Source organism: Symphalangus syndactylus, chromosome 21 (assembly GCF_028878055.3).
Source record: "Symphalangus syndactylus isolate Jambi chromosome 21, NHGRI_mSymSyn1-v2.1_pri, whole genome shotgun sequence".
Taxonomy (NCBI): Eukaryota; Metazoa; Chordata; class Mammalia; order Primates; family Hylobatidae; genus Symphalangus; species Symphalangus syndactylus.
The window spans coordinates 70581339-70710297 of record NC_072443.2 but is presented as its reverse complement, the minus strand read 5'-3'; the positions used below and the strand labels follow the sequence as shown (position 1 = coordinate 70710297).

Sequence of the window (128959 nt, the reverse complement as noted above, 5' to 3'; positions counted from 1 at the left end):
TGAGATGGAGCTTTTGCTGTGCCACCCAGGCTGGAGTGCAATGGCACAATCTCAGCTCACTGCAACCTCCATCTCCTGAGTTCAAGTGATTCTCCTGCCTCCGCCTCCCAAGTAGCTGGGATTACATGTGCTTGCCACTATGCCTGGCTAGTTTTTGTATTTTTAGAAGAGACAGGGTTTCATCATGTTGGCCAGGCTGATCTCGAACTCCCGACCTCAAGTGATCCATCCGCCTCAGCTTTCCAAAGTGCTGGGATTACAGGCATGAACCACTGTGCCCAGCCAATCTCTGTTTCTATTTTGGAAAGTTTGAATTAACATTGCACAAATTATTTAGAATTTAGCATTCTTATATATTCTCTTATTTTTCTCTCATCATTGGATTTTACTAGCTATTATGATGTTACATATTCAAGGTTTATAACATTTCTCCTCCAGTTTGTAACATGGCTATTACTTTAATTTTATTATGAATGATAACATAGTTGGGTGATTTATTTTTAACTCCAAAAATGCCCGAATGCTTTTTTTTTTTTTTTTTTTTGAGGAGTCTCGCTCTTTCACCCAGGCTGGAGTGCAGTGGCGCAATCTCGGCTCACAGCAGGCTCCGCCCCCCGGGGTTCACGCCATTCTCCTGCCTCAGCCTCCTGCGTAGCTGGGACTACAGGCGCCCACCGCCTCGCCCGGCTAATTTTTTGTATTTTTAGTAGAGACGGGGTTTCACCGTGTTAGCCAGGATGGTCTCGATCTCCTGACCTCGTGATCTACCCGCCTCTGCCTCCCAAAGTGCTGGGATTACAGGCGTGAGCCACCGCGCCCGGCCCCCCCAATGCTTTTGTTATTCCTATTTCCCCTTTTAAAGTATGTACTTTAAATGCATTGTATTCTAAACTATTTTTTTTTTTTAATTTCTGACTTGTGTTTAGGGAGTCAGTATTTTTGTACAACTCTTTTAAGATATAACTGAAATAGAATAAACTACATATATTGCTTTTTTTTTTTTTTTTGAGATGGAGTCTTGCTCTGTTGCCCAGGCTGGAGTGCAGTGGTGTGATCTCGACTCACTGCAAGCTCCACCTCCTGGGTTCACGCCATTCTGCCTCAGCCTCCCAAGTAGCTGGGACCACAGGCACCTGCCACCACGCTCAGCTAATTTTTTGTATTTTTAGTAAAGACAGGGTTTCACCGTGTTAGCCAGGATGGTCTCGATCTCCTGACCTCGTGATCCGCCCGCCTCGACCCCCAAAGTGCTGGGATTACAGGCGTGAGCCATGGCGCCCAGCCTCAACTGTCGTATAATAATAATTCTTGCACAATTATGTTTAGCAATTATATACTAAAGTTTTCGGGGGGTTGGGGGTATCTCTTCAGCAACTTACTCTCAAATAGTTCAGGAAAAGAAATGTTCGTACAGTACTTGCAGCTTGTTTGTTGGTTGGTTTTTGAGATGAAGTCTTGCTCCATCACCCAGGCTGGGGTGTAGTGGCAAGATCTTGGCTCACTGCAACCTCTGGCACCTGGGTTCAAGCGATTCTCCTGCCTCAGCCTCCCGAGTAGCTGGGACTACAGGCGTGTGCCACTATGCCTGGTGAATTTTTTGTATTTTTAGTAGAGACAGGGTTTCACCATGTTGGCCAGGCTGGTCTTGAATTCCTGACCTTAAGTGATCTGCCCACCTCAGCCTCCCGAAGTGCTGGGATTACAGGCTTGAGTCACCACACCTGGCCTGTACTTGCAACTTTTATGTGAGTTTGAAATCATTTCAAAAGGGAAAGAAAAACCATAAATTATTTTTGTAATTCTTAATCTATGTAAGTATGAACAATACCTAACATTGATTGAGTCAGATCACTGGCTTAATTCTCTCAGCAAACCAACGAGTAAGTCACCACTATTAACTTCAATTTATACATAAGGAAACTGAGGCATTTTGATATTAATCATTTACCTGAATTCAAACAGCTAGGAAGTAATAAGCCAGGAATTAAAATAGATGATTTTAGACCTTTTTCTCTTAATACACTATTTGATTTTATCATATTCAATTATTGAATATATATATGTGTGTGTATTTGTGTATATACAGTCATGCACCACATAACAATATTTCAGTCGACAACAGATCACATAAATGACAATGGCCTCGTAAGATTATAATACTCTATTTTTACTATGCCTTTGTATGTTTAGGTATGTTTAGATAAACAAACATTTACTATTGTGTTACAGTTGCCTACAGTATTCAGGACGATAACATGCTGTATTGGTTTGTAGCCTAGAAGCAATAGAAAGTACCATAGCCTAGGTGTGTAGGAGGCTATACCATCTAGGTTTGTGTAAGTACACTCTACGATGCTTGCACAACAATGAAATTGTCCAACAGCATGTTTCTCAGAATCTGTCTCTGTTATTAAGTGACACATGACTGTATATGTATAATCAGGGTTCTTCAAAGAAACAGAACCTATAGGATGTGTGGGTGTGGGTGTGGAGAAAGGGAGAGAGAGGGAGACAGAGAGAGAGAGAAAGAGACAGAAAGTGTGCAGAGTTGAAGAAGAGAATGGCTATTGGGTTCAGTGAGTGTCTTTGATCTGTGGAATACCCTACTCTCCTCAAAAATTCCCATTTTCTTTCACACAACTTGAAGCCAACTTCCACTACTACAGTCAGACCTAATCAAGATGGCCACCTAGGCAGCTTCACTCTGCCAGTTCCCTTCTCTGACACTGCTCTTAAACACCCAACATGGCCACCAGCAGCCATCATGCCTGTGGTCGACTCCAGAGAAAACAACCCAGGGTTTTTTGCATAGACCCTTTGTTACCCTTGTTTCCACTACAAAAGTGGAAAGTCTCTGGGAAAAAAGTGAAGCCTGATGGTTTGTGAAACTGCCCTCATACTTGTTTAGAAAAGTGTATTCAGTTTAGTTTATCTTCCTATCTCAACTTCATTTGGTACCCATTGTATATACAAATAAGGACTTCAGGACATGAATAAAAAGCCACGAGAATCTAAGAACGTCTAAAGCTTTGTGTAGTGGTATTGTAACCCAATCTGTCCTCTGTTCTCCAGCTTGTTTAGACTGGATATTGGTTTTTCTAGATTTTTCTTCAATCTCTTCTTGTCCCTTCCCACAGACCCATCTCAGAAGGACAGCCAAGCTCCAGTACTTTTCCCTAGGGTTAAAAAAAGATCCACCCACATGTTCTCTGACATAGTTCTGGCTGTTTTCTCCCTCCCATCTCTTTCTGTCTCCATGTTCTACAGCCTACTCTGTGTCTCCTCCATGTTCAGGCCTTTTCCCTCTTGTGCACACCCAGAACATGGGCCTTCATCTTGCCAGTCTTCCTAAATGTTCATATTTATTTAAGGTCTACCTCCCCTATTAGACTATGAGCTCCGTGGGGGAAAAGAGACTATGCACCAACTTTTCCCGAGCACCTTGGAGACCCTCACAGATTGTTTACCTTGTTAATACCATTCCCCCTGGCTGGAGGGCTCTTCTGTCAGTGCAAATCTTTTCCAGTCTTTAAGTGAGAACCTTCCATCTCTTCCCGGAAGAAATTTTGCAGGCCTCTGAATATCTGATACACAGCTTTGCCTTCTACCTTGCACGAGGGCCTACACTTACATCTTATCTTTCCTAGTATTTTGCAAACTTCTTGAGGACAAGAAAGTGTCTGGGGGCTCTGAAGCCAGTCTAGGTTTGAATCATGGGTCAGTCACCTGCCTATTAGTTGCGTGATTTTGTGCAATTTCACCTCTTCGTATTTCAGTTTTCTTGCTTTCTTTCCCTTTCTTTCTTTGTTTTCCTTCCCTCCCTCCCTTCCTTTCCTTCCTCTCTCTCTCTCTTTCTTGAGTTTCGCTCTTGTCACCCAGGCTGGAGTGCAGTGGCGTGATCTCAGCTCACTGCAAGCTCTGTCTCTTGGGTTCAAGCAATTCTGCCTCAGCCTCGCGAGTAGCTGGGATTACAGACGTCCACCACCACACCCAGCTAATTTTTGTATTTTTAGTAGAGATGGGGTTTCATCACGTTGGCCAGGCTGGTCTCCAGCTTCTGACCTCAGGTGATCCACCAGCCTCGGCCTTTCAAAGTGCTGGAATTACAGGCGTGAGCCACTATGCCGGGCCTCTATATTTCAGTTTTCTTTTCTGTTAAGTGAGGAGGATCCTCATAGGATTTTGTGAGGATTCAATTAAATACTCTGTAAACTGCTTAGGAGACACTTTTTGATAGTTTTGTAAACTGCTTAAGAGAATGCCAGACACACGAAAGTATTTAATAAATATTAGCTGTTACTATTAAATTTCTTATTTGTTGCATTAGTTTCTAAAATTTAGAGGCTTGGAACAGTTATAGTCATTGTCACCTTTTACAGTTTCTGTGGATCAGGTATTGGGAAGTGACTTAGATGGGCCGCACTAGTGTGGGATGTCTGCTAAGGTTGTGATCCAGATGTCAGCTGGGGCTGCAGTTACCTGAAGGAATTCCTGGGGCTAGAGGATCCACCTCCAAGGACAGTTCTTCTCTCTGTGGGGCCTTTCCACAAGACTGTCTAATGTTCTCATGACATGGCAGCTGGCTTCCCCCATTGAGGCCCCATTCACCAATTCAAGAGGCCAAGGCAGAAGCCCTAGTGCCTTCACACAGACAGCTGTGATTCGGTGTGCCGGATTGATTATACTAGGGCATGAATCTCAGCAAGTGAGAATCATGAGGCGTAATTGTGGGGGCTGGCTGCCACATTTGTATTCTGTTTTCTTCCCAGGAAATTGGCATCAGTAGGAGGCTTTTTATTTTATTTTTTATTTTTGAGTCAGGGTCTCACTATGTTTGTGGCCCAGGATGGATTACAGTGGCATGATCCCGGCTCACTGCAGACTTAAATTCCTGGGCTCAAGTAATCCTCCTAGCCTCCCAAGTAGCTAGGACTACAGGTGTGCGCCACTACCCCTGGTAATTTTTTATTTTTTGTAGAGACATGTTGCCGGGCTGGTCTCAAGTGATCCTCCAGCCTTGGCTTCCCAGAGTGCCGAGATTACAGGTGTGAGCCACCATGCCCAGCCAATAGGAGGCTCTAGTAATTGCACATATTGTGATACAGGCCGGCTGGAGAAGAATTCAAGGAAGAAGGAAGGAATGAACCAAATGAAGTTATTTTTTCAGCCTCATCTTTTGCCTTTTCTCCCCTTGTAATCTTGACTTCCAGACACTGGATAAGGTCTATGATGGGCGACAAAGTGCACACAGCAATGACAGCGTAAGGGAATCGTGGAAAGTGTACCAGACGAAGTGGTGTTTAAGTAGAGATCTGAATTTGCAGAGGAACGTAGCAAAGTGCATTGGAGAGGAGTAGCTAACAAGACGGGCACAGGCCTTGATTATCTGAAGACCAGGTGGGATCTGAAAAACCATAAGAAATTCAGTTAAGCTGACAGCAATGAAAGGGACAAAACGAAGTGTTAGAAATTAGCATAATGTGTTCTGCAACAGAAAGTTCCAATAGAACTTTTTGCAATAATGAAATTTTCTTTATCTGAACTGTCCAATACAGAAGCCACTAGCCACATGTAGCTATCGAGCACTTAAAATGTGGCTGGTGTGACTAAAGAATTGGATTTTTAGGCCGGGGCGGTGGCTCACACCTGTAATCCCAGCACTTTGGGAGGCAGAGGCGGGTGGATCACGAGGGCCAGAGTTCAAGTCCTGCCTGGACAATGTGGTGAAACCCCGTCTGTATTAAAAATACAAAAATTAGCCGGGCGTGGTGGTGGGAGCCTGTAATCCCAGCTGCTCAAGAGGCTGAGGCAGAGAACTGCTTGAACCCGGGAGGCAGAGGTTGCAGTGAGCTGAGATCACGCCACTGCACTCCAGCCTGGATGACAGAGCAAGACTCCATCTCAAAAAAAAAAAAAAAAAAAGAAAAGAAAAAAAAAGAATTGGATTTTTATTGAAGAACTCAGGAACTGAATTTTCAATTTTATTTAATTTTAATTAATTTAAATTTCAGTATTCACACATGGCTAATATCTACTGTACAGCAGAGCTCTTACAGTAAGAGACCCTTCTGAATAGTAGAGTGGCAGACAGAAGGGGAGGCTAAGCTTTGCCATGTAGGCAGTAGGCCCTTTCAGACTGAAGGGACCTGGATAAACTAATCCTGGTGCCTGGTAAGTGCTGGCCAAGTGCTCGATGATGCTACCCTATTCCCTCTCTCTGCAAGGATATTTGTAATTGAGCTAGATGCTCTGAACAATGAAGGTCTAAAGACACAGGGGACTGGTTCTCTGATGGCACAATTTGAGAGAGCTATTTTGGGTGTGAGTGTCTTTTGCCTACATCTACCACCTAGGATCAGGGTCAGACCCACTGTCTTTTAAGAGGGTCAACAGTGTAAAGGCTGTGTCCAAACTTGCATCTTCTTAGAACAAACAATACTCTTCCCTTCCTCCCTTGGTCCTTCTCTCCCCTCCTTCCTTCCATGACTTTGTGCTATGCTGGGTTTTGGGAAGAGGAGGTGGAACAACTCAATACCTTTTCTTTTCTTTTCTTTCTCTTTTTTTTTTTTTTTTTTTTTTTGAGACCGAGTCCCACTCTGTCGTGTCCAGGCTGGAGTACAGTAATGCTATCTCGGCTGACTGCAACCTCAGTCTCCCGGGTTCAAGGGATTCTCCTGCCTCAGCCTCCCGAGTAGCTGCGATTACAGGTGCCCGCCACCACGCCCAGCTAATTTTTTTTTTTTTTTTTTGTATTTTTAGCAGAGACAGGGTTTTGCCATTTTGGCCCGGCTGGTATCAAACTCCTGACCTCAGGTGATCTGCCCGCCTCAGACTCCCAAAGTGTTGGGATTACAGGTGTAAGCCACCGTCCTCAGGCAGTACCTTTTCTTTTGAAAGCTCACAGTTGAGTATACAAATGTCCACGCACTGGCTGGGAGCCAGATGATTTGGGTTCTGGGTTCTAGTTCTGTCTCCTCAGACTTGCTGTCTGTGACACAGCTTTCCCATTTGTAAAATGTCAGGGCTACAGAGGACTTCTGAGGTTTCCGCCCTCTCCCACCTCCTGGGAGATTATGTCATGTAATAATGATAACAGTGGTAATAAAAACCCAGCCACGTTGAGTTTTCCAGGTTTCACGCACTGTGCCAAATGTTTCACATTTGCCATTTCACTCAATCCTCGTGGCCGTTTTACAACCCCCATTTTATAAATAAGAACCCTGAAGCTGCCTGGGTTTAGATAACTACTTCAGAGCCACACAAGGAGTAAGTAGTTGAGTTGGGATTTGAATATTGATTCCAAACCTTGAGCTCTTAATGACTTTGCTGTATACATTACTTCTTGCCACAGGTGGGCCAGTGACGAACGAACGTTGGGTTAAGCAGGGAGGTATTCTTGTTAGGATTATTAGTAATGCTTAGTGTATGTATGTATTTTTAATTTTAGTATTATTTTTTGAAACAGAGTATCGCTTTGTCGCTAGGCTGGAGTGCAGTGGCGCGATATCGGCTCACTGCAACCTCCGCCTCCTGGATTCAAGCGATTCTCGTGCCTCAGCCTCCCGAGTAACTGGGATTACAGGCACGCGCGACCACGCCCGACTAAATTTTGTATTTTTAGTAGAGACGGGGTTTCGCCATGTTGGCCAGGTTGGTCTTCAACTCCTGACTTCAGGCGCTCCGCCCGCCCCAGCCTCCCAAAGTGCTGGGATTACAGGCTTGAGTCACCGCGCCTGGCCTGTATTTATTTTTATATAGAGAAGGGCGCGGGAGCGGGCTCATTTTGTTGCCCAGGCTGGTCTCGAACTCCTGGGCTCAAGCGACCCTCTCCCCTCGGCCTCCCTCCCAATGTGTTGGGATCACCGGCCTGAGCCCCCTGCCCGGCCTCGCTTAACGTTTTTTAGGTGCATTCTGAACGTGAAGTGTATACACTGAATTCTCACAGCAACTGCATAGGGCATCGGTACCAGTGCCCTCACTGTACAGATGGGGAAAATGAGGCTCAGAGAGGCGAAGTAAGTAGCTTAAGTTCACACAGAGAGCAAATGGCAGGGATTCAAAGCCTAGGAGTCTGCCTGCAACCCTCTCGCCTGACCGTCCAGTCTTCAGCTCCGCGGAGCGTGGGCCCACAGCCGGGGCTCCGGCAGCCGCCTGGACGCAGCCGCGACTGGCGGCTGCACTGGGCCCCAGCGTCACGCCTCGGCCGCGCACGCGCTCTCGGGTTCCGGGCCGGAGCGCGCGGCGGGAGCGAGGACGGCGGCCGGGAGCGTGCGCGCGGTGACGTGCCGGGCGCCATGTTGGAGGGTTGGTGGTAGCGGCTTGGGGAGGTGCTCGCTCTGTCGGTCTCGCTCTCTCGCACGCTTCCCCCGGCTCCCTTCGTTTCCCCCGCCCGGTCGCCTGCGTGCCGGAGTGTGTGCGAGGGAGGGGGAGGGCGTCGGGGGGGTGGGGGGAGGCGTTCCGGTCCCCAAGAGACCCGCGGAGGGAGGCGGAGGCTGTGAGGGACTCCGGGAAGCCATGGACGTCGAGAGGCTCCAGGAGGCGCTGAAAGGTGGGGGTAGCTGCCCCCTCTCCATTCCCCCTCACCTTCTGCGGCTCGCTCTTCTCTCATTTCAGGGCGGATGGTTCCGAGGGCCGGGGCCGGGCGCGGCGTGGGGAGAGTGTTTCCCGGGCTCCCATCCCCCTCCACCTCCCCAGGGGCGGGGTGCCCTGTGGGCAGCTCCCTCCCGCCCCGCTCTGGCTTTGTGTCGGCCGCCGGCGTCTGGGCTGGGGGAGGGGAGCCGGGGAGGCTCTTGCGGGGGCCCCAGTCTTTCTCCCACCCGTTCAGGGGACGAGTCGCGGACCCGCAGATCCCTCCCTCCCAGGCATCCCTCTTTCTCCACCAGGCTACCCGCACGCTAGGCGTTGGGGTGGGAGAAAAAGTAAAAGGTTGGTGGGGGCGGGGGTAGTGGGTGGCATCGCAACTTTTAAGTTGTCTTAGGATGCCTTTTTCATGGCTTTTGAAGTCATCCTTCCGCACCCTAATTTCAAGGTGGTTGCCTTCACCGTTGTTGATTGCACGCCTTCCACGCAACAGGCTTGAGAACAGTGGCTTTCAAACTTCGAAGAGAAAGATTTCAGCGTTTTGAGAATTATTCTTTGACATAACAGAATCATTTGGGGATGGCTACTTGGGGTAGTTGGTGTTTCTTAAAAAGGCAGATTTATGGACTTAGATAACAATTTGTGGGAGTCGGGGCCTGGGGATTTTTATTTTCACTGGATTCCGGGCTTAGTATAATGCTGGTGTTCCGCCGGACCACACTTCGAGAAGCACTGCGTTAAAAATGGTTTGTGAAGTTGAGTGCCCCCTTTAGGAGGATTCTTGTTATCTGTAAAGAGGGTGACATGTTGGAAGTAGAACTTGGGAGGATTGAGGTGGTTATTTGGTTGAGAGGCCTTATGTTTTTAATTTTGTATTTAATTGATTCTTAATAAGGGAAAGGACTGGGAGGAAAGTTTGTTTTTGAGAAAACTGATAACATTTTTTTTTCTTTACCTAGATTTTGAGAAGAGGGGGAAAAAGGAAGTTTGTCCTGTCCTGGATCAGTTTCTTTGTCATGTAGCCAAGACTGGAGAAACAATGTGAGTTGAAAACATGCATTTGTCGTTATAGACCAGTGCATTATTCAGAATTGCTCAGGAAAGGGAAAAAAGTGTATTTTGGGATAATTAAATCATTCATTCTAAATTGTAGAAGTCCTGGTCATTTAAACAATTTATATATAAATTTACATTTAAAGAACGTATACACTTATTTACTCTATACATGGTCTGTAACGGATTTTAAAAACTTGTGTATGTTAAAATTTTCTTTATAGCTAGGCTTTGGCACGCTTAGAGAATGTGTTAGTCTTAACGAGCCAGAGAAAGGAAGAATGCCTATTCCATTATGACCCTTTTTGACCATAACAAATACGCTTATTCCTAGAATTTTGTGGCTTTGATTCTGTTTCAGAGTCTTGGTGGTATTGTCTCATATTGTCGTATGTCCAGCCTTTTTTTGGTCATATTTGCATATGTAGGTGTTTAAAGTGTCACTTCTATTTATCATCTTGAGGACTCTGTGATTATCTGACAAATTCCAGATGCTACAGTTTTGACCTGTAGACTTTCTAAGATAGCTAACTTGTTACATATGCTCAGCATTTTATTAAGCTCGTTTCCAAATGTTCTGAATCTGAAACTTACACTATAAAGTTAGGGCTGTGTTCAGAAGGAACATTCCAGGTCATTGTTTTGCAGTTTGTGTGGTAGACACAATCTGGCTAAGTTTATTTGTAGAGGACAGTGCATCTTTGATGACTTCTTTTTGTAGTCTTTGAGTGGGGGCTGGGGCAGCAGGAAAGGGGTAGGTTTTTATGGTTTCAATGTTAATAAGTGGGTTACCTGCCTAGTATGAGTAGCTTTCAGCAAGTATTGTATAATTTCTCTGGCTTTATTATTAGCAAGTGTTCATTTCTCACAAGATTTGCTTATGGTTGTAGTCTAGCCTTTTAACAACTAGCCTAATTTTAGAAAGAAAAAAACCTTTGCTGCCTCAATGCTTGATTTGATGGTCATGCCTGCAAGCTGAATCTCCTTAGTATTCTATTAAAATATACCAGTCATTTTGAGAACGTCACTGTGATGTGTTCAATCTTGTATTTCTATTTATTACACTAAAAAATGGGACCCTCTGGGGGGGAAGTCATTTTTACCTTCGCATTAGGGTTTCATATAGAACATCTTGATTTAGAGCGATGTAAAACTGTTAATTTGTGCTTATATAGATAAGCCTAAAAATGACCACGTGCCATCTTTCAAAAATAAATTAATCCCTAAAACATAAATGCTTAGACTGCCACTATTCCTCTTGAATTGCTAGTCGGCACAGACTTAGCCCTGTCAACAATGTCAAGCCAAATAGCATTTTACTTTTGGCTGTTTTTTGATGTACAAGATTATATCAAACTATTTGGAGATGAGTACTTAAAACCTCTTACTCAGTTTATCAGGTTTGTACACACTGCTTTCCCTTTTTGATAAAGTACATTGCCTATAAATGTATAAATAGTTGAAAGCTTCTAAAAGATAGCTTTTTAATATCCTGTCTTACTGGAACACCAAGTGGCTGGGGAAGTTATCTGATTTTTTTTGGACAGTTATTTTATCCTGGTAGAAGAGGACTTAAAATTCCCAATCCACCACCCCAGATTAGGTGTTTATATATTCACTAAGCATATTTTGTACTGAAATGATTGGTGTACTTAGATTCTTATATTCAATGGAATTTGGAAAATATTTTTTATTTTATTATGTAAATAGCCAGTGTTTATGCATTTAGCTTTAAGCTTTGATTTCTTTTTATCAACATGGCATATCTTTGATACTGACATTTGCAGAATTTCTGTTACCCATTTATGGCTAAACTAAGCTTTGTCTACTATGTGAGATTGTAAAAAGAGAATGAAAATGAAAATTTAAAGAACAGCAATTTAGACTTTTCTGATGTTTTATGATGGGTGGATTGCTTAAGATAAGCATTTCCACCGGATGTGGTGGCTCATGCCTGTATCTCAGCACTTTGGGAAACGGTGGATCCCTTGAGCTCAGGACAAAGAATTTAAAAGTTACCTGAGTGTGTTGGTACATGCCTATAGTCCCAGCCTCTCCAGAGGCTGAGGCAGAAGGATTGTTGGAACTGGGGAGGTTGAGGCTGCAGTGAGCCATGATGGTTGGTGCTACTGTACTGCAGTCTGAGTGACAGAGTGAGACTCTGTCTCAAAAAAAAATTTCATAGTTGTTTTTACTTTCACTGATGTATTATAGCAAGAAAGCATTAACAGAAGTAGTATGTGAAAGTGTCTATGGATCAAAATCAGTGACCCCCCCAGGCTACTTAGTTTTCTTTTCAAAAGACAATGATTTGACACTTGTTTTTAGCTTTAGAGAGGTTTTAGAATTGTTAAGTGTAGGCTTTTACAATGGAGGAGGTTGTAGGAAAAATTTGAAGATTTTTACTTCTTAGTCTATTAAAATTACTTGTAAACATCTGATGTAGGAAGTTAGGAAAGATGCCAAGACATACTAAATTGATGTGAAGAGGGAAACTATATGTGTATATAACTAAAATAATTAATCCCCAAGTGAATTGTTTCCTGCCACTTCAAAAAATTGTTTTTATGTTGGAAAGAATACTTTGACCTGAAAATGAGACATTTTCTGGAGCAACACTCTTCTGAAGGTAACGCAGTTTCTGACATCATGCTAAATATATAGTATGCGCTGAATAAACAGGAACATATGGTGTGTTTCAATCATGAATTTAAAGACTTGATGCGTTTCAGTCATGGATTTAAAGGTATTTGATGGGTTTGAGTTGCAATTATTATCCTTTTTGACGGTCAAGTTGTCTCCCATTTGGCCAGTGGTAGCCTTTGCCAGTTGGCTCCAGAGTCCTTTTGACATGACCTTAGTAGTCTTTGATAGTATCCTTATTCTCTGGTATAAGAATATGTTGTAAGCTCATTTCTTGCCCCAGATGTGAATCAGTTATTTCTCAAGAAGACCTGCCTTTTAGTGGGAAATGGTGTTTCAAGACTACAATCCTGATGGTAGAGATGTTTATTATTACTCAGCTACATAAAATACTAAGGCTTGCAATTCAGAATCAGGAATACAGCATTTTAAAAAGTTTTTTTTGTTGTTGTTTAGGTAAAATATGCTTATATAATTTACTGGCCAGGCGCGGTGATTCATGCCTGTAATCCCAGAACTTTGAGAGGCTGAGGCAGGTGGCCCAGGGTCACTTGAGCCCAGGAGATCGAGACCAGCCTGGGCAACATGGTGAAACCTGTCTTTACAAAAAATTAGCCTAACGTGGTGGCATGCACCTGTAGTCCCAGTTACTCCCAGCTACTTGGGAGGAGGAGGTAGGAGGATCACCTGAGCCTGCGAGGTTGAGGCTGCAGTGAGCCGTGATTGTGCCACTGCGCTCCAGTCTGGGCAACAGAGTAAGACCTTTTCTCAAACGCACACTCGCACACTTATATAATTTACCATCTTTACCATTGTTTTCTTTCTTTTCTTTCTTTTTTTTTTGAGATGGAGTCTTCGCTCTACGCCACACTGGATTGTAGTGGCGCGATCTCGGCTCACTTCAACCCCCGCCTCCCGGGTTCAAGCGATTCTCCTTCCTCAGCCTCCCAAGTAGCTGGGACTACAGGCACACACAGCTAATTTTTGTATTTTTAATAGAGACAGGGTTTCTCCATGTTGGCCAGGATGGTCTTGATCCCTTGACCTCGTGATCCACCCGCCTTGGCCTCCCAAAGTGCTGGGATTACAGGCATGAGCCACCGCCCCTGGCCCCATCTTTACCATTTTAAGTATACAGTTTGGTGGTAATAAATACATGTATATTCTTTTTTCCCCCCTTTTATCTTTCCTGTTCCTTGCTCAGTCTCTAGTAATCACCAGTCTTTAGACTCTTACCTTTGTGAGATCCACTGTTGTAGCTCCCACATATGTGAAAACGTGATGTTTGTCTTTCTGTGCTTGACTTGACTTCACTTGACATAATGGCCTACAGTTCCATCCATGTTGTTGCAAATGACAGGATCTAATTCTTTTTTATTGCTGAATAATATACCACATTTTCTTATCCATTGGTGGGAACTCATGTTGGTTCCTTGTTTTAAAAAGTATTTTTGAGGCAAGGTCTTGCTGTTGCGCAGGCTTTAGTGCGGCAACTCAGTCATAGCTCACTGCAACCTCAAACTCCTAGGCTCAAGGGATCCTCTTGCCTCAGCCTCCTGAATAGCTAGGACTTACAGATAGGGTAAATGCCACGATGCCTGGCTAATTTATAAATTTTTTTTGTAGAGACAAGATCTTGCTGTGTTGCCTAGGCTGATCTCCAACTCCTGGCCTCAAGCAATCCTCCCAAAGTGCAAAGATTACAAGGCATGAGCCATTTCACTGAGCTGGTTTCATATTTTGGCTGTTGCAAATAGTGCTGCAGTAAACATGGGAGTGCATAGGGCTTTTTCTTTCTTTTTTTTTTTTTGAGACGGAGTCTCGCTCTGTCACCCAGGCTGGAGTGCACTGGCACAGTCTTGGCTCACTACAACCTCCGCCTCCTGGGTTCAAGCGATTTTCCTGCCTCAGCCTCCTGAGTAGCTGGGATTACAGGCATGCGCCACCATGCCTGGCTAATGTTTTTTGTATTTTTAGTAGAGATGGGGTTTCACTGTGTTAGCCAGGATGGCCTCGATCTCCTGACCTCGTGATCCATCCACCTTGGCCTCCCAAAGTGCTGGGATTACAGTTGTGAACCACTGCGCCCAGCCCAGGGACTTTATAACTTTTTGTGTACCAAAAATCCTGGTTCTCTCAAGAACACAGGCAGGGTGTGATAGAATCAGGATGTCTTGTAATTACTGACTGTAACCAACATTACACATCAGAAAGTCTAAAATAATAATGCAAATATTACTGCCACCAATATAATTACTAGGAATGTTAAAATTTTTTTTACATATTCTGTATTTCTAGCCCCCATTTAAAAGTTTTTCTGTCTGAATTGTCTGAGCATATTGCTGTTACGTAACTTTCCCTTTTGTTTTTTTTTTTTTTTTTGAGACAGAGTCTCACTCTGTTACCCAGGCTGGAGTGCCGTGGTGCCATCACAGCTCACTGCGACCTCTGCCTCTTGGGTTCAAGTGATTCTTGTGCCTCAGCCTCCTGAGTAGCTGGGGTTACTGGCATGTGCCACTATTGCCTGGCTAATTTTTGTGTTTTTAGTAGAGACGGGGTTTCGCCATGTTGACCAGGCTGTTCTCGAACTCCTGGCCTCGAGTGATCCTCCCCCTGCCTTTGCCTCCAGAGATGCTGGAATTACGGGCATAGTCACTGCCCTGGCCGACTTTCCCTTTCAACTGTCAATCTTAGTTTTATAGTAGGTATATATATCTCATGCCTACAGCGAGTCCTTATGTCATTGTCATTGTATTGTCTCTGTCTCTAGTCAGTTTGTTTGTCTGAATGAAGCTTATTCTTTAATAGATTATTGAAAAGGGGCTAATTGAAACAATATTTCTGGAGTTTTTTTTTTTTTTTTTTTTTTTTTTTTTCCGAGACAGAGTCTTGCTCTGTTGCCCAGGCTGGAATGCAATGGCGCGATCTTGACTCACTGCAACCTCCACCTCCTGGGTTCAAGCGATTTTTCTGCCACAGCCTCCTGAGTATCTGGGATTACAGGTGCATGCCACCACGCCCCGCTACTTTTTTGTATTTTCAGTTGAGACGGGGTTTCGCTATGTTGGCTGGGCTGGTCTCGAATGCCTGACCTCAGGTGATCTGCCTGCCTTGGCCTCCCAAAGTGCTGGGATTACAGGCACGAGCCAGTGTGCCTGGCCTAACTTTTGTATTTTTAGTAGAGATGGGGTTTCATCATGTTGGCCAAGTTGGTTTCGATTTCCTGACTTCAAGTGATCTGCCCGTCTCGGCCTCCCAAAGTGCTGGGATTACAGGCCTGAGCCACCGCGCCCGGCCTGGAGTTCTTATACATGTCTTGTATGTTGTCTTTGCCTTTTATTTTTATTTTTTTATTTGCCCCCCTTTTTATTTCCCCTTTTGGTTGAGCATGGGGTTTTGCTATATTGCCCAGGCAGGTCTCAAACTCCTGGGCTCAGGCTGTCCTCCCACCTGTGCCTCCCTAAGAGCTGGAATTACAGGCATGAGCCACCGTGCCTGGCATATGCCCTTCAATCTTGAAGGTCACTTTGGCTGGAAATAAAATCTTTGGTTCAAACATTTTCTATCCTTGAGTGTCTTAAGTTTGTTAATTCTATTGTTTCCCCCAATAAAACTGTTAAAATCTATTTATTTTTGAGACAGTCTTGCTCTTTTGCCCCGGTTGGAGTGCAGTGATGCAATCTTAGTTCACTGTAAACTCTGTCTTCCCACCTCAGCCTTCCCAGTAGCTGGGACTACAGGCACATGCCACCACACCTGGCTAATTTTTGTGTTTTCTGTAGAGATGGGGTTTCACCGTGTTTTTAGGCTGGTCTCCTCAGCTTGAACTCTGGAGCTCAAGTGATCTGCCCACTTTGTTGGCCTCTTAAAGTGCAGGGATTACAGAGGTGTCACCGTGCCTGGCCAGCTGTTAACATCTGATGATAATTTTTTTTACCTTGTAAACTGCCCACTCTTTTTGTCTACCTTCCTGAAAGATTTTTTTCTGTAAAATACAGTGGTGTGTGTGTGTGTTTTGAGTTGGAGTCTTGCTCTGTTGCCCAAGCTGGAGTGCAGTGGCGCCATCTCAGCTCATGGCAATCTCTGCCTCCCAGTAGCTGGGATTACAGGTGCCCACCACTATACCTGGCTAATTTTTGTATTTTTAGTAGAGACAGAGTTTCACCATATTGGCCAGGCTGGTCTCAGACTCTTGACCTCGTGATCTCCCTGCCTTCGCCTCCCAAAGTGTTGGGATTACACGTGTGAGCCACTGCGCCTGGCCAAAATACAGTGGTTTTTCTAGACTAGATCTTTAAAAGCATTTTGAAAATCAGTGTTAGATGTTTTGGAGTCATCGTACTCAGGTATATGGTGTGGTCTTTTTTTTTTTTAATCCACTTATCTACACACTGGTGGTGTAGTCTTTCAGTGTGAATTTTTAAATTTTTAAAAAGTATTAAATATTTCAAGAAAACGATTGAGTTGTTTTTGGTTTTTTTGTTGGGGAGGGGAGGGAGACTATATTGCTGCTTCTTTGCATATCTTCAGTACTTATTATTTTGTCTTGAATTCTTCTTTTGAATCCTTTTTTAAAAAGTAGTGTTACTGGCCGGGTGCGGTGGCTCACGCCTGTAATCCCAGCAGTTTGGGAGGCTGAGGCGGGCAGATCATCTGAGGTCGGGAGTTCAAGACCAGCCTGAGCAACATGGAGAAACTCCATCTCTACTAAAAAATACAAAATTTGCCAGCTGTGGTGCATGCTTGTAATCCCAGCTACTGGGGAGAATCGCCTGATCTCGGGAGGCAGAGGTTGCAGTGAGCCTAGCTCATGTTGTTACACTCCAGCCTGGGCTCCAAGAGTGAAACTCTGTCTCAAAAAAAAAAAAAAAAGGAAAAAAAAGAAAAGCAGTGTTATTGAGGTATAATTGACATACAATACACTGTATTTATTCAAAATGTACAGGTTGCTAAGTTTTAATATCTACATTCAGGAAACTATCACAACAATCAAGATTGTGAACATGTTCATTCATTACTCCCAGAAGTTTGCTCATGCCCCATTGTAATCTTCCCTCCAAGCAACTATGTGTGCTTCCTTCCCTCCAAGCAACTTTTTGTTAATGTAGATTAGTTTGTGAGTTCTAGAATTTTATGTAAATGGAACCATACAATATGTATTCTTTTTTTTTTTTTTTTTTTTTTTTTTGAGACGGAGTCTCGCTCTGTCGCCCAGGCTGGAGTGCAGTGGCGCAGTCTCGGCTCACTGCAAGCTCCGCCTCCCGGGTTCACGCCATTCTCCTGCCTCAGCCTCTCCGAGTAGCTGGGACTACAGGCGCCCGCCACCACGCCCAGCTAGTTTTTTGTATTTTTAGTAGAGACGGGGTTTCACTGTGGTCTCGATCTCCTGACCTCGTGATCCGCCCGCCTCGGCCTCCCAAAGTGCTGGGATTACAAGCGTGAGCCACCGCGCCCGGCCTCATACAATATGTATTCTTTGGCTTCTTCTGTTCAACATAGTTTGTATTTCTTTTTATTTCTGAGTAGATGCATCATATGAATATGCCACAATTTTTTTTTTTTTTTTTTTTTTTTTTTGAGATGGAGTCTCGCCCTGTTGCCCAGGCTGGAATACAGTGGTGTGATCTCGGCTCACTGCAGCCTCCGCCTCCAGGTTCAAGCTATTCCATTGTCTCAGTCTCCCTGGTAGCTGGGACCACAGGCGCCGCGTGCCACCATGCCTGGCTAGTTTTTGTTATTTTTAGTAGAGACGGGGTTTCACCGCATGGGCCAGGCTGACTCCTGACCTCGTAATCATCTGCCTTGGCCTCCCAAAGTGCTGGGATTACAGGCGTGAGCCAACACACTCTGCCCAGAGTAGCTTTTCTAACTACGTGGAGCACTCTCGTTGCTTTTGTGAAGTGTTTTAAGAACATGGCAGTTTGCATTCTGAAATTCCGGGCTGTGTTTGCCACTCCTGCTTTTTTTTTGAACCTTGTCTTCATTTATGTTGACTCCTCCTCCTCCTCACTGGGGGCTTACCTCTTGATTGGAGCACTGTTGGGTCACTTTCAAGAGCTCAAGTGAGCAAGACCTGCTTCGTCTTTTCGAACTCAGAGCAGTCTATTCACTCACTGCTAGAGTTGGCAAAATCCATCTCAGTTTCAGCTGCTGTTCTCATATTGGTCTGCAGTGATTTCCAGTGAATACTTGTTGGCATAATTCTCCTGTTCCTAGGCCTTTGAGATACACCTTGACTTCTCTCTGTCACAGATCCCAGTAATGTTGAGGTCATGTGACCATCAGTTTTTCCTCATCCACTTTTTGGGGTCTGTGGGAATACTGTGTCAGCTAGTTTTGTTGTAAATATGGTCCACTGGTTTTTGGTTCTGCTCTCTAATTTGGTTGGCCATAAGGTTTTAGAGAGATGAAAAACTGTAGCACCACTGCCATCTTAGAATTCTGCTTTTTAGGAAAACTTTTACATCCCTGTTAAGTCACTTCCCTCATTTATAAAATGGGATAATAATAGTACCTTGAATTGTGGGCAGGCAATACATAGGAAATTCAGCACAGTGCTTGGTATGCAGAGTAAATGCTCGATAAATAATACTTGTTGTTATGTTGTTGATAATGCGTATTTTGATTCTCTTTTTTCCCCCCTCTACAGTTTGAAGTTCTTTGTGTTCAGGTATTTTGACATAACAGTAAGAAAATAAAAGGTTGTTTAAAAGTAGTTATCGACAACTAAGACCCCCATTATAAAGAAATTGTCTTTAAGCCCCTGAGGCTGTTAGATCCTTTTGTGGGGTTTCTTTTATCTTTTTCTTTTCTTTCTTCTTTTTTTTTTTTTTTTGTGAGACAGAGTCTCACTCTGTCACCCAGGCTGGAGTGCAGTGGTATCTTGGCTCATTTGAACCTCTGGCTCCCGGGTTCAAGCGATTCTCTTGCCCCAGCCTCCCAAGTAGCTGGAACTACAGGTGCGCACCACCACGCCGTTAATTTTTGTATTTTTAGTAGAGATGGGGTTTCACCATGTTGGCCCGGCTGGTCTCGAACTCCTGACCTCAAGTGATCGACCCGCCTGACGTCAAGTGATCGACCTGCCTCGGCCTCCCGAAGTGCTGGGGTAACAGGTGTGAGCCAGCGCACCCGGTCTCTGTGGGGTTTCTTAAGAGGGAGTTTTGTTTTATTTTGTCTAACATAGTATTTCTCGAACACTTTGAAAATTGTTTCTAAAATGTCAGCCAAATACTACCTTTATGAATTTTTCCACGTTCTTGTAACATCTGTACAATTACTTCTTTAATGCTTTTCTTCAGGTCAGCTGAGTTTTTTTTCCTCAAAATTTTTAAGTGGAAAGAATATTACAGATAAAGGTCAAGCCCTCAACCCCTGTCCCCTGCCCCCCTTCCCATAACCACTGTGTTAATTTTTTTCCCTTAATGTTGCTTTGGGAAATAAGATCTGAAGCCATTGCCTTGGTATGGTGGTTATGTTTTCTGAGTCACTTTACAATCTATAAATACTAAAATTACTAAAATACGAATTATCCACGTGTCACCTAAAGTCCTCTCATGTGCTATCATCACAATGGTACACAGAGGAAGCACAATAGATTTTCAGTAAATATTAGTTGAATAGATGCCCTTTATTAAGGTATGAACATGAACAAAATTATAGTTTTTTTCATCACATCATGTAAACCTGAGTGGTACACTGGAAGTTAGGCACGCCAACTTTCTGAGTAGAGTTAATTTTTCTTTTCTTCATTATTTTAGGTGCCCAAATAAGCTCATGTTTTCCATGGTCGGTTTAGTTTTTAGTAGTCGTTGGCTAGTTTCCTAATTGCGTATGAATTAGCATGTGGTGATGGTAGAATAATGTCATGTCTTGGAGAGAACATTGCTTGAGTTCCAAACTTAGCTTTTCTACTTCTTGGTGAGACTTTGGACAAATTATTTGTGAGCTTGTTTCCTCACTTAAAAAAAATGGGGTTTGTACCTTTAGTTGTTTCAGCTGTTTCAGGACTTGAATAATAAAGTATATAGCTATAGATATGAAAACTTGGGGGACAGTAAAAATTATCTGTATGCTGGGCATAAATAGAATGAATATGGCTCAAGAAACAAGTCTAAAGTACTTAATCTTGTGGAGTGAACTCTGATTGGACAGTCAGGAGAGCACAAAACAGATTTAGGTTTGAATTCTGAATTTCATCACGTAGTTACTATATGACCAAGGCTGACTTCTCTCCCTTAATTTCCAGGTGTGTAAATATAGGTAATAAAGTGGGTCTATTTAAAGGGATGTTGTGAGGATTAAATGAGTTTATATTTATAAGGTGCTTAATGCAGCGACAGGCACATAGTGAGTGTCCCGTAAGTGGGAGTTACTGTAACTAATTATTCTACTTTTAGTGAGTTTCATCACTGAAGTTACTATTGGTCACAGTTTCCTCAGCTACTGAATGAGAGGCTTGTAACAGATGATCTCCAAGTTTCCTTCCAGCTTGAAAGCTTAGAGGAATCTCTGTGCTGCAGCACTATTTGTCTGGGGGTGGTATTGTAGCAGTAGCGACTAGGAGTGGGGAATGGGGCATGGTGATAGTGCTTAGTGTTAAAGTGTCTGATAATAATGTGAGATGTTTATTAACTGTTAGGGAGTAATTAATAATTGGTGAATGGTGTGGAGACCTTAAAAAGTTGAGAAGCAATTGTCTATATTGCATGAGAAAGAGCAGTCACCACTACTACTAAACTCTAAAGTCACAAAGAGGTTCTCAAAATACGTTAGTTTTAACTGTATGCACATGTGTATCTATATCTACAGATCCACTTTGTGTCTGCCAGTGAGTGTATGGGTTCATAATGTTTATGGACTATTACTGCATATGACATTACTGGACACCTGTCAAAAACTTCATGTTGCTTCAAAACATCATTAGTAAGCTTCAGATCTCATTAGTAAGAAGAGACGGAATTTATAGTCCACAGAATCCCATGCTTTCTCTCTGCTTGTAGACTGAAGGTCTTTTCCCTTTTTGATGTAGAAGTTTATTATTCAGGATCCATAGCAAAAAACTGAATCGCTGACTAGAACATAACAGTGTAGATAATTGAGGAGAGTGTTTACTGTTTAATTACATGTGCCTATGGAAAACATTATATGTTGAGAAATGTATTTTAGATCTTCATTTTCACCAGCTCTCTGATGTGTTCGTTTGCTTGTCTTCTCTCTGGCTTCACCCAATAGCAGTCCTGTTGATGTGTCAGGCTGCCCAGGTTTTGCATTGCTTGTAATACATGTGTGTGGAAATCTACTTGTAACCACTTGCACATTCCATCCCTATCGGATACCTTGGGTAACCTATTACCTGAAAATTAAATATTTTTGAGAACTCACACCATTGACTATAAAGTGAATAATAGCTAATTTAAGTCTCAAATTAGTAATGATATAAAATAATAGTAATAATGCCCTTAGTGGTTTTTTAAAAAAATGTGGCATGGAAGTAGGGCTTTTTTGTTATCACTTACCATTTAATGCAAAAAAATAAAAAACTTTTTTGTTTTGTTTTTTTGAGACAAGGTCTTGCTGTGTCATCCAGGCTGGAGTACAGTGGTGCCATCAAAGCCCACTGCAGCCTCGACCTCCCGGGCTTAAATGATCCTCCTGCCTCAGCCCCCGCCCCCAGTAGCTGCCAGAGGCATGTGCCACCATGCCTGGCTAGAAAAATAAAAAGCTTTATTGAGAGGCTCTGTAGAGTGAAGAGCCATTTGGAGCTGTAAGTGTCATAGTATCTCTGTTGTCTCTATGCTTGTAATCTGTTTGACCGTTGCTTAGAAGACAGTCATGGTTAAAACTCTACTTCTTTCATTATAATTTACTTACCTCTCTCTCTCTCTTTTTTTTTTTTTTAAGACAGAGTCTCACTCTGTCTCCCAGGCTGGAGTGCAGTGGCGCAATGTCAGCTCACTGCAGCCTCTTCCTCCCGGTTTCGAGCGATTCTTTTGCCTCAGCCTCCTAAGTAGTTGGGATTACAGGCGCCCACCACCACACCTGGCTAATTTTTGTATTTTTATTAGAGATAGGGTTTCACCATGTTGGCCAGGCTGGTCTTGAACTCCTGACCTCAGGTGATCCACCTGCCTCGGCCTCCCAGAGTGCTGGGATTACAGGCGTGAGGCACCGGGCCCAGCCTTTTATTCCTAAATGGCAAATATTTAATGAACATTTATTTTGTGTCAGACATTATCAGATATTTCATATGCATAACCTGATTTAGTCTTTACAGCTACTATCTGAAGTAGGTCATTCTCTTTTTTAAAAATGGGGCTGTTGAGTCTTAGCAGGCTTAAATAATTTGTCCAAGGTTGTACAGCTGATAAGCAATGGAACTGGGTTTTATACTCAGGCATTCTGGCTCCAAATCCTCTTGTAATTTGCATTTTATTAACATGTACCACTTGCCCCTTGTTCAGTTGTCTTACATCCTCCTCTACTGTAACAGTGCCAGAATCTTTTCAAAACCACTGTTAGAATTCGGAGCTTTTAGGCTAGGTGCAGTGGCTCACGCCTGTAATTGCAGCACTTTGGGAGGCCAAGGCGGGTGGTTCATCTGAGGTCAGGAGATCAAGACTAGCCTGGCTAACATGGTGAAACCCTGCCTCTACTGACAATAGAAAAAATTAGCTGGGCATCGCGGCAGGCGCTTGTAGTCCCAGCTACTCGGGAGGCTGAGGCAGGAGAATCGCTGGAACGCAGGAGGCAGAGGTTGCAGTGAGCCAAGACTGCACCACTGCACTCCAGCTTGGGCAAAAGGGTGAGACTCTGTCTCAGGAAAAAAAAAAAAATTGGAGCTTTTTGCTTTTGTTAGGACTCTTAAAATCGTTATTTCTGTAATTTCCGAGATTTTTCAAGTGGCTTAAATAAGCTTGACCTCATGTGCTGCAGGGGATTTGGGGGCAATTATGAGAAGGTTGAGTGTGGAAGGATCAATAAGATGACTGATGTACCCTTAACATTTGTAATTTTGACTATTTTCCAGTCACCTCAAGGAAAAAAACTTTTAAGTAATTGTAATTTTGTAGAGACATAAATTTGAAACATACAGGTGATGAGACTGATACATGTACTTTAGCTTGAAGTGACTAAGCTTTCTATTTAATATATGCATCTTGGATTTGTTATTCTCAGTTAAGTAAAAATCTTACCACACCAATATTGGATGATAGTTCTAATATTCCCATTTGTAGGTGATGAAACTGGAGAAAAATATATGCTATAGAAGTATTCGAAATTTAAGGAAAGTGCGAGGTCTGAAAGAACATTTGTAATTTTTGCACTATTGTGTATATCTGGGAGGAAGGAGGAGGGTGAGGTAGCTTTCCGTCAAGTAATGGCAAAGTACGGTTGTCCCTTGTTATATGTGGGGGATTGGTTCCAGGACCTCCTTTGGACATAAAATCTGTGGATGCTCAGTCCCTGATGTAAAATGGCATAACATTTGCATATAACGTTTGCACATCCTTGGTGCATCTCTAGGTTACTTATAATACCTAATACAATATAAATGATATGTAAGTAGTTTTTATACCTTATATTGTTTAGGAAGTAATGATGAGAAATGTCTCCACATTTCAGTACAATTTTTGTCAAGTATTTTCTTCTTTTTTTGTTTTTGAGAAAGAGTCTTGCTCTATCGCCCAGGCTGGAGTGCAGCGGCGTGATCTCGGCTCACTGCAACCTCTGCCTCCCGGGTTTACGCCATTCTCCTGCCTCAGCCTCCCGAGTAGCTGGGACTACAGGCGCCCGCCACCATGCCTGGCTAATTTTTTTTAATATTTTTAGTAGAGACGGGGTTTCACTATGTTAGCCAGGATGGTCTCGATCTCCTGACCTCGTGATCCGCCCACCTCGGCCCTCCAAAGTGGTGGGACTACGGGCGTGAGCCACTGCGCCCAGCCCTTTCTCAAATATTTTCAATCTGAGGTTGGTTGGATTCGTGAATGTGGAACTCGTAGATAACAGAGGGCGCACTATATTTCTATTTAAAATTGTGCAACTAAAGGGAATTTAATATTTTTAGAGGTTATTTTATTAGGGATACTGTTGTCTGTGGTGACTTTCAGGGTGGCTTTTGAGGTGGTGGCCATTTTTGTTTCAAAGTGATTTGTTAACTGGAGACTGGTCCACCTTTTCTAGGGCTTTTGCATACTAGAGTGCATCTTGCTGTAAGGAACAATCTTAAATGTAGGTAGAATGTAGGTTCTTTTTTTTTTTTTTTTTTTTTTTTTAAACCACCCTTACCAGTGAATACTAGTGGTGAATTTGAGATTTTGATGTTTGTGGGTAGGGTCATTGCAAGACAAGTCTTGTTTCTTTTCCTCTTGTGTAGACGTTGATACTTTTCTAGTCTTGCCCTGCTTGCTTGTTCATAGTAGAGAGTTTTTGGGGGTGATACCTTGTTAAGTTGTCATCCAGTTTTCTTGTAAATATTGTGTGTGGTCTTTGGTTTTGCTATGTTGCTTTTGGTAGGATATGGCTAAAATCAGTGCCATAGCCAGCATGTGGTTAGTTTAAAAATTATTTCTGACAAAATATTAGATGGTTAGATGAACAGGTAAGATTTTAAAAGTAGTTTTAAAAACTTGGATTTCAAATGTGGAGAATATCTTGATACATGCTTTTTCTATTTACATCTTCATTTTGGTTAGGGAGGAATTCGGTGAGAATAACTGCATTTTGAGTATAATGGATCACACGAATTAGGTAATTCTTGTGCCTGTAAATGTGGGAAACTCATGTGCAAAGATGATTGAAATTAATACTGCTTTAGTTGTTTCTGTCTCATTTTAAAAATATATAAAAAAGAAAAATCAAACTATACTGTTACCTGTTTCTTGTATATTCTTAACAGAATTTTCTATACACATAAGTGTATGTGTGTTAATCCTCTTGTTAAATGCCATGAAACTTCAGTTTGCCTTTTGTTATTTTCTTTATTTAGATATGTTTTTTCTTTTTCTTTCCTTCTTTCTTTCTTTTTTTTTTTGGAGACTGTCTTGCTCTGTTGCCTAGGCTGGAGTGCAGTGGCACAACCTCAGCTCACTGCAACCTCCACCTCCCGGTTTCAAGCAGTTTTTCTGCCTCAGCCTCCCGAGTAGCTGGGATTACGGGCACATGTCACCGTGCCCAGCTAATTTTTTTGTATTTTTAGTAGAGACAGGGTTTTGCCATGTTGGCCAGGCTGGTCTCGATCTCTTGATCCCAGGTGATCCGCCTGCCCTGGCCTCCCAAAATGCTGGGATTTCAGGCGTGAACCACTGCGCCTGGGCTTGTTTTTAGATATCTTACCAAAACACAAAAATTTACCTCATTGTCTTCATGGGCTGCATAGTATTTTATTGTTTTGGTGTTCTTTATTTAACCTGTCTTCTTTGATAGTTTTTTGGGCGGTTTACAGTTACCAACCAATTCCAAACAGTGCTTAAGTTAATATACTGGCACAGATGTAAGAGTGGGATTTATGGGTTCATGATTATGTACATTATACTGCCAGCTGGCTTTCCAAAAAACTTGTTCAGTATGTGCTTCTACTAGAAGTCTATGAAAGTTATCTCTATATCCATGTGAGCACCAGGCGTTATTCAGCTTTTAAAATTATTTTTGTTTTTATATATATTTTTGAGACAGGGTCTCACTCTGGCCCCGGCTGGAGTGCAGTGGCATGATCATAGCTTACTGCAACCTCAAACTCCTAGGCTCAAGTGATTCTCCCACCTGAGCTTCCCCAGTAGCTAGGACCACAGGTATGCACCACCACACCCAGCTAATTTATTAATTTTTTTGTAGAGATGGGGTCTTGCTCAGGCTGGTTGCCCAGGCTGGTCTCAATTGAGAATTGTGAACTCAAGCAATTCTCCCACCTTGGCCTCCCAAAGTGCTGGGATTACAGGCGTGAGCCATTGTGCAGAGCCCATTATTAGGCTTTTAAATCTGAAGATCTGGTAGGTGAAAAAAATGCTTTATTTAATTTGCATTGTTTTATTTTGTGCTAACATCTTACAGTATTTTTTATTGCCACTTGTAATTTTATTTATGATTCCTCATTGATACAGTTGTTCCTTTTTCAGATTTTTTGGCTAGACTAAAAAAATTGCCTGTATCATTTCTTTCATTGGAGATTTGAAAGTGGTAATATTCTAAATCTAGCATTGCTTTATCATTTGTTAGTTGGAATCCTTGTTTATTTATTTATTCATTTTAATGAGATGGGGTCTTGCTGTGTTGCCCAGGCTGGTCTCGAAATCCTGACCTCAAATGATCCACCTGCCTCAGCTTCCCAAACTGCGGGGATTGCAGATGTAAGCAGCCTCACCCAGTCGTAATTTTTTTTTCCTCGAAATATACTCCTGGCCTGTTTATTAATAAACATGCCAAAGCAAGCCATTTAGGATATAGGAAGAAAAAAAATACTGAGAGTACTCTGAGATCTCAGAAATGTCATAAAGTCCTGTAAAACAAAAGGAATGAAAACACTACCCACAAGATTTAAGATTGCTGTCTACTATCTTTTTTTGAGACAGAGTCTCTCTGTTGCCCAGGCTGGAGTGCAGTGACTTGATCTCAGCTCACTGCAACTTCTGCCTCCCTGGTTCAAGCAGTTCTCCTGCCTCAGCCTCCTGAGTAGCTGGGATTACAGGTGTGTATCATGCCCAGGTAATTTTTACATTTTTAGTAGAGACAGGGTTTTGCCATGTTGGCCACGCTGGTCTTGAACTGCTGGCCTCAAGTGATCCGCCCAAGTTGGCCTCCCAAAGTTGGGATTACAGGCATGAGCCACCACGCCCAGCCTACTGTCTTTTTTTTTTTTTTTTTTTTTTTTTGAGACGGATTCTCGCTCTGTCGCCCAGGCTAGAGTGCAGTGGCATGATCTCGGCTCACTGCAACCTCTGTCTCCCAGGTTCGAGCGATTCTTGTACCTCACTCTCCCGAGTAGCTGGCACTACAGGCGTGTGCCACCATGCCCAGCTTTTTTTTTTTTTTTTTTTTTTTTTTGAGACGGAGTTTCGCTCTGTTGCCCAGACTGGAGTGCAGTGTCGTGATCTCGGCTCTCTGCAAGCTCCGCCTCCTGGGTTCACGCCATTCTCCTCCCTCATCCTCCTGAGTAGCTGGGACTGCAGGCTCCCACCATCACGCCCGGTTAATTTTTTTGTATTTTTAGTAGAGGGTGGGGTTTCACCGTGTTAGCCAGAATGGTCTCGATCTCCTGAGCTCGTGATCCACCTGCCTCGACCTCCCAAAGTGCTGGGATTACAGACGTGAACTACTGCACCTGCCCTGTTTTTTTTTTGAGTAGAGACAGGTTTTCGCCATGTTATCCAGGCTGGTCTCGAACTCCTGACCTCAAGTGATCTGCCTGCCTCGGCCTCCCAAAGTGCTGGGAATACAGGCGTGAGCCACCATGCCTGGTCTCTACTATCTTAAAAATAGTTTTAAATGACATATTTTAATCTAAATATAAATAAAACATTTAATTTGACCTATGCTGTTTAATTAAGCTAATAATAACCCTTGACAATAATTAGATCTCAAATTATTTGAAGATGTATGAGATTCTTTGAGATGTGGGGTTTTTTTTCCCACATTTTCCTTTAATTCTATAATATTCTCGTTCACTTTTTTTTTTCAATGCCTTATAGCAGTGATTCTAAACCAGGGCTGACAATGTCTAGAGATCTTTTTGTTGTTACAGTTTGGGGGCATGCTGCCGGCATCCAAGTGGGGTAGAGGGCAGGGATGCCGCCAAACATCCTATATTACTCAGGACACTCCCCGGCAATGAAGAATTGTCTGGCCCCAAATGTCCGTAGTGTCAAGGTTGAGAGACTACTTTATAGGAGAAAGCATACCTGAAGATTTTAAAAGTGTCTTGAAGTTTTCTAGGACCTCCAAAATTTAAAAAAATGGTAAGACCACCAACTAAGGTCTTTAACCAAGTCTTTTAGTTTTACCTATCAGAATTCTGTTTGAGACGCTAAGTATAATTTTGAGAAATAAATAATATGAATGTCCTAGATGTTTTTGTGTTTATTTAAATATGGTGTCTGTGAACTGGCTTCATTGGTTCATTGTTTCTTTTTCTTTCTTTCTTTCTTTTTTTTTTAAATAGAGTCTCACTCTGTTGCCCAGGCTGGAGTGTAGTGGTGCACTGAAACCTCCACTTCCCAGGTTCAAGAGATTTTCATGCTTCAGCCACCCGAGTAGCTGGGATTACAGGCGTGTGTCACCACACCTAGCTAATTTTTGTATTTTTAGTACAGATAGGGTTTTGTCATGTTGCCCAGGCTGGTCTTGAACTCCTGAGCTCAAGTGATCTGCTTGCCTTGGCCTCCCGGTGCTGGGATTAATAGAGAATGGGATATGGCCTGTGTTGCTTAGGCTGGTCCTGAACTCTGGGCACAAGCTGTTTACCACCTCAGCCTCACAAAGTGCTGGGATTACAGACATCAGCCACTGTGCCCAGCCAGGTCATTCTTTATATCTGTGGAGACAGAGCCTTTAATTCCTCACTTTCTTGATGGATTAGTAGCCTCATGGCTTCATTAACCACGGTAACCATAGAGGTATACCTAACCTTTAGTTTCCCGTAAACTGCCTGTCGTTAGCCTGGAAGCTGTGTGTAATTTACAGTCCAGATCACAGGCCACTGCTGATACACCAACAGGTCCCCTGCATGCTGTCCTTGAAAGGGAAGAGTTAGATATATTGAGTGTAGAAAGAGAGATTGGTTATTTCTGTCATCTTTCAGAATTAAGTGTATGTTAAAGTGAGGACTCTGTTCCTTATATATGCATCATATATATGCATTTCGGAAACTCTTGACAAAGTTGGAAGAACTTTGGAAGAAGCTGAAAGTATAAGGTAGAGAAGTCTACTAAATCCATACCCGCTTTTTTTTTTTTTTTTGGAGATGAAGTCTTGCTCTGTCGCCCAGGCTGGAGGGCTGGAGTGTAGTGGCTCGATCTTGGCTTACTGTAACCTTCGCCTCCTGAATTCTAGCAATTCTCCCTGCTTCAGCCTTCCGTGTAGCTGGGATTACAGGCGACCACCACCACACCCAGCTAATTTTTGTATTTTTAGTAGAGGCAGGGTTTCACCATGTTGGCCAGGCTCATACCAGCATGTTTTAATGCAACTGTTAATATTTTGTTAGTGTATGGTAGAGATGGTAAACTGGCTGGGACACCGGGTGTGCAGATATAGATCAGGTTGGTTTTGGGGAAACTAGGAGCTATGGTCACTCTATTTTGTTTCCTTGATGTCCTTTGTACATCATTGCTGGTTAATATCTTTTTTATATTTTTAACCTTTCTTTCTTATACTTTTAGCCAGGCAGATACACTTGACCCTTAAGCAACACAGGTTTCAACTGGGGGGGTCAACTTAAACGTAGATTGAAAGTACAATATTTGTAGGATGTGTGAAACCCGCGTACACAATGGATTGCTTTTTTTGTATTCGTGGGTTCTACAGGGTTGACAGCGGGATTTAAGTATGTGCAGATTTTGGTATACACAGGAGTCTTGGAACCAGTTCCTGAAGTATACCAAGGGATGACTGTGCTGTCATAGTCTATTTTATTTTATTTCATAGTTTATCTGAAACAGGGTCTTGCTCTGTTGCCCATGCTGGAGTGCAGTGGTGTGTCCATGGCTCATGGCAGCCTCAACCACCTGGGCACAAGCAGTTCTTCCACCCCAGCCTCCCATGTAGTGTCTTGGTCTTTAAAATTTTTTCTTCACCTAGGTTCTTTTTACCTTTCCAGTCTTCTCTTGCCACCATTCTTAACTTTTTCACATTACTTGAAGTTCACTGAATATGCAGTGTTCTACTGTGCTGGTGTTAAATTCTCATAGCACTTTGTTGTTAATTGCCTCATATGTTCTTCCTTATGGGATACCTTCAGCTTGTCTTTTAAGACTGTTCAGATGGCCCCCATTCAAATATGTGTTATTTACTGAAAAGTTTTCTTGGATCTCCTTTTCTTAATAAAAACTGCCATATTTCTGACATGCATCAGTTGCATTTTCTGTTATAGCTGTTTGCTTACTAGTCTGTTTCTACTTGTGGTTCTGTAAGTTTGAGGGGGCCGAACTTCCCTTACTCAGAATGTGTCACACAGTAGGAGCTGGGTTAGATAAATGAATAGAGGTATTTACCATATAATGACATTTTAGTCATCGATGGACCACACGTATGATGGTGGTCCTATAATAGTATAATGCCGTATTTTTACTGTACTTTTTCTATTTTACCTATGTTCAGACATAGGAATACTTAACATTACAGGTTTGCATGCTAGGAGCAATAAGCTATATAGCATATAGTCTAGGTGTATAGTAGACTATACCATGTGGGTTTGTGTAAGTGCACTCTGATGTTCACACATTGGAATCATCAGATGACACATTTCTCAGAGCATACCCCCGTCATTAAAAGATACATCACTGTAGATGAAAAATAAAACCCTGTCTTCATCTACAAAGGAACTATTATTTTATTTTATTTTTATTTTTTGGGGATGGAGTCTCACTCTGTTGCCCAGGCTGGAGTGCAGTGGTGTGATTTCAGCTCACTGCAACCTCCCCCTCCTGGGTTCAAGCGATTCTCCTGCCTCAGCCTCCCTAGTAGCTGGGATTATAAGCATGTGCCACCACACCCGGCTAATTTTTGTATTTTTCATAGAGATGGAGTTTTGCCATGTTGGCTAGGCTGGTCTCAAACTCCTGACCTCAGATGATCCGCTCCCCTTGACTTCCCAAAGTGCTGGGATTACACATACGAGCCACCATGCCTGGCCCCTAGAAGCTATTATTTCTAACTTTAGAAAATAATAGAAATTATTATTCAGATTGGAGTCATGAATGTGAGTGGGTGAAAGGGTATTCTGAGTGAAGTATACTTGCTCTCTGTCTTCTCTTCCAATTTCCATATGTCCAGATTCTGTCTATTCTTTGTCCACTTGGCTCTTGTCTGAGAGCTTCCCAGATTTTCCTAGAATATAATAGCCTTGCCATTTAAAATTTTGTCTTACTTTCCACTCTATATTAGGGGTATTTTGTTATAAATATTATTCTGCCAAGGTGTAGGCTTTTTCTAGAGGGCATAATTTGGTGGTTGTATCATTATTTCCTTCTGCATCATGTCACTATTCCTTCAGAATACAGATTTACTATCTTAGCTTGGGATGCTATAATAAAATACCATTGACTGGGTGACTTAATAGAAATTTATTTCGTTACGGTTTTGGAGGCTGGCAGTCTAAGATAAGTGTGCCAGCATAGTCAGGTTATGTGGTAAGGCTTTCTTCTTGGCCCTGTTTTTTTGTTTCGTTTGTTTTTGAGACAGGGTCTTGTTCCATCACCCAGGTTGGAGTGTAGTGATGGGACAATAGCTCACTGTAGTCCTAGGCTCAAGCAGTCCTCCTGTCCTCAGCCTCCTGAGTAGCTGAGACTATAAGCACATGTCCCCACGCCTGGCTTATATTTTAAAAAAATTATTTTGGCCAGGTGTAGTGAGTGGCTCACGCCTGTAATCCCAACACTTCGGGAGGCCGAGTCAGGCGGATCGCTTGAGCCCAGGAGTTTTGAGACCAGCCTGGGTAACTTAACATGCTGAAACCCTGTCACTGCAAAGAAATGCAAAAATTAGCTGGGTGTGGTGGTGTGTGCCTCTAGTCTCAGCTACTCAGGAGGCTGAGGTGGGAGGATCACTTGAGCCTGGGAGGTCAGGGATGCAGTTAGCCAAGATGGCACCACTGCACTCCAGCCTGGGCCACAGAGTGAGACCCTGTCTCCTTAAAAAAAAAAAAAAAAAGTTAAAAAACTTTTTTTGTGGAGACAGAGTGTTGCTAGCCCAGGCTGGTCTTAAGCTCTTGTGCCGAAACAGTCCTCCAACCTTGGCCTCCTAAAGTGCCGGGATTACAGGTGTGAGCTACTGTGCCTGGTGTTTCTGACATAATTGGTGTGTCCTCACATGGTGGAGAGAGTGTAAGTTCTCAGGTCTCTTCTTATAAGGGTGCTAATCCGATTATGAGGGCTCCTCCAAAAGGCCTGGGCTCCAAATACTATCATATTAGGAGTTGGGGTTTCAACACATGAATTTTAGTGGTGTGGGGTGGACGGGTAAGGGCACACATTTAGTATATAACACTTGTCAAAGATTTGTGCATTAGTCTATCTTGCTTAATGTTTACTGGTTAAATTCAGGTATAGATTGCTTTATGAAGATATGTTTTTGAAAATTATGTTAACTAATTTGTGTGTAGTAAATGTTTTAAGTGAACTCATATAGCTCACTTAAAAAGAGTGGGAAGAAGGGGCTGGGATTCATTTTATTTCATTAAAAAAAAAATTTTTTTTTTTTGGAACAGGATCTTACTGTTTCACCCAGGCTGGGGATGCAGTGGCAAGATCACTACTCACTGTAGCCTCAATCTCCCTGGCTCAGGTGATCCTCCTTCCTCAGTCTCCTGAGTAGCTGGGACTACAGATTTGCACCACCATGCCTGGCTAATTTTTACATATTTTTTTGTGGAGATAGGGTTTTGCCCTTTTGCCCAGGCTGGTCTCAAATTCCTGGGCTGAAGCCTTCCTCCTACCTCTGACTCCAGAGTGCTAGGATTATAAGCATAAGCCATCACACCCAGCCTGTAATTTATTAAATGTATACCATGTGACAGGTTAGATACTTTCAACATAAATTAGGAAAAAAATACTGGTGTGAATTTTCTCAAACGGGAAGCTCTGTTTATCACAGTATTTGTGTAATTCCTGATTTTACATTGTTTGCTCACTTTCCTTCTCATGTTTATTAAGGTATCACTTAAGTCAACAAATATTTACTGAGTATATATTCTGTTCCAAGTACTGCGCTAGGTATTGGGGGTGCTGTGGTGAGCAAACCACAGTATCTGGTAGTAATTTAAAAAATCATTTTAACAGTGAAGTATAACATTTCTATATATATATATATATATGTGTGTGTGTGTATATATATGTGTATTTTTTTTTTGAGACAGTCTCACTCTGTTGTTCAGGTTGGAGTGCAGTGGCGCAGTCTTCAAGTGATTCTCCTGCCTCAGCTTCCCAAGTAGCTGGGTCTAGAGGTGCCTGCCGCCACTCCTGGCTAATTTTTGTATTTTTGGTGGAGATGGAGTTTCACCATGTTGGCCAGGAGTTTCACCATGTTGGCCAGGCTGGTCTCGAACTCCTGACTTTAAGTGGTTTGCTCTCCTTGGCCTCCTAAAGTGCTGGGATTACAGGCATGAGCCACTGCGCCCAGCCTGTTTCTTTTAATATTTTGCTTATAGCTTTTATCAGCATTGGCCCGTACGAAATACGTTAACTTCATTTTAAAAATTAGGCCTGGGGGAAATCTTTTATAAATGTAGCCCTTTAAGAGAGTAATTTTTTTCAATTGATTTTTAAATAAGCATAGGTTAGGGGCCTAAGACTGATGAGGTATAGAAGGTCAACAAAAAATTGTTACTTTTGTTGTGCATTGAAAAGTTTTAGTTATGAGGTGAAGGTTATAGTGTCAAGTGGTAGTGCCTCATAATGTGTGAAGTGCTTAGTTCATAATGTGAGAGAGCTTGGTTAGATTAGATGGGAGTAAAATTTAAATTTTTGCCTTTAGCGTTTTTTCTGCTATATATGTAAATTCCAAAGATTTTGACATAATTACAAACTTTAGTAAAATGAAATTTAATCCTATAATATCTTTGCTACCAAGTTTAAGAACTTCTATAAATATCATCATTATGTTTTTCTCTACATTTTAATATCTCTGAAATTGGAAAGTCTTTGAAACATATTGGTGACCTAGAATTGCAGCTTGCCGCATTTCTTTCTTTTTTAAAACAATGCAGTCTTACAGTTGATGCTGACTTAAATTTAATGGATACAATATTAATAACTCTTGGGAGGCTTAGGATATTGGATAGTACACGCAACTTGGAAGAGACATTCACTCTTGAAGGAAAGACTTCTGAGTATTCAGTGTAAATAGGCTGATTTAAATAATGGTGTGTTTTAGGTAAGAAAATGTTTTAAGAAACATTTTAGTATGTTGCTTTTATATTTAGTTGGTATTTACCCAGAAGTTCAGGTCATTATGAAGATTAGTGGGTAAAATTGCATCCTTACTTTGTGACTGTTTAAGAGATTTTGCTTTTTTAAAATTGTTAATGGAACAATACAAAAACTTTAAATTATGGAATCATTATGGAATGAAGTTTCCTTCTTTTTTTTTTTTTTTTTGAGATGGAATTTTGCTCTTGTTGCCCTGGCTGGAGTGCAATGGCGCGATCTCAACCTCTGCTCACTGCATCCTCCGCCTCCTGGGTTCAAGCAATTCTCCTGCCTCAGCTTCCCGAGTAGCTCAGATTAAAGGCATGCGCCACCATGCCTGGCTAATTTTTTATTTTTAGTAAGGACAGGGTTTCTCCATGTTGATCAGGCTGATCTGGAACTCCTGACCTCAGGTGATCCTCCCGCCTTGGCGTCACAAAGTGCTGGGATTACAGGCGTGAACCACAGTGCCTGGCCAGAATAAGATTTCTTTAATGTGCCCTTTTTAAAAATCACTGAATTTGATATTGAGATGAGGCATAGGGTGTTAAAAAACAGGGCCGGATATAAGTCACCATGAAAAATGTAAGTATACTTGAGTAAACCTTTGTATGTTAAGGAATTAAATTCAGATTTTTCAGGTATAATATACTTGAAAGAGAAATGCCAGAAGCCACTTAAAAGAATAATTTGGATTACCTTTGCTTTTTGGTATTCAGTTTGAATGTTTTTGTTTCTGAATTACAGAGTTTTATCATTAGTAGCTTAATTTTTCTTAATTTGTATTTTCACTAAGCATTTACCTTTTTAATACTTTTAAAAGGTAAAAAGCTTATGTTAAAAATAAAATAGTTTTTATAGATACGATTGGATGAAATGAACAGCCTTTTTCAAACTAGAAACTTAAATTCATAATATATACATCATAAATTCAAATCTAATTTCTAATGTAGGAAAATCAGTGTTTGGATCTGATGCAGGAACATTTATATATTTTGAAGATCTAGGATATTTATGTTGGAAAAAGGTAAAATTGACCAATTTATAATCAAGGGTAGAAAGGAAAATCTATCAAACTAAAATCAAGGGATAAATTTCTATGAAGAAAGGAAAATAGCAATAAAGTTACTTTATTGGTATTGATCTGTCTTAGGAGGATTGTCAATGTGTATAACAACATAGAGGATCTTTTACATTCTGTAGGGTTACCCGCAGAGAACCCAACTAAAACCTAAATTCTCTGAATATTTTGGTGGACCTTAAGGTGTTGGGTAGTCTGCTAGACTGAGTGCTTTTTAAATGGTTCATTTGGGAATGTCCACCCAGATTTGAATTAATTTAGTCTCACAGGATTTTAAATATTAAATAGGAAATAAACTTCTAAATTATAATTTGAAAGCCCGAAGGAGTTTTTCTCTCTCCTTACTTCCTTCCTTCCTCCCTCCCTCCCTCCTTCCCTCCCTCTTCTTTCCTTTTCTTTTCCTTTTTCATTCTTCACAGCTCAGATTTCTGCTTTTAAGCTAAAGCATTTAAGATTTAGTCCCAAAATAATACTTGGCTTTTTGAAAGCATCAAATTCATTAAAAAATTTTTGCTTCCAAGCAGCACAACTGATTCTGGTTCACGTTAAGCCCAGAAGAAAACTAGAAAAGAAGGGAAAGAAATATTTATTAGAAGGATATTGAAGTAGCACTTAGAAACAAGGGTTGAGCTACACTACCAAGCCAAAGGGTATGAGGATGGAGCCCAGGGACCTCAGCAGCAGAAGTTGTTAGACTTGTTCTTCAGATTCTAGCAAAGGACTGAGTCCCAGTCTTGGTATCTTCCATATTTCACATTTTTGGAAGAAAATTCCTGATTGGCCTGGCCCTGGTCAGGTGGGGTGATGAGAGAAACCGAGCTGGCTACTGGAGGCCCGTCCTTGTGTGTTCAGTACCTTTTTTAAAGAAAATGGGAACCATGAGCTGGGGAGGTGACTCATTAGTATATGCTGTAATCAGCATATATGTGTATACAGTACCTGCAATTGATCATATTGGTAAAACGTGTTAAAATTATTATCTTAAAACTGTTGTGAAGGTTGTAATGGCAACTTACTGTGTCAGTGGGAATCACCTTCTGACCTTTAAGGATCCAGATAAATTTAGCCCTGACCCTTGTTCTATTATTATGAGACGTTTATTGTTCTTACTAAGATCTTTGAATTGTTGAAATGCTTGTATTTCTTGATACTGTAGCTTCTGTTAGCCTAGTATCATGGAACCTGATCTTATAAGGAAAAAAAGACATAGAATTGGTGATTTTGGTCTGGGGAAGAATATAATAGTTGCTTTAAGGAAGTTATAAACAAAGTGCTTTGGGAGCAGTAACTTATATTTAGCAGTGCATAATGGTGCAAGGAGGCATTTCAACTTAGTCTGGGCAGAGGGAACAGTGAGCAAAGGAATAGTAAAGTTCAGAGCTGTGGAGGAAGAATTAGGATAGATTAGAAAGGGTCTTGCTAATGCATAGAATTTTGGCTTTAGAAAGACATTAGAAATTAATGAAGGCTTCTGAGCAGAGAAAAGATAAATCAGAGCTTTGCCCTGGAGAAATTGAGTCTAATTCAAAGGAATTAGGGAAATCACTCAGGAGACTATTATGGTATTTAAGCTGGAGGAGATGAGAATTTGTAATGGTGCAGCATTAGTGGGAATGAACATGAAGGTTCACAGACAACATTGGGTTATGTAGATAATATCTGTTCATCATTCTCACCTTGCCTGGGTTTTGTATAGGTTTCCTAACTTGATTTTGCTTGCCCTTTCTAGTCTTGTGTAATATATGCTATTAATAGTAGTCCTGCTACAATGTAAGTAAGTAATTCTCATGATTAAAATCTTTCTGCACCTTCTCCCTTGCTCAAGTTAAAACTTAAGGTTCTTATGAGATTTAAAGCATAAATAAATAATTGTGGCTCTACTTAATTTGATATTTTTCTATTTGTTCCCTGTGTTTTTCTTTTCTCCTAAATTACTCAGTTCTCTAGTAAATTCGTACTGCTTCATCTCAGTGACTTTGTACATATTGTTCCCTTTGCTGGAACAAAGACCTTACTTTTCCTTTGTGCACATTTTTTCTCCCTCTTCTTCTGTATTGCTCTTGACTTTGTGCTCATTTTAAAAGATACATGCTAGGGGTCATCTCTTCTAGAAAACCTCCATTGACCCTGAATTAGATGTGACTCAGCCCCCTTCTGTCATCATATATAAAATTTGCTGTGCCATTATTTTTTGTTTAAATTGTGAGCTCCCTGAGGACAACTAAATTCTTTATGTATCTTTTCTTACCACATGATAGCTTAGGGATGCATATTTGCATTAACTTTTTTGGCCTATACCGAGCTTATACAGCCCCACAGGCTGCATGCAGCCCAGGGCAGCGTTGAATGTGACCCAACACAAATTCATAAACTTTCTTGAAACGTTATGAGATTTTTGCGATTTTTTTAAAAAAGCACATCAGCTATCGTTAGTGTTAGTGTATTTTATGTGCAGCCCAAGACAATTTCTCTTCCAGTGTGACCCAGGGAAGCCAAAACATTGGACACTCCTGGCCTATACTGTTCCTGTAACTAGATGTCATGATGTAATTAGAGTATGGATTCTGAAGCCATAATTTCTGGGTTGAAATCCTAGCCCTGTTACTTATTACCTGTGCAGTTATGGGCAGTTTATTTAACCTGTTTCGAAGTTGTCTTATTGATAATAAAATGGGGAGAGTAGTACTACCTAACTCATACATATGCTTCTGAAGATTGAGTTAATATGTCCAAAGTGCTTAGAACAGTACCTGGCATTTGTGATTATGTATGTGCTTGCTATTTTTATTATGCATTACAGTTCAAATATGAATCTATTCCCCTATTTTTTTGTTTTTGAGACAGAGTCTTGCTGTCGCCAGATTGGCGTGCAGTGGTGTGATCTCAGCTCACTGAACCTCCACCTCCCAGGTTGAAGCTCTTCCCCTGCCTCAGCCTCCAGAGTAGCTGGGACTACAGGCGCGCGCCACCATTGCCTGGCTAATTTTTTGCATTTTAGTAGAGATGGGGTTTCACCATGTTGGCCGGGATGATCTCGATCTCCTGACCTCATGATCTGCCCGCCTTGGCCTCCCAAAGTGCTGGGATTACAGGCGTGAGCCACTGCTCCCGGCTATTCCCCTATTAATTGCCAAAGCAGTTCTACACATAATTCCCACATCTGCTTGGAAGGTGGCATTTTTTCTACCTGATTTCTTTTTTCTACTGTAGATGGTTTGTAGACATTATTCCCACAGAGTGGGCTTCAGGATATTCATTTATTCAATCATCAGATAATTATTAAGTGCCTACTATTTGCCAGATTTTGTATTTGTTTTATATATATGAATAAATTCTTGGTACTTGTGAGAGAGGTGTGTGTGTGTGTGTGTGTGTGTGTATAAATATGTGGGCAGACAGTAGATGATTAAATAAATTATATATTATGTTACTGGATAGTAAGGGCAATGCAAAAATAAGAAAAAGGGTAAGGGAAATGGGAGTTAAGAGTGGAGAATGTTACAGCTCTTTTAGAATTTGTCTAGTAGGCTTTCTGGGAGGTCTTTACCAGAAAGCCTCCCCATCACTCCCCTCAAACTCCCATGTTAAAAAAAACTTTTTTTAAAGAGTGAATAGGTAGTTGGATTTTATTTATTTATTTATTTTTTTATTATACTTTAGGGTTTTAGGGTACATGTGCACAATGTGCAGGTTTGTTACATATGTATCCATGTGCCATGTTGTTTTCCTGCACCCATTAACTCCTCATTTAGCATTAGGTGTATCTCCTAATGCTGTCCCTCCCCCCTCCCCCCACCCCACAACAGTCCCCGGAGTGTGATGTTCCCCTTCCTGTGTCCATGTGTTCTCATTGTACAATTCCCACCTATGAGTGAGAACATGCGGTGTTTGGTTTTTTGTCCTTGCGATAGTTTACTGAGAATGATGTTTTCCAGTTTCATCCATGTCCCTACAAAGGACACGAACTCATCATTTTTTATGGCTGCATAGTATTCCATGGTGTATATGTGCCACATTTTCTTAATCCAGTCTGTCATTGTTGGACATTTGGGTTGGTTCCAACTCTTTGCTATTGTGAATAGTGCTGCAAGAAACATACGTGTGCATGTGTCTTTATAGCAGCATGATTTATAGTCCTTTGGGTATATACCCAGTAATGGGATGGCTGGGTCAAATGGTATTTCTAGTTCGAGATCCCTGAGGAATCGCCACACTGACTTCCACAATGGTTGAACTAGTTTACAGTCCCACCAACAGTGTAAAAGTGTTCCTATTTCTCCACATCCTCTCCAGCACCTGTTGTTTCCTGACTTTTTAATGATGGCCATTCTAACTGGTGTGAGATGGTATCTCACTGTGGTTTTGATTTGCATTTCTCTGATGGCCAGTGATGATGAGCATTTCTTCATGTGTTTTTTGGCTGCATAAATGTCTTCTTTTGAGAAGTGTCTGTTCATGTCCTCTGCCCACTTTTTGATGGAGTTGTTTGTTTTTTTCTTGTAAATTTGTTTGAGTTCATTGTAGATTCTGGATATTAGCCCTTTGTCAGATGAGTAGGTTGCAAAAATTTTCTCCCATTCTGTGGGTTGCCTGTTCACTCTGATAGTAGTTTCTTTTGCTGTGCAGAAGCTCTTTAGTTTAATGAGATCCCATTTGTCAATTTTGGCTTTTGTTGCCATTGCTTTTGGTGTTTTAGACATGAAGTCCTTGCCCACGCCTATGTCCTGAATGGTATTGCCTAGGTTTTCTTGTAGGATTTTAATGGTTTTAGGTCTAACATATAAGTCTTTAATCCATCTTGAATTAATTTTTGTATAAGGTGTAAGGAAGGGATCCAGTTTCAGCTTTCTACATATGGCTAGCCAGTTTTCCCAGCACCATTTATTAAATAGGGAATTCTTTCCCCATTTCTTGTTTTTGTCAGGTTTGTCAAAGATCAGATAGTTGTAGATATGCGGCATCATTTCTGAGGGCTCTGTTCTGTTCCATTGATCTATGTCTCTGTTGTGGTACCAGTACCATGCTGTTTTGGTTACCGTAGCCTTGTAGTATAGTTTAAAGTCAGGTAGCGTGATGCCTCCAGCTTTGTTCTTTTGGCTTAGGATTGACTTGGCGATGTGGGCTCTTTTTTGGTTCCATATGAACTTTAAAGTAGTTTTTTCCAATTCTGTGAAGAAAGTCATTGGTAGCTTGATGGGGATGGCATTGAATCTATAAATTACCTTGGGCAGTATGGCCATTTTCACGATATTGATTCTTCCAACCCATGAGCATGGAATGTTCTTCCATTTGTTTGTATCCTCTTTTATTTCATTGAGCAGTGGTTTGTAGTTCTCCTTGAAGAGGTCCTTCACATCCCTTGTAAGTTGGATTCCTAGGTATTTTATTCTCTTTGAAGCAATTGTGAATGGGAGTTCACTCATGATTTGGCTCTCTGTTTGTCTGTTATTGGTGTACAAGAATGCTTGTGATTTTTGTACATTAATTTTGTATCCTGAGACTTTGCTGAAGTTGCTAATCAGCTTAAGGAGATTTTGGGCTGAGACAGTGGGGTTTTCTAGATATACAATCATGTCATTTGCAAACAGGGACAATTTGACCTCCTCTTTTCCTAATTGAATACCCTTTATTTCCTTCTGCCTGATTGCTCTGGCCAGAACTTCCAGCACTATGTTGAATAGGAGTGGTGAGAGAGGGCATCCCTGTCTTGTGCCAGTTTTCAGAGGGAATGCTTCCAGTTTTTGCCCATTCAGTATGATATTGGCTGTGAGTTTGTCGTAGATAGCTCTTATTATTTTGAGATACGTCCCATCAATACCTAATTTATTGAGAGTTTTTAGCATGAAGGGTTGTTGAATTTTGTCAAAGGCCTTTTCTGCATCTATTGAGATAATCATGTGGTTTTTGTCTTTGGTTCTGTTTATATGCTGGATTACATTTATTGATTTGTGTATGTTGAACCAGCCTTGCATCCCAGGGATGAAGCCCACTTGATCATGGTGGATAAGCTTTTTGATGTGCTGCTGGATTCGGTTTGCCAGTATTTTATTGAGGATTTTTGCGTCAATGTTCATCAAGGATATTGGTCTGAAATTCTCTTTTTTGGTTATGTCTCTGCCAGGTTTTGGTATCAGGACGATGCTGGCTTCGTAAAATGTGTTAGGGAGGATTCCCTCTTTTTCTATCGATTGGAATAGTTTCAGAAGGAATGGTACCAGTTCCTCCTTGTACCTCTGGTAGAATTCAGCTGTGAATCCGTCAGGTCCTGGACTCTTTTTGGTTGGTAAGCTATTGATTATTGCCACAATTTCAGAACCTGTTATTGGTCTATTCAGAGATTCAACTTCTTCCTGGTTTAGTCTTGGGAGGGTGTATTTGTCGAGGAATTTATCCATTTCTTCTAGATTTTCTAGTTTATTTGCATAGAGGTGTTTGTAGTATTCTCTGATGGTAGATTGTATTTCTGTGGGATCGGTGGTGATATCCCCTTTTTCGTTTTTTATTGCATCTATTTGATTCTTCTCTCTTTTCTTCTTTATTAGTCTTGCTAGCGGTCCATCAATTTTGTTGATCTTTTCAAAAAACCAGCTCCTGGATTCATTAATGTTTTGAAGGGTTTTTTGTGTCTCTATTTCCTTCAGTTCTGCTCTGATTTTAGTTATTTCTAGCCTTCTGCTAGCTTTTGAATGTGTTTGCTCTTGCTTTTCTAGTTCTTTTAATTGTGATGTTAAGGTGTCAATTTTGGATCTTTCCTGCTTTCTCTTGTGGGCATTTAGTGCTATAAATTTCCCTCTACACACTGCTTTGAACGTGTCCCAGAGATTCTGGTATGTTGTGTCTTTGTTCTCGTTGGTTTCAAAGAACATCTTTATTTCTGCCTTCATTTCATTATGTACCCAATAGTCATTCAGGAGCAGGTTGTTCAGTTTCCATGTAGTTGAGCGGTTGTGAGTGAGTTTCTTAATCCTGAGTTCTAGTTTGATTGCACTGTGGTCTGAGAGACAGTTTGTTATAATTTCTGTTCTTTTACATTTGCTGAGGAGAGCTTTACTTCCACCTATGTGGTCAATTTTGGAATAGGTGTGGTGTGGTGCTGAAAAAAATGTATATTCTGTTGACTTGGGGTGGAGAGTTCTGTAGATGTCTATTAGGTCCACTTTGTGCAGAGCTGAGTTCAATTCCTGGATATCCTTGTTAACTTTCTGTCTCGTTGATCTGTCTAATGTTGACAGTGGGGTGTTAAAATCTCCCATTATTAGTGTGGGAGTTTAAGTCCCTTTGTAGGTCACTGAGGACTTGCTTTATGAATCTGGGTGCTCCTGTGTTGGGTGCATATATATTTAGGATAGTTAGCTCTTCTTGTTGAATTGATCCCTTTACCATTATGTAATGGCCTTCTTTGTCTCTTTTGATCTTTGTTGGGTTAAAGTCTATTTTATCAGAGACTAGGATTGCAACCCCTGCCTTTTTTTGTTTTCCAGTTGCTTGATAGATCTTCCTCCATCCCTTTATTTTGAGTCTATGTGTGTCTCTGCACGTGAGATGGGTTTCCTGAATACAGCACAGTGATGGGTCCTGACTCCTTATCCAGTTTGCCAGTCTGTGTCTTTTGATTGGAGCATTTAGCCCATTTACATTTAATTTTAATATTGTTATGTGTGAATGTGATCCTGTCATTATGATGTTAGTTGGTTATTTTGCTCGTTAGTTGCTATAGTTTCTTCCTAGCCTCGATGGTCTTTACAATTTGGCATGTTTTTGCAGTGGCTGGTACCGGTTGTTCCTTTCCATGTTTAGTACTTCCTTCAGGAGCTCTTTTAGGGCAGGCCTGGTGGTGACAAAATCACTCAGCATTTGCTTGTCTGTATTTTATTTCTCCTTCACTTATGAAGCTTAGTTTGGCTGGATAGGAAATTCTGGGTTGAAAATTCTTTTCTTTAAGAATGTTGAATATCGGCCCCCACTCTCTTCTGGCTTGTAGAGTTTCTGCTGAGAGATCAGCTGTTAGTCTGATGGGCTTCCCTTTGTGGGTAACCCGACCTTTCTCTCTGGCTGCCCTTAACATTTTTTCCTTCATTTCAACTTTGTTGAATCTGACAATTATGTGTCTTGGAGTTGCTCTTCTCGAGGAGTATCTTTGTGGCGTTCTCTGTATTTCCTGAATCTGAATGCTGGCCTGCCTTGCTAGATTGGGGAAGTTCTCCTGGATAGTATCTTGCAGAGTGTTTTCCAACTTCGTTCCATTCTCCCCATCATTTTCAGGTACACCAATCAGACGTAGGTTTGGTCTTTTCACATAGTCCCAAATTTCTTGGAGGCTTTGTTCATTTCTTTTTATTCTTTTTTCTCTAAACTTCCCTTCTCTCTTCATTTCATTCATTTGATCTTCCATCACTGATACCCTTTCTTCCAGTTGATCGCATCTGCTACTGAGGCTTCTGCAATCTTCACGTAGTTCTTGAAACTTGGCTTTCAGCTCCATCAGCTCCTTTAAGCCCTTCTCTCCATTGGTTATTCTAGTTATCCATTCTTCTAATTTTTTTTCAAAGTTTTTAACTTCTTTGCTATTGTTTTGAATTTCCTCTCGTAGCTCAGTTTGATCGTCTGAAGCCTTCTTCTCTCAACTCATCAAAGTCATCCTCCATCCAGCTTTGTTCCGTTGCTGGTGAGGAACTGCGTTCCTTTGGAGGAGGAGAGGTGCTCTGTTTTTTGGAGTTTCCAGTTTTTTTGCTCTGTTTTTTCCCCATCTTTGTGGTTTTATCTACTTTTTGTCTTTGATGATGGTGATGTACAGATGCGTTTTTGGTGTGGATGTCCCTTCTGTTTGTTAGTTTTCCTTCTACCAGACAGGACCCTCAGCTGCAGGTCTGTTGGAGTTTACTAGAGGTCCACTCCCAACCCTGTTTGGCTGGGTGTCAGCAGCGGTGGCTGCATAACAGCGGATTTTCATGAGACCACAAATTCAGCTGTCTGATAGTTCCTCTGAAAGTTTTGTCTCAGAGGAGTACCCGGTTGAATGAGGTGTCAGTCTGTCCCTACTGGGGGGGTGCCTCCCAGTTAGGCTGCTCAGGGGTGAGGGACCCACTTTAGGAGGCAGTCTGTCCGTTCACAGATCTCCAGCTGCGTGCTGGGAGAACCACTACTCTCTTCAAAGCTGTCAGTCAGACAGGGACATTTAAGTCTGTGGAGGTTCTTGCTGAGTTTTTGTTTGTCTGTGCCCTGCACCCAGAGGTGGAGCCTACAGAGGCAGGCAGGCCTCCTTGAGCTGTGGTGGGCTCCACCCAGTTCGAGCTTCCTGGCTGCTTTGTTTACCTAAGCAAGCCTGGGCAATGGCGGGCGCCCCTCCCTCAGCCTCGCTGCCGCCTTGCAGCTTGATCTCAGACTGCTGTGTTAGCAATCAGCGAGACTCCGTGGGCATAGGACCCTCCGAGCCAGGTGCGGGACACAATCTCCTAGTGTGCCGTTTTCCAGGCTCGTTGGAAAAGCGCAGTATTAGGATGGGACTGACCCGATACTCTAGGTGCCATCTGTTTCCCCTTTCTTTGACTAGGAAAGGGAACTCGCTGACCCCTTGCGCTTCCCGAGTGAGGCAATGCCTCGCCCTGCTTCGGCTCGCGCACAGTGCGCTTCACCGACTGTCCTGCACCCACTGTTAGGCACTCCCTAGTGAGATGAAACCGGTACCTCAAGCAGAAATGCAGAAATCACCCGTCTTCTGTGTCGCTGGGGCTGGGAGCTGGAGACTGGAGCTGTTCCTATTCGGCCATCTTAAGTCAGTTGGATTTTTTTTTTTTTTTAAGAGACGGAGTGGGCTGGGCCCTAGTGGGTCACGCCTCTAATCCCAGCACTTTGGGAGGCTGAGGCAGGTGGATCGCTTGAGGTCAGGAGTTTGAGACCAGCCTGGCCAACATGGTGAAACCGCGTCTCTACTAAAAATACAAAAATTAGCCAGGCGTGGTGGCACATGCCTGTCATCCTAGCTACTCAGGAAGCTGAGGCAGGAGAATAGCTTGAACCCGGGAAGTGGAGGTTGCAGTGAGCTGAGATAGCACCACCACACTCCAGCCTGGGTGTCAGAGCAAGACTCCGTCTCAAAAAAAAAAAAAAAAAAAGACGGGTTCTTACTATGTTGCCCAGGCTGATTGCAAACTTGTGGGCTCCAGTGAGCCTCCCGCCTCAGCCTCCCAAAGGCTCGGATTACAGGTGTGAGCCACCATGCCTGGCCCAGGTAGTTGGAATTTTAAATAAGATGGTCAGAGGAAGTCTCATTTAGAAGGTGACATTTGATCAAGGCCCAAGAATAAGGGAGTCAGCCATGCAATATATAGAAGATAAATCCAGGTAGAAGACTTTTTTTGTTTTTGAGATGGAGTCTCGCTCTTCCATCAGGCTCGAGTGCAGTGGTGCAATCTGTGCCTCCCGGTTTCAAGCAATTCCCCTGCCTCAGCCTCCTGAGTAGCTGGGACTACAGATGCGCGCCAGCATGCCCTGCTAATTGTTGTATTTTTAGTAGAGACGGAGTTTCACCATGTTGGCCAGGATGGTTTTGATCTCCTGACCTCGTGATCCGCCCGCCTAGGCCTCCCAAAGTGCTGGGATTACAGGCACTTTTGTGAGCCACTGCGCCCAGCCAAGGTAGAAGAATCTTTCAGTGCAAAAGCCTTAAGTAGGACTAGTGTGTCTGGTCCTTTCACAGACTAACAAGGAGGCCACTGTGGCTGAAGTAGACTGATCGAGGAGAGGAGGAGGTAAAGGGAATGGGGGAAATATAATGTAGGGCAATGTGGAGCACCGTAAAGGCTTTGGCCTTTGAGTGAAATCCAGAGCCGTTGCAGTTTTTTGTTGTTGTTTTTTTGAGACAGAGTCTCACTGTCATGCAGTGCGAGTGCAGTGATGTGATCATGGCTCACTGCAGCCTCGAACTCCTGGACTCAAGCAGTCCCTCCTACCTCAGTCTCCTGAGTAGCTGAGACTACAGGCTTGCGCTACCATGCCTGGCAAATTTTTAATTTTTTTGTAGAGACAGGATCTTGTTGCCCAGGCTGGTTTTGAACTCCTAGATGCGAACGATCCTCCTACCTTGTCCTCCCAAAGTGTTGGGATTACATCCTCCCACCTTGTCCTCCCAAAGTGTTGGGATTACAGGCGTGAGCCACTGCGCCTGGCTAGGATTACAGAGTTTTGAGCAGAGAAGTGACGCTATCAGACTTAAAAGAATTGTCCAGTGAATGGCTGTGCTGAAAATACATTTGAGGTAAATTAAGCTAGAAGCAGGGGTATTGAAATCAGGCTAAGGGATGTTCGTGGTTTGAATTAAGTGGTAGCAGGAGGTATTAAGAATTAGTCACATTGTATATGTATTTTGAAGGTACAACCAACAGGATTTCCAGGCAAGATAGAGTGTGATGTGAAAAAGAAAGAAAGGAGTCAGTAGTGACTCAGGAGTTTGTCTGAGCAGCCGAAGTGTGGAATTACATTACATCTGAGAGGTGAAAGGCTGTAGGAGGAGCAATATGTGGGAAAGATCAGAAGTTCAGTTTTGGACATGCCAAGTATTAGTTGGCAAAATGGTTGGGTGGATGACTGGGGATCAGGAGTCATCCTGATAAAATTGACATGCAGGTAGTATTAAAATCTCCAGACTGGATGAGATCACCAAGTGTAGATAGAAAAGAGAGACTGAATTGTGAGTGCTCCAGCGTTAAGCAGTTTGGAAAACCAGAAAAGGAAAATGAACACGAAAAATAAAAGAAAACCCAGGAAAATAATTAAGGAGGAGTGATCAACTGTGTAAAATATTATTAGTGGGACATTTAAGAAAATTGTCCACTGACCAGTGGATTTAACGATTGGAGGTCATTGGTGATCTTGATAAATGCAGATTAGGTTTAGTGGTGGGACAGAAAGCTTGGAGTAGATTTGAGAGATAATGGGAGGGAGACAGCTGTTTTGAGGACTTTTATTACAAAGCACAGCAAATTTTTAAATGGTATTGAAACTGGGAGGGTAAGTGGAATAAAGAATAAAGTTTAAAAGGGAGAAATATCAGCGTATTTATATTTGTATGCTGGTGGGAATGATCCATTATTAGCAAATAAAATGTTGATGTAGATGATAGGAGAAAGGGGAGAATTGCTCAAGTGATGCTCTTGAGTAGGTGATCAGATGGCAAATCTGGTATATAAATAGACCAGAGCATGGATAGTTCCATCTGTGATAACAGGTGGGAATTCAGGGTGTGTACATGTACATGACAGTAGGTAACTGGTGGGACTCTGGAAATTCCCTGTTGTTTTCAGTTTTATAAGTGCAACAAGAAGCAAGGTCACTGAGTGTGAGGGAGGGAAAACTCAATGTAGGGTTGAGGTGAGAAGATACGAAATAGTTACTGGGAGAGTCAGAGAATGAAATAGACTGGGGATAATGTCTGGTAGCATTTATAGTTACTCAAGATCAGCCAGCATGGTTGTGAATTTTTCTTTGTCTTTGCTTTCTTCCCTATGTTTGTGTAGGGACAGATTTGGTGGGGATTGCGTTGATTTTATTTTTAAATTACAGTGAAGCCAGAGAAGGGCTAGAGAACCAACTATATCTGAGGGAGTGATTATAATTTTTTTTTTCTCTTTTCTGTCTTTTTTTTTTTTGAGATGGAGTCTCACTCTGTTGCCCAGGCCACAGTGCAGTGGCGTGATCTCGGCTCACTGCAACCTCCGCCTCCCGGGTTCAAGCAATTGCCCTGCCTCAGCCTCCTGAGTAGCTGGGATTACAAGCACGCGCCACCATGCCTGGCTAATTTTTGTATTTTTAGTAGAGACGGGGTTTCACCGTGTTGAGCCGGCTGGTCTTGAACTCCTGACCTCAGGTGATCTGCCCACCTCGGCCTCCCAAAATGCTGGGGTTACATGTGTGAGCCACCGCACTGGGCTGGATTATAATTTTTACAATTGAAGCTGGGTAATGAAGGGAGAGAGGTTGTCAGAGGGTTGAGGGACAGTAAAAAGGTAATAGAATCAATGGATAGGAAATCCTGGTGGAGTCAAAGAATTTTTGGAGTAAGTATAACATATGTGAATGTCTTTTAGCTCATCAAGAACTATAAAAATGTAGCTAAGGTTTGACAAAGCTAAGTGATAGACCTCTCCTCTATACTTTTCTGTTAGTTGAAATATTTCATTTATTTTTATGGCTGGGCACGGTGGTTCATGCCTGTAATCCTGGCACTTTGGGAGGCCGAGGTGGGTGGATCACCTGAGGCCAGGAGTTCGAGACCAGCCTGACCAACATGGTGAAACCCTGTCCCTGCTAATAATACAAAAAAAATTAGCTGGACATGGTGGCATGCACCTGTAATCCCAGCTACTTGGGAGGCTGAGTCAGGAGAATCACTTGAACCAGGAGGTGGAGATTGTAGTGAGCCGAGATTGTGCCATGGCACTCCACCCTGGGCAACAGAGTGAAACTGTGTCTCAGAAAAGAAAAAATAAATATTTCATTTATCTTTTAAAAACAAGCAGTTTTGTGAATGGGTGGAGAAGCAACATTGGGTAGAGATTTTATCCTCTCTGATGAAAGAGGATATTTAAAGTGCCTTTAGAAGTATTTCTAGGACCGAGAGAATGCCAGTATAAGCCCAAGCATCTTATTATGGTCTAACACAGGTCTTTCTCACTGTTCTAGTCTTTCCTACTAATGCCATCTCAGAACACTACCCTCATCCCCAAAGCTGTCTGCATATATCTACCGTATTGCTCAGATGTTCTCCCCATCCTGAGTTTCTTGAGGAAAAACAACTATTGGGTGCTTACTAGGTGTCAGCCATTTTGCTAAGCACTTTGCTTACACTAATGTTAATCCTTACAGCAACAGAAGTAACTATTATTATCCCTGTTTCACAGATGGGGGAAACAGAGAGGCTAGGGTAATCTGCCTTAGGCCCTGCAAATGAGAAAGTGATTGAAATACCTGTTCAGGCTTCCAGACTCCAGAGCACCACCTGACTCTTTTTAAATTGATTTTTTTTATTATTTAGTTTTTACTTTTATTAAAGTTATATGCACACACATTAGTGAATTTATTAATACGACAAAGGTCACAAAAAAGTCTGTACTTTCTTTTATTTGTTTTACTCCTGAGAGACAACCACTTTAAATTTTCTTTGTTTTTTATTTTTTGAGTTGCAAGTAAAACTGCTTTAAAATCATTTAGTTGTTTCTTTTGGTGTTTACCTTTTTCTTTTTTTTTTTTTTGAGATGGAGTCTCGCTCTGCTGCCAGGCTGGAGTGCAGTAGAGTAGCATGGTCTCGGCTCATTGCAACCTCCAACTCCCTGGTTCAAGCGAGTAGCTGGGATTACAGGCACACACCAGCAGGCCCAGCTAATTTTTGTATTTTAAGTAGAGGCGGGGTTTTACCGTGTTGGCCAGGATGGTCTTGATCTCCTGACCTCATGATCTGCCCGCCTTGGCCTCCCAAAGTGCTGGGATTACAGGTGTGAGCCACCACACCCAGCCTACCTTTCTATTTCTAAGGTACAGTCTTTTTACTAGTTACTTTTTCTCTTAATTTTACAGTCTAGTTACTTTTTCCCTTAAATGTCTGATTTCTTACTAATGAAAGTTAAGATTTAGTTTCTTTTACGTACGCCTTCTCCAAGCATACACACAAACTTCCCACTTTAACTGCTCATTTTTTCCAATATAATTACGTTGAAATTTTGGTCACATTAGCATTCAATATATACATTGTCTCTGTGAATGCTAGTTTTTCATTTAATTTTCTGTATGCTTATGACTAATTCAACCCCAAATTTTAGTTGTTTATATATCAATTTCATGTTTTAAAAAAAAATCTTGTCAAGCCTTCTTAACTGCTCCATTCTGGACTGGTTGCTCTCTAGACCTGCCTTAATCCTACCATGTTATGATGAAGATGGAAATCTTACCATCTTATGGTGGGAGACCCGTGTTTTATCATCCTGTAATTAACTTTTTGTGTTAGAGTCTCAGTATTCTAGATACGACATCATGTTCTTTCTTGGTTTACATCGTTTTGGTGGAATGAGAGGAGTCACAATAACAATTTTTTTTTGTTTTGTACTTTCAGTATCTGAAAATGTGTTTATTCTACCTACTTATTTGATAGTCTGGTTATTCTAGGTTGAAAATTATTGTCTCTCTGAATTTTGAAGGAATTTTTTCATTGCTTGCTTTGACACCTGTTGATAAATCTGGAGCCCTCTATGTGACCTGGTTTATGTCCCTGAAGTTTTGTAGAATCTTCTCTTTGATTCCAGAATTACACAGTGTGCTTTGCTGTGAGTCTATTTGTCAGCTGTTGTGTTGGTCACTCTTCAGCAACTCTTGTGAGTTCTCTTAATTTGAAAAATAGTATTTTTTAATTCTGGGAATTATTTATGGATTGGTTGGTTGAGGCAAAACATGCATAAAATGAAATTTACCACTTTTTAACCATTGCTAAATGTACAGTTCAGTAGCATTAAATACATTCACAGTGTTGTAGAGCCATCATCACTATTCATTTCCAGAACCTTTTTATTGTCCCAAATATAAATTCTGTACCCATTAAACAATAATGACCATTCCTCCTTTCTTCCAATCCCTGTCTAGCTTTTGTGTCTTTGATGGATTTTAGGTACCTCACTTAAGTGACATTATAAAATATTCCGTGTCTGGCTTATTTTACTTCGTGTAATGCTTTCAGGATTCAGCCATTGTGAATAACACTGCTGTGAATGTTGGTGTGCGAGTGTCTAAGTCTTTACTTTGACTTCTTTTGGGTATACACCTAGAAGTAGAATTGCTGGATCATACAGTAGTTCTGTGTGTAGCTTTTCGAGGAACTGTTTTCTACAATGGCCACACCATTTTACGTTCCCATCAGCAGTGCCCAGTGGTCCCAGTTTCTCCATATCCTCACCAGTGCTTATTTTTCATTTTAGAAAATGTTTTTGATTTAAAATAATTATTGGTTTCTCTCCACTTTTCTGTGTGTGTGTGTGTATTTTTTTCTTTTTAAACTGGTCATTTAGACTTTGGACCTCTTGTACTACTATTATAATTTTCTGATTGCTTCCCTCCTTTTTCTAAATGTCTTTAAACAATGCACCTTTTAAAAAGAGTGTTAAATGGTGCCATCATTGAATCAGTAGTTCTGTTTTATTTTAACTCCTCCTCTTCCCTCCGAATCTATAGTTTTTTTTGTGTAGAATTTTCCAGGTAACTCAGAAAACTTGCTGACCATTATTACTCAGGATATGGAGATTCCTACCAGTTAGTGGACCCATATTTTTCTCCAGTTTCTTAGTCTTCAAGAATCCTAGCTCCATTTGATAACTATGAGTAGTGCTTTTTGAATAACTTCTTTTGGAGGGATGAGACTGCAGCAAGCTATAGTTTTGTTTTGTTTTTTAGAGACTGTTCCTCTTTTGCCCAGGCTGCAGTGCAGTGGCACAATCATAGCTCACTGCAGCCTTGAACTTCTGGGTTCAAGCAGTCCTCCTCCCTCAGCCTCCCGGGTAGCTAGGATTGCAGGTACATGCCACAACGCCTGGATAATTTTTTAGTTTTTTGTAGAGATGGGATCTCGCTATGTTGCCCAGGCTGGTCTCAAACTCGGCTGGGCTCAAGCAGTCTTCCTGCCTCAGCCTTCCAAAGTGTTGGGGTTACAGGCATTGGCCAATCTGCCTGGCCCCAGTTTTGTTCTTAAACGTTTCCAGCAGTTCAGATCATTGGTCTGGGCAAAGGTAGCTGAGACCTCAAAAGCACAGACAATAAAAGCAAAAATAGACGAATGGGATTACATCAAGCTAAAAAGCTTCTGCACAAGGGAAAAGTCAGCAGACTGAAGAAAATGAAATGGGAGAAAATATTTGCAAACTGTCTTTCCGACAAGGGATTAATAACTAGAATATGTAAGGAACTCAACTCAAAAGCAAAAACACCAAATTATCCAATTAAAATGGGCAAATTATCTGAACATTTTTCAGAAGACATACAGGTATATGAAAATATATGTTCAACATTACTAATCATCACGAAAATGTAAATCACAACCACGATGAGATGTTATACACCCCAGTTAAATGGCCATTATCAAAAAGACAAGCCAGGCATGGTGGCACACACCTGTAGTCCCAGGTACTCGGGAAGCTGAGGTGGGAGCATCACTTGAGCTGAGGAGGCAGAGGTTGCAGTGAGGTGAGATTGCACCACTGCATTCCAGCCTGGGTGACAGAGTGAGACCCTGTCTAAAAAAGGAAAGCAAAAGAAATAGCAGATTCTGGCAAGGGTGCAGAAAAAGGGAAGCACTAGTACGCTGCTAGAAGAAATGTAGATTGGTACAGCCACTATGAGAAACAGTGTAGAGATTCCTCAGAAACCTAAAAATAGGTCTACCATCTGACCTAGCAATCCCCACTGCTGGATAAGAGTCCAAAAGAAAAGAAATCAGTATGTCAAAGAGATACCTGCACTTTTTTTTTTTTTTTTTTTTTTTTTTCCATTTTTGAGTTGGAGTTTCGCTCTGTTGCCCAGGCTGGAGTGCAATGGCGCAATCTCGGCTCACTGCAACCTCTGCCTCCCGAGTTCAAGTGATTCTCCTGCTTCAGCCTCCCCAAGTAGCTGGGACTACAGGCACACACCACAACGCCTGGCTAATTTTTGTATTTTTAGTAGAGACGGGGTTTCACCGTGTTGGCCAGGCTGGTCTTGAACTCCTGATCCACCCGCTTCTGCCTCCCAAAGTGCTGGGATTACAGGCATGAGCCACTGTGCCCGGCCGATACCTGCACTTTAATATTTATTGCAGCGTTATTTACAGTAGCCAAGATAGAGAATCAATCTAAGTATCTATAAATGGATGCATGGATAAAGAAAATGTGGTGTATATATACGCACACACAACAGTGGAATACAGTCCAATTCAGATATAAAAAGAATGAATGAAGTCTCATCCTTTGCACCAATGTGGATGGAACTGGAGGTCATTATGTTAAGTGAAATAAGCCAGGCACAGAAAGACAAATATCACATGCTCTCATGCATTATGTTGGAGCTAAAAAAGTTGATCTTAACAGAGGTAGAGAGTAGAATGAGGGTTATCAGAGGCTGAGAAGGGTGGGGGTCCACGGATGAATAGAAATTGGTTACTGGGTACAAAAGTACAGTCAGATAAAAGGAGTAAGTTTTAGTATTTGATAGCACAATAGGATGACTATAGTTAATAATTTATTGTGTATTTCAAAATAGCTAGAGAGGATTTGAAATGTTGCCAGCACAAATGATAAATGTTTGAAATGGCTATCCCAAATATCGATTTGACCAATACACATTGTATGCATGTATCAAAACTATTACATGTATCCCGTAAATATGTATAGTTATGTATCAGTACAAATTTCCAGTTTATCTTTTTAGTTTTGTCGTATGTAGATGGAGATTCCCAGGAAGGGTTAATTGATTTAATAGTGTTGACATGTTCATTTTCCATGTATTCAGTCCTTAAACCAAAGTACAAATTGTTCGTGTGATAGGTACTTTGCTTTTAACGATTTTTTTCTTCTTTTTTTGAAAGTATGAGATACAGAAAAATGCATTCCAGATAATTACTACTTGCTTGATTGGCAATTTTTTTTTTTTTTTTTTGAGACGGAGTCTGATTGGCAATTTTAAAGTAGCACATAACTCTGGGGTATACTTTAAAGTAGCAGTGAAAGTAATCTGTATATAAAATTACACAAAATAAACGAATACCAAAATATTAAAAGCTAACATAACAGACATTGTTAAGATACTTTTGTTTTACTTTCAAACTCAAGATTCTTCAGGATAAAACCTTTGTGTTAAAATATACAGTAATCTCTCACCACTTGTGGCAGTGCCAACTCATTTTTATATTTCAATAACAGATACTTTAAGCTTTAATCATTTACATATGTCTTTCAGTCTCCTTAAATTTAAAAATGGAATGATTATTGTCTTCTTTGCTGTATATCACATGGATTGGTCTTTGGGTTGGATGGAAAGGGGATTTTTTCCCCCCTCCACTTAATACACAGATGACTACACCCAAGAAAAAAATTCTAGATTAGATCTTCATAGCACATTGTCCTGTACAACTGAAAGTGATTCATGAGATAGATTTTAATGCTAATGAGTATTTTTTTAAATGAATCATCCATATATTAGGCTTAGATTATTTAGATTTCTCTTTCCCTCTTTCTTTAAAAAGCTGTATATACGTGTGCCACAAACTTTATTCCTCAAATTTTGTGACTTTGATCTTGGCAGTTCTGATTTCCCCAGCCTTATTATTTTAAGGTAATCAGTAAGATGTTAACAAAAGGGATGGTGTATTGCAGTGTTCTCCACTAGGAACCACTTCCCTCCCATGGTTCATTTGGCAATGACTAGAGACTTTTTTTTACCACTTGGAGTGAGGATTGCTGCTGGATAGAGGTCAGGGATGCAAATATCCTACAGTGCACACAGACAGCAGCTCATCACAAGCTAAAACCCTTTGGCTCAAGATGTCCATAGTGCTGAGTTTGAGAAACTCATTTATCGTTTATATTAAACACCTACTCCTTGCTTTACTTTAGTCAATATATTTCCAATTCCTTTTTCTGTAAGGTTCAGCTTAAAGTTCCAACTTTGTCCTGAGGCCCTTCCTTGATGAGCCCTAAACCTACATTGTGATCTTTAGGTTCTCTTTTACCATCACTGAAATCTCTGCAATTAAGTGTTTGTGATGTCTTATTTTCTGTTTAATATCTGTAAGTCTGGTTTTCCCAATGAATTTCCTTTTATTTTAAGCACACTTGCTGGCAGGAAAAAAGTAATTTTGTTAGTCAAGCATTGTCGCATATTTCTTCAGGACTTGCTAACTGCTGTTGACCTTGATGTTAGGGCTGAGTTGGTAGAATGAAAAAAAGGGCCCAGGTCTTACCTACCCGATCCTATCTGACACATGTGGGGGTGAAGGGATAGATCAGTCCCTGTTGATGGCAGATTGGAATTGGTTATCAACTAGATTGTAGAGGAGGTGGTAAAAAGCAGTAGCAAAAGTGGTGAGAAAAGTGACTCCCTAGTTGCAGGGAGGAAGGTAGATCCGCTTCGGCCATTAAGCTAGTACAAGTTAAAAAACTCAGCATCTCTTTGTTGACTGTGGTCATTGTGAGCCATGCTGTTAGAAGAGTGATCTTTGGTACAGCACTTACGTAGAACGGAGGAGTCTATGTTGGTATAGTAATAGATTCTAGGGACATTTTTTTTTCTTTTTCTTTTTCTTTTTTTTTTTTTGAGACGGAGTCTCACTCTGTCGCCCAGTGGAGTGCAGTGTCACCCAGGCAGGAGTGCAGTGGCATGATCTTGGCTCACAGCAACCTCCACCTCCTAAGTTCAAGCAATTCTCCTGCCTCATACTCCTGAGTAGCTGGGACTACAGGTGCATGCCACCGTGCCTGGCTAATTTTTGTATTTTTAGTAGAGATAGGGTTTCACCATTCTGGCCAAGTTGGTTTCAAAGTCCTGACCTCGTGATCTGCCCAGCCAGGGACATTTTCAATAAGGGCTCAAAGGCTAAAAATGAAGTACAAGTCAGGCTAACTGGAACATAACCGTTGGTTGGACTTTTTGTTTTAATTGGTAGGGAGAGGTGGATGAATAGATAGTAATTTGAATCTTTAGGCATTTTTAGAATCCTTACCATGAATACGTAAGTTGCCAAGAAAGAAACCCAAGTTTACACTGAGCTTTTGTCTGAAAGTTTGTGTTACCTTCTGAAGCTTTCTTTTCATCTGATTGGATCCTTTATGTGTACAACCATTTAGCACTCTAATTTGAAAAATTCACTTTCAGTGGCAAATACTTTCCCTTCAGAATTTTTGTCAAAACTTTGTTTCAAAGCAGGTACTGTGCCATCTTCAGATAGAAGTTTATAAGCAAGAAAATATATAACACTTAAAGGATAATTTCAAAATAGGAAACGTGAGAAATATTGTAGTGTCATTTCATTTATATAAAAAACAGTACTTTTTTTATGAGACTGAGTTTTGCTTTTGTTGCCCAGGCTGGAGTGCAGTGGCTCCATCTCGGCTCACTGCAACCTCAGCCTCCCGGGTTCAAGTGATTCTCCTGCCTCAGCCTCTTGAGTAGCTGGGATTACAGGCATGCACCACCACGCCAGCTCATTTTTGTATTTTTAGTAGAGATGGGGTTTCACCATGTTGGCCAGACTGGTCTCAAACTTCTGACCTCAGGTGATCCACCCACCTGGGCCTCCCAAAGTGCGGGGATTACAGGTGTGAGCCACCATGCCTGGCCAAAAACAATACTTTTTACCTTCGAAGCAGTCAATACAGAATGAGAATCCAAAAATTATGTTCATACTTCTATCACATAATTTACCTTTTCCATAACACAAAAATAAGCAAAAGACAAATAATTTTAGAGAGGTGGGGAATGGGCCCATGGTTCTTAACAGGGGACAGTTTTTGACTCCCAGGGAACATTTGATAATGTTGGGAGACATTTATGGTTGTCACAACTGGAGTGGGTGGTGTGCTACAGGTTTCTAGCAGGTAGAGGCCAGGGTTGTAGCTCCACATCCTACAATACAAAGGACATCCTCCTGTGACAAAGAATTCTATCCAACTTGAAAATGTCAGCAGTGGCTGGGCCTGGTGGCTCACGCCTATAATCCCAGCACACTGGGAGGCCAAGGCGGCGGATCACCTGAAGTCAGGAGTTTGAGACCAGCCTGGCCAACATGGCGAAACACCGTCTCTACTAGAAATAGAAAAATTAGCCAGGCATGGTGGCAGGTACCTGTAATCCCAGCTACTTAGGAGGCTGAGGCAGGAGAATTGCTTGAACCCGGGAGGCGGAGGTTGCAGTGAGCCAAGGTTGCCATTGCACCCCAGCCTGGGCGACAAGAGTGAAACTCTGTCTCCAAAAAAAAAGAAAAAAAGAAAAGAAAATGTCAGTAGTGCCAAAATTGAAGAAGCCCTGGGATGAGGGATTGCAGAGGACCTATTAACACATAAAACAAGTGTCATGTGGTCAAAATCAGGTAAAAATATTCCATTTCACTAGCAATGAAGGAAATGCAAATTAAACTGTTCTCTACTAGCATATTGACAGAATTTTTGAAAGGTTATCATACTCAAATGAAACATGTTGCTTTATATTACTGATGACACTATGAAGTGTGGTACATCGTGTCTGCGGACTTTTTGAAGGTCGAATAAAAAGTCTTGATATATGTACTTCATACTTTGGACTCAATAATTTCACTTACAGAAATCTATCCTCAGGTGATAAATAGATGCCTACAGAGTTTATTGTTAGGCTGTTAATCACATAACTGCATAGTTATTTTTAATTGTAATGAAGTAGATGTGACCTGATTTTTTTTTGTTGTTGTTGTTGTTTTTTTGTTTTTTTTTTTTTTTTTTTTTTTTTGAGACAGTCTTGCTCTGTCACTCAGGCTGGAGTGCAGTGCAGTGGCATAACCTCGGCTCACTGCAACCTCTGCCTCCTGGGTTCAAGCGATTCTTCTGTGTCAGCCTCTCTGTAATTCCAGTAGCTGGAATTGCAGGCGCTCATCACCATGCCTGGCTAATTTTTGTATTTTTAATAGAGATGGGATTTTACCATGTTGGCCAGGCTGGTCTCGAACTCCTGATCTCACGTGATCTGCCTGCCTCATCCCCACAAAGTGCTTGCATTACAGGCGTGAGCCACCTCACTCAGCCCTAAATATTTTTTTAAACTGTGATTAATTAATTATGACACAAATATGTGGTGCAGTTAAAAATCTTGCTTTCAAAGACATTTGTCCCATTCAAATACCCATATTGAGTAAGGAGGGGGGAAAAAGGAATATTAGGATGTCAAATTTGAAAAATATATTAAAATGTTACTTTAGTGATGATGGTTGACTGCAGATTATGGATACATTTTACTTTTATGTCTTTATTATTTCTTACAATGGCTGTACTGTACTGTTGATGTAATCAGAAAAAAACACATTTTTTAGTTTTTAAATCCTGTTAACATTTTGGAGTAGTCTCAGTATTTTTCAGTTTACTGACTTATGTGTCCTTTACCACGTATCAGATTTTCATATATGTGTGGGTCTGCTGCTCCGCTCTCTTCTGTTCCACTAATCTGTTTTAATGTTCAGTTAATTGACAAGATGTAATATGATGTGGAATGATAATATAAAAGAATCTCTTGTTTCATGCCCCATTTATAGAGATAGTAATTTGTGTTTTAAAATTAGTCCTTAAAAGTGTCATAATTTTATGTAAGCAACTCACAGTGTTTTCTTACTTTTGCAGATCTTTCACTTATTTAATTCAGTATTCAGATTAAATATACTTGTTTTGTTTGCCTCAGTCATATAATTAAGACTGAATTATTTGACATTTTAAGTCATCTGATTGAAATATCTGCCTTTTAAACATTAAGTGTATTTTAAGTCTGTCACCTTTAATGAATGATCATCTCCATTAGATTTTATTTATTCATTCTTCTCAAATTCCCGTTTGATGTTTATAAATGGTGCAGTATTTGCTATCCTTTGGAGTAGCTAATAGTAGTAGGACTCTCCTGAGCTTTGTTGTGTTCTTAGTGTTCCTCACAGTTTGTGTGCAATGCAGATAGGCTGAGTAGAGAGTAATCTTAGTAGAATTGGAAATGGTAGGAAGCAGTACGTTAAGGTGGTTGGCCGCTGGCCACTAAATTGTTGTAGCACCACTTGGGAAAAGAAGAGATGGATTTTCTGTCCTTAAGCCTCTGGAAAATACCTTTAGCCTTTAGAGAATTGTGAGAGAAACATGTTTGAATATCAACTTGTGAGTTCCTGTGGAGAAAAAAGGTCAGTGTAGAATCTAGCACCAGGATATATTTATTAGAGATACGAATTGTACTTTCCTACAGGAGAAACTGCAAAAATGGGAAAATGGGAGAAGAAAAAGGAGGTGAAGGGAGGTGAAGCTACTTAAAGTTAATGGGTGATTAATTTCAGTACATTATTGAGTTGATTTCAGCAAAGTAGATTTAAATTTTGTGTATTTTATTGGAGGGGATTTTATGTGGAGAAATTTGTTCTGAAGTTGAAAATGTGTTTATATTTTATGAGCATCTTTTTAGAATAATTTGATTTTCATATTGAAAACTAAGGGTTTTTTTGTTCTCATGTCTACTCATCCAGTGAGTGTACATTCCTAAGAAATTGTTTTTGTTGCCAAGTTTTTAGTTGATTTGCTCGTGGCCTGTTTTTTGTGCCTGAATATAACTTCTTTTTTTTTTTTTTTTTTCCGGAGATGGAGTCTCATTGTGTCGCCCAGGCTGGAGTGCAGTGGTGCAATCTTGGCTCACTGCAACCTCCGCCTGCCGGCTTCAAACAATTCTCCTGCCTCAGCCCCCTGAATAGCTGGGAATACAGGTGTGTGCCACCACACCCAGCTAATTTTTGTATTTTTAGTAGAGACAGGATTTCACCATGTTGGCCAGGATGGTCTCGGTCTCTTGACCTTGTGATAAGCCCGCCTCGGCCTCTCAAAGTGCTGGGATTACATGCGTGAGCCACCGCGCCTGGCCCCTGAATTATATAACTTTTAGGGAAGCATTTTCTGTTTTTGTTTTTATCAGATAGTTGTCCTCCATCAAAAAGCTGTATCTTTCACATTTTATGAATGCCCTCCCCATATATATATGTGGAATAGTATCACTTGAATTGCATCGTATTGATCTAATTTAGAGTAACTGCTAGATTTATTCGAAAGTTAAGACTACGGTGTGTTCATAATTCATGTCAATTTATGGGGCTTAATTTCTGTCTCATGAGTTAGTGCCATAGAGTCTTCGAATCTCTTCAGAATTTCCATTACCTGGGGTCCCATACTTCTTGTCTGGCTGTTCCCATTAATGTGCTTTTTTTGGACCTCAAACATGTCATGTCAGATGGTTAATGGAAAGATGAGATTAAAACACACCACAAGACTCTGTGCATGTGGAAATCTGAACTCATGCTATGAATTAGTGGGTGATATTAAAAGTACAAAAATCATTAATTTAAGAAATGAAAAGTATAAGCGTCCTATTTCAGTATAACTTTCGCTGGTATGTTTAAGTATGAAGTGCATGTGGAGAGTCTCATAAAATTTAAAGGTAGATTTTGGGAACCAAAAGCAATTGTACGTTAATGAGGATTAATATTAGGCATATCAAAAATTCTGTGAAATTAAATTAAAAATTCTGCTTGTTAAACCTCAAATTCCCTTTTCTAAAATAGGATAGGGAAAGGTGGAAAAAAGTAACCATGCAAATGGCTTTTAATTATCCTCACCATTTTTAAAAGTAATAGCGGTAAAATACATAATTCACTCATTTAATAGAATGGAATTGTTGGATTACAAGTCTGCGTTTACCTTTCTAAGGAACTGCCCAAGTACTTTCCAAAGCATCTACACCATTTTACTTTCCCATCAGTAAAGTATGACATTACCAGTTTCCCCACATCAACCCAGCCCTTGTTTATTATTCATCTTTCTGATTTTAGCCACCCTAGTGGGTATGAAATGAGTGGTTTTGATTTTCATTTTTCTAATAGATAATAATGCTGAGCAACTTTTCATATGCTTATTGGCCATTTGTGTGTCTTCTTTGTGGGGAAATACCTATTGAAATATACGTAATGTAACTATTTAACTATTTGAAGTGTACAATTTATTGGCATTAAGTACACTCACAATGTTATGTTACCATCACTATCATCCATCTGCAGAACTTTTCATTTACCCAAACTGAAACATTGTACACATTAAAGAGTAAGTCCCTGCACCTTCCTCCCCACAGTGCCAGAGGACTCTAAATTGACTATTCTTGATAGCTCATGTAAGTGGAATCATACAATAGTCGTTCTTTTTGTGTCTGGCTTATTTCACTCTGCATAATGCCATCAAGCTTAATCCATTTCAGAATTTCTTTCAGATTAAAGACTGGATAATATTCGTGTGTGTGTGTGTATGTATGTATGTATGTGTATCTCTCACGTTTTGCTTATCCATTCATGTGCTGATGGCACATTTGGGTTGTTTTCACCTTTTGGGGATCTACGGAGAAATGGGATTCCTGAATCATAGGGTGGTTTCATCTTTTTTTTTTTTTTTTTTTTTTTTTTGGTGGAGTCAAACTGCTTTCCACAGTGACTGCATCGTTCCCACCAGCAATGCACAAGAGTTTCAGTTTCTTGGCCGGGCGCGGTGGCTCACGCACTTTGGGAGGCCGAGGTGGGCTGATCACGAGGTCAGGAGTTTGAGACCAGCCTGGCCAACATGGTGAAACCCCGTCTCTACTAAAAATACAAAAAGTTAGCTGGATGTAGTGGCAGGCGCCTGTAATCCTAGCTACTTGGGAGGCTGAAGCAGGAGAATTGCTTGAACCCAGGAGGCGGAGGTTGCAGTGAACCAAGGTTGCACCACCACACTCCAGCCCTGGCAACAGAGTGACACTCTGTCTCAAAAAAAAGAAAAAGAAAAAAAAAGGTTTCAGTTTCTCTACATCCTTGGCCAGCCAATACTTGTTCACTTGTTTTTTGGATAATAGCCAACCCTAATGGGTGTAAAATGGTATCTCATTGTGATTTGGATTTACATTTCCTCAAGATTAATGGTGTTAAGCATCTTGTGTGTTTGCTATTTGTATATCTTCTTTGGAGAAGTGCGTATTTAAGGACTTTGCCCATTTTTAAATTGGGTTGTCTTTTTTGTTAAGTTGTAGGAGTTCTTTATATATTCCGGATATTAACCCCTTATCAGATAAAAGATTTGCAAATATTTTCTCCCATTTCACGATTTGACTTTTTGCTCTGTTGATAGTGTCCTTTGGTGCACAAAATTTTAAATTTTGATGTAATTCAATTTATTTTGTTGCTTGTGCTTTTGGTATCACATAGTATCTTTAAGAGACAGGTCTTGTTGTGTTGCGCAGGCTGCAGTGCAGTGGTGTGATCTTGGCTTACTGCAGCCTCTACCTCCTGGGCTTAAGCAATCGTGTTGCCTCAGCCTCTTGAGTAGCTGGGACTACAGGTGCATACCACCATGCCTAATTTAAATTAATTAGTAATTAATTATTTTGTAGAGACAGGGTATTGCTATTTGCTCAGGCTGGCTTCCAACTCCTGGGCCCAAGTGATCTTCCTGTCTCAGCTTCCAAAAGTGCTGGGGTTACAGGCATGAGCCACCACACCTGGCCTCGTATAATATTTTTATGTTGACACTGGTTGCCTTCGGAATATTTTGGGAGTATATCAGGAAGCTTTCAAGCTCACAGTGAAGAATAAAAATTTTCCAGACTTTTAGTTTTTTGCTTAGAAGTTCAAATTTTTATCATTGGTAGCAAATACTGTCAGTTATTTATCTTGAAATGACAGGTTCACTTTATTTATTTTTGAGAATATGTCTACCACATTCTCCTTTTTTTTTGGAAATGGAGTGTTGCTGATCGCCCAGGCTGGCGTGCAGTGATGCAATCCTCAGCTCACTACAACCTCCGCCTCCTCAGTTCAAGTGATTCTCCTTGCCTCAGCCTCTTGTGTAGCTGGCATTACAGGCGTGCACCACCATGCCTGGCTGATTTTTGTATTTTTAGTATAGACAGGGTTTCACCTTGTTGGCCAGCCTGATCTCAGACTCCTGACCTCAGGTGATCCGCCTGCTGGGATTACAGGTGTGAGCCATCACACCCAGTCTGCTAATCTAAATAAGCTTTATTTGTGTGGCAGTCCTTTCAGGTAAAAATGCTGTTCTGTGAAAAACAGCTAGTTCAGCTGGCAACAGTCTAAATAAAGATATTGTTCTTTGAGAATCCCATACCTCTTTGATATGCAGCATAATGTTTTTAATATCTATTTCTCATTTTGTTACACAGAATATTTAAAAGATGTATTCAAGGGTTGGGATTTAATGAAATTAGTAATTTTTATATCTTTTACACCTTAAGTGAAACAGATTTCTTATGAGTTTGTGAAAATTACGGCTTCTACTACAGCTATTAATACAGTTTGGTGCTACTGTCTTGACTCTTGCTACATGGATATCAGTTTTATCCACCTTGCTTTTATACCATCAGTGCACATATTAACAGTGAACTAGTCAGCCCTTTTTCTTTTGACAATAGCTTTGACCTCTTGGACCACAATTTGAAAACTGCTACCCTAGTTTATAGGGTTGCTGGATGGGATGGAAGGTGATTACAGATTGGCTCCCGTTAATTTGTGTAAATTTGTTTAAGTAGTCAACCTGTGTAAAGAGATTGATCTGCTGTCACTAATGGTAGTACTGTCTGCCTGAGAAAATGGTTAGCATTCCTGACTCCTGTGTCTCCTGGAATTTACGCTATTCAGGCAGGTGTCCTCACAAAATTTCCTTTTATATTAGTGGTAAAATGTGAGGAAAGAGGGATAAAAAGGTGTTTATGTTAATTTGATAAATGAATAGATGTGAAAAGTACATAAGCAAATTATATATTTTTATTGTGCAAGTACTGGTTGGATAGAACCTGTGATTATGTGCCTTAATCATAGGTACATGCCTTTTATCTCTTAAGTGACAAAAGAGCCTGAAGATATTAACTGAAAGGGAAAGAAAAAGGAGAAAGTAAAGTTTATTTTGTTTAGTAGATAATAGACAAATTTTACTAGTGCATGCCAACATTGTAACTTGCATGATTAAGGTATGGATTCATTCTGACTTAATAGGGTAGTGTAACTAATGCCCCTGTGGTTAGGTTTGTTATGAGGGAAAGAGTCAAAATACTATTTTAAACTACTAAGAATAGGACCTAACACACCATAAACTTTCAGGCAGAGGTAGTTCATTTAAAAGATTTAAATCAGAGATCTGGGTTTTGTTTGGGTTGGGAGTTGGATAGCATCAGGATGGAGCTTGTGATAAATGAGGCATGATACGTGCTCCTCAGTGACGGCATTCTCATTACTAAGTATTCACATCTTAATTTTGTTAGTATTAGTGTCATAGTATATTCTGTATTTGTGTTTTGTGTTCAAGAATTGTAAAGCTACATGGTATTATATATTTTTTAATTTTTTGCTTATAGGATTCAGTGGTCCCAATTTAAAGGCTATTTTATTTTCAAACTGGAGAAAGTGATGGATGATTTCAGAACTTCAGCTCCTGAGCCAAGAGGTCCTCCCAACCCTAATGTCGAATATATTCCCTTTGATGAAATGAAGGAAAGAATACTGAAAATTGTCACTGGATTTAATGGGTATGCACTTAATACTGTTTTAAAGATTTAATTTTTAGCAGAAGATCATAGATTTTTCTTTCAGTTTTGATGTGTCTGGTTGATAATTGATTATCCATTAGAATAAATTCTTTGTTTCTAGTGACATGTAGTACTTGGTTTTTAGCTTACAACTATTTAAAATATTTGTAGCCTCTTAAAAAACTTGAACCACCTTTTTATAGGTATCAATGGAAACAGTGATTTATCGGGAAACATTTTAATGGTTTTTCTTTCCTGTTTTATATTTGGTGTTATGTCTTCATACTTTATATAGAATCTTTATATCATTGAGAAATCACATTTCTTTTAAAACGAAATACTAATTTATGGAAGTATTTTAGTGAGTTTTTGTTTAGACTTTTTTTGGAGTCCTCATTTCTCTCCCAAGTAATGGCTTGCTTGTTAGTTACAAGTAACCATTTTTGGCTGCTTGTAAAACATTAAAAACACTAAAAAGATACTCTGTACAAAAGTAAAACTCCTTGGTTTTTTTGTTTGGTTTTGTTTTTGAGAAGGTGTCTCTGTCACCTAGGCTGGAATGCAGTGGCGCGATCTTGGCTCGCTGCACCCTGTCTCCCAGGTTCAAGCAATTCTCCTCCCTCAGTTTCGCGAGTAACTGGGACTGCAGGCGCATGCCACCATACCCAGCTAATTTTTTGTATTTTTAGTAGAGACGGGGTTTCACCATGTTAGCCAGGATGGTCTCGATCTCCTGACCTCATGATCCGCTTGCCTTGGCCTCCCAAAGTGCTGGAATTACAGGCGTGAGCCACCACGCCGAGCAGTACTCATTTTTAAAGAAATGTTACTGTGTCTCATGTTCTGTCATTTTAAATTGTATTTTTTTAGGACTTTGTATTTTGTTGTTTTTTTGTTTTGTTTTGGTTTGAGACGGAGTCTCGCTGTCGCCCGGGGTGGAGTGCAGTGGCATGATCTCAGCTCACTGCAACCTCCGCCTGCCAGGTTCAAGCAATTCTGCCTCAGCCCCCTTCGTAGCTAGGCTAGGACTACAGGCGTGCGCCACCATGCCCGGCTAATTTTTTTTATTTTTTAATAGAGATGGGGTTTCACCATGCTGGCGAGGCAGGTCTCCAACTCCTGACCTTGTGATCCGCCCACCTCAGCCTCCCACAGTGTTGGGATTACAGGCGTGAGCCCCCGCGCTCAGCCAGGACTTCGTATTTTTACGGTTTCCTTTTTTGAAGGGAAGAAGTGTTTGTGAAGTTGAATTATTTGATATTTAGTTTGGCGTTAATTTGGGGTGTGGAACAACAATACCAAATATAATGAATTGTGGTTTTTCTAACCATTGAATTCATTAGATAGTTAGATAGTATTTGAAGGGTTTCAGTTGTATTTTTAGATGGCATAAATGGCTTGATTCTTTAGGTATTTAATTGTATGGGATTTCGAAATAAGATAGTGTAATCCAGTTAACGGTTTGCTTTATATCATATTCCACTGTTTTAGGTTTAAGAATTTTACTTGAAATGTCAAACCCTTATGCCTGGACTTTGGGTCTGTTACAAAAATATTTTGGGGGGAGAAATCATACCTTTTGTCTTTGAGGTTCATCAGTTATAGTTACCCCTGGGGGCCTGGGATGGGAAGAAGACCTGTTTTCACTGTGCACCCTGTTGGACTGTTGAAATTATTTAACCAATATGTGTATATTTCCATATCAATATTAAAAATTTTCAGAAAAAGCATTTCAAAGGCACTTATCCAAGAAATAGCCACATGATACATTTTAGAAGCATGTTGCATAAGATTTACTATTGAACTAAATGAATACATTCAAGATAAGAATACTTCTCGGGGCCAGGTGTGGTGGCTCACACCTGTAATCCCAGCAATTTGAGAGGCCGAAGTGGGCAGATCACTAGGTCAGGAGATTGAGACCATCCTGGCTAACACGGTGAAACCCCGTCTCTACTAAAAATACAAAAAAATCAGCTGGGCGTGGTGGCGGGCGCCCATAATCCCAGCTACTCGGGAGACTGAGGCAGGAGAATGGCGTGAACCCGGGAGGCGGAGCCTGCAGTGAGCCAAGATCTCACCAGGGCACTCCAGCCTGGGCGACAGCGAGACTCCATCTCAAAAGAGAATACTTCTCGGGGTTATTTATAAATTGTACATATATATAAATAGTACTTAGACATAGTGAGTCATCTTTTATTTCAATAAATTATGGCTGTCATTCAAAAATAAAAAGGTGAAACAGGTCAAATTATACTGCTGCTTTGTAAGCAGATTTACTTCTGATTCTGAATTAGTAATAGCAAATACCATTTTCAGTTCTTTCACATTAAGTTGGGCTAGAAACAAATACATGTATTATGTATTATATATAAATATAATAAATATAATTGTGTATTATAAATTTATTATATAAATCTAAATATTTGTAGTTTCTTAATCTGTAAAAGAGGTAATTCACCTACTTCAGAAAATGATTTGAACAGTCATTAAATGCCTGAGCATTCTTCTTTTGAAACTTTCTGAACCGTATTTTGAAATTTTGTTTTGTTTTGTTTTATTTATTTAGAGGTGGAGTCTTTGTCACCCAGGCTGGAGTGCAGTGGCGCCATCTGGGCTCACTGCAACTTCCGCCTCCCGAGTTCAAGCTATTCTCCAGCCTCAGCCTCTCGAGTAGCTGGCATTACAGGTGTGCATCACCACAGCCAGCTATGGTTTTGTTTGTTTGTTTGTTTGTTAGTTCTGTAGTTTTAGTAGAGACGGGGCTTTACCATGTTGGCCAGGCTGGTCTGGAACTCCTGACCTCAAGTAATCTACCTGCCTCAGCCTCCCAAAGTGCTCGGATTACAAGCTTGAGCCACCGCGCCTGGCCCGAACTTACATTTTTTAAACTTGATTTTTCAGTTTATGAATCACTTTCTCTGAGCAGGCAGAATCTAAGTCTTAATCAGTGATACATTAAGATTTTTCTATTTCTAATTTACTCTTTTTTTGTCTGTATTTTAATATATTGGTATGTTGAAACATATCTGCAAAATGTTCAATTTTTGTGTTTTATATATATATATCGTTTTTTAAAATATTTACTAAGAAGTAACATTTTGTTGGTTTTCCACCAGTTTGAGGGTTTGTCCATTCTTATACACGCCTCCCCCCCATTTGTAATAGATAATCTTTAAATTACAAAAGTGGTGTATGTTCATGCTTTTAAAAAGATCCCCACTGTTACAGAAGTACGTAAAGAGTGAAAGTAGAATCATGGTATATGTTAGTTGTATTTTCCTTTTAGAGAAGCTTCAACATGTCTATATTAGTACATTTAAAGCTATCTTTTTATTTATTTGAAATGGCTACATTGTTATCTATTATGTGAATAGATTATAAGTTTTTATTTGCCTGTTCTGATTGATGGTAGGCATTTTTTTTTTGGCTGTTAACGAGCAGTGCTTGTAGTGAGCATCCTTCCACGTATCTTTTGTTGATGAATGTCATGTTTTGAATATACGTATAGATTGTTGCCTCTTTTTTTGAGACACAGTTTTGCTCTTGTTGCTCAGGCTGGAGTGCAGTGGAACGATCTTGGCTCACTTCATCCTCCCCCTCCTGGGTTCAAGTGATTCTCCTGCCTCAGCCTCCCGAGTAGCTGGGATTACCGGCATACGCCACCACACCCGGCTAATTTTTGTGTTTTTAGTAGAGATGGGGTTTCTCCATGTTGGTCAAGCTGGTCTCGAATTCCCGACCTCAGGTGATCCACCCACCTTGGCCTCCCAAAGTGCTGGGATTACAGGCGTGAGCCACTGCGCCTGGCCAGATTGTTGCTTTTTTAATTTGTAGAAATGTAATTGCTAGGTTAGCTTATGAGTACTTAATTTTCAGTTTATCAGTGCTGCAAAATTGACTTAGCAAAATGTGGTTGTTGATGCCTTCGTTTGTAATAAGTGCAGATATTGTAATTCTTCAGTACTGTATATGTGTCTGTATTTGTGTTTCTTGATTGCAAGTGAAATGGAACATCTTTTTATGTACTTAACAGCCTTTCTGTGAATTGCCCTTTATATCCTCTTTTGGCTTTCTTTTGCTAATTTTCTTACTGGTAAGTTTTTGTTGTTTTTGCTTTTAATTTGTAAAAGTTTTATATTAAATGCTTCCTAGTATTTTGCTGTAAGAAAGATTATCCGTTTTCTAAAATTATTTTAGTGTATTACCAAAGTACAAGTTTGTTTGTTTGTTTTTTGAGACGGAGTCTCGCTCTGTTGCCCAGGCTGGAGTGCAATGGCTCAATCTGAGCTCATTGCAACCTCTGCCTCCCGGGTTCATGCCATTCTCCTGCCTCAGCCTCCGCAGTAGCTGGGACTACAGGCACCCGCCACCATGCCTGGCTAATTTTTTGTATTTTTAGTAGAGACGGGGTTTCACCCTGTTAGCCAGGATGATCTCGATCTCCTGACTTCGTGATCCGCCAGCCTCGGCCTCCCAAAATGCTGGGGTTACAGGCATGAGCCACCGCGCCCGGCCAAAGTACAGATTTTTCCCTCTTTGAAGTGGAAATTGTCCATGCACTTGTTTCCTTGATTTCCTGAACTATAAGCTTCTGGAGAGCTGGGGTAACAGTCTTCCAAACAAGTCCTAGAAGAGTGAGTGCCTGAATATAGTAGGTTCTCAGACAGACAAGTATGGAATGACTAGGTGCATGGATGGATAGATGAATGAATGAGTAAAGAAAAGAATAAATATTGAATAACTGGGGACTAGAAAAAAATAATAAAAGTGTATTTATATCTGTATTTTGTCTGTTGAGACATAGAAGAATGACAGTAGAATGCTTAATTTCTTTTCTTTTTTCTTTTTTTTTTTTCTTTTTTTTTGGTCATTTTCTTGTCTTTTAAAATTACTTTGGAACTTTAAAATTTCATAGAAGATGGATTATAGCTACTCTCCAAAAGTGAAGTTACAGTTTGTCAGGTGAGAAACACCAAAAATTAAAATGAATGAAACTAAAAATTTTAATGAATTGGTCAGTTAAAAGACCATTTTATGCCCTCTGGAATTATAATAAAAAAGAGTATATGGGTTTACTCAAACCAGGGCCATTTATGAAAATCCTCCTCCTGTTACAGAGACCATGAGTAGAACTTAGGAATTGCTAATAGGTAGTGGGTTCATTCCTATAATGGTATACACAAAGAGGCATTTTGAGGGATAAGAGAGCATGTAAGTTACATTCGTGGCATTTTTAAAAGATACTATTTTATGTTCTCTGAATTTTTCAAAATGAAAGAATAATGAATATAAAAGTAAATTAATGTTTCAAGTCGTGACCCTTTCTTGTCATTGCTGTTACCTCTAAGACCTCTCTAAAGTAGGCAGTCGGCCTCCTCACTCTGTGAATAGTAGACTAAAATAGCATTCCTATATATTTATGAGGAGGTCTGGAAAAAGTGGAAAACTTTTGATACCTAATAATCTTTATATCATCTGTTAAGCAGGTACAGTCAGTCACAGCTGAGAGTACTGCTCATGATCTTTTAAAGTTATATATGAGACTTTTATACTCCAAAATCTGGATTGTAGAATAAAACAACCCCCATTTGATTTTCAGTTTGTATGTTGTTTGCTTTACGGTTAGCTCCAGATGATTCAGGGACTGAGAGAATGGGTCCTTAGCCATTTATTACTTTGTTCTCTGACACTGTTGATCCACTTTATTGCTTCCTGATTTTTGTGCTCCCCAGTTGGCTGGGGAAAATAGGTTTTTGTGCTGTTAATTGTTTGTGTCAGTGTTTGTGGAGTATATTAGTTAAAATGTACTTATTTGTGGCAGATTCCTGTCTCACACAAACCCACACCCACCCACCCCTACTTGTTTTTTCTTTATCCCTTCTTTCTCTTAGACTAATTACTTGAGAATTGGCATGATTTTGTAACCATGCCTCCTTACTATTCCCCACCTGGTCTTGTCTAGTGGTAATATGGCTTGATGTGATACTCTCTTTAATAAACTTAATAATTGAAGATAACAGAAAGCCTAATTAACTTTTTCTTGCTGGTTATATTTGATGCAAATAAAATAACAGTTCAGACTACAGGAAATCCAAGAGATGATTAACTTTATTAAAAGCTTTGACAATTGCTGTAGATTAATTTTGGGTCAAGGAGTGGTGCAGACATTAGTTTACTTACATCATTGGGGTTCCTTATCATTATTAAAAGAGGCAAAATTAGCCGGGCGTGGTGGCTCACACCTGTAATCTCAGCACTTTGGGAGGCCCAGGCAGGCAGATCATGAGGTCAGGAGATGGAGGCCATCTGGCTAACACTGTGAAACCCCATCTCTACTAAAAATACAAAAAATTAGCAAAAAATTAGCTGGGCGTGATGGCGGGCGACTGTAGTCCCAGCTACTCGGGAGGCTGAGGCAAGAGAATTGCTTGAACCCGGGAGGCAGAGGTTGCAGTGAGCCGAGATCGTGCCACTGCACTCCAGCGTGGGTGACAGAGCGAGACACCGTCTCAAAAAAAAAAAAAAAAGCGAAATCTGTCATTTGATTTGAGACATAAGATTATATATGTATGAATTTTTTTTTTGGTGGGGACAGAGTGTTGCTCTATTACCTGGGTTTAAGCAATTCTCCTGCCTCAGGCATCTGAGTAGCTGGGATTACAGGCATGCATCAACCATGCCCGGCTAATTTTTGTATTTTTAGTAGAGAGAGGGTTTCGCCATGTTGGCCAGGCTGGTCTCGAACTTCTGACCTCAGGTGATCCACCCGCCTCAGTCCCCCAAAGTGCTGAGATTACAGGCGTGAGCCACTGTGCTCAGCTAATTTCGCCTCTTTTAATAATGATAAGGAACTCCAATGATGTAAGTAAACTAGTGTCTGCACCACTTCTTAACCCAAAATTCATAAATACATATATTTATGAATGTGTATGTTTATGTAAATATTAAAGCCCGAGTACAGAAAGAACATACTGCTTCAAGTAAAGCTAGTATCATACGATTCTAATGGTATTTCTGACTTTTGTAAGACTTTGTAGGTGTAAACAAAATTATGAACTTATTCAGTCTTTGATAACAGATATTGTTTCCATGTTGACAGTTAAGTTTAACTCAGTATTTCTGTTAACTAAGACACCACTAATGTGGTCATTTAGTCAGAAAAGACAGTAAAATCCACATATACATGGGTAAAACAAAAGTAAATGACTGTTTTGACTTTTTTTTTTTTAGTAGGATGTCAGATTTTATGGTAATTTCTTTAGCTTTTTACTCCAGTAGCCTCTGTGCTACATGTTACATTCCTTTGTCTTTTTCATGTGGAAAAGTTGCCTATATAATATAAAGTTAAGGTAGTTAAACTGATTTTCTTAGAGTCTGAATGAAGTGTGCACTTATTTTTTGAGTGCCTTCTTTTCAACTTAGTACTTTTATAGAAATTTAGGTTAAAATACATGCTTTTAAGTCATTATTTCTTTAGTGTTTAGCCTTATGACTTTAAAATTTATGTTTTAAAAAATAGCATTGAATTGCTACTTTATGTTGAGATGTCTTTTCCCTGATATTCAGCAGCTTTCTTGGAATTTGAATTTCCATAGCTTTTAGGTGTACAAGATTTCTGCTTTAAAAAAAAAGTAAATAGGGACAGCTTGCATTTAAATTAAGATATATAAGGTAAAATGTGTGATCCTGTTAATTAGGGTTAGTTATTTTCCTTGAAATTAAAGGGAATTTTTTAAAGACAGAGCTATACTTTTGGTTTTGTTGGTCTTTGGACCATGTGTGCCTTCCCACAATCTCTGTCAAAGAGTAGATGGAATGATGACAGTAAGAACTAAGATTTATTGAACTTTGAAAAATATGTTAGGCACTGTTAGGTGATTTAATATACCATATACATTATGTCATATTTAGTCGTCATGATAATCTTTGAAGTGTACTTGTAGAACCCTTGTTTTCAGACAAGACCCATGAGACCCATGAAGACTTAGGGAAATTCAGTTTGAGTAAGGTCTCCTAGTGGGGTAGCGTGTGTGTGTGTGTGTGTGTGTGTGTGTGTGTGTGTGTGTGTATTAAAATATATATATATTTAGCATTGGTGGATCCTTAATGTTTGGGGCGGGGGGTTTAAAAAATGTTACTGGATGTTGTAGGCACTGTTTTAAAAAATTTGAGATGCTAGTCATGTCCTTTTTTCAGTTCCGTATATCATCTTAGTTTTCCATTTTACAATATGAATAAATCAGATGATATATCATTGCAGAGTAAACCAAATGCTTTTTTTTTGGGTGGGGGGCGGGGGAGACAGTCTCACTCTTATCACCCAGGCTGGAGTGCAGTGGCTCGATCTCGGCTCACTGCAAACTACAATCTCCATTGCCCAGGTTCAAGCAATTCTTTTGCCTCAACCACCCGAGTAGCTAGGATTACAGGCCAGGCTGGTCTTGAACTCCTGACCTCAGGGGATCGCCTGCTTCGGCCTCCCAAAGTCCTGGGATTACAGGCGTGAGCCACTGTGCCTGACCCAGAGTTTTTTATTTTACAGTGTAACTTTGCTATTGAACATCTGGTCACCACTCCCCACCAAATTTAAGGATTTCTGAATAGACTTTTCATTGAGAATGGATGGCATGTGTGTTTAACGCTTCTCTCCCTCTATTTGCTTTTCTTAGTATGTGTGGGAAAAGCCTTAATATTTTCAGAAGTTAGAATAAACTGTTTTGTATGCTGTGTCTAATGGATGAGTATCAAGAGAGCAGAGCTTTCATATACTTGTACCAAATACATTCATTTTGTACTGGTTTATCTGGTTTATTCTTGTGCCTCCTTTTAGAGGCCTACCTCAAATTAAATTTTCCCAGTGTTATGCTTACTAAGCTTGGCATACAGTTTATTCTGTCTCCATGGCACTTTTTATACAATGTTGTTATTTATTACTGTAATTGTAATTATTTACATGTCTTTTGACTGTGCTGTTGAGCAAGGTTGGTATTTCTAGTTTATAATAGGCTCTTATATTTATGGAATAAGTTTAAAAGTACAGTCTCTATGTACAGAGACCTTTTCAATGCTGCTGTTATATTCATTTATCATACTAATATTTCCAGTGCATACATTGATTTGCAGGAAGTGTTTGGTTGGGTTTTAGCCTGTCATGTGAGAAAAGGAAGTGTTGTGTGACATTTTAGTGCCATCTGTTGGATATTTGGTAAAATGACTTTTAAAAGCTTCTTTTACTTTTTGAAATAAGGATCTTTTGAAAAAAGCTTTTGAAATTGTCTAAGAACTTAAACTCGTTTTATCATAGGCTGTTATTGCTGACATTGCTATGTAAACACATACCCCCCTCCCAAAGCAGTATTAATATTAACCAACACATAAAACATTAATAATTGGCTACAATTTAACTTACATTTCTAAAGAAAATTAGCCAAAACATTCAGTGTAAATGTTGTTAAACAAGAAGTTTTAAAATATTCATCTGTTTAAACTAATTTTAATTAGTGAGAAAACATTAGGTTTTAATGTGGGAAAGAATTTTAGTTGGAAGAAAAAGCATAATGACTAGACAGTATTTTTCAGTTAAGTACTGTTTGAATACCCAAACACTTGTTGAATACCCAAACTGTTGGTGCTATTTTGTATATTTTGAATAATAAACTTTTAATGATAGTATCACTATGGGGTGATTAATGAGGAAATAGCTTAGGTGTGTTGTGTGTGTAAGATTTGAAGAGCCGTGAACTAGAAGAGGAGCTAAGGTGAATTATACCACTAATCTGAAATCCACAATAATACTGGGTTTCACGGACAGACAATTGAGAAACTGATACTGTTTGTTATACATGCGGAAAATGCTTAAACATTTTTAAAGTAGAGTTAGTTTTGTGTATTAGCTATAGATTTCTAATGTGTTGTCTTTATAGGAATGAAACAAAAGATGTGTAAGCTTATTGTTTCATGATTAGTAACGCTGCTGGTGTGCTTTGTACTTCCCCATTTAAACGGATTCTTCTTTTTGACATTGTACTTCACTCTGAGTAGATTTTCGAAAGCAAAAAAGTATTCCTCAGAAACCCAGAGGAATTTCTAGTTGCTTCTGAATGTTTGGGATATCAGACAAACATTTAATGTTTTGTTCTGTGCCTTGTGTTTTGGTAGAACAGTTTTCTCACTTTTAGGTTTGGATTCGATTTGAGGTTTGAGACAAAAGATTGATTCTTGGACTCTCATTTATCTAAAAACATTTGTTCTCATATGAATAACATGCACTTTATGTACTTTAAGCACTTTCAGAATTTTTTCACATCTTATACTTTGAACATAAGCATAGTATTGACACAAAGAATATGAGAACCAAATGTAGTTCATCCAGTTAGAAAATAAACAACTATAACTTTGTAAAATATGTGTGGTACAATGGAAAGGACATGAGATTTGAATTTAGACTGGGTTTGAGTCCTGGCATTGTAACTCACTAGCTGCTATACCTTGTGGCGGAAGAAAATTCTGTGTCGCACTGCCTATAAAAAATGAAGACCTTTGTGAATGTTAACTATTAATTTGAGGCTTTGTAATTCTTTTACATTAAAGAGAATAAATAGATTGGTATGGCAGACACTGAAGTCTGAAGATTTATGTTTGTACTTCTTAGCTGTGTTTGTCGTACCTCGTGCTCATAACTCTGCTGTTCTGTTCAGCTTGTAATTCTTATAAATGCTAATAGCTACACGAGCTCAAAATTTAAAAATATTTATAAAATGATTTTAGTTCCAACTTATATCAGTTTTGTATTTACTGTGATCAAGGAAGAATTGAAGTATAGTGAAATTATTTGGTAAAGTTAAATAAATATTGTGGTGTATATTTTAAGTTGGATTAAACATGTAGATTATATATGAAATTGTAATAATGGAGCAGAACCACATTTAAAATACTTTATTTGTGGTTTTGTTTGAACATTTTAAAGCAACCTTTGAGTGCAGAAGAATACTTGAGGAAAAATATATATATTAAATAACCCCCAACTTGATTATTGTTTGTGTAACCTCTCTTGTAAACTTAAAAATCAGATTATCAGGATTTAGAATTTTCTATTATATAAAATTTTTTTCCTCAGTTTTGAAGCTTTCTGTTGATTTTGGGTGTTCTAAGTTGCTTTAAAAAAAAACAAATTTGTGTGGGTAAATAGTAGGTTTACATATTTATGGGGTACATGAGATATTTTGATACAGGCATACAATGCATAATAATCACATCAGGGTAAATGGGGTATCCATCACCTCAAGCGTTTATTCATGCTTTGTGTTACAGTCCACTTATACTCTTAGTTATTTTAAAATGTACGATAAATTATTGTAGTCAACCTGTTGTGCTATCAAATACTAGATCTTATTCATTCTATCTAACTATATTTTTGTACCCGTTAACCATTCCCCCTCTCCCCCCCTGCCTTTATTGCTTTTTAAAGGAAGGGAGAATGGATTTTTTGTTAAATAGAAAGGTACGCTTATTTTATTGTCTTTTTTTAAATGACTCATGCATTTATTTCCCTATTACAGCATTTTCTTTTGCAGCTTAATACATGGGTGACTAGATACAGCTTTACCTAGCAAAAGAAATAATGTTCCTCGTTCTCTTGATTATAAGTGATCTCACACTGTAAAATTATATTTTTTTGCAGTATCCCTTTTACTATTCAGCGACTATGTGAATTGTTAACAGATCCAAGGAGAAACTATACAGGAACAGACAAATTTCTCAGAGGAGTAGAAAAGGTATTTATTTTATTGTTGGAATTATGCTGTGATGTAATAGCTTTTATTTTAGAAAAGAACATTGAGTAAGATCTGTTTCAGGTACCATTTCTTGAAATATGTTTTTCAGCCTACCTTGAGTTTCCCAAATTGTTTTCCAAATTGCATTCTGTTTTACAGAGAGATTTCATAGGAGCGGGTAGAGGAGGGTTTGTGTGTTGATCATTGAAGTTTGGGGAAAGCAGCTTATTATTTCTTGGAAATTCATAGTGTATATCAAGTTACTAAAGGTTCTGAGAAGTTGTAATTGCTATTTTAACTTTATAGAGTGTTTTATAAACTTGCCCATGGAATTCATTTTCTCAATTCTGGAGTTCAAAGGTACATAACTTTGGAAAGTTATTGGTGCCAAGCATGTAAATGAGGTGTTGAGTAGAAAGATGCAGGTCAGATTTAGAGATAAACATTAGTGTTTGTGTGTGGAGGGGGTTGAGGGAGTTTTAGAATAAGGGAAGGGTATTCTGAATAAAGGAAATGGTGTGGGCTGGGTGCGGTGGCTCATGCCTGTAATCCCAGCAGTTTGGGAGGCTGAGGTGGGTGGATCACAGTCAGGAGTTCGAGACCAGCCTGACTTTGTCAGAAAAGTAGGATATTCTCTTCTGGTCCTTTGTTACTGTTTTAGTTTTTGTTGTTTTACCAGTTTTCATTTTTAACCATTTTCGTTTACTAGCAAAATTAGAATCAATGGAAATTGAACCCACCAGAGTGATTTTAGAAAGAAAAATGATTAAACTTTATGTTGTAGTACTTTTCTTCTTACTAAATCACTGATTTTTGTTATTTCAGAATGTGATGGTTGTTAGCTGTGTTTATCCTACTTCAGAGTAAGTATATTTTTTCTATTTGTAGTATATTATTTACTATATTTAATCATTTTATTGCTTCTAATATATTCTTAAAATAGATTGAATTTATTTTATATGTAATTAAGTGTGATAACATACTTGTGAACCTACCATTCAGTCCCCAAAGTAGAACATTACTGATAACATTATCTAAATGTTTTTTCCAGTAAAGAGATTTGGATTAAAGAGGTTGGTGATTTACTGTAATTTTAATATTGTTGGATTTACATACTGTGGTGGCACTCATTGCGCTGAGATGCCATTCTAGATGCCTTTCCAGGGTGTCTCTAGGGCATAATTTCCGTGTTTGGAATAACTGCTTGATGGCTTTTCTCTTTATGACGGAATATATTTCCAGTTGTCAAGATTTAGATATAGCAAAGTAAGAAGTAAATTTGGATACAATTTCTCAACCTTGGAACTATGGACATTTTGTACCAGATAATTCTGTTGTGAGTGGGTGTCCTGGGGATTATAAGAGGTTAGCAGTGTCGTTGACCTTTACCCACTTATGCCAGTAGTGTTCCCCCCTCCAAATATCTTTAGACATTGCCAAATGTCCCCTGGAGATGTGAAAGGCAGGGAGGGGAGGTTGTCCCCTGCTGAGAACCATTGGTTTAAGGTTAATCTGGCTCTGCTTTCATAGACTGCTCTGTTACCCAGGCTGGAGTGCAGTGATGAGTGATCATAGCTCACTGCAGCCTTAAACTCTAGTGATCCTCCCACCTTGGCCTTCCAAAGTGCTGAGATTACAGGTGTGAACCACCACACCCAGCCCAGTCAATTTGTTTTTAAAATGTTCTCAAGAATATACTTATGTTGCTAAATAAGATAATAAAATATCCCCATACTATATTTCTTGACAGAAAAACTATTAAAATATATATATGATAAAAATTTCTCTTGTGAACCAAAATATGTTTTGTTTTGCTAATGAACATGAGGTATTTTGGGAAAATGGTAAGGAAGTGCAGAGTCAAGTCATAGCGACTAATAATGGATTCTTTTCTTAAATTGTATGCTTATTTTAATTGTCACAGTCTTTTTGTTTGGGTCTGTGACAGATGTTACAAAAGATCTTTTAGACCCATGATTCTTACCAAAATTAAAGAATTAAGTCGGAACCAGTTACCCACAATGTCTCATCTAAGAAAGGACTCACAGACCAGCAGCCCTGCAGATGACGCAATGGACAGGAGTGGGCTCCCTGACCTTCAAGGAAGATTTGAGCTATCTGGGAAAAGCAGACAGTATCCACTGGATGCATTGGAACCCCAACCCAGCATTGGGGATGTTAAGGACATTAAAAAAGCAGCCAAGTCTATGTTAGACCCAGCACATAAATCTCATTTCCACCCTGTGACCCCAAATTTAGTATTCTTGTGTTTCATATTTGATGGGTTACACGAGGCATTACTGAGTGTTGGTGTGAGCAAGAGGTCTAATATTGTGGTTGGGAATGAGAACAAGGAAATGGGTGCTCCTCATGCTAGCGGATTCAAAGATATGCCTAACTTTATTGCCCTTGAGAAGTCATCAGTTCTTCGCCACTGCTGTGACCTTTGATAGGCATTGCCGCTGGATCAGGTGATAAGATTTGCGCCAGCAGTCTCCAAGTTCAGAGACGGTTCAAGGCAATGGTGGCATCTATTGGAAGACATTCACATGGTGAGAGTGCTGATCTGCTAATCAGCTACAATGCAGAATCAGCCATAGATTGGATCAGCTCAAGACCGTGGGTTGGAGAATTAGTGTTCACATTTCAGTTTGGAGACTTTGAATCCCCTCTATGCAAGGTACGCAAGTCAAGTTAGTTGCCAAGAAAGCACAGATGACAACCTATTATGCTGTGAGAATGTTTTTAGATCAGTGCGTGGATGGCTCCATTGCTCTACGGGCCATTGTGTCTGAGATCCCAGTCTTTAGAGAGAAAAAAACAATGGTTAAAAAGGCATTGGGGAAATATTTTGAGTTTGGGAGTGTACTTTGCCACCCCATTATTGGCGAGCTATCACCACGAATGTTCCCAAACTTAGCAACAGCGGCAAACTCCTGGGCCAACATGAGGAACCCCACATTTTTGGGATTTAAAGCTCCTGATGTTATACCAGGATCAACCATCACACTCCCTTTGCTTCAAATGGCATCTACCCAGTAAGATCTTGAGGGAGGACTGTTGGGTGGAATCATAGATCCATGCGCTCCTAACATGAACTAATTCTCATTACTAAAAAAAAAAAAAAAAAATGTCCACTTGCGGTGGCTTAACGCCTGTAATCCCAGCACTTTGGGAGGCCAAGGTGGGCCGATCACTTGAGGTCATGAGTTCGAGGCTAGCCTGGCCAACATGGCAAAACCCCGTCTCTACTAAAAATACAAAAAATAGCCACACGTGGCATCGCGCGTCTGTAATCCCAGCTACTTGGGAGGCTGAGACACAAGAATTGCTTGAACCTGGGAAGTGGAGGTTGTAGTGAGCTGAGATTGCGCCACTGCACTCCACCTTGGGTGACAGAGCCAGACTCCGTCTAAAAAAAAAAAAAGAAAATTAAGTTATCCACAAGTATATTTTCTTTTCTTATAGGAAAAACAATTCCAATAGTTTAAATCGAATGAATGGTGTTATGTTTCCTGGAAATTCACCAAGCTATACTGAGAGGTGAGATTCTAGATTTTTAATACCTACAGAGTTTGCATTGTCCTGATTTTGAGTAGCAGGCTTAGTGTACTTTTTTAAAATTGGGCATTTTATGGACACTATAGGATGAACTACATAGAATTAGTTAATTTGGTAAGGCATGGGCCTGAAAACAAAGTTGCAGCAAATACTTCTGTGATATATTCACATCAACATACCTTAAGAGGGATGACTTTTTATAAAAATAGGAAATGATGTTCATTTATCTTATTATAGGTCTAATATAAATGGGCCTGGGACACCCAGGCCACTTAATCGACCAAAGGTTTCTTTGTCAGCCCCCATGACAACAAATGGGTTGCCTGAGAGCACAGACAGCAAAGAGGCAAATTTGCAGCAAAATGAAGAGAAAAGTCACAGGTTTGTATGTTTTATATTTAAAAACAGTGTTTTTATTAAAAGTTAAAGTTAACATTTAATCAGTACTTACCACTTACTATTTATAAGTTCTGAGGGACAGAACAAGGTTTTCATGTGGTTTATAGGAGCACTGGCTTCTCTTTGCAGCTGTGGCAAATGTTGAAGGTGGACATAGACAAGACTTAAAACTGCTAATTTGTGGAGACTCTTTAGGGTCTAAAAGTAAAGTAGCTATGATGATCCATTTCATTTGTTGTTTCTGAAAGTTACTTGAAAAGAGAAACGATCTTTATAAATAAGTTGATTTTGTGAATCGTTTCTTATTGTAGTTCATAAAAGGACACCTTTTATTTATATCTTCAAATTTTCTGTATCACATTAAGGGAAGGAAGACTAAATGAAGGAGAGGACTTAGAGAGTATGTCCGTATGGAAGACTTTCAGGTTTATTGTAGGAGAATATTTAACTTACTGGATAATTGCACAGAAAGGTCATAAAGCTTTTCTAAGTCCTACTGGGAATTATTCATCAAACAGTTTAGGTTACCTTGAAATTATTCTCTTGTGTTTTTCTTTGCTCAGGTGTTATAATTTAACTTTGACACTGAAATACAATTTAAAACATTATTTAACCTTAAGAGTGTGGATGTAGAAGATGGGGAAAATAATCTTACTAATGACACTTTAAAAAAACATTTACAGTGACTCTTTGACATCTGAATCAGAAGTTTCCTCAGTGAGCCCTTTGAAAAATAAACATCCAGATGAAGATGCTGTGGAAGCTGAGGGACATGAGGTAAAAAGACTCAGGTTTGACAAAGAAGGTGATGTCAGAGAAACAGCCAGTCAAACGACTTCCAGCGAAATTTCTTCAGTTATGGTAGGAGAAACAGAAGCATCATCTTCATCTCAGGATAAAGACAGAGATAGCCGTTGTACCCGGCAGCACTGTACAGAAGAGGATGAAGAAGAGGATGAAGAGGAAGAAGAAGGTATTTAGAGACCATCTGTAAAAGGGTGGAGTAAGGAGATCCTCAAATTCTTGTACTTCATTTTTTTCGTGAAAGAATTTTACATAATGGAACTCCTTATAATGCTGATGTTGGGCTTTTCTCCCACCTGTATGTAGTTGCTGCTGAATTTCAGGGGATGTGATTTGAACTATAGAATATCAGAATTCATGAAACTTAACTGTGGAGGTATTTTGAAAATAAAATTTAACTACAACAACATTTGCTTATTTTTAGAGTCTTTTATGACATCAAGAGAAATGATCCCAGAAAGAAAAAATCAAGAAAAAGAATCTGATGATGCCTTAACTGTGAATGAAGAGACTTCTGAGGAAAATAATCAAATGGAGGAATCTGATGTGTCTCAAGCTGAGAAAGATTTGCTACATTCTGAAGGTAGTGAAAACAAAGGCCCTGTAAGTAGTGGTTCTTCTGACGGCCGTGAAACAGAAGAATTAGTAGGATCCAATTCCAGTAAAACTGGAGAGATTCTTTCAGAATCATCCATGGAAAATGATGAAGCCACAGAAGTCACCGATGAACCAATGGAACAAGACTAACTATTGAGAAACATTTGGATGCAGTATTTTACATACAGTTCTGGTTTTAACACTGTATAAAACTTTTATGTAAGAAAGTGGACCTTTAGTTTTACAAGAGAAGCAGGTTGTAAAATAAAGTACTTTATGGATAATTCCTGAAAGGGTTGTACATGTAAGAACTGTGAATATCAGCTCCTCTGGGTCCTGCTTACCTTACCGCTGAGTTTTCTTTCTTTCTTTTTTTGGTCTGAGCAAATCAGTGGTTTGTGTATAGATGTTTGTTTTTTTTTTTTTTTTTTTTTTTTAAATTTAGGATTAAAGTTTTTAAACTGGAAGTAATTATAATTTTGAAAAGTTTTTTGAGATTATCACATTTAGTTTATACATATGCGAGAAGCTTTTTGTCTTGTCTCTTTCTGATAGCTCTAGCAGTTTTCATATTTTGGTCATAGTTTCAACATTTTAACATGTGTATTATAGGGTTTCATGCTGGTTTCCAGATTTTATTGTTTGGCTACATACAATGGAACTTTAAGTCATATATACATACATACATACATACATATATATATATATATATATTATTCTAAGGGGGGAAATGTTATATTTTTCTGTTTCTATAAGAGATGAATACAGTGGATACTTTTTCTATTGGTAATGATTGAGTTCACCTCTTTCAGAAGACATTTTCTTTCTCTTCTGAGTAATTGAAATAAAATCTGGCCCTTGTGAAACCCTGGAAATCTTAAGTCTGTTGAAATACCAGGTTAAACACATTCCAAGAGATCTGTTCAAACTCGAATTCTTTTGTATACTTCTGAGGTGCCTGAGAAAAAGACTTCATTATTTATGAGAAAATATGCTTTATCTTGGAAATTGTGTTCAAATGTTAGCTTACTATTTTGTAGAATGAATGTTTATGAAGCTGATATGAGACCATCTCAGAAGAACCAAGCAGGTTCCTTGACCTTTTGCTTGCTTTTCTGAACATTGTGAATATTACACGTCTTTCTGAATTATTCTAGGGTATGCAAATATCAATGGTATGAAACACCACTGTACTGGAAGAATTAATATATTACTTTAGTATGTACCTGAGCTAAGTGACTGAAGCTTTAGGGGTGCATAGAAACCACCATAATTTGTATGACATTTTGAAGTGAATTAAATATTTTTGAACATGCTTCTTCGACAGCCAGTGTTATATTTTTCAGATCAACACAAAGCACAATGATTACTCTAAATTCCATATTTTCAAATTTACATATTTAAAGTCATGCAAGCTGCAACTTCCCTGTCAAAATTACTGGCTGCCAAATTTATACCTGTTTCTTCAGCTGTACCTTTTGATATTTAGAGTTTTTAAATTTCTGTAAAGTAGATTTTGTAGAATGTAATGTGTTCACTGCCTTTGTGAAGCGGTATATAATTGTATAATTTCTGTGTGTAAACTGAATGCTTGGGCTTTCAATACAGTATTCATATAAAGCAATAAATATTAATGTTATGAAATATTCGAGTACATTTTTATCAAAATATGAAAGAATCCCCCTTTTTTTAGTTTCAGATACCTGAACTACACAGATGAGCTTCTAAAACTGATGCAAACAGTTTCTGACACTGTATAATATGCTTTTGGGTGATTTGGGGGGCAACCACAAGTTTTGCGTTTTGACTACTTAAATCATCATGACTGTAAATACCAAAACGATTTGGATCCATTTATGTTTGTAGGATAATATACTACTGACTGACTTGACTGTCAAGTTCATAACAGCTAGATGATATATTTATGACTATGTCTGATAGTTGAAATAAAATCTGAATATTGATTTACTATACCGAAGAGGGGAGAAAAATTAAACATTGTAAATTTTTTTTCAAAAATGTTAAAATGAAGCAAATTTAAGTTTACAAATTTTGAAATTTTCTTTTGAATATTTATGAAATTTTCAGTAAACCTACCTAAGATCCTGTGACCTTTGATATCTTTTATTTTAATTGTAGTGCCATGGACCATTTGTAAACAAATTGATATACTTTTGTTGGTTATAAATGAAGATTTAGCATTATGACTTTGAGGTCTGTGGTTTTATTTGTAAACTTGCAATTGCTATATTTGCAAGGGCAAATGTATTTCTTTATTAAATAAAGTACAATAATGGTGAATGTACCAAAATGACATCACTTAACTCTATGAGAGATTGGCATTTTAATCTATAGTTTAATAGTTTTAATATTTATTAGATATTCATATGTTGATCATAGATCAAACTTGTTGCTGTTTATACAGATAATTGTAGAATGCTCATGGAATATCTTTAGGGTAGGTGGAATACTTCTGTAGTTAAATTGGGAAACCTTGTTCAGCTGGTTTTAGATATTGATGGCCATTTGGAAGTAAATTTCCGCAGGTATTCATAGGTGCACTTAACACAGACTTTGCTTAATGAAAATGTCAGTTCTAATAGTAACTGATTTATTTATGAATCAATTCTAATAGTAACTGATTCACTTCTGAACAGAAGTGATTTTAGGCATATTTCTTAACACATATCAAGCAAAGTCCTGTTAAAAGATCTAAATGAAGAATGGAGACCTCAGTGATTAAAGATATTTTGTTTCTGACCTTGAGCAGATTGCTTACCTGTTCTCTAGACTATAACCCAACATGTAAAAAAAAATTTGAAGATGGTGATGAGGAAAGTGAGATACATATATATGGTATGTTTTTAGCACTTTTCCCTTTTAAAAAGTGAAAATATCCTTGTACATTTTTGAAAAATATATTTTCAGTTCTGAAAAATGTAGCAGAAGTAGTGAAAATGTCATATTTTAAATGTTGACTATTAGATAAATTTAACCTGCTTTAGGGTTTATTGTAACTACGCCTTTCAGAAGTGTGTTTGAGTAGTGGAATTGCCAGCCAGGCCATGTGGCTTGGAAAGGCATCCCAGAAATCCTCGGCCAGAAGGTGTGGCCTGTTAAAGCATTGAGATTCAGAGTATTTTGTTTGCCGGTGTAGATAGGCATGTATTTATGCATTTTTGCATTTGTAAAATCAACTTTTCAAATAATGTAAATGTAATATACTAGTTTACTTAAAGGTACTTGGGCAGAATCTAAAGCTGCTGCAATGTTTGATTATGGAAAAATGTAACATGGTAAGGATGAAAATGCAACTTAAAAAACCAAAGGAATTAAAAATTTTCGGTAGTGTTTCAAATTGTCTTCTGAACAGGAATTTAACATTGGTTTTGATAAAATGAGGGTCAGTTCTCAAGATTTGTGCTAATCATAAAATGAATGAATGCAAAACATCTTGTGATTTCATATGGAATTATAAAAATTAGCTTTACTGGGTTTTGGCCTAATAAGAATGCTAGTATGTATTGGTTAGAATACATCTTACTATTTCACATTTTAAAAATCAGTACACTCTTCAGGATTTTCTTTTATTTCAACTTGGAGCCTAGATTACTTTGCCAAATGTATTATTTTCATAATGCAATAAAATATAAATTAGAATATTTTTATGTGTGTAATTATTTTATGTGCCATAATGGTTTATTTGCCCTGCTGCCACTCCCATTCCCCCACCCTCGCCACCCCCCCCCACCCTTGCCACCCCTCCCACCCTGCGCCACCACCCACCTCAAATCCTCAACTGAGGAAAACTTAATGCATGACTTTGTTACAGCCCTGTTTCTTACGTGGTGACGAGGTGTTCCAGCAGAGGGTGCATCTGACCTGACAGTTGTGGTTCTTTGCCAGGCAAGTCATGCTGATTGTCAGCAAAATCCAGATTTAAATAAAAGTCTCCGTTGGTATAATTTGGCACTAGCTTGCATGTATATATTTACAATATTTGTGTTAATCATTTTAAAGGCTGGGCGCAGTGGCTCACGCCTGTACTCCAACACTTTAGGCCAAGGCAGGTAGATCTCTTGAGGCCAGAAGTTCGAGACCAGCCTGGCCAACATGATGAAACCCCATCTCTACTAAAAATACAAAAATTAGCCGGGTGTGGTGGTGGGCACCTGTAATCCCAGCTACTCAGGAGGCTGAGGCAGGAGAATTGCTTGAACCTGGGAGGCAGAGGTTGCAGTGAGCCGAGATCACACCACTGCACTCCAGCCTGGGCGACAGATGGAGACTGTCTTTAAAAAAATCATTTTCGAAATCCCACCTTCAGGCAACTACATGGCAAGAAGTGTAGAATTACCTGAAGTGGAGAGGAGGATTCTATTTTCAACTGTGGGTCTCCTTTCCTATGCTTTTTGTTTGTTTGTTTTTGGGACGGAATCTTCCTCTGTTGCCCAGGCTGGAGTGCAGTGGCATGATCTTGGTCTCGGCTCACTGGAACCTCCGCCTCCCGGGTTCAAACAATTCTTTTGCCTCAGCCTCCTGAGTAGCTAGGACTACAGGCATGTACCACCATGCCTGTCTCGTTTTTGTGTGTGTGTGTGTGTGTGTGTGTATATATATATATAATTTTTTTTTTTTTTTTTTTTTTCTTCGTGGAGACGGGTTTTCACCATGTTGGCCAGGGTGGTCTTCAACTCCTGACCTCAGGTGATCTGCCCGCCTCAGCCTGCCATAGTGCTGGGATTACAGACGTGAGCCACCATGCCTGGCCCTCTAGGCATATTATTGCACAGTAGCTACAGTAGAGGGTAAGATCTGTGGCTGTGAACTAAGGAGAGTACTAGTCAGTGTGTTTCTAACCTTAAGAATTTTTTAGTTTTCAGCTTCTCATATTTGATCTCTTACCCCCACTTAATTTTATTTACTAAATAGTATAACTAGTACATAGTTCAAGGCTAATGATGGGAAGACTAATTTTTCCACTGGCTAGGAATAAACTGCGTGAACTCTTCCCTATTTAAAATGAAGAGTATGCAATTCCCTTTTATTCTTCAGAACGTGTTAAGTTTAAACTTTAGCAGTAGAGTTTGTGGTCTTTAGGTTTTATTTGTACATTTTCAGAGTTTTTCTTCCCATAACTAAAAGTAATGAATATTGCAAAGTGCCAGCAATTCCCTGTATACTAGTCTGCCAACTCCACTGTTTCACTCATGTTTGTAACCTCACAGGCTAGCCCCATGTTTGACAAGTGATAACAAAATTGAAAGCAAGTGGTAGGTCCACAGCCCACTTTAGATTCCTATGTTTTACCGATTCTGTGTCTACTTTGCCCACTTCAAGTGTGCTAAGGTCACCCCTGCAACTTTGCTACTAGGTTTTTGGGTTTGGGAGCAATACATTCTGTTGAATGCCCTTGCCAGGGAATCAGTGGGCAATTGGACGGTATCACCAGAAAGTGAGCATCTTAACAAAGGAAATTTCTGTGAATGAGACCAGCTACCCCCTACCTATAGAAAACAACAGCACACCCACCTCTTATAGGGGATAGGTGCTGCTACAGGAGGACGTATCATTAAATTACCCAAGTCCTGCTTTAGACATGGTATAATGGGACTTGATATTCAGTAATACTTGCAGCAAGAAATTTTTGCAGTTGAGTAGGCTTGTGAGACTTTTGATGCTGCTTATAATCGCTGAGAATTTGAGAGAGAAATATGGGTTCAGTATCCTGTCTTCATTTTGGATGATAACTGTTTTTCTTTGCATTTCATGCAAATGCTACAGAATGGAAGGGTAAGCTTAGTTGGTGACTAACAATTCCCATGTGTATTTAAGAATGCATGCAATTTCCCACTTTGAACGTGAAAACATTGTTACTTGATTGGAATTCAGAATACAGTTTCTCATGTAAATTATTTAAAATGTGGCTAACTTTCAGGCTATTATACAAGAAGCTGTTTAGGCCTTAATGTTGAGTCTATTACTGTGGTTAAATGTAGCAATTGTAACATTTCTATTGAAATATGTGGGTCAGTTTCCACTGTGGGTTTGTCAAAAATGCCTCTCCCACAGCTCTTGGCAGTGCAAGTAAAGACTCTGAAGGTGGAAGTGTGTTAAGATCAAGCAGCTCGCCAAATATGTCAGTTATTTTAAAGTCAGGGATTTAGCATAAAATAAATATATCTCAATATTGGGTGATTCAAACTGCAATAGAATTTGCAGTGTTTTGGGACCATTATAATGATGGTTTTGTTTTGAATATTAGAAGTGTACCCAGATATAGGAGGTAGGGAAAATTTTCCAGTATATTTCATAAGTTCCCTCTAAAAAACAACAGAGCACAGAAAGAATTCTAGGTGTTTCTGAGTATTCATTTGGAATTTCATGAAGTGATGACTATCAGATTTCACTTATCCCAAGAAAGGGGGTTAAGGAGGTACACACAACATACAGATGCAGAAAAGCATGTCTCTTGTTAGGTAGCAACTTTTGTGAGTTGTGTATTCGGGGAGCTAAAAAGAGTAGATTTAGTCCAATTTCATATTTGAGGAATTCAATCACCCTGAAGAAAGTAAGCAATGCAAGATTTTAACAAATTGGTGTGTGACTTGCATAGGTGCACAGGAGAGCCATATTGGTGCAGCTGTGGCAGTCTGGGAAGGCTTCTCAGTTGAGGCAGGTTCTGCTTGGCCTTAGGTGAGCAGGCCCATCAGGTAGTATGCTGTAATGAGCAGAGGAGAGCAGCCTGGGAGTTGCATGATATGGGTGAAGTCACAACTTCATTCCCAGCTGAGGCATCTTGTGTAAGTTAAAATATTTCTTTGAGCCTAGTTTTCTCATCTGGAAAATGGGTATAATTAAATCTACCTGGTAGGATTGTTGGAAACATTAAGTGACTATGGGTATAAACTAGATCTGGTCCAGCACCTGATGTTTCTTTTAAGGGAGAAAGGAAAACATGAAGGGAAGAGGGGTAAGACAACAGTTTTTTTGGAATCAAAGTTGAGATTTCAATCCTGGTCAATGCTAGGATAATAATAGCAAGCACTAATTGAACACTTACTTTATGCATGACATTATCCTTAGCACATATCATGTATTACCTAATTTAACCATACTATCAACCCTGTGAGGTGCTTAATCTTATGCCCATTTTATGGATGAGATATTTAAGGTGAAGAAAGGCAACTTGCCCAGGGACCCTTTAAAAGCGGAGGGTCAGAATGAGAATCAGTGGCTCTGACTCCAAAGCCCAGTGGTTGTTACCCATTATGCTTAGGTGCTGGGTAGTCTTGGAGGGCTTGTAGAATTCGGGGGAGGGTGACCCTGAGGAGGTGGACAACAGAGAGAAAGCCATTCCTGGTGGCTGAAGATTCTCAGAGCCACTTCCAGTTGCCCATATTCAGAACATCAAAAAGCTTCCTCATCATTCACAACAAACCCAAGCTCTTGGTTTCACGTTCCGTGTATTTCACCATCTATTTTCACCTGATCCTTCTAAATGGATCACCCATGTTTTTCCAGCTAGACATTTTGAATGCATTGTCTATATTTAAAAATAAAATTTAAAGATTATTTTAAAAATGGGTAATGTTTACACCTGACAAAAATTCAAATAGAACAAAATAGTATATACTGTTTCCATCCACCTGCCCTTGCTTCCAGATCCCTTGGTTACACCCCTCTCCCCCATGCCCCAGGCCAGTCTTAACAGTGGGGCAGAATGCTCCAGGACAAGGAGCCAGATTCCCTGGGTTTTAATCCCAGCTCTACCATTTTCTGGCTGTGTGATCTCTGTGCATCTGTAGAATAAGGGGGATGAGACCCTTACCTCACAGGGCTGTTAAGAGGATTAACTGTTAGAAAAGGATTAACTGTTAACTACTAGAAAAAACATACTTATGCACTTTCAATTACTAACTGGTAGATAGTAAGCCCTACCTACGAATGAGTTCAAAAAACAGCATTCTGCAGGCTGGGAGTGGTGGCTAATGCCTGTAATCACAGCACTTTGAGAGGCCAAAGTGGGTGGATCATTTGAGGTCAGGAGTTCAAGACCAGCCTGGCCAACATGGTGAAACCCCGTCTCTACTAAAAATACAAAAACATGAGCCAGGAATGGTGGTGTGCGCCTGTAATCCCAGCTACTCAGGAGGCTGAGGCACAAAGAATCACTTGAACCCAGGAGGTGGAGGTTGCAGTGAGCTGAGATCACGCCACTGTACTTCAGTCGGGGTGACAGAGTGAGACCCTGTCTCAAAAGAAAAAGCATTTTGCAGAAATGTCCTGTATCCTTCAGCCTGGGTGACAGCAAGACTCCGTCTCACCAAAAAAAAAAAAAAAAAAAAAAAAGAGAAGAAATGTGCTGTATCTTTCTAGAGATAACTGCATGCTCTGGCAAGCACAAGGTGGCCGTCACTCCCTCTCCCCTACTCCTCTTTTCTTTTTTTTCTTTTCTTTCTTTTTTTTTTTTTTTTTTTGAGAGTTTCGTTCTTGTTGCCCATGCTGGAGTGGCATGATCTCGGCTCACTGCAACCTCCGCCTCCTGGGTCCAAGCGATTCTCCTGCCTCAGCCTCCTGAGTAGCTGTGACTACAGGCGCCTGCCACCACACCTGGCAAATTTTTGTCTTTTAGTAGAGACAGGTTTCGCCATGTTGGTCAGGCTGGTCTCGAACTCTTGACCTCAGGTGATCCACCCGCCTTGGCCTCCCGAAGTGCTGGGATTACAGGTGTAAGCCAACGTGCCCAGCCTACCCCACTCCCCTTTTCATAGTGAGTGCACACTGAATCCATTGAGATAGATGCACCTGGTCTTTTTTTTCCTTCCCCATTTACTAGAGTTTTGTGATATTCCAAATCAGTACCTAGAAAGTGCTCTAGTCACCTTAGCAACTTCATAGTCTTTCAGTGTGTAGATGAACCATAATTAATTTAACCAGTCCCCTTCTAAGTGAGCTCATAGTATTTTGACTTGTGACTATTACTGGCTGGGTTTAAGCAGTTTGAGATGGAGATATTTAAAATCAGCGCCCTCTGGAAAGAAAAAAACAAGTCATTAAACTTTTAAGTGTTCTTTGTCGAATTATTAGGTAATGTGAAGTAGACATCCTTGCACCTAGGGATGTGGTTGGAGGTGAGAATGGAACTTTATCTGGCAGGCAAACCAGATGCTATATTCCCAGTCATCTAGGATGGTAACATACACCACTATTTTATGTAAAGTAAGGAAATAAGCCACCCACTGAAACAGGACACGTGCTTGCACAATGCATGGGCCGCTCACAACAGCCTCTCCTGGCTCAACATTTTCATTTCTTCTGAGGAATTTTGTGGGTATTTTCCTCTCTTAAGCTCTGCAGAGCTCTTGGTTTTGGCTTGGCAAGAAAATGCAGAATTTCAGTCATCCTCACAATGACAAATACATGCTCTCCTAATGTCAAAGTTACTCTTTGCTGCTGTGTTTCCTTGACTTTTCGAAGGACACGCTTTTTGTCTCACTGTGGAGTCAGTATAGTCCTCCTAAAGACATTTCCAGTGGTGATTAATTTCAATACGTGTGCTACGCCAGCAACGCACGTAACCTCGATCGGATGAACAGCGATGACCAACTTTGCATACGTTCCTGCAACAGCCCCAGCCACAGGGATTCATGCATCGAGATTTCTGAGACAACAAAACCAGCGTTCTGGAGTCAAACATCTCAGAAAGAGTCATCAATCAATCCAGGCAGCGATCTGCTCATTTGTTCATCCACAGATGTTTATTAAGGGATTTCTTACGAATATGGCCCTGGGGTAGTTAATGAAGACAGACAAACAAGATAAGTAAAAATATGTGTAAGATGGTGATAAGTTCAATGATCCTAAATAAAGCAAGAAAGAAGGAAGGGTTGTGGGAGGGGATAGTTCTATTTCAAACATGGTGTCTCTGAAATGACATTTTATGTTGAGTGCAGTGGTTGTCTCCCACAGAGGGGCTCGGTTCCCTTGAAGGCAGCAATTGCCATCTCTGAGAACGCACTTGCATCTCGAATAGGGTCTCTAATTCTTCCATCTCTCTTTCTCGTACACGTGCACTTTCAATTACTAACTAGATTTGGTTTCTTAATCATGTAACTGAATTATTTTCCATTGCGCCAAAGCAGATATTCAGAGATATATTTTTAATATGTAGAAGTATACATATGTGTGAGCATACTGTCACATTCTCTCTTTTTTTTTTGGAGACAGAGTCTTGCTCTGTTGCTCAGGCTGGAGTGCAATGGCATGGTCTCTGCTTACTGCAACCTCCGCCTCCTGGACTCAAGCAATTCTTCTGCCTCAGCCTCCTGAGTAGCTAGGATTACAGGCACCCACCACCACGCCCGGCTAATTTTTTTTTTGTATTTTTAGTAGAGACCGGGTTTCACCATGTTGGCCAGGCTGGTTTCAAACTCCTGACCTCAAATGATCCGCCCGTCTTGGCCTCCCAACATGCTGGGATTATAGATATGAGCCATTGCACCGGGCCTACTGTCACATTCTCTATCTGTCTCCACTCCTCGACACCTAGGTATTCATGAATGCCTGGGGCATTGCTCAATTAAAGTTTGTTAAATAAGTGAAGTCATTAAAAGAAAATTAGACAATTTTAAATGGTTAAAATGTCAAAATGACACAAAATTCTCCTTCCCACTCGTGTCCTTATCCCCCTTGCTCCCAATCTGTAGGTAACCATTTTTATTAGTTTCTTGCTTTTAGTTTTTCGTGATGCAAATACAAGCAAATTAAAATATATAGTGGCTGGGTGCTGTGGCTTATGCCTGTAATTCCAGCACTTTGGGAGGCCAAGGCAGGAGGATCGCTTGAGCCCAGGAGATTGAGGTTGCAGTGAGCCATGATTGTGCCACTGGGTGGGTGGGCAAGACCCTGTCTCAAAAAAAAGAATTAAAACATATTATCTTAGAGCTGAGTTTGGCGGCTCATACCTGTAATCCTAGCACTTTGGGAGGCTGGGGCAGGAGTATCACTTGAGGGCCAACCTGAGCAATATAGCAAGATCCCCATCTCTACAAAAAATAAAAATTAGCTGGGCATGGTGGCATGCACCTGTAGTCCCAGCTACTTGGGAAGCTGAGGTGGGAGGATCACTGGAGCTCAGGAGTTGGAAGCTGTGATGTGCAACAATCTTGCCTGTGAATAGCCACTGCACTCCAGGCTGGGTGACACAGCAAAAATTCTGGTCTCAAAAACACCCAAAACAGTAAAAAGAAAATGTCTAGTCTCTATCTATCTATCTATGTATCTATCTATCTATCTGTCTATCTATCTATCTATCTATCTATCATCTATATCTCTATCATCTGTCTATATCTCTATCATCTATCTATATCTCTATCATCTATATCTATCATCTGTCTATATCTCTATCATCTACATCTCTATCATCTGTCTGTATCTCTATCATCTATATCTATCATCTGTCTATATCTCTATCATCTATCTATATCTCTATCATCTATATCTCTATCGTCTGTCTATATCTCTATCATCTATATCTCTATCATCTGTCTATATCTCTATCATCTATATCTCAATCATCTATATCTCTATCATCTATCTATATCTCAATCATCTATATCTCTATCATCTGTCTATATCTCTGTCATCTATCTATATCTCTATCATCTGTCTATATCTCTATCATCTGTCTATATCTCTATCATCTGTCTATATCTCTATCATCTATCTATATCTCTATCATCTATTTCTCTATCATCTGTCTATATCTCTATCATCTATCTATGTCTCTATCTATCTGTAGTCTTATTTCTCTTCATTACACAAAAGTAGCATACACCTTGCTTTTTACGCTTTTTTTTTTTTTTTTTTTTGAGACATTGTCTCACTCTGTCACCCAGGCTGGAGTGCAGTGGCGCGATCTCAGCTTACTGCAACCTCCGCCTCCTGGGTTCAAGCGATTCTTGTGCCTCAGCCTTCCGAGTAGCTGGGATTACAGGTGTGTACCACCATGCTTGGCTCATTTTTTTTTAATTTTTAATAGAGGCAGGGTTTCACCATGTTGGCCAGGCTGGCCTCGAACTCCTGACCTCAGGTGATCCACTCACCTCAGCCTCCCAAAGTGCTGGGATTACAGGCCTGAGCCACCAAGCCCAGACTTTTTTCACTTAATATGTCCTGCTCACAGCATACTCCCATGTAGAGATCACTCTTGTTCTTTCTTTCCTGTAGTCTCTAGTTTGGATGTACACTCCACTTGTTTTCAATCAGGATTCCCAGAAGTGGGTCTTGTCAAAGGTAACTGCTTCAGCAATTTGGGTAGTTCCCATCAAACTCCCCTTCCTTGGGGTTTATGTTGTTCTGTTCTCCCACCAGCTGTGTATGGGGGTGACTGTTTCTCATGGCCTCACCAACGGTGTGGGTCTTTCCCCAGGTTGAAGGGCTATTGGTATTTTTCTGTGATCTCTCAGTTCACGTCCTTTGCCCATTTTCCATATTGGGCTGTTGTTGGTCTTTAGAATTTCTAGAATTTTTTCTTTAGAATTTCTAGAATTTTTTCTTTAGAATTTCTAGAACATTTCAGAATTTTCTTTAGAATTTCTTTGATAGAGTATGGAAATTAATCTTTGTGATGTTACAATCATGTTGTTTTTCCAGTTTGTCTTTTTCCTTTGATCTTTGCATAACGAAAAAATCATAAGCAAATTATTTATATATATTTGAATTCATGAGTTTTTTCTTTTCAACGGTTCTGGATTTTAAATTAGTTTTAGAATGGCTTTCCTCATTTTATTTTATTTTATTTTATTTTATTTTGAGACAGGGTCTCACTCTGTCACCCAGCCTGGACAGGGACAAGGTGTGATCACAGCTCACTGTAGCCTTGACTTCTGGGGCTCAAGTGATCCTCCTACCTCAGCCTCCTAAAGTGCTGGGATTACAGGCATTAGCCACTGTGCACCATCTGGCTCCTCCCATTTTAACATATATGGTTTCATTTCTTACATTTAATATTTGGTTTACTTGGAGTGCTTTTTATCCTGATGCATACTATGAGGTTTGGATCTGTTTGTCTTTATGGCCCAATACCATTTATTAAAAACTTCATCTTTAGCACCCTGATTTGATATGCTGCCTTCATCACACAGTAAGTCCTGGGTTCATTTGGATGTATTAATATTTCTGGATGTGTTCTGTCTGTCCATTCGTGTGCCGATACCACACTGGCTTAGTTGCTGATGTGTATAGTGTTTTACATTCTAGTTCAGCTGCTTCCTTTTTGTTCTTCTTTTTCTGAATTTTCCAGACCTAGTCTCGCTTATTTGTTTTTTCATATCAACTTCAGAGTCAGCTGTGTGATTCCAGAAAAAAATGATCTCTTGGTACTTTAATTTGGATCATAGTACTTTATTTATTTATTTAAGACAGAGTCTCGCTGTGTCGCCCATACTGGAGTGCAGTGGTGCGATCTTGCCTCACTGCAACCTCCGCCTCCCGCGTTCCAGCAATTCTCCTGCCTCTGCCTTCCGAGTAGCTGGGATTACAGGCACCTGCCACCATGCCTGGCTAATTTTTTATATTTTTAGTAGCGACGGGATTTCTCCATGTTGGCTAGGCTGGTCTCAAACTCCTGAACTCAGGTGATTCACCCGCCTCGGCCTCCTGAAGTGCTGGGATTACATGCGTGAGCCACCATTTCCGGCCTCCTAATACATTTTAAAATTAATTGTGGAAGAATTTGCATCTTCAGGATGTTGAATATCTCTAACCAAAGACATGGTATATCTTTTTATTCAAGTTAACTTTTGTGACTTCAAAAACGTTTAAATTTCCTCACGGAGGTTTGCATATTTCTTGTTCAATTTGTTCCTGAGTGCTTTATCTATTTTATTTTCTAGTTCAGGGATCATCAGCAAACTACAGCCCATGGGACCACTGCCTGTTTTCTTAGGGCCTGTGAAGTAAGAATAGTTTTTATATTTTAATGATTGGAAAAAACACAAAGAATAGTAGTATTTTGTGACTTGTGTAAAAATTACTTGAAATTCAAATGTCAGTATCCATAATGAAGTTTTACTGGAACGCAGTCACTGCCATTTCTTTATGTATTGTCTGTGGCTCCTTTCTTGCTAGGACTGCAGTAGAGCTGTGACCATGTGGTCCACAGAGCCTGAAATATTTACTATTTGTGCCTTGATGGAAAAGTTTACTGGCCTCTGTTCTTTTTTTATTTTTTATTTATTTTTTATTTTTTGAGATGGCGTCTCTGTTGCCCAGGCTGGAGTGCAGTGGTATGATCTCAGCTCACTGCAACCTCCCACTCCCGGACTCAAGCAATCCTCCCACCTCAGCCTCCCAAGTAGCTGGGACTACAGGAGTGCACCACCACTACTGGCTAATTTTTTATATTTTTAGTAGAGATGGGGTTTTGCCGTGTTGCCCAGGCTGGTCTTGAACTCCTGGGCTCAAGGGATCTGCCCGCCTCGGCCTTCCAAAGTGCTGGGATTACAAGTGTCAGCCACTGCACCCGGCGATCTCTAAGTAGTGGTTTTTTTTTGTTTGTTTGTTTTTGAGACGGAGTCTTGCTCTGTCACCAGGCTGGAGTGTCATGGTGCGATCTCTGCTCACTGCAAACTCTGACTCCCTGGTTCAAGCGATTCTCCTGCCTCAGCCTCTTGAGGAGCTGGGATTACAGGCACGCACCACCTGGCCCAGATAGTTTTTGTATTTTTAGTAGAGATGGGGTTTCACCATGTTGGCCAGGATGGTCTCCATCTCCTGACCTCGTCATCTGCCCACCTCGGCCTCCCAAAGTGCTGTGATTAGAGGTGTGAGCCACTGCGCCCGGCCAGTAGTGGTTATTTTCGTGTGTATTTCTGTCCTCCAAATTTACAGTCACTCATAACTAGCTTGGTCCTACTTTTGAAAATTCAGAATTCAACTGAAGAGGTTGAGGGAAAATTAGCAGAAAAACAGTCCTGAAGGGCTGCTGCCAATAATCGAAATGCCTAGAATGTTCTCAGTGGAGAAATGACCTTTAATACTATTAATGACCGATTTCAAGTCTGCTCTTCCAGGCAAAATTTGCGTTCTTCCTTTAAATGGGATGGTTTGTTTGTGAGAGGTACAAAATCTTCTTTGGGAAAAGGAAGGAAAGAGTCAAACTCCCTAGCCACGTGACCTACTCACTGAAGAGAAATGACAGCACGACCCCTTGAAGCCATCCCACCATGGTTTGCGTCGGAGTTTGCATGAACCAGATGCCTTGAGTGGAGTCAGCGTTCCCGACCTAGGAGGGCCAGTTGTCTGCACTTTCTGTCAAGACCCGCCCAACCTGCTGCTGTCTTTGTGAGGGCCTTCCTGTGTCTGACAGCTGCTCCTCATGTATCCTTCCTGAAGACATTTCCCCTCCCTCCACCTTCTACTTCTCATTCCATTTATGACAACTCATATAAGTTTGTAAAAAGACTTACTTCCACAGTCGTTTGTATGAAGAAATCTGAAAAACATTATTTTTCCAGTTTCTGTCTCCGAAAGCCAAAGGCCCTTCAGTGTTGTGGTTTATGCATCTCGCTGCGAATGCAGGGCCACCATCGCTCAGCACCACTCCCAGGACTGACGTTTCACTGAAAACGTCTCAGAAACTAAGAGCAATGGGGGGAATTTTGCACAAAACGAAAGTGATGGTGCAGTGTGTGGGCAGATCATTATTCTGAGACTGTCTTTCCTCCTCTTTTGGCAGGTTTTGTGGGTTTCTTTCTTTCTTTCTTTCTTTTTATGAGACAAGCTCCCTCTGTCACGCAGGATGGAATGCAGTGGTGCAATCTTGGCTCACTGCAACCTCCTCCTCCCAGGTTCAAGTGATCCTCCCACCTCAGCCTCCTGAGTAGCTGAGACCACAGGTTCCCACCACCACGTCTGGCTATTTTTTTTTTTTTTTTTTTGTATTTTTAGTGGAGATGGGGTTTCGCTTTGTTGGCCAGGCTGGTCTTGAACTCCTGGCTTCAAGAGATCTGCCTGCCTCGGCCTCCTCAAGTGTTGCGATTACAGGCTTCTGTGCCCAGCCTTGGCAGTGTTCAAATACCCTTTCTTTTAGGAAATGATAGGGGTAATAGGTGAGAGTTGCTGGTAGTGTTTTAGTGTCTTTAACTGGCAAAGGAAAACACTGAAAACTCTTGGCTGGGTCCCTTGATAGACCATTGATTGATATCCCAAAGCCATTATCCGTCACTCTCCACTTGCCTAGTTTTTTTTTTTTTTTTTTTTTTTTTTTCTTTCTAACAGGGTCTCACTCTGTCGCCCAGGCTGGAGTACAGCGGTGCCATCTTGACTCACTGCAATCTCTGCCTCCTGGGCTCAAATGATTCTCCCACCCCAGCCCCTGGTAGCTGGGATTACAGACATGTACCACCACGCCCAGCTAATTTTTGTATTTTTGGTAAAGATGTGATTTTGTCACGTTGGCCGGGCTGGTCTCAAGTGATCCGCCTGCCTCAGCCTCCCAAAGTGCGGGAATTACAGGCGTGAGACACCGTGCCTGGCCATTGCCTATTTTTTCTATAAAGGGTGGAAAGGCGACCTGCTGACCACCCACCTTCCTAGGAATAGCCCTGTGATACAGCCCTGGCTGACAAGATGAAAGCAGAAGTCCGGAGTGATGTTTTCTTGCTGGGAGAAAGTTCTGCGCCCTTGGCCCCTTTACCTTTTCCCTTCTCTGACCTCTTCTTCCTACACGGAACTCAGACTCAGGTCTTGAAGTGAACAGCTGCTTTCTATCTCTGAGGCGACTAGCCTGAGGATGAAAGCATGAAGCTTGGCAGAGCAAAACCCAGAAATGTGCTTGTTAATAAAATCCGGGATCCTTTTATAGTTCATAAACGTGATGATTGGGTTTTCACGCTCGTATGTGAGATGTGCCTCCCTCAGATTTTGTTACGATGTTGGCACGTTCCCCGTTTGATGTGAAAGAAGAAAAATAAAATGAAAAAGGTATCTAAAATCAAACTGGTATATAAAGTGATGAATTTGCCAAAAATCCTTTTACACGTGTTGGACACAGAATCTGGTGGTCGATACAAACACAAAATTAGAATTTGTGGATGTGATTCTTCCAGTGAATGCTTGAGGTATCTATTATCTTTTTAAAACTCCTGTATTATTTATGGAGAAAGACTTTTTGAAAGCAGGCGGTGGGTCTTGTGTCTCCCTCTTCCACCCTCTCCTTGACCAAACCTGGCACTCCAAGCAGGCTTGGATGTTCTGTGCAACTCATGTCATTCAATTGCTTTGTGAAGTATTTTGAAGATGCTTTTATTTCAGCCATTGATCTGACATTGATGTCAAGAAAGTCTAAAAGCAGGTCCTTGACGACATCTTGATCCCTATGGTAGCAATGTCTGGGGCAAATGGCAATGATGGAGGTGTTATAATCATTTTCATAAATTTATTTGAGTTAAAAGCTATTGAAAGCTTTCCTGGTATCTCTTGAGGAACTTCAATGGGGACCAATTCATAATCCTTAATAACATAGAGACATTTCTTTTAAAATTGACACCAGAGAGTGGCGCTTCTCAAGTCATACAGCCGGGGATGTGAAATAAATGGTCATTAGTGTAGCCATTTTGGCATTTTATGCACCAGGTGATTTAGATTTAATTTCCTGGCCTGGCACGGTGGCTCATGCCTGTAATCTCAGTACTTTGGGAGGCCAAGGCAGGCGGATCACTTGAGGCCAGGAGTTCGAGACCAGCATGGCTAACATGGTGAAACCCCATCTTTACTAAAAATACAAAAATTAGCCAGGTGTGGTGGTGGGCACCTGTAATCCAAGCTACATGGGAGGCTGAGGCAGGACAATCGCTTGAACCCAGGAGCCAGAGGCTGCAGTGAGCCGAGATGGCACCACTGCACTCCAGCCTGGGCAAGAGAGTGAGACCCTGTCTCAAAAAAAAAAAGATTTAATTTCCTAATCTTTACACTCCCAGAAGTAGGGACTGTTATTATCTCCATTGTGGAGATAAGCAAGATGGTGGCTCAGAGAGGGAAATTAATCTCTCTAGTGACACACAGCCAGTTAACAGTTGAGTAGGATTCTCTGATGCCAAAGTCTCAGTCTCCCCTTTGCCTGAACCCTGTGTAGGGGCAATTTACAAAGTTTATGTGCAACTTATTTAACTTTCTGTTTTTCATCCCCTTTTATGTGAAAACTGTCAATATGTGCACATTATATGAAAGCCTTTTTCTTCTTCTTTTTTTTCTTTTTGAAACGGAGTCTCGTTCTGTCATCCAGGCTGGAGTGCAATGGTGCCATCTCGGTTCACTGAAACCTCTGCCTCCTGGGTTCAAGTGATTCTCCTGCCTTAGCCTCCCAAGTAAGTGGGATTACAGGGGCGTGCCACCACGCCTGGCTAATTTTTTGTGTTTTTAGTAGAGATGGTTTTTGCCATGTTGGCCAGACTGGTCTTGAACTCCTGACCTCAGGTGATCCACCTGCCTCGGCCTCCCAAAGTACTGAGATTACAGGTGTGAGCCACTGCACCCGGCCTTGAAAGCCTTTTTCTATTCTTGTCTCCCCACTTCTTCCAAATCCATCAGACCATCTCATTTACAGTATTACTGAAGGTCAATTTTTCTCTTTGAGATTGTCATTGATAAAATTGATGGAGAGGCTGGGGGTGGTGGCTCACGCCTGTAATCTCAGCACTTTGGAGGCCGAGGCGAGCGGATCACTTGAGGCCAGGAGTTCCAGACCATCCTGGGCAACCTGGCAAACCCTGTCTCTACTAAAAATACAAAAATTAACTGGGCATGGTGGCACATGCCTGTAGTCCCTTGGCATGCTGAGGCAGGAGAATCGCTTGAACCTGGGAGGTGGAGGTTGCAGTGAGCTGAGATCATGACATTGCACTCCAGTCTGGGCAACAGAATGAGACTCTATCTCCAAAAAAAAAAAAAAAAAATGATAGAGATGAGTGACTTTTTTTTTCAAGGTCTGGCTTGCCACACTCAAGTTCTCTGCCCTCTGCCTCTCACACCTGTGCATGTTGCTCTATCATGACTCCTACCTAAGTTTAATTTTGGGCTTACTCTGATGCAAAATCATTGTCCCAGAAAAGCCACTGTTACAGAGCATGTCAGAGCCAAGATGTCTTTGGGTTTTCTGATTTCATTTCACATCAAGTGAAAAGGTCCTGTAATATAGCAAACAATACCCTGCTTCAGGTGAATTGCAGTGACTTACACAGGCTCTGGTCAGATGAAATAGATTGAACCACTATGTGAGTCAGTGATTCTGTGGAAGAAATGTTATGTTGTAAGCCACAAGAGTGCAAGAAAATATTTGGTGAATAATGTTTTATTAGTTAAATTTGCCTATAATATAATGCTTTTCCACGATCTTGTGCATTTGTTCCACTGGGATACAGTATTGCCCAACTGTGGTAGGCATCAGATAATTCACTCACATTATTTAAGTAGATTCTATTTTTTTTTTTTTTTTTTTGAGATGGAGTCTCACTCTGTTGTGCCCAGGCTGGAGTGCAGTGGCGCTATCTTGGATCACTGCAACCTCCGCCTCCCGGGTTCAAGAGATTCTCCTGCCTCAGCCTCCTGAGTAGCTGGGATTATAGGCATGCACCACCTCGCCCAGCTAATGTTGTATTTTTAGTAGAGATGGGGTTTCACCATTTTGGCCAGGCTTGTCTCGAACCCCTGACCTCAAATGATCCGCCCACCCCGGCCTCCCAAAGTGCTGGGATTACAGGCATGAGCTACTGTGCCCAGCCTAGAGTCTAAATTTTTAATAGCAGGGAGCGTGTTTTCTATTTGCTTTGCTACCTTTGGTATGTTATATTGAATAGGTGGGTAAAATGTAGGTACTAAGTAAACTTCTTGTTTAGTAGAAGAATGAAATATTTTTAAACTTTGTTTTGAATTCAAGGCAAACTGTGACAATAGATAGGCAAGGTAGATAGACTGCTAGAATCCATGAGGCAGTAAAGTGTCATGGTTAGGAGCACAATCTGCAAGGCGTTGTCTATGCCACTGCCATTCAATAGAATTCTCCATGATGATGGAAATGTTCTATATCTGTACTATACAATAGAAGCCACAGGCGTCATTTGGCTGTTGACCTCTTGAACCTGTGGCTAGTGCAACTGAAGAACTGAATTTGTAATTTTATTTATTCATTAATTTATTTGAGATGGAATTCCGATCTTGTTGCCCAGGCTGGAGTGCAGTGGCGCAATCTTGGCTCACTGCAGCCTCCGCCTCCCAGGTTCAAGTGATCCTCCTGTCTCAGCCTCCCAAGTAACTAAGATTACAGGCATGCGCCAGAAAGCCCAGCTAATTTTTTGTATTTAGTGCAGATGGGGTTTCACCATGTTGATCAGGCTGGTCTCGAACTCCTGATCTCAGGTGATCCACCTGCCTTGGCATCCCAAAGTGCTGCAATTACAGGTGTGAGCCACCTGGCTTGGCCTAATTTTATTTACTTTTAATTAAGTTAATTTAAAATTTAAATATGTGCACATGTGACTCGTGACACCCATTGGGCTGTGCTGAACATGGAGTGTAATAGCAGAACACAGACACTGTATACACAGCCAGGGTTTGCATCCCAATCCTGTCACTTTGCTAATTTTTTTTTTTTTTTACTTCAGTAGAGGACATTTTCCTGAAGTCTGTCATTACAGGAGTTTCAGATTTCTTCCATTTTTGCTCATAGCTGTTGATCCATACACTTTTACTCAAACCTGATAAAAATAAAGTATATCTGAGTAAATGTGCTTTTACAGTTTCTACGAACTGGAAGACATTCACAGCTTATTATTAATTATTATTATTTGTTAATATTGTACCAGTGTTTGATTTTCTCTGCCTGCTCCCCAAAGAGTGTGTTACCACTGAGCGGTAGATCTTGGAATGAAGAAAGAGATTAAGAATAAAAGTCCCAGAGATTTGCACTATCCCCACCATCAGGTCTCTTTAATTTTCCACCCACTTTGCGTGGAGCAGAAGTGCGGCCTCATGGTGCCCTCCTGTGGCCATACGTTTAGTTGCAAGATGATGGTAAAGTTTTTCCTTTTTTTAAAAAAAAAAAAAAAAAAAAGGAAAGAAAAAGAAGGAAAAAAGGTCCTGCGTATGTTTTTAGTCAGCAACACGTTCTGAGATGTGACAGCTCTGTCAAAACAATATAATTCAACAAACTTCAAAGTAACCACAACAGAAGATATGTAGACACAATTTGGAGCGCTGTCTCAGAGCCTTACCGTGAAATGTGCCACAAATATTTTGAGGGACGAACAATGACATCTGCAAGGGAAGCAGGGTAAGTCACACTCAGGTGTGTGAGAATCAGAACAGAGACCCAGAAGAAAACCAGCTTAGAAATGGAGGCAGAGCATTAAAGAAAAGGCAAAAGAGAATTTCAATTTTCTGGTGCTGGAAGCTGTTAGCTGCCCATGTTTGAAGAAGGCAAGTTCTGCAATGCCTTCACTTGTATTCATCTAGGCAGGTGTGAACCAGACAGCGTCTCTGTCTTCAGGTAGCTTACATTTTAGAGGAAGGGGAGACAGAAAATCGTCACACAAGGAATTGAACGAACAAGATACTTTCAGAAAGCAAATGCACCATGGAGAAAATGAAACAATGTCCTGAGATGGCGGTAGATAGAAATTAAGAGCCATGAGGAGGAAGCGGAGAGGGAGAGAGAAGAGAGAAGATCTCACTGAAAGAAGTGGTTAAATTATGGCTACATTAAAAGAAATTATTTCTAAAATTTCATTTTTTTTTTTTTTTGAGACAGAATCGCTCTCTGTTGCCCAGGCTGGAGTGCAGTGGTGCATTCTCAGCACGCTGAAACCTCTGCCTCCTGGGTTCAAGTGATTCTCCTGCCTCAGCCTCCAGAGTAGGTGGGACTACAGGGCATGTGCAACCACGTCTGGCTAATTTTTTTTTTTTTTTTGTATTTTTAGTAGAGATGGGGTTTTGCCATGTTGGTCAGGCTGGTCTCGAACTAATGACCTCAAATGATCCACCCACCTTGACCTTGCAAAATGCTAGGATTACAGGCGTGAGTCGCCACGCCCGGCATTTTTTTTTTCTTTTTTTTGGAAATTGAGGCAGAGTCTATGATGTCCAGCTGGTCTTGAACTCCTGGGCTCGAGCAGTCCTCCTGCCTCAGTCTCTACCTGGGACTACAGACTCAGCCTCCCAAGTACCTGGGACTACAGACACACCCAGCTAATTTTAATTTTTATGTATACATAATGTTTGCACACACTTATGGTGTAAGTGTGATATTTTGATACATGCACCCAATGTGCAATGATCAAATCAGGGTAATTAGCATATCAATCACCTTGAACATTTGTCATTTCTCTGTGTTGGGAACATTCCAAGTTTCTTCCAGCTATTTTGAGATATATAGTACATTATTGGCCAGGTGCAGTTGCTCATGCCTGTAATCCCAGGACTTTGGGAGGCCAAGATGGGAGAATTGCTTGAGCCCAGCAGTTTCCGACCAGCCTGGGCAATATAGTGAGACCCCATGTCTGTATTAAAACACATATACACACACACACACACACACACACAAAATTATTTTTAACTACAGTACCCTACTGTGCTATTGAACATTAGATCTTATTCCTTCTTTTTTTTTTTTTTTTTGAGACAGAGTCTCACTCTGTCACCATATTGGCCAGGCTGGTCTCAAACTCCTGACCTCGTGATCCGCCTGTCTTGGCCTCCCAAAGTGCTGGGATTACAGGCGTGAGCCACTGCACCCGGCCAGATCTTATTCCTTCTAATTGTATTTTTGTGCCCAATGGTCAATCTCTCTTCAACCCCTGATTTTCTTCTCAGACTGGTAACCACCATTCTACTCTCTACCTCCATGAAATCCACTTTTTCTTAGTTCCCGCATAAGAGTGAGAGCATGCGATATTTCGCTTTCTGTGCCCGGCTTACTCGACATAATGACCTCCAGTTCCATCCATGTTGCTGCAAAGGACAGGATTTCATTCTTTTTAATGGCTGAATAATATTCTACTGCATAAAATTCCGGATACACTTTGCAGATGGACCTGACAAGATTTGTTGACCGATTGGATATGGACTATGAGAGAAATACGAGCCAAGAAACATGAGCCAAGCAAGATTTTTGGTCAGAGTCATTGCCCTATATTGAGGTGGGGATGGGTCCACATGGGGCCACCTTTGGGAGCTGGGTCTTGAAAATATCAGAAATGTCTGCTGGACACATACCTGAGCTGTTGCGTAGACAGGGGACATACAGGTAACTGACACAAGCAACCTCCTGCCTTCAGGCTTACCTGTTGGCCTGCTACAGGTGGGAGCTCCTCACTTTAAGGGCCCTGGTGAAGAGGAGAAACAAAGGGAGGAACGTTCTAAATTTGTAAGTGCAAGATTAGGTCAGGGTTCAAGAGAAGACATGGAAACACGCAGAACAGGTGATCGCCATTCAGAAGGGAGCTGAGAGAAGAGAGAGAAAGTGGATGTGTCAGTCTGGACTGAGACCCCGAGCAACCCCAGGGAGGGAGAAGGAGGCCGAGGGAAATCATCTGAATCACTGGATTCAACTCAGAGAGATGGAGAAATCCCCAGAAATCATGGAGGGAATCGGAAAGAGATGAGGTTACGTCTTCTTTCAGGTGGCACAAAGGAGTCAGGTTCGGAAGATAAATTTCCACTCAAAAATACAAAGAAAAGAAAAAATTATTATGCACTTAATTGCGAGCCTATATAATTTTTTTTTTTTTTTGTCTGTGACAGTGTCTCACTCTGTTGCCCAGGCTGGAGTGCAGTGGTGCTATCTTGGCTCACCACAGCCTCGACCTCCTGGGCTCAAGTGATCCTCCCACCTCAGCCTCCCTAGTAGCTGGGACCACAGGTGTGCACCACCACAGCAGGCTAATGTTTGCATTTGTAGTAGAGACGGGGTTTTGCCATGTTGCCCATGCTGGTCTCGAACAGCTGGCCTTAAGTGATCCGCCTCCCTTGGCCTCCCAAAGTGTGATTACAGGCGTGAGCCACCGCGCCTGGCCAGGTATAATTATTAAAGTTTAAAAATTTGCAGGTTCTGGGAGTGAGTGCTTCTCTTGGCTCACCCTTGCTTGGCCCTGCTGAGGAGCTCTTTGGTGTAGACTGCATCCCACAGAGCTATTCTCCCAGTGGTGACACAACTGGAACATTTACCCACCAACATGGGTGAAGCGCTGCTTCTGAGGGGGGTTAATTCCCTGTGCTTCTGACCTGCCTCGTGGGTGGGCAGAGCAGACAGTGGCAGCCAAGGAAGCTCCCAGGTAAAGAAATGGAGGACGCCCGAGGGCGGTGGCTCACCCCTGTAATCCCAGCACTTTGGGAGGCCAAGGCAGGTGGATCACTTGAGGTCAGGAGTTTGAAAACAGCCTGGTCAACATGGTGAAACCCTGTCTCTAACTAAAAATACAAAAATTAGTCGGGCATGGTGGTGGGTGCCTGTAATCCCAGCTACTCAGGAGGCTGAGGCAGGAGAATCTCTTGAACCCAGGAGACAGAGGTTGTAGTGAGCCAAGATCGTGCCACTGCACTCCAGCCTGGGTGACAGAGTGAGAAAAAAAAAAAAGACGAAAGAAGAAAGAAGAAAGAAAGAAAGAAAGAAAGAAAGAAAGAAAGAAAGAAGGAAAGAAAGAAAGATGGAAAGCAAGCAAGCGAGAAAGAAAAAGGAAATGCAGGTTCTGGCTGTGGAGGGTGCGTGTGCCCTGAGGTGGTGAGGACAGGGATGGGGTGGGGGCACCGAAGGCATCCCATTCACTGATCCACTGGTGCCCTAAGTGCATCTCGGCTGCTGCTCCAGGGCTTCCTTCTCCATAGAAGCTCTAGGAATGGTTAATAATTCTCCTCTGGGTGAAGCCCCAAAGCTACCTTGTCCTACCTGGCCACTCTGCATCTGAGACCGGGATCCCCCTCTCGCAGCCCATCACTATTTGATGGCAGCTTTCATTCTTCTTTGTTCTTGCCCTCTAATTCCAAATTTTCTTTCCTCAGGATCTATGGCCCCAAGTTTTTCAACATTCCTCCCATCCTGGCACCAGACTGATGGTATACCAGTTCGCTGGTTAATATTCCTCTTAATAGAGGTGCCCCGAGCTGGACACACCCCTAAGCTATAGTGAGATCACCGCAGAATGAACAGGCCATCACCATAGACCAGGAGTTGGCCGATTACAGCCCTGTGAGCTAAGAATGGGTTTACATTTTTAAACAACTGGGGGGAAAATCAAGTGAAGAATGCTTCATGACGTGTGAAACTTACATGAAATTAAAGTTTCAGCATCTTCAATAAAGTTTTCTTGGCACGTGGCTACACCCATTCCTTTACTTACTGTCCGTGGCTGCTTTTGAATTTCAAAGACGTTGCTGAGGGTGATGGTGATTGAGCTCTTAACTAGCCTGAAAAGCTTAAATATTTACTCTCTGGTCCTTTGGGAAAATATTGGCCAAACCCAGACATGGAGTGGTCTGGATTTCTTTTGCCTATTCAATTAAAAAAACTGACCTTAGCTGGGCGCAGTGGCTCACGCCTGTAATCCTAGCACTTTGGGAGGCTGAGGCGGGCGGATCACGAGGTCAGGAGATCGGGACCGTCCTGGCTAACACGGTGAAACCCCCGTCTCTACTAAAAATACAAAAAATTAGCTGGGCGTAGTGGCGGGGCGCCTGTAGTCACAGCTACTCGGGAGGCTGAGGCAGGAGAATGGCATGAACCTGGGAGGCAGAGCTTGCAGTGAGCCGAGATGGCGCCACTGCACTCCAGCCTGGACGACAGAGCGAGACTCTGACTAAAAACAAAACAAAACTGACCTTAATGTTTATATTGAAAGGCGAATGCAATCATATGATTCAAAATGTTAAAGACACCAAAAAGATTCCATCCCTTGCCCACCCAGTTCTCCTCTGTGAGGGTGTCCAGGGTTCCCAGCTCATACAGGTATTTCCATACACATTGTATGCAAACGTAATCAAATACCTGGACCTACGTCTTATCTCATTCTTGTTTACACAGTGGAGGCATCCAATAGAATTGTTCTGAGCTGTGTCTTTTTTTTTTTTTTTTTTTTTTTTTTTGAGACAGAGTCTTGCTCTATCACTCAGGCTGGAGTGCAGTGGCATGATCTCTGCTCTCTGCAACCTCCACTTCCCGGGTTCAAGCGATTCTCCTGCCTCAGCCCCTCGAGTAGCTGGGATTACAGGCTTGCGCCACCATGCCCAGCTAATTTTTGTATTTTTAGTAGAGACCAGGTTTCACCAGGTTGGCCAGGCTGGTCTCGAACTCCTGACCTCAAGTGATCCACCCGCCTTGGCCTCCCAAAGTGGTGGGATTACAGGCGTGAGCCACCACGCCCGGGCCCTTTTTTTTTACCCTTACATCTAACAGTGTGTTTTGAAAATGATTACACAACAGTTAATACGGACCCTCTTTATTCTTTCTTACAGCTGCAGTGTATTCCATTCTACCTGTTTAACTCCTAATAGTACAGATTTAATCCATAATTAATTTATGCATTCCAGATGAAATTTTAGGTTCTTATCAATTTTTATTTTTATTTTTTGCTAATTCAAAGAGTCTTTTAATCTTGTATATATATCATTTCACAAGTGGACAAGTGTGTATGTAAGATGAGTTCCTAGAAATAGGAATCCTGGTTCAATGAGTATATGTTACTTGCTTTTTTTTAAAATTATTTTTTATTTTTTATTTTATTTTATTTTTTTGAGACAGAGTTTCGCTCTTGTTGTCCAGGCTGGAGTGCAATGGCGCTATCTTGGCTCACCGCAACCCCCGCCTCCTGGGTTCAAGCGATTCTCCTGCCTCAGCCTCCCGAGTAGCTGGGATCACAGGCATGTGCCACCATGCCCGGCTAATTTTGTATTTTTGTAGAGACAAGGTTTCCCCCTGTTGGTCAGGCTGGTCGCAAACTCCTGACCTCAGGTATTCCGCCTGCCTCGGCCTCCCAAAGTACGGGGATTACAGGTGTGAGCCACTGTGCCCGGCCTGTTTTTTATTTTTAAATGCAGGGGCCATGCTAATCTTGTCTATATTGTTCCAATTTTAGTAAATGTACTGCCGAAGCAAGCATGCTATCTGCTTTCTAAATTTATTTTTATTTATTTATTTTTGAGATGGAGTTTCATTCTTGTCACCCAGGTTGGAGTGCAACAGCGCGATCTCAGCTCACTGCAAACTCCACCTCCCAGGTTCAAGAGATTCTCTTGCCTCAGTCTCCCAAGTAGCCGGGATTGCCGGCGGCCGCCACCATGCCCAACTAATTTTTGTATTTTTAGTAGAGATGGGATTTCACTACGTTGACCAGGCTGGTCTTGACCTCCTGATTTCAGTTGATCCACCAGCCTTGGCCTCCCAAAGTACTGGGATTACAGGCATGAGCCACCACACCCAGCCCTGCTTTTGAAATAACCTAAACTGCTTCTTTCTCCCATTCCTCATATCCCTTTCCCCCTTCCTCTTTTGTTCCTCCCTCCCTCCTTCCTGAAGTAGGAGCTGAGAGCTCTTATGGGACATTTGGAGGGGGCATAAGGAGTGTGGAGAGTGTAAGACTTAGGTTCATGATTTCAATGATAATTATAAGTCATGGCCAACTTCCATCTGCTTTTGGAGAAGACAAGCCTTGAACACAGGATTATAATTTAAAGGGCCTGCAGGATCGTGAAAGTTATGTTTCCAAAGGTTTATACCAGGAACAATATTCACCCTCACTTTCTTCAGAAAATAGACAAAACATAAGTACTTAATAGTTTTTTGGGGGAGCCATTCTCTAGGTGAACTGGAAACATACCAGGATATTATCATAAAATGAAAAACATAGAAGAAAACATAGTTTTGAGACCAGGCGTGGTGGCTCACGACTGCAATCCCAGCACTTTGGGAGGCCAGGGAGGGAGTATTGCTTGAGGCCAGGAGCTCAAGACTAGCTTGAGCAACACAGCAAGAGGCCCCCATCTCTACAATTTTTGTTTTTAATTAGGTGGGTATGGTGGTGCAAGCCTGTGTGTGGTCCTAGCTATTCAGGAGGCCAAGGTGGGAGGATCATTTTGGTTCAGGAGGTGGAGGCTGCAGTGAGCCGTGATCATGATGCTGCATTCGACCCTGGGTGACGGAGCTGGAGTCATCCATCTCTCTCTCTTTCTCTTTCCTTTAAAAAGCTTATAAAAGTGAAATTTTCAGTGTGCCACAGAATTCTTCAGTGACGAACACAAAGGCAGGACTTGAATTAACTGAATTGCACAAGTTTTCCTTGTTACTGAGGGGTACTTTCCCAATCCTACTCTAAAATATTGAAGGATCGGCTTAAAATTTTAAAAAATTAAAATAAAAATGCTCTCATACTCACAGTTTTATATTTACGTAAAAATTCCTGGAATTCAGAAAATATTTGGCTGAATGAAATCTTTGCTAACTTTTTCAATGTCTTGTTGGTCAAGGGAATACGTGTTTGTCTCCCCTGACAGAGTTCTAGTCAGTTCCTGTTGTTTACATTTGTGATAAATTTTCAGTATGCAACAATATTATTTTTTTGTCCCACATTTTATGACATCAAGACTGGATGAGAAAGAACCCATAGCATAGGCTTACTTTTTTGTTTTTTTTTTGAGACGGAGTCTCAACTAAGTCAGCCAGGCTGCAGTGCAGTGGCGTAATCTCGGTTCGCTGCAAACTCCGCTTCCCAGGTTGAAGCAATTCTCCTGCCTCAGCCTCCCAAGTTTAAGCAATTTCACTGCCTCAGCCTCCCAAGTAGCTGGGATTAAGGCGTGCACCACCACGCCCAGCTAATTTTTGTATTTTTAGTAGAGACAGGGTTTTGCCATGTTGGCCAGGCTGGTCTCAAAATCCTGGCCTCAAGTGATCTGCCCACCTCAGCCTCCCAAAGTGCTGGCATTGCAGGTGTGAGCCACCATGCCCAGCCAGGCTTACATATTTGGATGTTTAGTCTATGACTGAATGGACCATGTGAATTTGTGCTTCTGTGAACCGTTAATGGGATGTGCAATAATCAGGTGAGAGTGTGCTGATGGTGGCCACACGTGTCGCTGTACTCTCAGATACGACTCAATGAGGTGCACAGTGAATCTCTTAGAAGTCTTTGTTTTCCAGCTGCTGGGGAATTTCGGTATTTCAATTAACAAGGACCCAGGGCAATCATTTTCTCTCTCCCGGTGAAATCCCATTCCCTGCTGCAACGCCCCTGCTGCTGGGGTGCCCTCCCTGTCTTCCCCTCCTGGTCACCCCTTCTCTCCAGTCAAGTGTGCCCTGCTTCCTCCTAGATGCCCATGAGTCATTTCCTGTGCTTCCTGCCACCACCATGCCTTCCTTTCCTTTTGAGACAGTGTCTTGCTCCGTCACCCAGATCTCGGCTCACTGCAACCTCCATCTGTCTGTGGGGCTTCTCCTGCCTCAGCCCCTGAGTAGCTGGGATTACAGGCGCCCACCACCATGCACAGCTAATTTTTGTATTTTTAGTAGAAATGCGGTTTCGCCATGTTGGCCAGACTAGTTTTGAACTTCTGACCCCAAGTGATCCCCCCGCCCTGGCCTCCCAAAGTGCTGGGATTACAGGCATGAGCCACTGTGCCCGGCCCCACCATGCATTTTTGAGTAAGCTGCTGGAAAAGAGAGTTACATCCGTGAGACTCAGTAACTGCATGGAGCAGGGACAGCAGGTGGCTGGCACTGAACAGGGCAACATGTGTTGAGAAAGATTCTAAGGTCGCATCCAGGCTCTGGGCGGAATAGAGGGCAGCCGGCTATCTGCCATCGCCGGGTGACGATTCAGATATGTGGCATAACCTCTGCCTCCCAGCTTCAAGTGATTCTCCTGTCTCATCTTCCCAAGGCGTGCACCACCACTCCCGGCTAATTTTTGTATTTTTAGTAGAGACTTCTCTTTAGTAGAGCACACCGTCGGAAAAGCTACGCTTCACTCGCTATCTCAGGAGCAGCTTGGGTCTCCCCGAGGGGCGGAACAAAACCTTTCCAAAGCCAAAGCCTCACTGTTGAACAGGGAAGAAGCCAGCAAATGCCAATAGCTGATTGAAGAGTTTGGCTGGAAAACACCTCACTGGTTTAGACAAAGTCCCTTCAGGGGACTGGACTGGGAGTAAGCAGAGGCCATGCTTCCCTCCTGGCTTGGCGGGAGTGAGGGGCTGCTGGACGCCCTCGGGGTTGCTAGCTCTGGAGAGGGAACTGGTAGTGCTGGAGGGTGATCCAGGAGGAGCACGCCCCACCTCCACCATTGCACAATCACCTGCCTGCTTTCTGCTCAGCTTTCCCCAAAGGCCTGCTGGGGGCTTCCTGCGCAGCCGCAAACGAAAAGGCCTCTTTGTAGATCCTCTCCAAGGAGGCTCAGGAGGAAACAGCTCCTCTCGAAGCGGTGTTCAGCATTCATGGCTGTCTTCCGAGTCCCTGCTGGGTGCCGGGCCCAGTGCCGGGAGCTACAAAGGTGAGGTGTGGACCGCACGTACTATTTGTTTCCAGGAGAGGCTGAACGTTTCAGTCTTTGTCATGTTGAGTTGGATTTAATTGCATTGAACTGGATTATTGGAAGACCTACAGCGTGCCCGCCGCTATGCATGTGTCTGGCATTGAGGAAAAATGGTGTGCAAAACCACACTTATACTATATATGTTACTTATGATAAGTAGCTTTTAAGTTGTCTATTAGTATATAAGTTACATATAGAATGTAACTTGCCCATAGGGAGCTCACATTCTCCAGGTGAAGGCAGTACACTGTCCATATACTGTTTTTATTTATTTTTATTTTTATTTTTTTTTGAGACGGAGTCTCGCTCTGTCGCCCAGGCTGGAGTGCAGTGGCGCAATCTCGGCTCACTGCAAGCTCCGCCTCCCGGGTTCACGCCATTCTCCTGCCTCAGCCTCTCCGAGTAGCTGGGACTACAGGCGCCCGCCACCACGCCCGGCTAAGTTTTTTGTGTTTTTAGTAGAGACGGGGTTTCACCGTGGTCTCGATCTCCTGACCTCGTGATCCGCCCGCCTCGGCCTCCCAAAGTGCTGGGATTACAAGCGTGAGCCACTGCGCCCGGCCCTGTTTTTATTTTGGACACAAAGTCTCACTCTGTCACCCAGGCCAGAGCCCGTGATCTTGGCTCATGGCAACCTCTGCCTCCTGGGTTCAATTGATTCCTGTGCCTCGGACTCCCAGGTAGCTGGGATTACAGGCATAAGCCACCATGCCCAGCTAATTTTTTTTTTTTTTTGTACCTTTTAGTAGAGATGGGGTGTTACCATGTTGGCCAGGCTGGTCTCAAACTCCTGGCCTCAAGTGATCCGCCCACCTCAGCCTCCCAAAGTGCTGGGATTACAGGTGTCAGCCACTGCACGCAGCCTATCTGTATACTATGATGAGAGCATCAAAGCATAGGCACCTGTGCCATTTAGCAGCTGTGCAAATTTGGTCAAATTACTCACTTCTCCAAACCTTGGTTTCCTGATCTCTAAAATGGGTAGAGCAATGGGCCTTCTGTTGAAATAATTAAATGCCACGAAGAATGAATAGCACCTGACAAAGCACCTGCTGCATAATAGGCCTCAATATATGTTAGTGTCAGTGGATCATCAGTTAAATAGGAATAATAAGAGTATATTTAGTGCGATATAGATCTGACACAACCCTAGACTTTGTAAAAGGCTTAAACCTGGGCCTAGGAGGTGAGCTTAGCTATTAGGGAAGTGGAGGCAGCAGTGATGTGGTGACTTAGTTCTATTTGAGCCCAGCTAAAACAGATGTCTTCTCAAGTTCTCTGTGTCCCAATCTGTGAAGTGAGCATGACTGTAGTTTTGCCTCTTGGCCTGTAGTGAGGATGAAAATAGGCAACGTGTATGATTGGAACAGCTTGTCCTGCACCAAGGTCTGGTGGCCTTTGTCACTCTGTCCTGGAAATTTGTTGTTGCCGTTCATTTATTTTAAGCAGCTCAGCCTGATAAACCAACAAGCTCATGGCACACATTGGAGCAGGGAAAATGTACTGTAAGGAAATCTTAGGGAGGCTGCTGGAGCTGGGGTCCCAGCCTGGCACTGACCTTCTGGGTCACTACATGGGGGCTACTTACACCCCTGGTTCTCCGTTTACCAGCTGCATAATGGGCCTCACACTAGATCATTGGTTTACATCCAGGATGGTCAACAGAGTCACGTGGGGAGCTTTTAACACATGCCAGGCCCCAGCCTGTGGATCTGAAGCTCTGGTTGGGGGTCCTGGGAATTTGTATTTCAAAAAAGCGTTCCCAAGATTCTGATGCCCACAACAGCCCAAGGTCTCCAGGGTCCCGTTCACTTTTCTATCCAGCAATTCAGGGAAGTCTTGAAAATGTTCTGTGCAGAGCCGGGCATGGTGGCTCACGCCTGTAATCCCAGCACTTTGGGAGGCCAAGGTGGGTGGATCACAAGATCAGGAGTTCAAGACCAGCCTGGCCAAGATGGTGAAACCCTGTCTCTACTAAAAAACTACAAAAATTAGCCAGGTGCAGTGGCAGGTGCCTGTAGTCCCAGCTACTCGGGAGGCTGACACAGGAGAATCGCTTGAACCCAGGCGGCAGAGTTTGCAGTGAGCCAAGATCACACCACTGCACTCCAGCCTGGGTGACAGAGTGAGACTCCATCTCAAAAAAATAGAAAATGCTCTGTGCTTTATCAGTGACTTGGATGTCATGTGGTTGGCGTATTCCTTTGAAGTAGGGAAGGGGAAGGGTAATTATTTCTGCTCTTCAGGTGGAGGGGAAGAGAAGGAGAAAGGCGGGCTCATCTGGTCCTCCTGGGATCCAAGTCCCACAACCTCTGGGCCGTCTCCATGCTGAAAGTCTGAGAGAAGCTCTTTAAGCTGGGCAGACAGCAGAGGGGAGCTTTATGTCCTCCCAAGGTCCTGGAAAGTTGATTGATTCTTGCTTGTTAGTTCACCTTCTTTCTCATAACTGCATTAGGCAGCAATAAAAACTAGCCTTATGCTTGGGAAACGTAAAGTAAGAATGTCTCTTTCTGAGAACCCAAAAATACTAGTAGTGGATGAATAAGTGGATGAAGAATTACTTTCTGAATATGAAACATGTTTTTTTTGCATTTAGCCACTTTAAATTATTTTTAAAAATAAGTTTGAGTATAAATGAATTATATATATATGTACACACACACACACACATAACATACACATGTAGATTATCTATCTGTCTATCAATCAGTCGTGCAATTTAGAGTCAGGGAGACCTAGGATTAAGTCTTCACTTTGCCACTAACTAGCTGAGTTCTCTTGGGCAAGTTACTTAACCTTTGTATGTCTTAGTTCTCATAAATTTAAAATTGAGAACAATAAAATCGATTTCAGAGGGGTGCTGGGGCAGATTGTATTTTCCAATGATGGCTGCAGTACTATCTCCCCTCCGATATGTTCTTCATATAATGTGACCTTGACAGTCCTGCCATCAAGAGGTGGGGTTCATGTCCCCTCTCCTTGAATGTGGCCTTGGCTGTGGTATGGCAGAGTGATGCTGAGTGACTTCTGAGGCTAGATCCTAAAAAGGCCATGTGCTTTCTCCTGGGATGCTCACTCCTGGACCCCAGCTGCCATGTTGTGAGGAAGCCCAAGCCAACATATGTCAAAAGACCTCAGGGAGTGACATCCCCACTGCAGTTCCCAGCTGACAGCCAGCATCAACATCACACCTGTGATGAAGACACCTGTGATGAATACAGATCCTGGTCCCTAGCCCTCAGTTGCCCCAGCTTTGGCATCTCCAGGCTGAGGCCCCAGGTACTGTGGAACAGAGATGAGCTGTCCCTACTTTGCTGGACAAGAATTCCTGACCCATAGAATCTGTGAGCATAAGAAAATGGTGGGGTTTTTTGTCCATGAAATTTGGGGTCATTTACTACATAGTGATAATAACTGGAATGATTACTATGATAAGAGATATAATGTATGTAATGTGCCTAATTGTCACACATTTGTCTACTATTAGTCACACAATGTCTACTATTATAGTGGGAGATTTTGCCACAAACAAGTAGGCAAAAATGTAATAGGAATGTAGAAAGTTTCAATAACATCAGCAATAAGCTTGACTTATGGGGCATTTGTGGAATTCTGTATTCAACAGTTAGCAAAGACACATCTTTATTGATATTCAGGAAACAGTTATAAAACTGGACCATTACCAAGCCATAAAACAAGACTCAACGAACCCAAAATTACTGATATCATAGTTCATTCTGTCACTCCACAAGTTGTTCTTGAGGCTTGTTATGATGCAGGCACCCAAGGAATAGCAATGAGCCAAAGAGATCAAGTTCTCCACCTCCTGTTGTCTTCATTCTAGAGGGAGACAGGAGACAAGCAGCAAAGTGGGTAAATACCTAATGTTAGGTGGCAATTACTATTACGGAGACAAAAACTAGAGCAGGGTAGAGAAGACAGGAAGTGCTGGGTCAGGCCGCAATTAGATATGAGGTGACCGGGAAGGCCTCTCAAAGGGTGACATTTGAGCAGAGGTTGGAAGGAAGTGAAGGAGTGAGCCGCTCAGCCTTCTACTCTATTCCATGCAAATCCACCCTTGTTTTTCTCTTTATCTTCCATTCTGGTGGTGTTTTCCATTCTCTGAAGTTTGAAATATGTGTAGGTGAATCAGTACTTCCCAAACCTGGCTGTGACTTAGACTCACTTGGGGGAATTTGTTTTGAAAATACAGAGTCCTGGGCTCTACCATCAGCTTTGGAGGGTGACCTCCTTGGAATCTACATTTCAACACGCTGGGTGGGCCTAATTCTGATGGGCAACCAAGTCCCAGAACTGTTGGTCCAATCTCCCTTTTTTGTTGGTAATTTATTCCTTTGCTTGAAATGGAGTAATCTACCCTAAGACCATAGGACAGCGGTTCTCAGCAGATCGTCCCTGGCCCAGGAGCATCAGTGTCACCTGGGAAGCTACTGGAAAGAGCAGACCTCAGATTCCACCACAGACCTATGCAATCAGAAACTAATGAACCCTCCTGGTGATGCTGCTGCCTGCCGAAATTTAAGAACCACAGCAATGCACTGAGTATTTGGTTCTCTCTATTAAGTTCTTTAATTCAATTGGAGTTCCATTTGTGGTATGCTTCTAAGTCATTCACTTCTCCCAGTTGTTAGGAAACATTTATTAAATGTTTCTTCTCATTCCAGAGAGTTTGAAAGAATTTATTGAGCATCTATTGCAGGCCAGGCTGGCCTAGATATAGGGGCTACAAAGACATGTCCATGCCTTACAAAGTTCAAAGCCTAGGGCAAATAGGACTGATGTATGAGTGCTAAAATATGCCACGAGTCATGAGCCACGTTCCAGTGAAAGCTGACAACACAGCTCAAAGGGGAAATCAAGGTGGGAGGGAGGGAAAGGCTCCACAGAGGCACATCTGGGACCTGCCTGGCAAGAGCTGAGTCCTCTTCTTACCAGGCTCATGACACCCAGGTGTAGAAAGGACATACCAGTCTCCCCTCCCTGTCAAACAACCTGCTCCCTTGAAGTAGCAAGTGCTATTGGGGGTGTGTCCTCTTGTTCATACGGATAAGTTAGAAACCTTGCTGGCCACTTACAGGGTGTCTGACATGGAACTGTACAACTTTTCTGTGTGGTTTTTTCTCAGTCAGTATACCCGGCCATCCCTCCAGGCCCGGGGTTGAGACTTACACACCTTGTTTCCCATCCTGGGCCCACTCCGTGGTATGGAATGCCGTCACCCTCTCAACTCTCCTCCATGGACCGGCTTCAGCCTTGTGTCTGGGTTTTGGCCATTTATGGTGAACAAGGGGTAATCTCCATAGGGAAGGAGGGAGCGGGGTTGGAAAGAGCTGTTTAGAAGAGGACAAGAAGGAAAGTCAGGGACTTTTCAATTTAGCAGCAGAAAATCCACTTTTATCAAGAATGACGGGAAGACATCGTTTCTAGTAGGAAATGTCTACACCTAACGGTGTGGTTGAAAGGAGTGAGCTTGATGGGGTCTCGCTAGTGATCTCGTTTTGGGCCTCACTGGCCCGCCCTCCCACTCCTGTATTCGAGTGACCGGGGACCCACCTCTGCACCCCGGGGAAAGCGTCCGCCTGCCGCCCTCTGTCCTAGGCTTGGCGGCACCCCATCCCCAGCTTTCTGCCTCAAGCCTTAACTTCCCTCCATTCTCTGCCCGGTGGATTTCCAGGGAAATCACCTCTGTGCAGTTTCATTAATTTGTGCCAAGGCCATCAAAGGGGATTGTGTAAGAAATGTTGGCAGCCCACGGAGGCTCTGGGAGCTTCAGATCCGGCCTTCTTAGCAACAGGAAGTCCTTTCTTGCTCAGCATAAACAAGCCCAAACACTCCCCCCATCGCCCCTTCCCCTCAAGGTGCCAGTTTGCTTTGAAATCCACAGCAAAGGATTTCGAAGTGTGGCCTCATTTTGGCAAAAGCCTTAATTCCCATTATCTTAAGAGTCTGCACTCCCACCTCCTATGTATAACTTAATAAAAGTCACATGTGACAGGGGATGATCTTTCATTCAGTGGAGTAAAAGGTCGTCGTGTGTCCCCATTGTCCCTGGTAAGTAGCAGGCACTCAGGAGGGGGCTGATGTGGATACTGGAGTTGCAGTTTAGGCAATGTCCAGCAGAGGGAGCACGATGCTTTGAGAACAACCTGGCTCCTGGCTGTTGTGGAAGACGAAAGCCTGTTTGCTACCAACCGCATGCACGTAGGAGTTGTCTTCTCTGCCTCTGCAGCAGCTAATGAAAGAAATCCAAAGTTTTCTTGCTGGGAATTTGAGAATTCAAGGATAGATACATCCAACAGTGGTTAAATTCTGTAAAAATTAATCCTGCTGGTCAGCTCATGGGTGTGGCCCTAGTTGGCTGTAATCATTGGCATTTAAATCTGTAAGTGGACGGTGGAGAGAGGCTTGTTTCCTGCCTTAATGAGTAAGTCAGAACCTGCCTTGGAGGCCCTGTTAATTGTTAAAAACTGATCACTGAGCAGGGTTGTAAAGAAGAAGAAGGATGGCTTTTTTTGTTTGTTTGTTTGAGATGGAGTCTCGCTCTGTCTCCCAGGCTGGAGGGCAAAAGAGCCATCTTGGCTCACTGCAACCTCCGCCTCCTGGGTTCAAGTGATTCTTGTGTCTCCCAAGCCTCCCAAGTAGCTGGGATTACAGGCACCCGCCACCACACCTGGTGAATTTTTGGTCCCCAGAACTTGTTTGATAATTATCTTCAACTGTCTACAGCAGCCATAAAGAGACCTGTGCTGTACCTGTTCCAGGTAGAATTATGGATTTGGAAGCCTAGGGAAGAAGTGAATGTGGCACTAGTTTATGAAAAGGCCAGGTTTCCTCTGGAAAGACCTCTGTTCCCTGTTGTTCTGCACAAAACACTTCCTGCAGCTGGCACTGGGATTGGGGCATGACAGGCATCATGTTGCTTAATCTTCGTGACCATCTAGTGAGGTGGGAGCTTTGATCATACTCATTTTAAAAATAAGGAGCTAGCTTAAAGTCACTAAATATTTACCCAAGGTCATATAATGGCAGAGTTGGAATGTGAACCCAGGTCTGTGTGACTCCATTCATTCATTCTTTCATTCATCAGCCATGTATTGTGGGCTCCTTGTCCCAGGCAGTGTGCTAGGCAATGGGGAATAAGAAATAAGAAAGACAAGACCCCAGTCCTCACAGAGTCTTCATCCTAGGAAGGGATGGTGGACTCAGAGCAGGTAAAGTAAAAACCAAGATGCTTTTGATGGGTGCTCTAAGGAGAATAAAGAGGGTGATTTGACGGACAGTGTGGGGGTGCTACAGGGAAGAAGGACAGCTTTTTTTTTTTTTTTTTTTTTTGAGATGGAGTCTTGCTCTGTCTCCCAGGTTAGAGTGCAAAGGAGCCATCTTGGCTCACTGCAACCTCCGCCTCCTGGGTTCAAGTGATTCTTGTGTCTCAGCCTCCCAAGTAACTGGGATTACAGGCACCCGCCACCACACCTGGTGACTTTTTGTATTTTTTAGTAGAGACGGGTTTTCACCATGTTGGCTAGGCTGGTCTCAAACTTGTGACCTCAAATGATCTGCCTGCCTCGGCTTCTCAAAGTGTTGGGATTACAGGCGTGAGCCACCATGCCTGGCCAGAAGGACTGCTTTAAATAGGATGTTTGGTGAAGGCGTCATGGAGATGGGACAGATGAATGAGACCTGAGGATGAGAAGTCTCCATCCATGGAAAGATGTGGAAAGAGCAGTCCAGGTGGAGGGCCCAGCCCATGCAAAGGTCCCAAGGTGGGACAGGCCGGGCAAGGCAGGATAAGAGATTGGAGGGCTGCTGAGGCTGGGGCATGGTGGATGAGGATGGGTGAGATGCGTTGGGTCTCACTGACTCTGTGCTCCTCTCCACTCAACCATGGGCTCCCCTGAAAAGTGTACGTGACAGAGTCCAGCTTCCTCGGACATATGTGCTGCTGTCAGATGCAAGACGAGCCCATGGCTGGATTCCAGCTCATTTCACCTTTTTTTTTTAAACATTTAATTCATCCTTGCTGGCCTCTCTCACTCCCAAAGGAAGACCCAGCTGCCAATTCCCTCTTTATTCTAATCTCTCTCCGGGTCCCTCCATCTGCTTTGGACCAGGGTAGAAACTGCCATCTTCACCCCTGCCAAATAAAGCCATACGTCTTGTTTAGCCCCACTGGCACTCAGATGCTAAACCTTCAGATCAAGGGCAGGCCAGGCCTTGGGATGACCACATCGTTGAGGAAAAGGGAATTCAGCCACGCTGAGGTTGAAGAAAAACTGCAGTGGTACATGTGTGAGGATGGCACTGTCGTGGTGTCCACAAAGGGAGGGAGAACAAGACAACCCCGATGTCCATAGACGGAGGCTGGAGAGCCAGATTTTGATCCCTTAATGCATGGAACAATAAGCAGCCATTAGAATAATGACATAGAGCCACATACATTGACCTGAAGTGATGTGCACCATGTATGGCTAAGAGGAAAAAGCAGTCTGGAAAAAAGACTCTGTCGTGCGGGTCTGCATTCGAAAAGGCAACAGCTCTATGCTTGTGAATGCGAGTGCCTGGACCCAAGTTGCAAAGGACACACAGCAAGGCATGTACAGTTATTATTCTGGGTGGTGGCATTTGGGTAATTCTAAGAGATTCATTCTCTTGCTTGTAACTCTTCAGTGGGGCCCATTGTTCTAAGGATGAAGCCTCGCGGACCACACAAGACATGCTCATGAGGCCTCATGTTGTCTGACCCATGCCTGCCTTGCCAACCTGAGCTGCTCCCTCTCTCTCTGGTCCCACAGGCCATCTCTCCTTTCCTCCAGCCTCGGCCCTGGTAGTCTCAGGACCTTTGCACAGGCTCTTTCCTCCACCGGGAAGCCTCTTCCCTGACAGCCCACTTTCCCTTTGCTGCCTGTCCTTCTTTTTTTTTTTTTTTTTTGAGACAGAGTCTCAATCTGTCACCCAGGCTGGAGTACAGTGGTACAATCTCGGCTCACTGTAATCTCCGCCTCCCAGGTTCAAGTGATTCTTCTGCTTCAGCCTCCTGAGTAGCTGGGACTATGGGCATTTGCCACCACACCTGGCTAATTTTTTGTATTTTTAGTAGAGATGGAGTTTCACCATGTTGGCCAAGCTGGTCTTGAACTCTTGACCTCGTGATCTGCCTGCCTCAGCCTCCGATAGTGCTGGGATTACAGGCGTGAGCCACCGCACCTGGCTGCCTCTCCTTTTATCAGCTCAGTCTTCACTTCTTTAGAGAACCTGCCCTGACTCCCCAAGGCCAGACTCTCCCAGCCCCAAATGTGTCTCCTGGAGGTCCCCGACCCCACTGAGATGAAATGCCCCATCCTTCTCCCCTGCCCAATTCTCAGTACCAAGAAGGCAGGGACGATGCCAGTCTCCCTCCTCTGTTTCTGCTGTGTGTGCCACCAAACAGCAGCACAGAGCTTAACTGAGTGAATGACACGAATACCTTTCTAGATGGCCTGCATTTTGTGTGTGTGTGTGTGTGTGTGTGATACGGAGTCTCACTCTGTTGCCCAGGCTGGAGTGCAGTGGTGCGATCTCGGCTCACTGCAGCCTCCACCTCCAAAGCTCAAGCAAATCCTCCCACTTCAGCCTCCCAAGTAGCTGGGATTACAGGTGCCTGCCACCATGCCCGGCGAATTTTTATAATTATAGTAGAGATGGGGTTTCACCATATTGGCCAGGCCGGTCCTGAATTCCTGACCTCAAGTGATCCACCCGCCAAAGTGCTGGGATTACAGGTGTGAGCCACTGCACCTGCCCTGGCCTGCATTTTTATAGCTAGCATTTATCCCTCCTTTGAGGGAAAAAACCAAAAAATATTTTTTCTGGCAATGCATGATCATTGCAAGAATGCAAAATAATCCAGAGGATGTTAAATTATCCCTATTATATCTTTCTTTTTTTTGGGGGGGGAATCAGGACACTAAAGCAGAAAAAGGAAAGAAGTGAAGGCAAGACATTTCAATATCATCTTTTTTCTTGAAAGCTGTGGTGTGGTGGAATGTGGCTTTGGAGTCAAACTATCTAAAGTCAGTCAATCCTGGTCCAGCACTGCTCTCCACCAGCTGTGTGACTTTGGGCAAAAGGCTTTAACTCTCTGAGTCTCAATTCCTATCTATTAGGTGGAGACAGTCATGCCTGCCTAGGGTTATTGTGAAGACTCAATAAGATAATACACATAAAATGCTTAACACAAGACCAGTGCATAATAAACATTTAATAATGAATATTCACACATCCATCCGCCTATCTCTGTCTGGCTAATACAGAGCCCAGAGTCAATCATTTTGACAGTTCCATGTAAGCAGGGGCATCATCTGTTTTGCTCCCTACCATAATCCCAGTCGTAGGATGGTGCCTAGCATGTAATAAAAGTTCAATAAGTATGTTTTGAATACATTTGAAGACATTGATGAATCTCTTAAGATCCTAGACAGCATTACTCATTTTTCTTTCTTTTTCTTTTTTTTTGAGACGAGCCTTGCTCTGTTGCCCAGGCTGCAGTGCAGTGGCACCATCTCGGCTCACTGTAAGCTCTGCCTCCCGGGTTCATGCGATTCTCCTGCCTCAGCCTCCCGAGTAGCTGGGTCTACAGGTGCCTGCCATCACACCTGGCTAATTACTCATTTTTCTTAGATGGCAGAATTGGATAAAATCACGAACACGTCTTTTCCCCTGTTTATTTTATTTTATTATCTTGCTCTGTCACCCAGGCTGGAGTGCAGTGGTGCGATCTTGGCTCACTGCAACTTTCACCTCCCAGGTTCAAGTGATGTTTCTGCTTCAGCCTCCCGAGTAGCTGGGATTACAGGCCCTCGCCACTATGCCCAGCTAATTTTTTTTGTATTTTTAGTAGAGATGGGTTTCACCATGTTGGCCAGGCTGGTGTTAAACTCCTGACCTCAGGTGATCCGCCTGCCTTGGCCTCCCAAAGTGCTGGGATTACAGGTGTGAGCCACCATGGCTGGCCTATTTTATTTTATTTTTGGAGAGAGAGTCTTGCTCTGTCACCCAGGCTGGAGTGCAGTTGTGCAATCTTGGCTTACTGCAACCTCTGCCTTCCTGGTTCAAGCAATTCTCCTGCCTCAGCTTCCCCAGTAGCTGAGATTACAGGCGCACAGCACCATGCCCAGCTAATTTTTGTATTTTTAGTACAGATGGGGTATTGCCACGTTGACCAGGCTGGTCTCGAACTCCTGACCTCAAGTGATCTGCCTGCCTCGGCCTCCCAAAGTGCTGGGATTACAGGCGTGGGCCACTGCGCCCAGCCCCTGTCTGTTGTTTCTATCTACATATTTGGAGACTATCCAAAGGGAATCTATATCCAGGGGAAATCTTCTAGGGAAAAAAGGAAGAGCAGGCATATAGGTAGAGGGCTCCCACGAGAATGATGAATCCACACTTGCTGCTCAGTCAGTATCCAGTTAGGCTTTAAAAGGGACAGTTGGTTCTAAACTTTTTCCTTTTTATCAGGAACAGCCCATTGTCCTTTTCTTTGTGTTTCAGACAAAGGTAAGGCCATATCTCTTACATTTCCGAAAATGTGCTCAGTGGACTAGGGTCGGCAAGATGTTGTAATAAACCGATTAATTTTTTTTTTTTATTAATTTTTTTTGCATACAAAAACAATAAACATTTTCTAAAATACATACAAACAAAAAGATGCGTATCAAACATATTAGGAAGGTTGCACATGGGAAGTCGGGGAATAGAAATGGGGGTGGGAGTTAAAATAAATGAGAGAGGGACTTTATATGGATCAGTGATAATAACTCAATCCTCTATTTGACAAAGAAGAGGGAGAAGGAAGAGGAAGAAAAAGAAAGTGGGATAAAAGATCAGAAAGGGAGGAAAATAGAAAAAATTAGAGTATGACTCCAGAGTAGACCTGTTTTGTTGTCATTGAGTTGGTTGGTTGGTTTGTCTGTTGTATTCTTCATGTTTCGCCAAGTTGGCCAGACTGGTCTCGAACTCCTAGCCCGAAGTGATCAACCCGCCTCGCCCCCCAAAGTGCCGGGACCACAGGCGTGAGCCATCACGTCCAGCCCCCACATTGCTTCTGGCCTCCGTGGTAGACCTCCCAGACGGAGCGGCCAGGCAGAGGAGCTCCTCACATCTACCCAGACACGGGGCGGCCGGGCAGAGGGGCTCCTCACTTCCCAGACCAGGCGGCCGGGCAGAGACGCTCCTCACTTCTTCCCAGACGATAGGTGGCCGGGCAGAGGCGCTCCTCACTTCCCAGACAATGGGTGGCCGGGCAGAGGCGCTCCTCACCTCCCAGACGATGGGTGGCCGGGCAGAGGCACTCCTCACTTCCCAGATGGGGCAGCCGGGCAGAGGCGCTCCTCAATTCCCAGACGATGGGTGGCCGGGCAGAGGCGCTCCTCACCTCCCAGACGATGGGTGGCCGGGCAGAGGCGCTCCTCACCTCCCAGACAATGGGTGGCCGGGCAGAGGCGCTCCTCACCTCCCAGACGGGGCGGCCGGGCAGAGGCGCTTCTCACTTCTTCCCGGACGGGGCGGCCGGGCAGAGGCGCTCCTCACTTCTTCCCGACGGGGTGGCCGGGCAGAGGCGCTCCTCACTTCTTCCCGGACGGGGCGGCCGGGCAGAGGCGCTCCTCATTTCTTCCCGGATGGGGCGGCCGGGCAGAGGCGCTCCTCACTTCTTCCCAGACGGGGCGGCCGGGCAGAGGCGCTCCTCACTTCCCAGACGGTGGGTGGCCGGGCAGAGGTGCTCCTCACTTCCCAGACGATGGGTGGCCGGGCAGAGGCGCTCCTCACTTCTTCCCGGATGGGGCGGCCGGGCAGAGGCGCTCCTCACTTCTTCCCGGATGGGGCGCCCGGGCAGAGGCGCTCCTCATTTCTTCCCGGACGGGGCGGCCGGGCAGAGGCGCTCCTCACTTCCCAGACGGGGCGGCCGGGCAGAGGCGCTCCTCACTTCTTCCCGGACGGGGCGGCCGGGCAGAGGCGCTCCTCACTTCTTCCCGGACGGGGCGGCCGGGCAGAGGCGCTCCTCACTTCTTCCCGGACGGGGCGGCCGGGCAGAGGCGCTCCTCACTTCTTCCCGGACGGGGCGGCCGGGCAGAGGCGCTCCTCACTTCTTCCCGGACGGGGCGGCCGGGCAGAGGCGCTCCTCACTTCTTCCCGGACGGGGCGGCCGGGCAGAGGCGCTCCTCACTTCCCAGATGGTGGGTGACCGGGCAGAGGCGCTCCTCACTTCCCAGACGGTGGGTGGCCGGGCAGAGGCGCTCCTCACTTCCTAGACGGGGCGGCCGGGCAGAGGCGCTCCTCACTTCCCAGACGGTGGGTGGCCGGGCAGAGGCGCTCCTAACTTCCCAGACGATGGGTGGCCGGGCAGAGGCGCTCCTCACTTCTTCCCGGACGGGGCGGCCGGGCAGAGGCGCTCCTCACTTCTTCCCGGACGGGGCGGCCGGGCAGAGGCGCTCCTCACTTCTTCCCAGACGGGGCGGCCGGGCAGAGGCGCTCCTCACTTCCCAGACGGTGGGTGGCCGGGCAGAGGCGCTCCTCACTTCCCAGACGGTGGGTGGCCGGGCAGAGGCGCTCCTCACTTCCCAGACGGTGGGTGGCCGGGCAGAGGCGCTCCTCACTTCCCAGACGGGGCGGCCGGGCAGAGGCACTCCTCACTTCCCAGACGGTGGGTGGCCGGGCAGAGGCGCTCCTCACTTCCCAGACGGTGGGTGGCCGGGCAGAGGCGCTCCTCACTTCCCAGACGGTGGGTGGCCGGGCAGAGGCGCTCCTCACTTCCCAGACAGTGGGTGGCCGGGCAGAGGCGCTCCTCACTTCCCAGACGGTGGGTGGCCGGGCAGAGGCGCTCCTCACTTCCCAGACGGTGGGTGGCCGGGCAGAGGCGCTCCTCACTTCCCAGACGGTGGGTGGCCGGGCAGAGGCGCTCCTCACTTCCCAGACGGTGGGTGGCCGGGCAGAGGCGCTCCTCACTTCCCAGACGGTGGGTGGCCGGGCAGAGGCGCTCCTCATTTCCCAGACGGGGCGGCCGGGCAGAGGTGCTCCTCACCTCCCAGACGGGGCGGCCGGGCAGAGGCGCTCCCCAGCTTCCAGATGGGGCGGCGGCCGGGCAGGGGCTGCAATCCCAGCACCCTGGCAGGCCAAGGCAGGCGGCTGGGGGGTAGAGGCTGCCGCGAGGCCAGACCACGCCACCGCACTCCAGCCCGGGCAACACCGAGCACTGGGTGAGCGAGACTCCGTCTGTAGTCCCAGTACCTCGGGAGGCTGAGGCGGGCAGAGCACTCGGCGTCAGGAGCTGGCGAGCAGCGTGGCCAAGATGGCGAACGCGTGCCTGCATCCCAAGGAGAAAAGGCAGGCAGCGGTGGCGCGTGCCGGCAGACCCAGGCAGTCCGCGGCGCGGGCAGCAGCAAGCCGAGTAGATTGTAGCCTGGGCCAGAGAGGGAAAGAAGAAAGAAAGAAAGAAAGAAAGAAAGAAAGCTTTTTTTTTTTTTTTTTTTTTTTTTTTTTTGAGGCAAAGTCTCGCTTTGTCAAGCGAGAGTGCAAAGTCAAGCTGGAGTGCAACGGTTCAATCTCGGCTCACTGCAACGTCCACCTCCCGGGTTCAAGCGGTTCTCCTGCCTCAGCCTCCCGAGTAGCTGGGACTACAGGCACGCACCACCATGCCTGGCTAATGTTCGTAGTTTTAGTAGAGACGGGGTTTCACTATGTTGGCCAGGCTGGTCTGAACTCCCGACTTCATGATCCGCCTGCCTCGGCGTCCCAAAGTGCTGGGATTACAGGTGTGAGCCACCACGCCCCAGCCCAATTAAGTGATTTTAAAAAATGTAACACACATCTAACATGGACTGAATATGTGCTAAGTGGTGTAAGGCCTTGTATTTGCTGTATCTGCATTAACTAAGCTGGTCCTCATAAGGTCCCTCTGAAGTTGGTCAGTTTTCATCTGCATCTATCCATGAGGAAACTGAAGTACAGAGAGGGTGACTAACTTCCCTGTGGTCACACAGCCAGTGGCTGAGTCAGGATATGAACCCAGATGCTGGTTCCAGAGCTCACATTTAATTGCTGGGCTCTGCTGCCTTTTAAAAAGTTTGGAGTTTGTGACAGTCTGAGTTGGACACACTTAAGCAGGGTTTTGTGCTGCAGGATCTCTGAGAGCCTTTAATATGCGAATGTGCACTGTGACTTTCTAAAAGGTGGGCGGAGGAAACACCATTTCTCAAGTTCAATTGACCGCCACGCCCTTTTTGCAGACATTCCTAGTAACATCTTCAGGAACTAATGCTCCATGGAACACTGAAAAGGGGATCCCGTGTGCTAGGTTGGGGTATTTTGGCTGTTTCATTGGAATTTGTTTTTAAAATGAACCGCTACTTTCAAGAGTTTTGTCCCTGGAATTGAACTAAAGCTCTAAACCCAGTACAAAAATGAACATAATTTCAATTCTCTACCTAACTGCTTTTGTTAGTAACTTCACTGGGTACTGAAAAAGGGACAGATTTGGAAGGCAGCGGAGCCTGGGGATATTTAGGAGATTTATTTTTGGCACGGCCCCTGAATCTCCTCCTGTTTTATCGTGGGGAAACATTTGCCGGTTTGGGCTCAGCTGGTCTGGTGAACAGGCGCCCCGCCCCACCCAAGCCTCCTGACAGTCAGGTGAAGATGGATGCATCAGGCCTGCCAAGGCCTCTCCCCTGCCGACGTGGTGCAGCCCAGCTCTCTGCACTGTGCTTTGGGGGGCGTCCACACACCTCGAAAGAAAGCGCATCCTGATCCCACCTTGGCTGCTAAACTTGGGTGCGTGTGATGAGTTCAACACACTCAAACTCACACCCACACGAGCCCTTGAAGTCCTAATATCAAGGAACCCACAAATACTTTATTTTCACGTGAAATGTATGGGTTGAGATTGGCTGAGTGTGACGGAGAATAAGACTCCTGTTGATTTCTGGGCGGTCCTCCTCACACTTCAGCTCATCTGAGTCGCCTGGAGGGACTGTGAAAACACTGATGGCTGAGCCCCACCTCCAGAGCTTCTGATTCTGTAGATCTGAGGTGAGGCCTAAGAATGAGAATTTCTAGCAGCTTCCCAGGTGATGCTGCACTGCTTGTCTGGGATTGCACTTTGAGGATCACCGACATCAGAGTTTCTTGGTTGGAGTCACCTAACTTAAACTCCCAGCTCTGCCATAAAAATATTATTGAGCAGGAAGTTCACATATCGTAAAATTAACCATTCCAAAGTGAACAATTCAGTGGTGTTTAGTGTACTCACAATGCTTTGTAAGCACCACCTCTACTCATTTCCAAAACATTTCCATCACCCCAAAGTGAACTCATTCATCAGGCAATTTCTCCCCATTCCCTCCCTCTCCCAGCCCCTGGCAACTGCCTATTTCAGTTCTGTCTCCATCGGTTAATCTGTCTGGATATTTCATATAA

General features: G+C 42.1%; 2 protein-coding genes, 1 non-coding gene and 2 pseudogenes across 5 annotated transcripts; 4 read left to right on the top strand and 1 right to left on the bottom strand.

Moving 5' to 3' along the window:
* The first annotated feature begins 8237 nt into the window (after positions 1 to 8237).
* PPP4R2 (protein phosphatase 4 regulatory subunit 2) lies at positions 8238 to 85590 on the top strand. 3 transcript variants are annotated; one of them, XM_055260460.2, is made up of 9 exons: positions 8238 to 8548; positions 9540 to 9621; positions 64618 to 64788; positions 76472 to 76565; positions 77391 to 77428; positions 80034 to 80108; positions 80364 to 80507; positions 81209 to 81498; positions 81754 to 85590. In XM_055260460.2, exons 1-9 carry the CDS (start codon positions 8515 to 8517, stop codon positions 82074 to 82076), a joined length of 1251 nt encoding a protein of 416 aa, XP_055116435.1. In that variant the 5' UTR covers positions 8238 to 8514; the 3' UTR covers positions 82077 to 85590. The 3 variants fall into 3 exon arrangements, with proteins under 3 accessions (XP_055116435.1, XP_055116434.1, XP_055116432.1); XM_055260457.2 differs by lacking the exon at positions 8238 to 8548 and adding an exon at positions 9308 to 9326; XM_055260459.2 differs by lacking the exon at positions 64618 to 64788 and having other exon boundaries at positions 8283 to 8548.
* Positions 38969 to 39034, top strand: LOC129471743 (uncharacterized; annotated as a pseudogene).
* On the top strand, positions 77447 to 79401 carry EBLN2 (endogenous Bornavirus like nucleoprotein 2). Its single transcript, XM_055260456.2, is given in 2 exon segments — positions 77447 to 79007; positions 79010 to 79401. Coding segments are annotated over 2 exon segments (816 nt in total). The 5' UTR covers positions 77447 to 78445; the 3' UTR covers positions 79264 to 79401.
* A 13194-nt stretch (positions 85591 to 98784) lies between the features above and the next one.
* Positions 98785 to 98888, top strand: LOC129471759 (small nucleolar RNA U13). Its single transcript, XR_008653720.1, has one exon. It is a non-coding gene; the product is annotated as a small nucleolar RNA U13 (small nucleolar RNA).
* A 10116-nt stretch (positions 98889 to 109004) lies between these two features.
* Positions 109005 to 109070, bottom strand: LOC129471738 (uncharacterized; annotated as a pseudogene).
* Positions 109071 to 128959: the final 19889 nt, after the last annotated feature.

What these genes read in the sequence shown, in the direction of transcription:
- PPP4R2 (XM_055260460.2), top strand. Translation starts at nt 8,515, where the DNA reads ATGGACGTCGAGAGGCTCCAGGAGGCGCTGAAAG. An exon ending in ATTGTCACTGGATTTAATGG is followed by an intron (nt 64,789 to 76,471) that starts GTATGCACTTAA and finishes ATTTTTTTGCAG; the next exon opens with TATCCCTTTTACTATTCAGC. An exon ending in TCACCAAGCTATACTGAGAG is followed by an intron (nt 80,109 to 80,363) that starts GTGAGATTCTAG and finishes ATCTTATTATAG; the next exon opens with GTCTAATATAAATGGGCCTG.